Consider the following 144,179-nt stretch of genomic DNA (forward strand, 5'->3'; position numbering starts at 1 on the left):
TAAAAAATACAAAAACAAATCAAACAAAGCAATATAACAATTAAAAAATATATAAACAACGTAATTATTAAAACATAAAAGTATATAGTCAATAATACAATATATAAATAAAAAAAGCATAAATTTAAAGTTAGAAGGCTTAAAAATACATATGTATGTCTTATAAAAAAAACCTATAAAAATATTTTTTAATTATTTAAATATAAACAAAGCAGGTGGGGGAAAAAATATTAACCCCTATCCCGCCTCATTTATTATGCAGGGCGGGTGAGGCAAGTACCCGTCGGTGCGGGTTTATTTTCTCCTCAACAACTAACTTGTATGAGTTTGAGTTTCCTTCGATATTCTATATGCATGATGCTAGAAAGGTGAGAGCTAGAGAAGGAGTGGGGAGATTGAGAGCCACTGCCACAAGGAGAAACACTAGGAATGGTTTGTAAGTAGTAGACATCTTTGTGTAATTTTTTGGAACCCAAATAATATTATCAACAATATTAGCAATCCAAAATAACAATCACACACAAGAACACAAAATTTACGTGGAAAACCCCTTCTCTTTGAAGGGAAAAACCACGGGACAAATTCTGAATAATATCACTATTATCAAATCAATTATAATAATTTTTTGTTTATGTCTCACAACTAAAGAAAAAAAATCTCTCTTATTTTTCTTTGCTCTCACACACAAATTTTCTTTCTCAAAGATGGCAATCCTTTCTTTTTTCTTTTTTCACTATGCAGCACCCTATTTCTTTTTTCTTTTTCTTTTCTCTTTGCGGCACCCTATTTTTTTCAGCAAACACATACCTTTTATACATAGAATTCTGCCCCCTCACACTCCTAGGAACATATCTAGTGTTGACTTTCCACATTTCTCCTAAGTTGAAATAGAAGTCTTCATCAGCTAGGCTTAGCTCATTAGGGAGCTTTCATGTGGGCTGGACTTTGGTGCTAGTTTGCACCCAACAATCTCCCCCTCTAGCCCGCCAATAGGAGGAGATTTTCAATCTATCTTTTCAATTCAATTCCATGTCAATCAAGCAAACTCCAAGCTTGACCTTCTTCATTATCTTTATCAACACTAAGAACACCTCATCAACGTCAATACCTTTCATTCTCAAAAAATTCAGATTAAATAACTTCTTTATCAAATACACCTTCTTGTTAGCCGACGGCTTTTCATACATGCTAGACAAAGCCTTTATCGAATCCACTGTGGTTTTTTCTTTCACAACATTATGCATAACTGATCTTGGCAGAGTTATTCGAATAACTCTCAATACCTGTCTATTAAGAAGCTTCATCCTTCATAGTTTCAAGTTTCGTCCCCAAAAGAGGCAAAAGCAATTTATTCTCATAAAGATAATCTTCAATCTGCATCCTTCAATACGCAAAGTCTGTTTGATCAAATTTCTCAATTCCTAAACCCTTGCCATCTTCTCCGCCCATCGCTTCCACTTTAATCTTAGCTTTGATACCACTTGTTGGGACCCAAATAATATTATCAATAATATTAGCAATCCAAAATAATAATCACACATAAGAACACAAAATTTATGTGGAAAATTCTTTCTCTTTGAAGAGAAAAACCACAGGACAAACTCCGATTTTACTATTATCAAATCAATTATAATAATCTTTTGATCAATTACAAAAAAATTTTGTGTATGTCTCACTGTTAAAAAAAAAAAAAAAATCTCTTATTTTTCTTTGCTCTCACACACAAATTTTCTTTCTCAAAAATGGCAATCCTTTCTCTTTTCTTTTTTCACCATGCGGCACCCTCTTTCTTTTTTTTTTTCTTTTCACTGTGCGGCACCCTATTTTTTACATCAAACACATACCTTTTACGCATAGAATTCTGCCGCCTCACACTCCTATGAACATATCTAGTGTTGACTTTCCACGTTTCTCCTATTTCAAGTTGAAATAGAAGTCTTCATCAGCTAGGCTTAGCTCATTACGGAGGTATCTCCTTCTATTGATAAATTTAGCAGTTCCCTCACGACAGACGGACAAAATATTTGAAGAAGGAGAATAAAATGGGATAACATTTTTATGTGACACTGGAAAGTAATTGTATAATAACATGAATTGCATGCAGCAAGTTCACTCACAACAAATAGATAAAATAACTTGAAAAAGAGAATTAGATTGAATGACATTTTTGCGTGACTTAATAAAATAAAAATATAATCACATGAATTACATGCAACGAGTTATCTCACGACAAATGGATAAAATACACCCTTTTTTTTTTTTGCTGAATAATGGATAAAATAGCTAGGATGGCATGACATCATTGACATGCACTGCAGCATTGCATAATGCCAACGTGGTTAAATTTTTCTTAACAAATTCTATTATTAATGTTTATATAATTTTATATCGTTTTTTTTTTTTTTTCACTTGAACCAACACTCAGTTGTTCTTAAAAAAGAGAGCATTCATTCTTGTTCCTTTTCCTATTGGCTAATGACGGATCAAATGATATCTCCTTTCTTACATAAACGAGGAAATAAGTTAAGGAACAAATAGGTTTATTAAATGAGTATTTTATCAAAGATAATAAGGAATATCCTTATATTTCATTAAAAAATTAATAATAAGGAATATCAATCCTTATAGTCTACTACACAAGACAAGTCTTTACTCCATAGAACGCAGGACTCACGTTATGAGTAATTTAGTGATGATCAGAAGTTAGAACCTCCAGTTGTATTTTGTAACTCTAATACTACCACCAGCCTTGCAACCTATTGATTCTGATGATTAGTTGCTTTATGAGTTTTGAAGAGTCCAGAAAATAAATCAGAAACATCATATGTCACAGACGAAGCAAATATGCGTTATGCATTATGGCGAATATTTATGTCAAAGGGAAACGGATAGAACAACCGTAACAATGAAGTCATGAAAATCAAAATACCAGTTTGTAACGCATTAGCCGTTGACAATAAATGCAAAGATCCGTTGGCCATTAAGACAAAGATGACTATAAAGTGAAAGGAAAGGGAAGAGAGAAGGTACACACAATCTGATTCCAAAAACTTCTCCCAAGTCGAATTCTCTCTCAATACACTTTACGTTAATCTTTTTCTGAGTTAATCATCAAAGGGTTTTTGGAAAACACCATATTGGCGTATATTTTCTTAGCTTAAGTCTTATTGCAGGAATTTATCAGAGATAAATCCAATCTCATCATTTATCCGCACTGATAAGTAAGTTAACTGCTGATTTTTTGCATCATCAAGTTTGGTTTCAGCTTGGAGATAGTTCTAAAATGAATGGTCGAAGAAATCTTCCACAATTGATCAAAAGGAAAAGTTTGTAATTATCTTTATCTCTAAATAAAAATGAGCCAATGGGAGTCCGGTTATTTCAAGCAACATATTTGGTCTTGTTGAGCACATTTGGTTTTATCGTTTGGTTTTTACACGTTTCTTTTCTATCTTTTTTACATTTGAGTATGTACAGTACACTTATATGGATTTCTATTTACACTCTCAAGAGTCAAGAGTGGTAAGACTCCCATTCAAAGAGAATTACACGAGTTACTAACACAATATTATTAGCAATAAATTAGAAAGATAATTGGGAGGAGGGTTAATGACATATAAATATTTTACATTTACGTTTGTACACTTATATGGATTTCTATTTAGTATTTACCCTCTCAAAAGTGAGAAATTATATGGTCCTTATGGTGGACCACGTTATTTGTCCACCATTTCAGTAAAAAACTCTCACCTATTTGAAATTGCTGAATCAGTATTCAGATTTTATTTAAAACTTCACAATTTTAAACAAAAGGGAGTCTTTTATTGGAATGGTGGACCACATCACTTGTCCACTTTGAGGACCTTATAATTTCTCCTCAAAAGCGATAAGACTCCCATTCATGGATAATTACACGACTTACTAGCACAATATAATTAGAATTAAATTAGAAAGATAATTACCGGGGGGGGGGGGGAGTTTAATGGGATATAAATATTTGGTAATGACAATGCAAATTGGTGTGTCTATACCGTAATAATAAATGGGTTTGTGAACAAGCTCAAGCACAATATTTCAAAATTTTAAATGAACAACCCTGAACTTTAAAATATTCAATTTGGCTTTGCTCATTTACAGTAAGAGAAATGCAATCGACTTTTTGAAAAAAGAAAAAAAAAAGATGATGGTAGTTAGGTTTTAACGACAAAAGAGATTGTAGGATATTTTGTTAACTTCTTCAATAACTTATTAAAATCTAGCAACCTTGTAATATCTAAGGAAGTACAAAGTCTAAACTAACCATTGATAATCAATGTATAGACATAAGAGGTTTCTCTGTAGATTTATGATTGCGATTATAAAGTGAATAACACAATTTGATAATTGAAGTGACCAAGACACTTGCCAATATGCTAAAAAGCAAGGAAGATAGGACCAAAATTCGTTTGTTGAAGAAAGCTCTAAAACTTCCAAACAAAAGAGAATAATGACATATGAGGGACATAAATTATATGAATAAGGGAAATGCATTGTGTCTTCCTTACTCAATCTCTAGATACTACTTACAATATAGGCTTCCACCAACTTTCCAAAAAAAAAAAAAAGGAGTAATGGGATACTAAGGGTTGTTTGGACTTGGTAAAAACCGAGTTATATAACTCAGTTTTTATCACCCCTAACTCAAAATATGTGGGACTCATAGAAGAACCTTTGTTTGGGAAGATTTTTAAGTGATGTTTTCATCACTCAAAACTCTAAAAAATTGAATTATAGATATGAAAACCGAAAACACATTTAAGATGTTTTCAAGTGATTGAAAACTGAGTTCAATGACAAACTTGTAAAAAAAAAAAAGTACTGAGACCCACTGGTCTTTGTCAAGTCAGAATTTACTTCTCTCTCACTGTCATTCTCCTCTTTTCTTTCTTTTTTTTTTCATCTCCACTTTTCTTTCTTTTTTCTCTCTTCTTTCCTAGTTCTTCGTTAACAGTTAACACCAAGAAGCAAGCAACTGAGCTCTACTTTCTTTCTTCCTCCTTTTTTTCCTTCCTTTTCGCCTTTCTCAGCACATAATATTTTTTCTTATTCTTTCTTTTTTAAGGATCCTTTTCTCAGTAGGTTTATGGGTTGTTTATGGTGGCGTTGGGTTTATGGGTTGTGATCGGTGTGTTTGTGGGTTGTTTATGGTGGCGTACTCCTCGGTGGTTGATGGGTTTTTGTGCGTTGCAGTAATCGTGGGTTTATGCATTTCATGGCAGTGAGCTATGCCTCGATTTCATTTGTGTTTGTCACATTTGTGCTCTCTCTCTCTCTCTCTTTCTCTCATTGTTTATTGTGATTCTTGTTTGATTTCATTTTATTTCGTTTGCTCTCTCTCTTGATTTCGTTTGTGATTTTGCTAGGCAAATATGGGAATTGTGTTTCTTGTTACCATTCTGACTCTGGCCAAGCACAATGTGTGGGCTCCACCACTTTATCAAAAATTGAGTTTAACTAGTGAGATATGCACTTGAGAACAAGGCTCAAACAAAAATCTGTTGGAGTTATGGAAAAAGTAGAGATAAAGAAATGAGATATCAAAATAGAGTTTGAGTGATGAGAACTAAGACATGAAAACTGAGAAATGAGTAAGTAAGAACCAAACAAGGCCTAAACATTCACAATCATTATTGCTCACTGGAGATATAACTATGAAATGAAGGAAATGAGAAGTAAGCATTGATTTAAGACCTAAAAATTGATATAGAGAGCTTATGACAAGATAGAGTGGTCCTTCATTTGTGAAAGTCATGGATAAATTTAAATTTAATATAGATTGGATGTCTATGGCAAAAGAATACATTTCAACTCTAGTGTTCTCTATTTGAGTCCCCTCATTGGTTTTGTAAGCAGGTTAGGGTCAAAGATGATCATATTATATTAACTAAAACTATGTATCTATAGCAATAATGGTCACAACAGGATAAGATTAACATTTTTACTTTTAACATATGAATAAATGTATGTTTATACATTTATTTCTTTGAAATTAAAACATTAATAGTTAAGGCTAGTTGCCAAGAGACTAGTAGCTTAGTAGCATAATTTAATTTTATTGATAAACAATAACTACATATTTACAAGATTTTGGTCCCGAGTACTATCAATAAAAGGAAAAGTGCAAGAATTTATTTTCCAATTATATTCTAAGATGAACGCTTAAAAAAAAAAAAAAACTAATCTATGCCCAATATTCCAACAACTAAGGTGGAAATTATAAAGTCAAAAATGCATGTGGAAAAAAGTTCTAAATCTTCCAAACAAAAGAAACGATTGTATATTGGGAACGATGAAGAACGTATAATCACAAGAATACTTTTGTAACTTTCCTATCTAATTGCTATAGGTTTTCAAGTAAGCTTCTATGTACAACATTTCGACTAGAAAAGGGACTAATGGAAATACAAACTCATCGCAACTATTATTACTTAGAAGGTAACTTGTGAAATGTGGAAAATGAAAGGCAAATATTGATTTATGACTTCAAAGATTGACATGGAAATCTTATGGCATGGAGTGTACCTTCATTTTGGAAGTCATGAATAGATTTTGATTTACTAAGGATTGGATAAAATGCATTTTAACTCTAACTTTCTCTATTTGACTTCCCTCGCTTGCTTTGTAAGCAAGTTAGAGTCAAACACTATATTTCAATATCAATTACAACTATGTTTTTACAACAACAACAACAACAATAATAATCACGACGTGAGAAGATTCATATTGGTTGTCTTAACATATGTATATACATATGTTTATATATTTATTTCTTATACACTTAAGTATTACTTGAGGCTAAAAATGCTAAAAACATATCCTAATTCTTAACTTTTGGTAGAATTTATTTTTTTGAACCACCTACTCTAGCAATTTTATTGGTAGTTTCAAATTAGAACTAATAACAACTAACCACTAATGATTTATTTTGAAAAATGTTATAAACGTAGAACTTCTCCAAGAGCATTAGCATTGGTGGTGCTAAAAAGCTATATTGCTATTTTAGCACCACCAAATAAAAAAAAAAGATTACATTGGTGGAGCCAAAGCCAAATATTTTGGCTCCACAACTACAATGCACAGCTACTTTTGGCTATGCACGATAGCTCAAAGGTAATATATATATATATATATATATATTAAATTCGATCTCTCTCTTTTTTATTTATTTTTTTTCTCTCTTTCTCTCTCCAGCTTCTCTCAATTCTTTTCAACTTCTCTTTTTTTCTCTGGTACTGCCCCTATCTCCCTCTCAATTGAACCAAGCCTTTTCTTGTGGTGTCACCTAGGTTCGTTGAGATCATCGTTGCCAGTGTGGTGTTGTGGTGGTAGGTCGATGTGGGTTTGTGGTGTGGGTCAGCTGGGTGGGTTTGTGGTGGCGGGCTAGTGTGAGTCAAGGATGGGTGGTTGGGTGGATTGGAGTGGTGAATTTAATGGTGGTGAGGGTTGTTGGATCAGTGACAACCATAGGTTTTTAAAGTAAGCTCCTACGTACAACATTTTGACTAAAAAAAGGACTAATGAAAATATAAATTCATCGCAACTATTATTATTTAGAAGGTAACTTGTGAAATGTGGAAAATGAAAGGAAAATATCGATTTATGACTTCAAAGATTGACATGGAAATCTTATGGCATGGAGTGTACCTAAATTTTGGAAGTCAGGAATAGATTTTGATTTACTAGGGATTGGATAGAATGCATTTTAACTCTTAACTTTCTCTATTTGATTTCCCTCACTTGCTTTGTAAGCAAGTTAGAGTCAAACACTATCTTTCGATATTAATTACAATTATGTTTTTACAACAACAACAATAATAATCACGACGTGAGAAGATTCATATTGGTTGTCTTAACATATGCATATACATATGTTCATATATATTTATTTCTTATGCACTTAAGTATTAATTGAGGCTAAAAAAGCTAAAAAATATCCTAATTCTTAACTTTCGGTAGAAATTTATTTTTTTGAACCACCTGCTCTAGCAATTTTATTGGTAGTTTCAAATTAGAACAAATAACAACTAACCACCAATGATTTATTCTGAAAAAATGTTATGGACGTAGCACTTCTCTAAGAGCATTAGTATTAGTGGTGCTAAAAAGCTATATTGCTATTTTAGCACCACCAAATACATTAAAAAAAAAAAAAAAAAGAGATTACATTGGTGGAGCCAAAGCCAAATATTTTGGCTCCACAAGTACAGTGCATAGCTACTTTTGGCTATGCATGATAGCTCAAAGGTGTGTGTATATATATATATATATATATATATATATTATACTTGATCTCTCTCTTATTTATTTTTTATTTTTTCTCTTTCTCTCTCTGGCTTCTTTCAATTCTTTTCAACTTCTCTTTTTTCTTCTGTACTGCCCCTATCTCCCTCTCAATTGAACCAAGTCCTTTCTTGTGGTGTCACCTAGGTTCATTGAGATCATCGTTGCTGGTTATGGGTTTGTGGTGTAGGTCAGCTGGATGGGTTTGTGGTGGTAGACTAGTGTGGGTCAAGTTTGTGTGGTTGGATGATTTAGAGTGGGGAGCTTTATGGCGGTGAGGGTTGCTGGATTAGTGACTACCATAGTTTTTCAAAACAAGCTCCTACATACAACATTTCAACTAAAAAAAGGGACTAATGGAAATATAAACTCATCGCAACTATTATTATTTAGAAGGTAACTTGTGAAATGTGGAAAATGAAAGGCAAATATCGATTTATGACTTCAAAGATTGACATGGAAATCTTATGGCATGGAGTGTACCTTAATTTTGGAAGTCAGGAATAGATTTTGATTTACTAAGGATTGGATAGAATGCATTTTAACTCTTAACTTTCTCTATTTGACTTCCCTCGCTTGCTTTGTAAGCAAATTAGAGTCAAACACTATCTTTCGATATCAATTACAATTGTGTTTTTACAACAACAACAATAATAATAATCACGACGTGAGAAGATTCATATTGGTTGTCTTAACATATGTATATACATATGTTTATATATTTATTTCTTATACACTAAAGTATTAATTGAGGCTAAAAATGCAAAAAAACATATCCTAATTCTTAACTTCTGTTAGAAATTTATTTTTTTAAGAACCAACTACACTAGCAATTTTATTGATAGTTTCAAATTAGAACTAATAACAACTAACCACCGATAATTTATTCTGAAAAATATTATTAACGTAACACTTCTCTAAGAGCATTAGTATTAGTGGTGCTAAAAAGCTATATTGCTATTTTAGCACCACCAAATATATTAAAAAAAAAAAAGAAAAAAAGATTACATTGGTGGAGCCAAAGCCAAATATTTTGGCTCCACAAGTACAGTGCATAGCTACTTTTGGCTATGCATGATAGCTCAAAGGTATATATATATATTATATTATATTTGATCTCTCTCTTATTTATATATATTTTTTCTCTTTCTCTCTCTGGCTTCTCTCAATTATTTTCAACTTCTCTTTTTTCTTCAGTATTGCCCCTATCTCCCTCTCAATTGAACCAAACCCTTTTCTTGTGGTGTCACCTAGGTTCATTGAGATCATTGTTGCTGGTTATGGGTTTGTGGTGTAGGTCAGCTGGATGGGTTTGTGGTGGTAGGCTAGTGTGGGTCAAGTTTGTGTGGTTGGATGATTTAGAGTGGGGAGCTTTATGGTGGTGAGGGTTGCTGGATTAGTGACTACCATAGTTTTTCAAAACAAGCTCCTACATACAACATTTCAACTAAAAAAAGGGACTAATGGAAATATAAACTCATCGCAACTATTATTATTTAGAAGGTAACTTGTGAAATGTGGAAAATGAAAGGCAAATATCGATTTATGACTTCAAAGATTGACATGGAAATCTTATGGCATGGAGTGTACCTTAATTTTGGAAGTCAGAAATAGATTTTGATTTACTAAGGATTGGATAGAATGCATTTTAACTCTTAACTTTCTCTATTTGACTTCCCTCGCTTGCTTTGTAAGCAAGTTAGAGTCAAACACTATCTTTCGATATCAATTACAATTATGTTTTTACAACAACAACAATAATAATAATCACGACATGAGAAGATTTGTGTTGGTTGTCTTAACATATGTATATACATATGTTTATATATTTATTTCTTATACACTAAAGTATTAATTGAGGCTAAAAATGCAAAAAAACATATCCTAATTCTTAACTTCTGTTAGAAATTTATTTTTTTAAGAACCAACTACACTAGCAATTTTATTGGTAGTTTTAAATTAGAACTAATACCAACTAACCACCGATGATTTATTCTGAAAAATATTATGAACGTAGCACTTCTCTAAGAGCATTAGTATTACTGGTGCTAAAAAACTATATTGCTATTTTTAGCACCACTAAATACAAAAAAAAAAAAAAAATTACATTGGTGGAGCCAAAGCTAAATATTTTGGCTCCACAACTATAGTGCACAGCTACTTTTGGCTGTGCACGGTAGCTCAAAGGAATATATATATATAAATATATATATATATATATATATATTACATTCGATCTCTCTCCGGCTTCTCTCAATTCTTTTCAACTTCTCTTTCTCTCCGGCGTTGCCCCTATCTCCCTCTCAACTGAACCAAGCCCTTTCTTGTGGTGTCACCTAGGTTCATTGAGATTGTTGTTGCCGGTGTGGGTTTGTGGTGGTGGGCCAGTGTGGGTCAAGTTTGTGTGGTTTGGTGGTTTGGATCGGTGGGTTTAATGGTGGTGTGGGTTGTTGCTAGATCAGTGACTGGGATTAGTGGATGGCAGGGTTGATTTTGCATTTGGGGGTGTGTTTATCAATCTGTATTTGGGTCTTTTTGTGGGTTTGGTGGTTGTGGTGGTGTTTTGGTGGCTATGGGTTTGGTGGTTTGGTGTTTGTTTTTTTTTTTTTTTTTTGTGGGTTTGGTGACGGTGGTGGTGATGGTGGTTGTGGTGGTGGTTTGGTAGCTGTGGTTGTCGTGGTTTTGGTGGTTGTGGCTGTGTTGGGTGGTGGTTTGTATTTTTTTTCCTTGCCTTGGTTTGTGGTTAAGGTTGTTGTTGGTGGAGTGGTGGTGGAGGTGGTTGTGGTTGGTTGAAAAGTTTTTCTGGTGAATATTTTTATTTTATTTTAATCAAATAGCTAAAAATATAGATTTTTTGATTTTTTTTTTTTTGAAATCAGATCTATTAATGTTGGATGTATTGTAAAGTGAGAAGGTAAAATAGATAAAGTAGTTTCTTGTGAAACTATATTACTAAATTTATAGCTTCATCGATGTGAGTGCTCTAACGAGTCCTTCTACTGCCTTTTAGTTTGTATGTTACCGATGCAAATCTTGACCATTAAAATATAATAGCTTGATTCATGTAACATATAATAGAAATCACCAATATGAGTTATTTTTCTTTGAAATATCACCATATTGTAAGCCTTGTTATGTTAGCTATAAAAAAGTGAGGGGGACATTTCATTTTTGATGAGTGACTAATTTGTATTTATAAAATCAATTTTTTTTTTAGTTAAAATTTGATGAAGTTTATTCCATTTTTTACTTTATTGTTGTTGTATCTTCACCTATGTCTGGAGATTGTACACTTCAACTATGGAGAGCCTAATACATAGGATGATAGTTGTGTCACAGTTGTGGAGGATTAGACTTTTGTATTAATTTAGTAGCCTTTTTAATATCTTAGACTTCTTGGATTAATTTGCTGATTTATAATTATTCTAAGCTTGTCACTCGTGGGATTTATTTTGTAGCTTTTCAATTTCTTGGACTTGTGATACTTATTTTTTGAATTTGTTGGATTTATTTTATTTTTATTTTTAGTAGGTGATTTTAGCTATGATTTATTGATTTATGATTAGTTGGTTATCTTAGTTAGGTGATTTATTGATTTTTAATCTTAGCTATGATTTATTGACTTATTGATTTATAATTAACAGGTGATTTATATTGGTTTATGATATTAGTTATGATTTATTGATTTATAGATTTATAACTAAGAGGTGATTTACATTGATTTATGATATTAGTTATGGTTTATTGATTTATGGATTTATAATTAACATGTAATTTATTGATTTATGATTAATAGCCTATGATTTGGATTGATTTGGCAATTGGGCTACGCTATCTAGGCTTGAATATGCACGTCATAGGGCTTGAATTTAGGCAAAAATGAATTTGAGCTTCAATTCAATTTTTTTTTGATTGGGCCACGATTTGGGCCATGAATTGAGCCCAAATTTGGTAGGGCTAAATGGGCCCACAGGGCCGGGCAGGACAGGTTTGGGCTTGCATAAAAAAACCCGTTTATTAAACTGGCAAGATCCGGGCCCGTGGGGCGGATCCAGGCATGAAAATACCGGGCCGTTGCCAGTCTGTTCAATTTTAGTGAATACGGGTTACCGATAAGGCCAGTTTGCATATATAACCCAAAACAAAACAAATTTTGATTTTCCCTCTCCCGTTCTCTCAAATCCCAGGGGCGACATCTCAAAAAAAATCATCTTCTCTCAATCCTCAGGTGTGTGACTTGCGCTCTTTCTAAGAAATTACTGCCGCTTCTTCTCTCTTGCTTGCTCTTTGTCCGTCAGTTGAGTTTACTCTCCAGTGAAGGTTAGGATCAAAACCAAACCCTAAATTTCACTCACTTTTTTTTTTTCCTTCTGAGAAACCCATTTGAATAAGTATTTTTGTTTTTATTTCAAATGGTCGTTGATTGCATATCTCTCTATTTGCGTTGCTCGTGGTTTGTTTTGTTTCCTCTTTTCTCTTTCATTAGTTTTATTTATTTCAAAGCAATTGATTTCATATCTCTATCTATAGAATATGGGTGTTGGGACCTTGTGAAAAAATCTGTAGCTATTACCATTCAATTTGCTTTTATTTTGGTGGGTTAATTTTGAAAACTATTCTTACTGGATAGAACTGAATACCTCGATAAAAAAAAAATCTACCCCATTTATCAGTTATTACTTATTACTAAGAACCTACTCTCCTAATCCAGGGGTGTAACTAGAGACAAATCCTTTTTGGATGGTTTTATTAAATAAGTTCAAAATTCTTTGCTTATTATGTTCTGTGTATTGCTTCTGTAAATATTGATTCCAAACACTTATAACATGTTCTTTTAAAAATAATTACTAAATTTAACAACTCAGCTTATCAGTATGAATAATTTTCTCTTTGTTTCCTTTTCGGTGTCATCTTGTGCTAGGATTGATTTCTCAGACCATTAAGTTAGAAATTATACACATAATTTAATTTTTCCAAATGATGAAGTCTAAATTTGTAATGTTATACTGACATAAAAGTGAACTACGGATATCACAAATGGATAAAATACATCGAGAAAGAGGATAGGATGGTATATATGACATCATTGACATGCATTGCAGTATTTAATGATGCCGATGTGGTTAAAATTTTCTTAACAAACTCTATTCACTTGGACCAACACTTAGTTGGGCTTAAAAAAAGGTCCAATGGCAGCAACATTTCTCCAAATTTTCAAAAAAAAAAAAACCCCATCTCCGTACAATTCCCATGCTGTGAATAGAAGACTTGACCCGACCCGACCCAAATCAAAGAAAAATAGAGCACCCTGATTTAAAGAAGCTCCAACCTGTTATTACCAAATCTGTAGTCTCCGTCGCAGCTATGTGTTTTTGTGTGTTGAACTACTTTTTGATATGATTTGGTTGTTGGGTTTAAGTTATTTATTACCACAACATTTGGTTTGCTGTGAAAAATTATGTAGAAAAGAGAGGTATTAGAATATTTTGGTTGGATGGTTGGAATTATTGAAATGAAATTTTTTACAAACATTGCATCAAGTAATAGCAACTGTGAGTTAATTATGTGACTTGAATACAATTAACATTGATAAAGAGAGGTGAATATATCTAATACTGTTCTAAAAGTGTGAAAAAACATTCCTATTTAGTGTTTATTTTTTCTAGATTGTCACCTTAAAATTAGCTACTTGGAGATTTGATTCTCACTTGAAAATGAAACTGTATTGTTGGGTGGCTACCCTCTAGGTTCAATATGTTGGGTCTTGTTGCTGCACGGCCAGATTCTTTGGTTTGCTTACCTCTTTCTTTAATAATGTTTTGTCATAAAATGATAGTTGTTTTGCTAATTAATCACTTCCTGAACTTCTGGCTGAATTGTGTTGCAAAATATAATATATCACTTTCTTTAGTATAAATGTGGTGATGTAGGTTATAAAAATTACACTAAATTGAAGCAAAACTTTGTTCTTGTGGAGAATGTCATAATTATATTGGTTATTCAACATACAATGTCATCACCAATGTTTTTATTTTTTTTAATGAAAAGTAGGATCTTACTGTCTTTGATCTGATACGAGTAATAGGACGTGTCAGTCTATTTGCTATTAGATTCTGAAAATAAGATTTGAACCATGAAATTGACATAATGGACAGATTTTGAAATGGAAAAACAAACTTCAGTATTGTGAATGCTGCTTGAATGGTGTCCTTTGGCTTTGTTTAGTCCTCAAAAACTCCAAAATTGAATTCCATTGCACGTTAAAAACTAATATAAAATCCACTGCTCCTTTATGTGTATGATGCAGTTTCAGAAACTCTAATCATCCAAAGTGGTTTTGGCTCTCCACTTATATGTTTGACAGAATTCCTTAGAGAACACAAAGTATAATACAGGGGAAGATAAAGAGAGGCCAACAAAGCACAGAATCTTCACATAACAATCTAGATGTCAATGGAGTCCTTGTCCATCCTTCCTCACATTACCATTACAAGGTATATTTCTATTCCTACTCGTCTTTCTTGTCGATCTCTTTATTTAAGCAACAAAAAGTTTCTCATTTGCTTTTGGTTTGGATGCAATGCAATCGAAGGTCCTTTGTAAGTGAAAAAACTAAAACTAGAACTAGAACTCCCTTTAAGTGGACACCACCTAAGTTCCTAGAACTGCCTAGAGGTCCCTCAGAAAGCAAATATTTGTTTAGAAGAAAGCTATGTTTAAGCAATGGAAATGGTGAAATCAGAAGAATTCCACATGTGCTTGGTGATAGAGATGGCGTGATCATTGTCGACCATGGTTCGCGGCGCAAGGAATCAAATCTCATGCTGAGTTGAGTAAGCTCTAAACTTAGTTCCTCGAAGTTTTGGTATTTTTGATTTTTCGAGTTTTTATTTTTATAGAGAGTTTGAATGTTTGGCTTAACTTATTTATCTTAGAAAAATGAAAGTGTGTTTAGCTTATTTTATCGTTGACGAGCTTATTGTTTTTCCTTTATATGAATTTTCAGATGACTTTGTGGCCATGTTTAGAGAGAAAACTGGGTACCCAATTGTAGAGCCTGCTCATATGGTAATTGTTGTTCTTGCTGATTTTAGCTGTTTGAACATTACGTAGTTACTCAACTCTGCCAGTGTTAGTTAAAGTTTAGTCACTTTTCATGAATGGATCCTGTCTGTGGGGATCCAAATCTGACCCCATAGTTTTGGGACTAAAACTATGTTGTTGTTTTTGTTGAACACTATGTTGTATGCATTCATTGATTCCTTTTATAATTGAGGTTTGTCATAAGTAAACTGAGGCTTCTCATGATTAATCTATTGAGGATCCATAGTTGACCCCCAAAAATTTTGGACTAAGAATTTGTTGTTGTTGTATAAGTAAACATTGGGTTCGCCTACAATTTCACTGTCATAAGCATTTCTCATTTGATAGCCAATTTGCTCTTTGTCAGCTAGATATAGACTCAGTCTGATTTAAATGGATTCTAAGTTAACCTTTTTATTTCTCTTCTGTTTGTATAATAACTCTTATCATCACAGAGCAGGTTGATCAGTACTGCCTTTATGATTTATGTTAGTTTTTAGTGCATCTAGCGCTACTGCTTGGTTTTCTTGCCTTTTTGGGCGGACATCATACTATGTTGCTTTTGTCATGGTTTTATTTCTGTGTGAATGGCTTCTCATTTATTCAAATATCTTTGATATGAGTAGGAGTTGGCAGAACCATCAATAAGAGATGCATTTGTTTCTTGCGTTCAACAAGGTGCAGATCGTGTGATTGTAAGCCCATTTTTTCTCTTCCCTGGACGACACTGGCATCAGGTACCTTAGCTTACTTTCCTCTGGTGCCTTGATTATAGATATACTACTGTACAGAATTGGTGACTAGATTTTTTTTTTTAATAAAAATGCGTTGTGTTACTTTACAGGATATTCCTTCCTTAGCTGCTGAAGCTGCAAAAGAACACCCTGATGTGTCTTATATCATTACTGCACCTCTTGGTCTGCATGATCTACTTGTGGTATAAAATTTTATCTTTTACCTTCTATTGGGCCAACATCCGAATGAATGTCTCTAAAGCTTTGCCAAAAGTTTAAATTATGCTTAGCTTTATGATTGGGCTATGTGCTCTAATTTTATCGTGTTTGCTAGTTTTTTAATCTTCACACCATTTATATTTTGCAAAATGTTCCTCATTATTGCTCTTTGTGGGGGTGGGGTGATTTGAACTCAAGTTCTCCCCATGGAGAGATCTGTGAAATGCCATTGAGCTACAAGTCTCTTGGCCACTCCAGCCACCTATGTACATTTAACATGCTTTTCCCTTTCTTCACAAGCAGTACCGTTACATAATACTCTTGATTTATTAAATTAAAACTAGAACCCTTTTGGGGCCAATCTGGAGTAACCGAGTAACCCCTGCTTTAAGATTTTACTAATATTTAGATGGAGAGGCATATGTATCCTTCTTAACTCTGATGGTCAAATATTGCAGGATGTTGTTAATGATAGGATCAAGCACTGTTTAAGCCATGTAGCAGGAGATGCTGATGAGTGTGCAGCTTGTGCTGGTACAAGCAAGTGCAGGCTTTATTAATTTAGAAATTTACATATTATGGAAATGTCTTACTGTAAGAGGCTATTTCACTGTGAAATCTGATGCAAGCATCGTGCAATTGAATATATATGGTTTACGCAATTGTGTTGTGGCCATGAATTTAAAGGATGCACTATAAGGTAAATGGAAGTTTTTATCAAGCCTTATATGCATGGATGTTGCCTGCTGTCAAAGGAAGACCAAAGACATGTTGCATCCAGTTTTTCCAATCTGCAGTTCCTCAAAAGTAATGTGATCTGATGTTTGTGCTGAGTTTGGTACACTCCGGTGAGACCAAATGGAAAGAAATGTTTCAATGTTGTTGTGATTCTTTTGTGAAGACATCTTAAACCACCATGGGAGAATTTGGTGGTGTTAGACATGAAATCTATTTGCTTAATTTTTTAGCTCAAATGAAAGTTGTGTTAGTGGTGCTGATCTGGATGGAACTCATGTAGACAAGTCTTGTTAATTTTATTTATTATTTAATGTGCAATGACACTACATAGAAGCTGTTATTGAAGTAATGTCACCATAATGATAGATCTAAAAATATTCAATTTTATTTTAAAATAAATGTAAGCTGTAATCAGCGCCTTATGTGAATCTCAATTAAGTCACTGTACATCTTGTGTTGAAACCCTATGTAGTTGTTACATTATCTATGATTGACATCTAAAGGCTTCTTCTGGGGATTATATAATCAAATATCATGTTCCTAGCTTTGCACATTCTAGTCTCTGCTCAACATGTTTGAGCTGAAAATTTCTATCATCCAATTCCAAATTCTTGACAACCTCTCCTCCTTTAATTTCCTGCTGGCATTAGCTCGAGCCTCAGCCTGAGCTGGGGTTTCTTCTTCTCTTGTTGCTCGAGCTGCAAGTTTGAGCCCAATTAGTTCAAAACATGGTAAACTCAAAAGATAATAAAGCAATTGTATTGTTTACTTTTGCAATGAATTGTAATGCATCCAATGAGACAGGTATTGTGGTAAAGTTATTATGATTACTTTGATGGTGTTCCATGGCATCCTGCTGTTTCAGCTGCTTGGTGAAGGACTTAGCTGCCATGAAAACATTTGCAGGTCTTTCCCAGCCTCCTCCATATATGCCATACCCTTCCTTTGGCTGGGGCTGAATCAGGAACTCAAGTGCTGGCAATTCCTCCCTATCCACCCAATGGATGCAGTTCACAGGGCATGATTCAACTGAAACCTGTAAGTTTCCGAGTCACCTGTTAGTTGTCTACTCAATGTAATGGGTTTAACCCACAGAATTTAGATCATGATATAAAAGGTTCTTTACCTCAATCTTTTGTTCATCATCTCCATATTGAACTTTGACTCTTGCACATGCAAGTGCTTCATCCATTACGAATGTGTTACATGCATGTTGCGCACATTGTCCACACCCTGTCAAAAATCCAATTGCACAGGTAGAATAATGGCTTGCTGTATACTGCCTAACTATGCCTTATAATACCTTATCACTAGTTGCCTATCAAAACTTCTGTGGTGAAGAGAAACGTAGAAAAAAAATTCTTGATTGGATAGTAATAATAGAAAAAAAAAAGAAGCAGAATTTTGTGTAGGGAAATGACCTATGCATGCATTCTCATCCACAAAGAGAGCTTGGGGTCTCAAGGGCCCTTTCCATGCGCTATAAGCTAAGCCGGAGTAGGTTGTTGTCCCATTTCGTACTCTCATATGACCAATGGAAGCATCATACTGCCTCCTCAGATCCTCTTTCATCAGCACCTTATAGGCCTCATTCAGCATTAGAGTATACTCATGACCCTATTTGAAGATATGGGTTTGAAAGCAGATTATTAATTCTTTCAACAAAAATTGGGAATTTGCCACTATGGTTCTATGATCTATTTAGAGTCTAGACTAGAGAATGAGAAATTTTTTTTGAAATAAACTGACCTCTTGGCCTGCAATATCTGGGTGATACTTCTTTTGCAACTTCCTGTAAGCTTCTTTGATTTCTTGTGCATTTGATTTAACAGAAATTCCAAGCAAATCATAGTAATTCTTCTCTGCTCTTACTCTCCCTTCTGCCCTTTTGTTATAACATCTGATTACAGTGCTTTTCTGTCTCCATCTTTCAAAACCATTAAATAGGAAGTGTTACTGACACCTTATAAAGAGCCCAAGAGAGAGATGGGAACCAAATTAAAATCAATTGTTTCTTTTCTTTTTCTTTTTATATTTTTGGAGGTGGGGTTTGTTCATTTGTTCAATATCAACATGCCATAATTTGTTCAATATCAACATGCCAATAGAAAAATTTCCAAGTTTTGTCTAAGAAAAGCTTCTTATTCCACAACCAAAACACTCTTCACCATAACATAAACTCCAATTTGTGAGATACTTTAACACTTACCAAAGGGTTCTATAAAATTAGTATTACACATAAGGATTTCATTATATATAATAGATTACCTTGGCATGGACTTGCTTGTATCAAAATGGCCTTGCACTTTGGAAGCTATTGGCACTGAAATCTGGCAAATTGAACCTACAGAGACTGACATATTTCTTGATGATTTTTTTGGGTTCTGTGAGTTGCCAAAAGTTTTTAGTCCTCGGAAGCTACATTCAGCCTAATTTGAACCTCTTCATAGATATTTTTCCATGCATTTTGGAAATTGAAGATATTTTCTTGACGTCTTTTTCCTCTTTTTGATCGAATGAGCAATTAGATCTTCCCATATCAGCAGACAAAAGGTCCGGGACCCACTTTAAGAATCCGTGCCACTTCAACGACGCCGTTTGAAGAAATAGCAAAATCACTGCGTAGCTTTTGGATAATGGATAATTCTTAAGACAGGCTAGTTGGATAATGGATAATCCTAACTGACTGCGTAGCTTTTAGAGGTGTGATTGGATAATACTTATTTTGCTAAAAACTAAAAACTGAAAATATTGTAGCAAAATAATTTTTAAATATATAAATAGTGCTGTGGAACCCATTTTTAATGAAAGTTTTGCTGAAAAAAGAAGTTTGTGGGTCCTATAAACAGTGTACGGAACTCACTGAAAAGCTGAAACACGCTTCTAAAAAAAGAAGAAGGCCAAAACGCTGGCTTTTTCATCAGTATCCAAACGGGTACTAAATCTAGCTTTTTCATCAGTATCCAAACGGGTACTAAATCTACCACCATATATTAAAACAATATTATTTGATTTTTACATTTTTTTTTTCAATCTAAAGGGGAACATGCTTTATACTTTATTATATACTTGTTTTAAAAGGAACTAAGGAAGTTCTATGCTTGACCATAGAACTAAGGAAGTTCTATGGTATTACAATGGTTGAAGGCTCATTATTTATGTGGCGAAGTTATTTTTGGCCCTTCACATAGCCATAGGAAGTTAGTTGGTTTGCAGAAAAGTTATTATTATTATTTTTTTATTAAATAATTAGTCTCTCAACTTTGTTAAACTAATCTACTCTTTGTTCATGAGATGACTTAAAAACCCCCCATGAATCCATAGCATAATGGACGGATTCTAGAACATCTGAATTTATGGCATGTCTTTCAAGTTCATTGAACCTATCACCTGAACTATCCCAGAAGAAACAAAAATTAGTTTTTTGGTAGAACATATTTGATCTTGATCCATTAGTTTTGATTGAGTAGGTTCCTATAATTAGAAACAAATATAGATAGCTACGATGACATTGTTAACTCATCTGAATTTATGGCACGTTTTTCAAGTTCATTGAACCTATCACATGAACTATCCCAGAAAAAACAAAAATTAGTTTTTTGGTAGAACATATTGGATCTTTGATCCATCAGTTTTGATTGAGTAGGTTCCTATAATTAGAAACAAATATAGATAGCTACGATGACATTGTTAACTCATCATAAAAATATTGATGAACAAAAACAACTCCACCCACTTGCCTTTATTCTTATTTGGTCTATCTCTCCTATTTGATAAAATATGGTTCTATCTTTGTTTTTTTTTTCTTCTTCTTTTTATTTTTTATTTTTTACACATACATATATATATATATATATATATTTTTTTTTTTTTAATTATCCTATTTTTTCTCTCTCCTAAAATAAGTTAAATAATTTTAAAAAAATAAAATTATGAATTTTAAGATTTTAAACTTATTAATATATAATATCTAATTATTTTCTATTTTTCTATTATACATCTAAAAAGGTTATATAAATTAAAATAAAAAAAAGCATCTCATTAGACATTTCAGTACAATTTTTTAAATAATTTTTCCCTTGGAAATATTATTTTAATAATAATTATTATTTATATTGATATTATTTTGAATATTTGGGGACTTAATTAATTAGTTTTTTTTTTATAAAATAAATCATGTTTTCAAATCATGTTTTTCACATTTAAAATTGTATTTGCAAAACATTTGGCTTTAACACTTGAAAAAAGGGATTAAATATTGCTTACATCATCTAAATTTAGACTTGATTTTAAATTGATAATTTATTTATGAAGACTTATAATTCACACCCTTAATTAAGCTCACATTAATCATATTATCAAGCGTATTTGGTTTGGAAGAATGGTCCAAACTCCAAACTCCCAATTAATTAAATGTTTAGTAAGGTATGAATTCATTTTTCAAGCCTATATCAAATTTACTGCTAAGCCATAAACAATTTTAGGTTTAACTTTTTTTATTTTTTATTTATTTTTATCGAGTTCACTTATTCACAAGTTTGTTTACGAACAATATTTTTAATTTTTTTTTTGCTTTGGTTCAACTTTTTTTTGATAAACAAACTTAAAACTAAAACTAAAACTTAACTTGTTAAAAAACAAACAAAAAGAGTTTCTTATTCATTTAAATATGAGTTGTTTATAAACAACTTGATTCATCTACAACTCTATTAACATCATTGTAATGTTAAGCATTTGAAAGTTGGTCGAACAATTTAAAAGCAGGTCCCAAAGTCTCAAAACTTAGAAGTTTCAGAGCAGCCAATGGAGAAGTTGTGGGTTCAATGAGGTTTTCTGAAAGAAAGGTAGCTAACTCCTGCTTGGCTAGGGACAAGTGTTCTGGATTCATACCTCTATGGCTAGCTTTTGTGGGGTTAACATCTCCACTTAATGTGGATCCTCTGTGATTATCACAGAGGATCCACAGTAAGTGGCAACTGTTAATTACAGAGCATACTAATCAGGACAATAATCCAAGTGTACTAATCAAAGGAGAGAGAAACTGATTCTGAGGCTTTACCAGTTTTTGGAAAAGATTGTATGTATATGGATGTTGAGTGCAGGGTAGGCAACATAAAACTGCTAGTTTACAGTGAAAGGTTGTATTTGGAAAAGATGGCTCTGATACCACATATAGGGAGAAGTGGACGAAGAAGTAAGTGAAAGGAGACGAAACCAAATGTAAAAGACTAAAGGACGAAGGAGACTAAAATACAAAGAACAACAAAACTCCAAAACTAAATTATTTCATGAACTTAGGAAGCTACGGGAGAAGAAATGGAAAGGATGAAATGTGGATAAAGACGAGACAACTACAAGACGAACATAGGAGGGTGTAAGAAGATCATGGAAGCTTATTAATGACATATATTGCTAAAATACTATAGAAAATAACTGCAGAATATGGGATAGAACACAGAACAAGATACAACAAACTGATAGATAGTATTATGTTGAACAAGTTTTTTACAGGACTGGAAGACATAGACTGTAAAATATTACACAAGCTAGCTGACTCTCTAATTTTTCTTACTCTTATTCACTCTCTCTTTTCTGTTCTCGCTTCACTCTGCTAAACTAATGATACAAAGGGCCTTTTTATAGGCAAACATCTTCATTCTTTTTTAAGGGAAGGGTTATGAAAAAGGCTGGGTTTTTCCATAGTGGGTTTGTGTTTTTGAGAAGGAATTCTGAGTGGGTGGCTGCACAGCATTCATTGATGATGTGGGCTTTCAAGGAATCAAAGGGGTTTAGTGAAAACAAATGTGGTACCTGGGTCCATGTGAGAAGGTGTTGTTTATGCAAGAGGCCTTTTGAAGACCATCTGAGGCTATGTATCTGGTGAAGGAGGTCAAATCCTATAAGGAGGTCTCTGCCTGTGAGAGGGGATCCGAGGACTTGGTGTTTAATGGTAAGGGTTGGAAATATTCTAATGTGAACGTGTTTACTTTTCTGGGTGATAAAAAATGTTTCTCCATTGGCTGCTCTGAACATCTGATGATGAGGTAACCAAAAATCTTCTAGTAAAATCTTAGGGTGAAGGATTGTTGCTGCTGCTCCTGTATCAAACAAGGCTATCACTGGGATGGGTCTGGAATATGTATCAAGGAGGATGTGAACTTGGGCTATTGGTGTGGGACCAATTATTGGGGCTATAAGAGGCTGAGATGTGTATATGGTTTGGATTTCTGGATCTGAATCATCTGTAATGCTTGAATCTGGTTCGTCTTCTGAGGATGAATAGGCTACGACTGCCAAGGCTTGGGGAGAATAATCATCATCAAGTGAAAAGAGGGATTCCACATCTGAAAATGGGGTATCATCTGCATGAATCTGGGCGTGCTCCAAAAGCTTTGCTGCTTTTGCTTTCTTTGGACAATTTTTTGCAAAATGACTAGGCTTTCTGCATACAAAACAGACTTTTGAATTTTTTCCTTTGAATTGCTTTCTTCTGAGAAACTTCCATTTCTTTTTTCTGAAAAACTTCTTCTTTGGATGAGAATACTTCTTCTTCCAAGAATACTTTTTGTTATGATCTCTTCTCTTGGTTGGACAAGAACAATTCTTATCATAACACTTAATCTGCAAATCTTTTCTTTTGCAATTGTCTTTGAGCTTGCTATGGATCTTGTCAATCTCCGAAAGAAACTTTCTTTGATTGCATAGTTTTTCCAAAGCAATAAGGACATGCTGATAGATTTCTCCAAGAGAGGCTTGCTGCAAGGTGATTTTTTGAAGATTCATCATGCGAAGAGTTTCATCACCAAGTGGTTCTGGAAAAGAATTCAAGAAAGTGTGCTTGGAATTGACATCATCCATGCCATTAAAGGCATAATATCTGCTTGACATTCTGTCAAAGTGTTTCTCCAAATCTTTTCTTTCAAAAGAACTGACATTTCATCAATAGGAACTCATCTCTGGCTACTTCGGTGTAATGGGCTAATGAACCAAGAAATTCATTATGGAGGATCGTGAAAAAATCCTCGAGTGTGTTACTGCGAACTGCTTGTCTTTGCTGTATTCTCCAAGGTTAATCCACCATTGTCTCAGTCTACCTGTGAGTCTTGCTACAAATTTGGCAATTATCTGGGCAACTGTATTGTTTGGGGCTTGAAGTTCAGCTGTACACCATGAATACATGTTGAAAATTTCATCATGCCATTTGGAAGGAGGACTGTTATCAAGGGTGAACAGGTGTTTTGAATATGTGGTTGATGAGTAGGTTAATCTTGTATGGTGATCAGGGATGACAGGTGGTGTAGGAAATATTGGTGGTGGTGGAGGTGGAGGTTGTTTAGGACGAAGGACATCATCTTCTTCTTCTACTTTTGGCTCAGTCATGAAGACTTCATCTAAGTCAAGATCAGACAAGTCTAGATCTGCTTCATCAATAACTGGAAGAACAAAGGGTTCTGTTGGTTCTTGAAGAGTTAAAGTTCTGAGGAATGATGATATCGGGTTTGGAGGGTCAGTGTTTATGTCTAACAGGTTCATATCTAGGGGTCTGGAGGAAGCACCAATGGTTGGATCTGGGGGTTGGTATAATGGTTCTTTGTCTTTTTTTATAGGAGGAGGTTCATTTTGTGGTTTGGTTGGAGGTTCAAGTCTGGGTTCTAGTTGAGGTAGTAGTGTTGGGTTTGGTATGTTGGGAAAGAGTCCACATGGTTTAAAAGGGTTTTGAGCTAGATGTGTCATGTTTAATGGTTGGAGGTTTTGGTATGGGGAAACTGGGGAAAATGGTGAGGGTACTGGTATGGACAGATCTTTATACAGTGATTGACGAGGTTGATATGGCATGTAAACTTGCATTGGAAGAGCTTGAGTAGCTGCTTTCTGTGAGTTCTCCAAAGACTGGAGTTGCATCAACAACTGCTTTTTTTCTTTTTCTTTTTGGCCAATGAGGGGAAAGGATATAGACAAATCCTTTATTGTAGAAACAATTGTCTCCAATTCTTGTTCAATTGACATTATCTTCTTCTTCAAATCTTCAATGAGGGAATTTGAGGATGAAAAGGTATTGGATACCACTTCGGTCAACTTTTGTTGGTTGTCAAGAATTTTTGAAAGGACTTGATTCTGCTACGGCATTTTGCCTTTTTGCCCGATTAAGGGTACTTCGGGATGAGACTGTTTTTTACTTCCCTCTGACTTGGTTCCAACAGGGTTTTTTATCTTCCAAACATGTTTTAGATTGGCTTGTGGGTGGTCAAAACTTTCTAAGGGAGGTAAATTTTGTGAGTATGAGGGTGATGCATGGTCAAACATATAACAAGGTAAGGGTTTTTGTGTGTGGGTTTGGTAAGGAGGTTTAGGATGACATTTTTGTATTTGGGGAAGGACTTTACGGTAATATGGGATTAAAGGTGGTTTTCGATTTTGTTGGTTTTGATCATGACTTTCTTTGCATGGGGAAAAGGATGGAATTTTTTGTTTTGGATGCGGGGTAAGGACATTGTAATCAAACCTTCCTGAGGGTTCTCCAAGGAGGTCAACTTCTGGGTCTCCTGCTTCATATCTTTCTTTGAGAATCTGTTGGGAAGACTTCTTCTTTCTTCTTTTCTTATCTTCTTCGAATATTTCTTCTTCTCTGCATTCTTCACAATCACAAACATCCCACCATATATGGCCTGTGGGTGATTTTCCTTCATAGACAGGTTTTCCATTTTCTTGAAATGCTTTGATGCGAAGACCATCAAGACCTTCATAAGCATGATGGAGCATAGTACATTGGAAAGACTGTCACTTCTTCTTTTTCTGGTGTGGTTGTTATAAATCTGACTTCAACTTCACCATTTTGGTTTTTGATGAAAAAAGGAGTGTGGGACTGGATTGGCTGAGATACCTGATGGAGAATCTCATACTTTGTAAGCCATTTTTCTGGAAAAAGTTTTTTCATCTGTTCTTTATCCAATTGTCTTGGAACAAATGTGCACGTAGGCGTCATGCCTGGATCAACTTGGATCAAAAGAGCATCATTGGACTGGGCAAACTCTGGTATGGCTACATCAAAAGCATGGTTACGGGTACGTAAGCAAGTTGGTAGTGAAGTGTGGCGGCAAAAGTATACGGTACTTGAGAGGCTCTTGTCTGAACTTGAACTTTAAGAGCATCACATATGTGAGGATCTCTGAGAGACATATTGAAATTGGGAAAAAGGGTGACAAAGATTCCTTGCATTTAGTGTAGTTTGGAGTACTACCAATTTGCATTGTGATATTCCATAAATCTAGAATCAAGGAGAGCAATTCTAGAAGCTATAGGGAGTCCTTTTCTGCCATGAAAGGTGAGTGCAAGTCTTACTGCACCAAAATGGAGGTGAGTATAACCTTGTCTTTGCCATGGAATTACAAACTCTCTGGGAAGAGCAAGAGTGATAAAATTTTCTTTCTCATTGGCTGGAATACTAAATTGGTCAAATTTTGAAGCTTGGACATACTCTTTGACACTAGAGGGTTGGGAAGGACCTAGAAATTTTTTTATGGATTTTTTGAAGGTTTTTTGGGGTTTATCAAACACAGTATAGGGATTTACAATGGGAAAGTCTGTAATAGGTATTTTACTATCTTCAGGAATATGGGATATTTCATATAGATACTCTAATCTATTTGCAGTAGATTTTCTAAGGGAAAGATCACAAGAAGTGGTAATGGTATCAGTGACTGCTGAGGATGTGACTGCTGAGGATGATGACTAGGCCATGTGTTCTAAAATGAAGAACAATTTTCCTAAGATCTGACAGGACTAAAACGCCACGCCTAGGCTCACGTTCACTAGACTACTCAGAAAAAATAATTCTTTGACACTTTTAGTACAACTCCTTAGTTTTTATGGGATTTTAGGAAAAGGCCAAAAAAATTATAACCTAAAATTAAAAAAATTTAAAAAAAAAAGTTTTTATGGGATTTTGAGAAAAGACAAAACGACGGCGGTTCCCAAGTTTCGCTTAAGGTAGGTAGATTCGCTTCCATGGTCCGAAAGATCCATTTCCGTGCTTTTGAGTTCAACTTTAGTCTTCAGGGGCAGAAATGATGATCACAATTATAAGACAGTGAAAAAATGGCGCACACAATCAAATTTCTTCATCCAATAAGACAATCTCTCACTGCAATAACCTCCTCTTCTCCACCAATCTCTCATTCTAGAAAGTTCTGTAAGCCCCTCTCTCTGTGTTTGAGTTTTCACAAACAAAAGTTTGAATTTTTTTTTTTCTTATATTCTTTATGTGCCATATTGCTTGTATAGTCTATGCCAAATTTGAGCCTTTGAAGATGTCAATAAAGGGCCTTGAACCTGTTCTTCGCAACTATGCCTCAACATTTCAATCTAAATTATATACACAAAGAAAATATTTCTGCTTTTCAGGTAAGAAACTCTTACTGTGGTCCTGTTTAGATGTTAATTTGTTTTATTAATGCAAAATCTTGAGGTTCTGTATCTGGGTTTTTCGTTTTGAAGGCTTAGGCTTTGCATAAATAACAATTCGCTACGTTATGTAGATGTTTGAAATTGAGCTTAAACATGGGTGTGTTGCTAATTTAAGTTTTTTTTAGTTGAAATTACCATGTTTACAATCTGAAAGGTGATGCTTTTTTGGTATGATATAGTTCCCATCATGTTTAGCTTTTATTTTTGTGCTGTTAGATAATGCTTGCGTTTGTGCCGTGGTAATAGAACTTGTAACTTATGCTAGAGTATTCTGTTTCATTCTATTGAGTATATAAGTTTGATTTCCTTTTTTTCCAATGAAATGTGATATAGTCTGCGCCTACTTGAAAGAATTACTTAGCATATAACTATTTGGTAAGTTACACACACCCAATGGGTTTCGAATGCTCGACCTCACCCTCCACCAAACTCTTGCAAGAGGAGAAGGTGCCAATTGAGCTAGAGCTCATTATCTGGGAAGGGAGTTTCTTTTAAAGTAAATGGTTTTACAATATGAGATAGTCATGTGGTTTTATTGTTAGTCCATCCATTTAGTGTGGTGCTGTTACTTTTTCTGATAAGTAAAAGATTACATTCCAAAAAAACAAACTATTTCATTAACAATACAAAGTGCAAGATAGTCTAAAATAGTGTTGTTAAAAGCGCGCTTAAGTGCAAAGCGCAGAGTCCTTGGGGCTTTTTCCCTTTAAAGCAAAGCGCCCTCACAAAAGCGTGCTTTAAGCGCGCTTTTTTGAGCTTTTTGTAAAAAAAAAAATTTGAAAAAAAAATCCTGATTTGATTTTTAGCCATTAGATCTAAATATGTTTGATATAAGCCATTGATTTAATATATAAAAATTAATAGTGTGGTGTGCTACCATACACCTAAGCCTATCTCTTTAGATATTTTTGAACTTTTAACCACAACCACACAAACAAACACTAAATCAGACACTCACAAAGATAACATTACTTATCATTCTATTACTTTTTAGCCTTTGCCTTCTTGGTTCTATACTTCTATTTTGATTCAACCATGTTTTGTAATCATGATCATCAAATATCATGATTGCATATATTTTGTAAAGCACAATAGAATTATATAAATGTTATATAAATTATATAAAATGTTTTATTGTAATTTATATGATTAATTGATCACCTGATTGTTATATTGATCATTAATAATTTTTTTATAATTTATTAAATTTTTTTAAAAAAATGTGTGCTTCACATCGATCAGGCGTGCGCTTGCGCTTGCACTTTGCGCTTCGCGCCTAGGCTCTAGGAGGCCTTTGCGCTTAAGTGCCCTCAGCGCTTTTAACAACACTGGTCTAAAGAATTGTATCTTAAGAATTACAAATAAAGGATATCAGATCAGCAAAGTCATTGATAAAATCACTGGCGCTAAAACCTAGGGTAGTGGACCATTCACTGAGCAATCTAAGAACTGAAAGCCTCAACTCCCCTACGAATGTTCCATATTTTTGATGGTATGAGAATTCCGCTCATGCAACAAAAGCCACAACAAACACAAAGGAGCTAAATTCCACATAGCAGACAAGCATTTACCAAACCAATTCCTCCACCCAACCAGTAAATCAAATACTCTATGTGGCATCACTCAATTGACTCCAAAGAGATAAAATACATAGCCCCACAATGAAAAGGCAAAATCACAATGAAGTAACAAATTATCCATTGACTCCCCACTACACCTACATGAACAGGACCAGTCTACTGGTGTGATTCTTCTCTTTATAAGATTATCTTTCGTCAAAATCTTCCCCCACACTGCTACCCTCCCCTCCACCCCTCTCCCCCACACAAAAACACACACAAAACTACCCACTTTAGTTTGGTGCTATTATGTAAATCTAGTGTAGAAATGCTATACCATTAAGAGATGTAATATAATTACTTTATGGGACTTCTACTTTGCTTATAAACTTATGTTGAAGTTGAAAATTTTTAAGCTTATTATGTCCTTACTAATGCAATGTATGCCTCGTTATGTTATTTGTTTAATATGCAACCAATGCTATTTTTAATATGGTTTTCGTGATGAGATTCTTCAGGGAGTAAATTAAGTATTGGAAGCATTTTTGGTGTGTCCATTGTACTTGGATCAAAAAGTTTTTGGCCTCATATTGCTTATGCTATGGATGGTGAGCAAAATATGTCAGTTAGTATTGTGGGAGTTTTTGTGTGATTTAAAGTACCTTTATGTAAAGTCCATGCTTTAAATCTCAAATTGTCAACTATCCAGGTCATGATATTTTACTAGATGATCACCACTTCTTGGATGATTCTGATGACGAAGAAGATCCACAACCACTCTGGATGTATGCCAAGAAATTCTGGCTGCCGGTTTTTTTCTTTCTTACTGTTTTGACGAACTTGGATGACCCTATTGCACTAATCGCAATTAAAGTTATTTTATTCTTCCTCAGCACAAAGCCCAGTCCTCTCTCAGTATATGTTTTTGTTGATCAGGTAAGGATGCATTCTGTTGGGGAGAGACCCAATTGAGTAGTTGATATTACATATAGGGAACCACTTGACCCAAAAGCTTAAGCCTATGGGTTTGGGCCCAACTATGTTTTATTAACCACTCACCCTTAACATTAGTATTCAATGTGAGACTTCACCCACACATGTATTCCCAACACATTCTACTTTACTTTGTTGCATTTATTGATTGAGACTTAAAGAAAGTAATAAGGGAGTTTCAGTCTAATCCATTATGACCTGCACAAACTAGTTTATTGTGAGGCAAATCCATCCCCTGGTGCTTAACACTATAACTCGGTTGAAAAAATGTGGATTTTCAAACAGCTGAATAACTCATGTGATCATGTTGAACATCATATGTAAGGATATCTTTGAATCAATATATGCTTGTCCCATGGGATGTATATTTTCGTTTATTGCTGATATACTTTTATGTATAAGCCTTATTCTTATGATTGTTGTTATCATCACCAGTACCATAATTGCAAATTTAATGGCTGGTATAGATATGCAAACTTGGAGTAGACCAATGGTCTATTTCATTTGGGGGGCCACTATAAATTTAGTTGGAAATCAAAGCTTAGTTGTGAGTGGTAGCTATAGATGATAATATCTCCTCTTATTGAGCAATGAGATTGAAATATCAGAAGTGGCTCTTTGTTTATTTGTTCCTACATGCATCAAATACAATGATAAAAAATTACTACTATATAGATTCTATGAATGACTATTCCTCTGTAAGCTCTTGACTCCAAACTTTACATGTTGCAGCTATGTCAACAATCTATGCGCCAAGAACCTCACTTGTATAAAGTTAAGGTGTGATCTGTTTTCATTATATTTCTTTTAATACTTGTTGCATTACATGTCTCACAGCGAAGATCTTTAGTTTTTATGGTAGGTAAATGTTATTTAGGGAGTTCATTATACAGCACCTAGTGACAGGTTTTTTAGACACTAGTGATTGTTTAGTTTAACTGCAAGTTCACCTTCGTAATTGAGGGTAGTTGGTTCCACCAATGAATACACCAATTCATATGCCCAATCAATGATAGTGTATTTCCCAGCTGGCCATGAGAGACGACCGCATAATGTACTTATAAGGAAAGAGAGGGAAAAAAAAAAAAATACTACCACATGATTTGTTTCCTAAACTTTCTATTTCCGACGCTTATCATGCTGTGGTTTCTTATAGCCACTTGTGTATTTATTGCATGCCTATATCTCACCTGTCACTATTGGCATATAATCTGATCATCCGCCAGTTTGTCCAGGGCAATCATTCATGGAATCTTATTCAAATTGACATGTCAATCAGTTGCATGCACTCCAGTCCATTACAATTTACGATGGAATTCAATAATTGAAAATAGGATGGAGCAAACAATTTATTAGCTCAGGATAAAAATAAGGGGGTTCAACTTAAGTCTCATTTGGGTGTCTTGAATTTAGGTCTTAGTAAAGTACCGCCCTTAAATAGGTTGCTTTACCTACATTTAACAATTGGTGGTGGTCTTTTGCTTTGCAGTCATTATATGCCAAAAAGGTTGAAGTACAAGACTATAAGCTTCTCTGCCTTGCTAAAGTTGAACTAAAAGAAGAAACGATCTCTTTGGTTGGAATTCTAGGTGGCTGGTGGACTTTGCCAACATTTTTTTATCAGGGTACTTTTTCTTTTGTTAGAAATGGAGCTTTGAAGAATTATTCAGAAAACAACAAAAAAGGTAATTTAACTATGGTTAAATTTATCTGCTTCTGTACGCAAGTAATAATCTGTAGCTTCAGGGTAGTTCCATCGAATGAAAGACATCCTTTGTTTCTCTTTACTTCTATATATCTTTGGAAGACTTTTGTTTTTCATTTTAGGCAAGTTAATAGATGGAAAATGCAAATATCTTGTAGGAAACTTCTAATGAAAGATAGCAAAACAATGGTCACTCTCTGTACCGGAATTGTAACATGCATTAGGGGCTTAAGATTCGTACCAATGATATCCTTTGAGTAAAACTTAGGTACAACTACTTAGATACTGTACTTTAGGTTCTCCAATTAAATTCAACCATATGGGATCAATGAACCACATGGTAGAATTTAATTATCCTTGAAAAACATAATACTGTTTTCATTATATTGGTCAATACGACCATATGATTGAATTCAATTTAGGAACTCTAGGTGTAGCACCCATATCCTCTGCATTTGCCATGATGCAATCTCTGAATGAACTTTTCTGGAAATATTTTGTTTTTTCCCTTCCACTGCAGTTGGTTTTGATTCCTTACTTATGGTTCACTTTTGTCTGTGTGTGTGAATTCAGAAGTAAGAATAAAGCTAAATCTTTAGGTGCATGATAAGTCATTGAAAATTGAAGACATTTGATGGACATTATTGTCAATAAAGTTCACTAATTTGTTTCCTTCTCTAGGGGTGTTGAATCTTCCAGAATTCCTATTCAAAGATCAAGAGTAGCCCACAATTTTTCATGAAGTCATCATCATACAGCCTAGCATCAATATTCTTATTGAGAGAAGAGCTGCTATAGAGTCTGACACTGAATGATAATTTGGCACATTGCATATACGATAATTCAGTTGTGATAGCGAAGTAGCAACTTGCATAATTCATAGTTGAGTTGCTTCTAAATGAAGAGAGAGGGTTAGAAACACGTTTACAGGTTCTTTTTGGACCAATGAATCAATGATACCCTTTGCATCAGCCATGACGCAATTTATGAATTTACTGTTTCTTAAACACTTGTTTTTGTTCTCTGTTTCTTTACCCCTTCTGTACTAGACTTTGATATTATCGACAGTTCTTCACAGTTGATACCATTAGAAGCTCAAAAGGCTCACTTGACATGGAAGTTCTTCACAGTTGATTCCAATAGAAGCTCATAATGCCCAAATTGACATGGAAGTAAAATTTTCACATTGGTAAGTTTATACTATTTCTATTTAATAAAGTTGGATTCTTTTTTTTTTCCTTTTAATAAAAGAGAATTTTTGTTGGATTGAAATTTGAAACCGCATAACAGAGTACAAAAAAGTTTGATATAAAAGCTGCAGCTAGACCAACTCACAGGCTATGCAGCTTTAAGCAAAACACATGGTGGAAACCTTAAAAAAAAAAAAAACGTCGCCCGCCATGCATGTTATTCAAGGCACCTGTATTTCCTCCCTGCTTCTGGATAAAAGTTGGGTGAGCAACTTCCTGTAATAAAAGAGGGATTTTAATGGCTTCCTGTAATAAGAGTTGGATTTTAATGGCTTCCTACAATAAAAGTTGGATTTCAAAAGTGACAAAGTTTAATCTCCACCAACTTATTACAAACCATCTAAATGTGAGGCAATGTGACTAAAAATACATGTTCGTAGTTTTAGCTTCCGGGTTGGGATTGGAGGAAAACTTTTTCCGGAAGAAGTTGTGGTTTGGTTATTACAAGTGAATATCCTCTCCTTATGGTTTGAATCATCATTGTAGTGAATTGGATGAATTTTCCTCCAAAGCAGTTTAGAGGAAAGTTTTTTCTGACAGTAGGGGATGTGACAAGGGAATATCTCCTTATCACATGAGTATTTGCATCATGAGTAACAGAAATGGTTTGGTTAGGGAGTATTCCATTACTATTGGCGATTTCATCAACTGTAAACATCATTTCAAATGGACAGTAATTCTATGGTCTTAAGAATCTACTTTCATTCCTGTATAAGCAATTTAAGTTGACAATCTTATTTGTCATAATTACATTAATGTTGTCAGTGGCTTAAAACAATGAATTATTCTGTGCCACTTTACCAACTTGATGATCAAGGAACGAAGTAGGCTTAAACAATTGAAACCCATACTGATGATTTTTCTCCTCTACCGAAACATTATTCAAACAGGTGATAATCCTCATTAGCTTTCTCGGGATCAAAGGACGGACCACAGAGCATACCACCCCATTGGGGGAAGTAAATAAGTGTGATTGGAAGTGTACACACGATCATCATCATACCCATTAGAGAAATGCTAGTTTGCTTTGAGAATTTAGAGCCTGAAAACAATAATAGCTGTGTCACCACTGCCCCCACAGTCCCTCCACTTCCTGTCATCCCTGCTATGACTCCTAGTGACCTGCAAAACCACATATTATCAAACTTTGATACGACTCCTAGTGACGTGCAGAACCACATATTATCAAATGATTGTGTGATCGCTAATTATTGTTATACACTTATACACTGTCGTACACATTTTATCTAAAATTATGTTATACGTTTCAGTTATAACTATGAAACAGTGAAATTATTGTGTTTTGATAATTGAAATTGGTATTTCAACAGTGTCCAGTACATTTATTGAGTCCATTTTGTTAAGAGTTTAAGAGATTAAAAAAGAATTTTTAAAACTCAAAACTCTATTACGCAACTACAATTTCTTATAGCTTATGTTTTTTTGTTTTTTTTAATGAACTTATAGCTTGTTTTTACTATCATTTTAAACTCAAAACACAATTTTCTAACCGTTAATACAAACGCAGTTATATATAACTATGACACCTCTTGTGTCGACAAAGCTAACTATATGATATTTAGCAAGGAAAAGAAGAGGAGGTGCAATGATTAATACAAATCAAAAGTCTCATTCACATTAAACATATATAGACAAACAAAAAGTGACATGGGTCCTCTAATGCCGTATCTAAATCTAATACATAGAGCCAGCATTATTGGGGCGTGAGTGGAGCCTATAGAAAGTTAGAAACAATGACTCATGACTTGCCGTCATCTACCTACTCGACACGTCTATTTTTTTTTTTAACCTGTCACGTAACGACATAGATTTGCTCGGTGAATTTGGTATTCGAAAGAGACAGTGATAAATTGAATTGGTTACTTTTATTTCACTAGATATTTCCTAAGATTTTTTGCTAAAAAAAAAGATATTTCTTAAGATTTATTTGGGTTAGCATCAAATTCAGACAGCTTACTATTGTAGTGATGTAGTCCATAAACTGTGTTAAAACTAATTTTTTTTTTCCATTAGTTATATGGATTTTGTCTGCATGATTTTGGCTGCACTTTTCTTCTTAGAAATCTAGTAATTCAACCTAAAATAAGTTATATTTTTATTAATACTAGATTAAAGTGTTTGAAAGATATGCAATTTACATATTTCACTTGGAACAGTTTTTGAAATTTTAGGAATTAAATTGACATCATCATTGTTAAGAGATAAAATTTAATCTCAAAGCATATTCTCATCGACTTACTTTGTTTGATTATAAGTCAAGAAAAAAGTGTAACTATACCTAAAAAGATGCGAGACTTTAAAAAAAGTTCTTCTTTTACTTTGAAAATATGCTTATAAGCTAAACTACATGGTCACGTAATTAGTAGCCAAAACAATAGTTGTCCCAGTATATTTTCAATGAGTTTATGGATATAATATTGTGATTAATGTATAATGAAAACAATGAGCAATAAGTTCATGAAAATACAATAGAGCTTTAATCGCATGCTGTGAAAATTGTTTGTCATATTATATTTTTTATTTCTATGCGTCATGGCCTATGGGAAACACAAATATTTTTAACCGGCTACAAAAGCATGGAGTTTAATGGTGACGAACTTACCTTTGGGAAACAAAAGGAACCACGCCAAACGTGAGGCCACTAGCCGCTTGGACAAACATAGAGAAGCCACACATCACAACAATGGAACCCCACAGAGAGTTGATTCGTCCGAGCAACACACACAACAAGCCAGCCACAGTTTGCACCACCCACAACCCCCACAACCTCCCTCTCATCCCAAACCTCTTCCCCATCTTATCAGAAATCACTCCTCCTATTGGTCTCGAAAATAGATTTGCCATTCCAAAACTAGCTGCTATAGTCCCAGCTAATTGAAGATCCACATGAAACCTATCATAGAAATATTGTGCTATAACATTATCAGTTGTCAACTCTACTCCAAAACAATACCCATATGTTAGTGCTAAAATCCACCCTCTATAATTCCTTAATCCACGAAAAAGAATCCCGAGTAAATTCTCTTTCTGGGTTTGTTTTGTATACTGAGTACGAACTTTTTTATAGTTACCGGTAGGTAAGTCCTGGCCATGCACTAACACCATTATAGCTGTTATTACTTGAAATGTAGCAGGTACAATAAAAATAACACGCCAAGCTGTAAAAGGTACTATGTTGAAATATTTTATAAGTATGTTGTATAGAAATGGCATGACTAATTGTGTTACACCAGCACCCATGTTAGCCCAACCGGCTGCAACACCATTAGCAAGGCCAACAACGTTGGTAGAGAACATGGAGCTCATCCAAAACTGGTTGGCAACGAAGTTTGCTAAGGAGAAACCTATAAGGAACCGAATGAGAATGAAGGATTGAGGTGATGAGACTAGACTTGTGGCAAGAATGATAGGTGCAGTGAGAAGAGAGAGTGTTGCAGAAGCAATGCGTGGGCCAAATAGGTCACACGCCGGACCCATGGCGAGGCGAGAGAAGATTGAGCCGACGAAGGAGGCTATTCCGGCGTGGCCTATATCGGCGTCGGTGAGCTTGAGGTCATCGCGGATGATGGGGAGGAGAGGTGGGATTGAGAAAGTTGAGAAGAAGCATGAAAAGAGTGAAAGCCATGCAAGGTGGAAAGCTAGCATGTGAGGTTTGGATATTGAGAAAACTCGGAATTCGGTGGCTTTTTGGTTTCCATCTACTGGTAATAATGAGAAAGGAAGAGGTGGCGGTGGCGGCTTTGTTGTTTGTGATTCCATGGAAGATTAATTAGAAAAGATTTGGAGGTGGATATTCAATATATGTTCTTGTTGTGAATAAAATTGGTGGCTACTATATAGAGTTTTTTTTTTCTTCTTCTTCTTCTTCTTGATACGCAACTAGTATGAGATGGAGGTTCATCTCAGTGAGGTCCTACTCGATTCAGAAATTATTTGGTATGTGCACCATCTGCAAGTGATCCATAATTCTTGACATATATAGGCAATAATAATATCAGAGACAGATTTTTCACAACTGTTAAGTTAGCCAATTGTAATTTTTTTCTTTTTTTGGTAGAAACAGCAAAGTCTTATTTAATTATAGACACTTATGTATTCTTTATGAATGAAGATGCTTTGTCCACTAAAAATAAAAAGAAGCAAGCTTTGCCAACTCTTTATATTCTAGGTCAAATTACAACTTTGCTTACAGGTGATTTAAAATTTGAAACTTTATTCATTTGAGGTTTGACCGAAATTTAAGTTGTTTATCTATTATTTGAAATCTCATGATGTAAGTATTCTGATAAATTTTTTTTTTTAATCTGATTTGATCTTGTATTTTTTTTTAAATGTTTTTAGTGCATGTTTTTGGAGGAAACAGACATAAAAGTGGAGCAAAATTACATATTTAACCTTATTTTTAATAGATGTGGGGTTACGAAAATTTAACTGAGCTAATTTCAAGTGAGTAAAGTGTCAAATTTCAAACTGCAGATAAACAAATAAATTTTGATCAAACCATAAGTGGGTAAATTGTAATTTGCCCTATATTCTACCTGTATAGCAAGGTTTTGATTTTTTTTTTTTTCATTTTAAACTTTATTTACTTTGTAAAGTGAAAAAAAAATTGTGGTTTGGTGATAGAACATAAAGTAGAATACTAAAAATGTGATTAAAAAAAATTAAACTACTTGCAAAGAGTTTGTAAAATAAAAAAAGAATCATCTTTTTTTGAAATGAGATTAATCGAATTTATGGTGTAAATTTAATTTGAAAAGTTAAAAGGAAAAATCTTAGTTTCCATTATACTTGTGGGGAGTAAAAAGACCCTGATGGGGATGTGGGCCTTTGGGCCATACTAAGGAAGGCCGATCTGCTCTTGGGTTTAGAACTTGTTAGTACTACGGGTCGGCCCATACGCCGAGGATCCGAGGAGCCAGCCGAGGATGAATTTCCCTTCGGACGGACACCGGAGAACCCGGGACTTCATGGTAAAGGTTAGGGAAAGACACGGTCAAGACCAATGGTTAAAGGGAGTGAACCCTTGAATGTCCTAGAAGCATCGATGTTAGAGAAATACCAAAGATAAAGGCTGCCACCTCCACATTAAAGACCCTGCACCTACCACCCTGGCCGCATTAATGGGGAAGTGACACCTGAGCAGTGGAAGGGAAACTTCTGGTTACTATTCAAAGGCACTGAGAAAAGAAATATCTAGGCTAAGGGGAAGTGGGGGCAACACGTGTACAAAGTATCAAAAAGAGGAGTATTTAAGGAAAAACCTAGAACAGAAAAGGGGACTCTCTTTTTTGTAATCTAAAAGAAAAAGAAAAAAAGAGAAAGAGACAATATAAGAACAGCTCTCGGCTTACGTCCGAGCAGGTTGGTTTACAATATTCCTTGTTGTTTTCAAGTGTTTGCAATCTTTGGCTTGTCATTTAATCCTCAGACACTTCTAACCTGGGTTTCAAGCCCACACTCTACAAATTCATATTGTTTAAGGCTCATTGGGCTTGAGCCCGTAACTGTTCTTGGGGCCAGGTGCAATTGTGCACTTACGATACTTGTATGGTAAACTAACATTGTAGAAACATGTTACAATAATATATACATGTACAAAAAAGAAAAGAAAAGTACAGTATCCTATAAAAGTCCAAATTGGAAAGTGTATAGATTACAACTCTGTGACGGTCTACATTGTCATATATAAAAAATAAAATATTAACCATTGACAGAAGAAATTGAGGTTAGTTGATATGGACCTTTGGAGAGTAGATGAAATGAGAATGAACCACCGCTAATTCACCAGTGTCTCTTCACTTTGACGTAAGACAAAACAGGGTCAATAAGTAGATGAGAATATGATTTTCATCTTTGCAATTGAATTTAATATAATAAATCGACGGAGGGGAATTATATAAATTTGAAATAAATTCAGTAATTTATAATGGACAAAAGGTTTGAAACTCTTTTTTTCTTCTCATATATATATATATATATTATTGAGGAGAAAAGAAAAGATTGGAAACTTCTTTTGAGAAAGAAACTTTTTTTTTTTTTTTTGAGAAGGTTTTGAGAAAGAAACTTGGAATAATAAATTTGAAGAAGGAATTTAAAGCAATATACGTTGAAGAATGACGATAATTATTTGGAGAGCGGCTCCCAAATTCCCAATGAGTCATGGCCTTTCTTGTGTATTTTAGTTGGACCACTTTACATTCAATTTGAGTCGTTTCTCCACAAAAAAGAACATTATATTGTTATTAATTGTTTGGAAATATTCTATCTCTCTTTCTTAGTACTTAATTCCTTTTGCAGTCAGTCATATTGTGGTCGATTGAGTGACGAATAGATGGATTTTATTTATATTTTTTTTGTTTTGTTTTGGGGGAGGGAGTTTTCGTAATAAATATATATATATATATATATATATATATATATATATATATATATATATATATATATATATATATATATTGATATGATAAAAAGCTACATGGAGATAGACACAAAAAAAAGTATGGATGTTCTTGTTTTTCGAAATCTTATAATTTTTGTTTTTTTAATAAAGAACTTCACGGCCAAACTTACCACCAAAGTAAAAATCTATACCGACAAAAAAAAAAAACTTTTTTTTAGAAGAAAAAAAATATCTAGATAAACAAGAGTGTCCAAATTAAATAAAGAAAAAATTATTGATTTATACACATAAATTCAATTTGATTATGTATGCATTTTCTTTTTTAATGTTTGTGTACAGTTTGATTTTATATTTTGAAAAAATATATAAAAAGTAATAACATCACTTCATGAAGTATATACACCTTAATTTGTGCATTTAGCACACTCATTATTCATTACTCATTAACAAAACAAATATTGAAATATATAAAATTCTAACGAAGAAAGTACACACTCAAGTGCTAGTAAACTTTGCAATTCTGTATTTAAAGGAATTTAATGTGTTCTTCCCTGCACATTATAAAAGTTTCATCCATCAATGAGGAACTTGTAAACTCTTGTACATTCTCTGTATGCTACATAACCTTCTTTGCTACCTACTTTATACCACCGACCTATATATGAACAAAAATTCTTATTATGAAGATATATGATTTTTTTTTTATAGTAAGATAACTCTTGAACATTTGCCCCTTCAACCATGTCTATCAATTTTGATTCAACCAAGATCTTTGTGTATTCATGCTGTACACTTTTTCATTCACTTCTAAGTTGTTGCACCTACATCAAAATATAAAGTCAGCTTTAAAAAAGAGACAAACAAGCAACAATTTTAACCAATTAAAGCAGATGTAAAAAAAGATTTGATTCTGTTTCCACAGCATTCTGCTATTTTCTTCTTTACCCTTTTACTTTTTTCTGGTCATTAGTACGATCTGGATAATGAAATGAACAACTATTTACTTGGATATTTTCCCAGCTTTACAATTTTTGTAAGTAGTTGAGACAATGATAGTGACATTTATTGTTGAATGGTTATCAGTAGGCCCTCTGTCATTTCGTTTTTCTTTAACTTTTCCTTTTCGAAGGGAACAAAACACAAGGTGTTCTAAACAATGCTTCATAGCTGAGCTACGGGCTTTTGAGGGATGGTTTAATTTTGTGTGTTGAAAGGAATTTTACAGCTGTTGTTATTGAAATGGATGCCAAAGCAATTATTGAAGTCCTAAACATCCCAACAATACTAACCTAATCATTTCCTTCATTATGGATTACTACAGGCAGCTGGCTTCCCGAATTCCCGGGACTTGCTTTAACCACTGCTATAGAGAAGCTAATAGGAGTGTTGATAGGCTAGATAGGATGGGATCTCAGCAATCTTCTAGTTTTATCTTGTATGACAACCCCCCTTGAGGATTTGCAGTCTTTGTTAGATTTTGATTGTTCTAGTTTGTATCTGAACAGGCATTGCCCTCAAACTATTGTTAATTTCTAGTTTAATGCATTTCCCTTTTTACCAACCCAAAAAAAAAAGTTGCCCACGTAGGCGGAAAAGGAAGGGTATTGAAGTTCACAATTTTGAAAGGAAAGTAAAGATCCTGCACCCCATTTTTCTCAGGAAATTATAAGAATCACATCTATATCACTATGATCAAGCTATTTTTTTAAAATGTGGCAGTAGATGTTTCAAAATGATTAAATGAAAGACTGAATGTTAAGCTACATCAAATTCTGAAGCAAAAGCACAAACCAGAAACTTATGTAACACACAGAACCAAGTACCTTTTTTTTTTTTTTGCTAGCTTCAATGTCATTAAACAGAAACAAAACTATAAGCTTGGCAATCCACCTTACAAACAGACTCGATATAGAGAGGAAGATTGCCATTATTAAAACAGAAAGACTGACAAGAGCTAAGAACAAATTTAGCAGCTGCATGAGCTGCTGAATTACATGATCTCTAAGCCCAACAAAACTTGAAAAAAGGCAAAGAAGCAACTAAGCTACAAATCTATATAATAATTAATAGTCGAAACGTTTGACTTTTTGTTGACCGCGTTTCATTGCACCACGTGATTTTTTGAACACTGTTTGGTATTCAAATGTTTTTTTTTTTTGGATTTCCATTCTCCATATGCTATTTATATAGTTTATACTTTATATGCTAATTTCAATGCATTCAACAATCACAATGGTAATAACTTCTAGAGCATTTTCTCGTGAGTATTTTATTTGGTTTCATAGAGAACGAAGGAAAAGTAAAGTGGAAGCAGACTAGCAGAGATAAAAAATTTGTTTTCGTATTTTTTTGAGTGTCTTTCTATTTTTTATTTGCTTTTGAGAGGCATTGAGTAGAGTTGGATATTGCAATTGATTCGAATGTCCTGATGGTATTAACTTGAAGCCTGATTACCTTTGTTTAACATTCAGTTGATCTATTCTAATATTCTTTATCTACCTTGAGCCAAGGCCCAATTGCTACATCTTGCGATTTTTTTTTTTTTTTTTCTTCTGAGTTAACTGTAGTTACTTTTTTTTCCCCCTTTGGATAAGTTTGTCAGCTATAAATAATACACTCCTATATTTCAATATATGAGGGAAACTATTGTTGTCACCATTCAAGCATTACTAAGACTTTACTCCAAATGTAATTGTATTCCTGAATACTTAATTTTTGATAGGGTGCGAAATTGAGGCACCTAACATTTGTTTTACATACAAGCTTCCTAGAGCTCATCATTGTCAAGTCTGGAGAAGGTGTGTTTTGAGGATGATAGGTAGGATATTATTATTAACTAGGAACGTGATAAAATCTGTTATTTTAAGTTTTCCATTTTGTTGCCAAAACTATGTCCAAGATCATCACGGTTTGTGGATAATGGTTTAAAATCATTCAAAATAATCCTAGACAAGCTTAGGCTACAATGATCATATGATGACTGACGCAAAGTCGGACCAATTTTGTTTAGGCCTATTTTGCAAAACAAATCTCTCAAACTACTACTACTTCAACACCAAAAAGAAAAAAAGAAAGAAAAAAAAGAAGAAGAAGAGGAAAATAAGATTATATTTCGTGAGATGATATTGTTAGTAGAATTCTTGTGTATCGCAAATAAATTTATAAAGAATTTATAAATTTTTTGCTTTAGAAAGTCTAGAATGGAGTACATGAATGTTAGGAATTAATCTTACAGCTTTTCTATAATTAAAAAAAAAAAAAAACTTATAGCTGTCATCAGTCTAAAGGAAGATGATATAAAAAGAAAACAATTAAATAAATAAGTTCTTGAACATTTTTTTTTAAAAAATTTCCGTATTATTAATAACAGTGCAAATAGACCAATCAGGCAAGAGAGGTCAGCAGATCTCCTTCGAAAATAACAAGCCTCCATTGTTCCTGGGTGGCTAACTCAACTGCCCATTGGAGCGGCAGATTCTGCTTGGATCGGGGAGCAATGATAATGATTGGAGCCCCATACTTTGATCACATGACCTCGATGATCCCGAGCCACCGCAGTTAAAGCAGATTTGGAACTTGATAGAGCGGCGTCCACGTTGACCTTGATCCAGCCCAGAGGTGTAGGAGACCACTCAGGTAATAAGCTTGGTTCAGGGGTAAGAACATTATCCATAGACAGAAGATTGGAATATTCTGCAAATCTGGATTTCACATTTTCAGTAAGGCATAGGGATCGACATAATGGCCTGGAAAGAGGCAGCATCAAACAGTTCAGTAACAAGGCTAGGAATCCAAGAATGAGTAGTGTGGTCGATGAGATTTAAACCCTTGAATCCATGGAACCCATGGATCTTCCCATACGTTGATTGTAGCTCCAGCACCAATGAGATGGCATGCATATTTCACAATAAGCTTTTTTGCATTCTCTATAGCTCTCCAAGTAGGCGAAGCAACCTTTGGGGCTCCTTCCGAAGCCAATCATGCTTGACTTCGTACTTAGCTCTCAGGATATCCATACATAAGCTTTCTCTGCTAGGTGCCACCAGCCAAGCTAGTTTCACTAGCAAAACATTGTTTACATCTTTTGTTTGCTTGAAACCAAGATCTCCTTCATATTTGGGACAACATAGCTTGTCCCAGGCTTTCCAGGCAATGAACCTACCTTCCTTTTCCTAAGGTGTCCACCAAAATATTCTCATTAAAGAATCTATCTTGTCACAATTCTTTGCTGGAATATTGAAAGTGGACATAGTATAATTCGGTATTGCTTGAGCAACTGAGGTAATTAATGTGCTTCTTCCAGCCCATGATAGACACCTGCTTCTCCATCCCATAAGCTTTGTCTCTAGCTTTTCCTCTAGGAATTTGAAGTCTTTAGAAGGGGTTTTAGAGAGGAACAGGGAGGCGCCTAAATAAATGGCATTTTTCTCAAGGCTTTTCATTTGGAGAAGATGCTTAATGGCTCTTGTAATGTTAGCTTGAGTGTGTTTGGAGAAAAAGAAACCAGACTTTGATTTGTTTATGCTTTGTCCAGACCAACTGCAATACTTATCTAAGCATTTGATGAGATTGGTTGCATCAACAACACTATATTATCTACGTACATGACGTGGGTTAAAGCAGGTCCACTGATGTTTGCTTTGGCACCTTTGATGTTGCTGGTAAAGAGTTCTTGGTCAAGCATCCTGGATAGAACTTCTTGCCCCAAAATGAAAAGATAAGACGAGAGGGGGTCTCCCGCCCTCAACCCTCTGCTTGGCCTAAATTGCTCTGATTTGCCCCTGTTGACTAAAACTTCAAAAGAAACGGAAGAAATGCAAGCTGAAATCCAATTAACAAAAAACTTATTAACCACCAATTTTGTGGTTGGAAAGAAGCTTATGCAATATACATGTTAACAAAGATGTTTACTTGTTAATGTTTTAGACTAAGACTAGGTGCCAGAACTCAAGACAAAGATAGCCCAAACATGGACAAAACCCATGTTGGATATTTGTTTTTGAAGTTTTCGTTCCAGATTTATAATATTTATTACTCGTTACAAATTCTTTAAGAAGGTTCAGGATCCGTTTGGGTTCTCTCAAAGAAATAATGAATAGGTTAGGCAAAAGTTGGGTGGTGTTTTACTTAACCTATAAATTTTATCTACAACCAGCTCAAAAAATAATCAGGATAAACTATAACTGCTAAGTACTCACCGTAAGCGGAGCTTTTCATTTTCTTGAATCAGAGTGGCCATCTCCTGGGTAACTTGCAGTGGGTTCTCAATGCTATTTTTAGGCTACCAACACAACATGGAAAGGAGTGGAGATAAGAATCCCTCATTAGCAGTAAATGCTGACTATTAAAAGGAAATTCTATATAGGAGTGGTAGAATTTGATATAAAACAAATTCTAATCTTTAGGGGATTGTACAAGAGACAAGAAATTATAATCCCACCTTTATCAGAGTTTGGGGACTCTTATCGAATAAGTGAGGAATACCCATCCCAGTCTATAACTCATTGTTTGTACTAATGAAAATATGATGGATTGAATAACTTCAGATATGCCTGTGTCATTCTCAGTGTTGTATTTGAGTGAACATAGTAATTAACCAACCGGGAAAGTGAATTATATTGGTAATGTACTTAGATGATCATAACCCATTTTTAATTGTCAACTGAAGATAATAACGTCAGTTCCAAGTCTCAGAACTTGTCTTGAAGTCATTTCCATCTGAAAGGATACAAGTAAACCAATAAATAAAGAAATAAGGGAAAACATGTGAAAGTTAGAATGGAGCAATCCAACGCATACACTGTCCAATGGTGGATTTCGATTTCTTATCTGAAAATCCAAAGCTCATGCAATGACTCATAGCTTCTGCGTCTATTCCACCACCATCATCTTTTCATTGTTAATAATCAAGTTTGAGAAGCAAAAAATTCAAATGACAATCTTGTTAGTGTATGCCAAGCAAATAACTAATATATTCAAATTTCATTTCAACAATCAAATGAGATGAGTTTGTACATGTACCTTGGATTAGCAAGGCCGGACTGGAATCTCGTGGATTTGAGATTTTGTTTGTAAGGACAAAAGTAGCACCATTTGGTATCTAGTTCATACAACCAAAAGCAATGCGTATAGGTGTATGAAACCCTTAATCAGAACCTAACTTTGACTAGAAACCATCATAAAAACACATGCGAGAGACGGAGAGGGAGGTGAGAAGGAAACAAGTCATCTGCGGTATTTTTATTCTGAATTTTCCTTTTCTTACTTCTCTTCCTTTAACTGGAATCTGGATAAGGTAACCTCACTGATAACATATGAATATTTCAAGACAAACTACAGTCGTTCAAATGATTACAGAAAGGAACCTACCTCATCAAATGCATTGTCAATTAGCTCTGCAATGGCTGTACCAAAAACAAAAAGATCACAGTAGTAGATTAAACAGATTTAAAAGATTGAGGAAAAATAATGTGGTTTCTATAGTTGTAGATATGAACATGATGTATGTAGTGCATCAAAGGACACTTATAAATCAAACATACCGCCAAATAGCCAATTATGTGAGGTTGCATTGGAGTAGAGAAAAACAGGGTGTATACGCAAATGATTTTTCAAGTCTGCAATCAAAGCATAAAATAAAGTGCTCTCAATAAACAATCAAAACGATAATAATGGTGCAAACACACATGTGAACGATTATATTTCTTTACACAAGTCCAGCAGTTTTTTTTTATTTTTTTTAATCAATTTCACAGCCCACTTCATATGACTAGCAATCAATCTGACAATATCTTTGGTCTCTAGTCTTGTGATATCATCAAAGTCCATTTAGGAGGTGCCTATTTGATACCCCAAATTGAGCGGATTTGATTGGATTTTTTGAGTAAGTGTTGTGCAAGTGTGTTGAGTCCCACATCCGGTGTTTACTAGGTGATTCTTGGGTTTAACAGTGATTCTGTGTAATCCAAGATGTCCCTACAACTGAACCCAGCTCCTTCTGACCATCATTGATATTTGATTCTCCCTTTTCATAATCACTACATAAATCTATGATGTCTGAATTGTTCATCTTGATCATTGCAGAACAAAATAAACAGGTAAACAAATAAAACCAAAGATCAGTAACAAATATTGAATCCAAAACATGCAAGGTGACAAAAATAAAAACTAGTAATTAATTAAAATATATTGTTCTTATAGAAGTGTAGTCATGGAAACATTCTATATTAGCATGGTTGTGAACGAAATCCTAACTCTTATAGACCGATTGCATTTGAGCTCACATTAATAAGCCTGCTGAGCATTGGTTGTCAAGATTCAATTCAAAATTTTTTAATAGTGCAAACCAAAATAAGCTGAGGAAATCTATTAAGTTTCATTGCTAAATCCATTTAACAAAAACATTCACAGAAAAATCCAAACAGACAGCATTAAGTATCACATCCAAATTAAATTTCTTTAAGATTTACTCATATGCTTTCTAGAGTTGAAACTTTGAAAAGACACTCAAGCAACCAACAACAAACTTATATTACTGCTGAGACTGAAAGTGTTTCCTTAAAATAGAATACAGGGCTTCCACAACCGCATTGAAAACAGCTCAAATAGACAAACCCCATTAACAATCATGCACGAAACATAGTGATAAAAAAATCAATGAAATTTTTATAACATATAAATCACTAATCATACAAAAACATGGATAAAGAAACAAGAATGTGGAAGAAGATCCACAACCGTTCTGGATGTATGCCAGGAAATTCTGGCTGCCAGTTTTTTTTTTTTTTCTTACTGTTTTGACGAACTTGGATCACCCTATTGCACTAATTGCAATTAAGGCTGCGTTTGTTTCGACGGTAAACGATTTCAGGAAATGGTTTTACGCGTTTTCGGATGTTTGGCAGGTGCGAAAAATTTGGTCAAATGGAAAATAGCAAACATTTGACTGTAAAAAAGGGCCTCTGATCCGGAAATCCTTTTCCATTCGTATTTTACCTTCAATTGGATTCAGCCCTCATTTTCCCTCTCGCCTTCTCGCTGCCTCAAGTCAAGCTCCAGTCAAGCTCCACTCCCTGCCTCAAGCCGGTCCGAGCTTCACCCACCGTCCGACGAGCGCCGCCACTCTCCCACAGCTCCGGCCCACTGGACAAACCCACACCCACACACCTCCGACCCACTTTACCAGCCCACCAACGGCGCGAGATCGCGCCATGACCCAGCGCGAGATCGCGCCATGACCCAGCGCGAGATCGCGCCATGACCCACCGCGAGATCGCGCCGTTGCACCCTGGCACTGCGATCTTGCGCAGTCGCACCCCAGCACCGATCGCGATAGCGCACCCCAGCATCGCGATCGCGCCGACACACCCAGCCCTCGCGATCGCGCCGACGCACCCCAGCCTTCGCGATTGCGCCGTCGCACCCCAGGATCCTTGATCGCGCTGCCTTCGCGATCCTTGATCGCGCCTCCTCCTTCGCGATCGCGCCGCTTCTCTCTCGGATTTTAGGATTTTTTTTTTTTGGGTTTTGTTTCTTTTGTGATTTTACTGAGAAATGATGATAAATATTTGATTGGAAGTTGAGAAAATGTGAGCATCAAGTAAAAAATGTATTTTCTATAATATTTTCAAGATCACAACCAAACACCTGAAAATATTTTCCAAAGTATTTTTTAAAATGCCACCAAACACCTAAAAATATTTTCCTTTCCGGAAAATATTTTCTTTTCTTGAAAACATTTTCCGGAATTGCTTTACTGTCGAAACAAACGCACCCTAAATTTATTTTATTCCTCCTCGGCACAAAGCCCAAGAGGTAATTTTCCAACTAGCATGCATTTGGGAGAGAATATTGTTAGTTAGTATGTGTTAGAAACGATTCAATAAAATAGCATCTCGAGTCTAGAGACTCGAGTTCACCATAGCAACTCGAGCCTAAAAGACTCGAGTTCTATGTACAGGCATAGCTGAGGTGGAGTCTAAAATCCAAGTGGAAATTGAGTTTTAGACACTCGAGTTTCGTTTTTTCCTTCTTTGTTTTCCCTTCCCCCTGTTCTCTTTGAACAACCATGGCCAATGATTTCTCTAACTCTCAAAACCCCAAACCCACTTCCAAAGACAACAAACCCAGAAAACAACAAAACCAGACAAAAACATCAAACCCAAGCACGCTTCGGTACCGAGATCAACAAACCCAAGCTTAGGGAGCCGCTCCGGTGCCAAGATATTATGAATCCATGGGTTTGGGTTGTTGCTCTGGTGCCGAGATTTGATGAATCTATGGGTGAGGTACAAGGACAAAATGAAGAATCGAAACTCGAGTATCTAAAACTCGAGCTCTACGTGGAAAATTGTCTATATTAGGTGTTTCCCAACTTCAGAACTTGAGGATTTAAGACTCGATTTCCACCCTGAGCTCGAGTTTTTAAAAACGAGATGCTATTTTCCACACGTGCCCACTAATGAAATTCTATGAAATTTAAAGTTAAATGGAAAATAAAATTCCAAAGCCTAGTCCTCTCTCAGTATATGTTTTTGTTGAACAAGTAAAGATGCTGTTGGATGATACCCAATTGAGTAGTTGATATTACATATAGGGAACAACTTGACCCAAAAGCTTAAGCCTATGAGTTTGGGCCCAATTATGTTTTATTAACCACTCACCTTTATCATTAGTATTCAACGTGATACTTCACTCACACATGTATACCTAACATTTTCTTTTTTTGATAAGTATGAGTACCCAACATATTCCACTTCACTTTGTTGCATTTACTGATTGAGACTTGAGAAAAAGTAATAAGGGAGTTTCAGTCTAATCCATTATGATATGCACAAACTAGTAGGTATTGTGAAGCAATCCATCCCCTGGTGTTTAAAACTCTAACTCGGTTGAAAAAAATGTGGATTTTCAAACAGCTGAATAACTTACGTGATCACGTTGAACATCATATGAAAAGATATCTTTGAATAGATATATGATTGTCCCATAGGATGTATATTTTATTTATTACTGATATACTTTAATGTATAAGCCTTATTCTTATGATTATTGTTGTCATCACCAGTACCATAATTGCAAATTTAATGGCTGATATAGATATGCAAACTTGGAATAGACCAATGGTCTATTTCATTTGGGGGGCCACCATGAATTTTGTTGGAAATCAAGCCTTAGTCGTGGGTGGTAGCTATAGATGATAATATCTCCTCTTATTGAGCAATGAGGTTGAAATCTCAGAAGTGACTCTTTGTTTATTTGTTCCTACTTGCATCAAATACAAAGATAAAGAATAACTACTATATAGATTCCATGAATGACCATTCCTCTGTAAGCTCGACTCCAAACTTTACATGGTGCAGCCATGTCCACAATCTATGCGCCAAGAACCTCACTTGTATAAAGTTAAGGTGTGATCTGTTATCATTATTATTCCTTTTCATACTTGTTGCATTACATGTCTCACAGCGAAGATCTTAAGTTTTTATGGTATTTTATGTAGGGTGTTCATTATACAGCACCTAGTGTCAGGACACCAGGGATAGTTTAGTTTAACTGCAAGTTCACCTTGGTAATTTAGGGTAGTTGTTTCCACTAATGAATATTTCCAATAAGCAATGCATACACCAATTCATATGCCCAATCGATGATGGTGTATTTCCCAGGTGGCCATGAGAGACTACCACATAATGTACTTATAAGGAAAGAGAGGGAAAAAAAAATACTACCACGTGATTTGTTTCCGAAACTTTCTATTTCCCACGCTTATCTTGCAGCGGTTTCTTATAGCCAATTGTGTATTCATTGCATACCTATATCTCACCTGTCACTATAGGCATATAATCCGATCGTGCGCCAGTTTGTCCAGGGCAATCATTCATGGAATCTTATTCAAACTGACAAGTGAACAAAAACTTGATGAAATTGATCTCTCTTTTCTTTTTTCTTTTTACCTGGTAAGTCTGATCTTTCTTTGCTACCTACTCTATACCCACCGACCTATATATGAACAAAAATTCTTGTTATGAAGATATATGAATTTTTTTCTAGTAAAATAACCCTTTAACATTTGCCCCTTCAAACATGTCTATCAATTTTGATTCAACCAAGATCTTTGTGTATTCATGCTGTACACCCTTTAATTCACTTCTAAGCTGTTGCACCTGCATCAAAATATAAAGTCAGCTTTAAAAAAGAGACTAACAAGCAACAATCTTAACTAATTAAAGCAGATGAAAAACAATATTTGATTCTGTTTCCACAGCATTCTTCTCTTTTCTTCTTCTCCCTTTTACTTTTCTGGGCATTAGTACAAACTGAATAATGAAATGAACTATTTACTTGGATGTTTTCCCAGCTTTACAATTTGTGCCATTGGTTGAGACAATGATAGTGACATTTGTTGTTGAATGATTATCAGTAGGCTGTAGGTCCTCTGTCACATTGTTTTTCTTTATTTTCCTTTTCGAAGGGAACAAAACACAAGGTGTTCTTAACATGAAGTTGCCCACGTGGACGGAAAAGGAAGGGTATTGAAGTTCACAATTTTGAAAGGAAAGTAAAGATCCTGCACCCCATTTTCCTCAGGAAATTATGATTCGATCACTATGATCAAGCTATTTATTTTCCTTTTCTTTCTTTTTTTTTTTTGAATGAACGATAGAGATCAAGCTATTTATTTTCAATGTGAAGTAGATGTTTCAAAATGATTAAATGAAAGGCTGAATGTTAAGCCACATCAAATTCTGAAGCAAAAGCACAAACCAGAAACTTGTATGTAACACATAGAGCCAAGTACCTTCTGGTAAAGTTCTTCCTCCCTTTTCTCAGATTCAAATAACCTGGAAACACCAAGACAAGTGACAATTCCAAATGACAATATGTTTTAATGAAATTTCAAGTTCATCGAACAGAAAAGTCCTCATAAAGCCAGGTATAGCTTATAAGAAATGTGTAGAGTATGTTTTCTGTAAAAGCAATTATGTACTGCTAAAAGTGAATTTCAAGCAATGACTTCAATATAATCAGATGGGACTAGGAGTGTGGTGAGTTTATGTCAGGGAACAAATTTTCCAGCTTGAGTTCAGCCAATCACGTGCACCAGAAGTCAGAGATCAAAAGGAGTTCAGGATGGTCAAATTCAATAGCTCCAATTTTTTCCCCCAAACAGTTGAAAATATCAGCTAACAAAAAACTTGAACCACCAATTTTGTGGTTGGAAAGAAGCTTATGCAATATACATGTTAACAAAGATGTTTACTTGTTAATGTTTTAGACTAGGTGCCAGAACTCAAGACAAAGATAGCCCAACATGGACAAGTTCAAGCTAGAGATGGCTAAGCAAGCCAAATGCCTGGTTTGAACTTGGATATTTGTTTTTGAAGTTTTCGTTCCAGATTTATAATATTTATTATTCATTAGAAATTCTTTAAGAAGGTTCAGGATCCATTTGAGTACTCTCAAAGTAATAATGAATAGGTTAGGCAAAAGTTGGGTGGTGTTTTACTTAATCTAAATTCCTATAAATTTTATCTACAACCAGCTTAAAAAATAATCAGGATAAACTATAACTGCTAAGTACTCACCGTAAACGGAGCTTTTCATTTTCTCGAATTAGAGTGGCCATCTCCTGGGTAACTTGTGGTGGGTTCTCAATGCTATTTTCAGGCTACCAACACAACATGGAAAGGAGTGGTGATAAGAATCCCTCGTTAGCAGTAAATGCTGACTGTTAAAGGAAATTCTATATATGAGAAGTAGAATTTGATGTAAAACAATTGGGGGGGGAAGATCAGACAAGTAGATATTCACGAGAGAAGAATTACAATTTCCAATCCAACAAACAGAAACCACATTAGGCAAAAGGAAAAATGCATAAGCAATGAAATTTACTGACCAAACTAGCCTTTGTCTAAACTATTTGGGGCCAACTGCATGGTCTTGTTTTCATTGTTGGAAAAAGTGTCAATTGCACTTAAGCGCATAGACCTCTTGGAGCCTAGGCGCAAAGAGCAAGCATACAATTGATAATATATAATAACATCTGATAGAAATATACATAACATAAAATAAAAGAAGAAAATTAGATCAAAATGATAATATATTTTTCCTATTAGCTAAAATGGATGGTGCAATTGCACAAAGTTTGTAAGTTCAAATTTTACATAAGTTATTTCAATTTCTTAAAATTTTATATAATAAATTTGAAAACAATTATTAAAAGGAATATGATAATAATCTAGTGATAGAAAAGTTTAAGCATAACATTTTATATAATTCTCTTGAGCTTCCTAAAAATATGCAAATATGATAGTTATGATCAAGTGAGGTATATGGTTCAATAATAAATACCCAAAAGGCAAAAACCAAAAAGCACAAGAATAGTAAATTATCCATGTTCGTCCCTTTTGATATGTAAACAAAAAATTGTTTGTGTATTACAACACCTAAGAACAGTTTTTGTATAATAAATTAATGTCCATGTCAATCCTTCAAGATGAAGCAATTAATTATGGTGATTCACATTTTTTTTAGCCAAAAAAAAAAAAAAGTGCACCTAGGTGTGCTTTGTGCTTCTTCAAAAAGCACCAGAAAAATGTGCCTAAGGCATGCTTAATTAAAAGAGCTTCCATTTGGCCAAGTGAAGCACTTAGACTTTGGCGCTTTGGTCTCTAAGCTTTTAATCTTTAAGTGTGCTTTTGATCATTTTGATATAATAGTAGTACATAAAAACTCATATGTATAGCTGCCATATACCGACTCAACTGGTCATGTTTCATCTCTTGTTAACCATTTTTTTTTTCTTGAATCAATGGTGTGATGGCTAAAGAAGTGCTAAGTTAGCAACATGTAAACACTTATCCAATGAATTCTCCACATGGGCTGTACATGCAGACAAAAATGAAAGCACCAAAACTGAAAAAAATTCCATAGCATGATGCACTAAAAATACGTATTTGCAATTAATGTCAATTATTTTTTGATAACCGCAATTAACATCAATTAAAACATTTAAGTTCATAGCCCTTGTTAATGATTTAGAGTATAGGTATTTTATAAGATGTGAAAGTTTATGGATATTACAACCTGGATAAAGGGTACACATTTGATATTTTGAAACTAGATGGATTTCATTAATAGTTAAATTTTTTTAGACAAGGATCTCTCAGCAAACCTGAACTTCCTTGTTATGCCAGGTGTCAGTTGCATATGCCTCAGATTGTGCGTGCCTTTTTGCATGTTCTAATTCCACTGGAAGATATAGCCCCTTCCTCTCTATGTTTGAATCTGCTTTCAATCAAATATGGACTTATCAGATACACAGCAAAAAGTGGCATTTCTTTGTACCAAGTAGCTGGTTTCATCAACAGAATTTAAGCATTCCTGTTGTCAGTCACTGTCATTTAAAACGTATACCTTGTTTGAACTTGGCTTGGCATGACACATCAGATTTTCTCTGTGCTGTGGCTGAGACGTGCACCGTTGTGGCTACAGGATCTTCTGACAATCCGTCTGCAGAAGAAGCCGCTCTTGGCCTATCAGTTAGAGGGAAATCATGATTCACTAACACAGAATGTTCTAGATAACTGACTTGTAGAAAGTGACTCCTGAGAAGGCAACACTGCAGGGTGAATTTTCTTCCGTGGTTGATAACCAATCAGTTCACAGTGCAAATGCCTGCTAAGATATAACAGAAAATTGCCTCTAGTACATAGAAAGTCGATATATCAAATGCAGGGGTTTAACAACATTTAGCTGGATGCTAAGAATCTAGACATAGAGAGAAGACAAATAATGAAGAGATCTGTCAAGGCTCAGGTTAATTCATAATCTCACTAAGCAATTTTAAAACATCAAGTTTTATACCTCAAACAATATGAACCTGGAATGAATCCCATATTTACAAAGATCCATTCAGATATTCTACATATTCCTAGCCTACCCACCCCCCACCCCACCGCCCCAAAAAGAAAAAAAATCTGTCAACACTTCAAATATTTTTTAACATTCCCCAACACTTCAAAATATATCTCAACCTGCAGGTAACACTGTCATACTTGTTTAATTATACTTGATGGGTATTTGATATTTGTTTGATTGTACCATGTCTTGTAACTTAAACTCAAAAAATTTGAGTTATTCTTCGTATCAAACCAGTTTCATAATATTATCAAAAAAATTCCCTCAACACAAAAACCTTGGAACATGTAGCTCACCAGTACTCATGCGCCATTTGCCTTAAACGATCTTCAAGCCTTTGAAAGAGGGAAGTCTTCTCAAAATCTTGCTTATTGTGAGTAGGCTCAATAAAATTAGCTTCCAAAACACCTATCAGTTGCATTACATAAATCATCAAATATTCACGACGACTTAGCTAAATACACCTTGAATATAAAACCTTGAAACAATATAGTTGTAGTCAAAGGTTCTCACCTACGACCCCTCTCCCAACGTATTTTGTACATTTGACTGCAGGCCAAAATGGCTGCTCAAAAACAATTAAAAGTATGAACAAGAGAACTTAAGAATATTGATGCAAGGAGCTTTCTTTTATTACAAGCATGCAGAGCATGCAATCTTTGAACAACAAGTACATAAATCCCACTCTATGCCTTTTTTCACTATTTATTAAAAATAAATAAATATATCCTTCCCACAACATTTCGTGAAGACTTGTTCAAAATATTTATGTAACATATTATAGAATGACAACTATTGACGTAACCTTATGCAGAATAGTATGTTTAGCAACACTGTCTAACCAGATCAAATGATTTCCCAACAAAAGCAAGCAGCCATCTTGCCACATGCCAACACTTTTAATAGATCATGATTACATTTCCTGAACTGGTAAGTCATCAAATATCACAAATTATGTACTAGCAACATTATTATCAAGATATCTAAGGGAAGCCAATAATATAAGGACTTAACAAGATTGATTAATGGAGTTTAAGTCTGTAACAATTCAATAGAAGAATCCTTACCAGAATAAGGCGGTTCCGATTGTAGATACTAAAACCATGAATATTTACCCCTGGAGCTTCCTTTAAAAACCCTATAGTAGTAAGAACTTCAACCTGAACAATGGAACCATCACTGATGGGGCAGCTACAAATGGCTAACAATAACCCATGCATGCATTAGTGAAGAAAGAGGGGGCGGGGGGGCGGGGGGGAATCTACTAGAAAAGCATTACTATGTACACAACATGGACTGAGTCTAGACAACAAGCTCTAGCTCAAATGGTACCTCCTCCCCTTGTAAAAGCAGGGTGGAGGATGGATTCATGGGTTGAAGACTACAATTATAAAAAAACTCCCCTTTATAACTACTGATTATTAAGCTAAAGCATTTCTACACCAAAACCCTGCCAATTGTTATGAATCATGATTTTACATGGTTGCCGATTGCAATCATCTATATATATATCTAAAAGCTGAAGTGTAGCATTTATTGTTACTACACTCTAGTTGAGTCACATCAGCGTTCACGTCATTTTTTTTTTTTTTCAATTCTCCTATAATTGTTTTTAACATTTTTATTTTAATATTCACACTTCTCCAACCTTTCTTCCTCCCTTACCTTTTTATCCCTCCTACTACCCTCTATATTAATATCATTCTTCCTCTTTCCCTTCATTTTCCTTTATTTTTTACTCTTCTTATTCACACCCTCTCACTATAAAATTGTCACTATCTTTTTCATTCTATGCATAGTTTTCCCTCACAAAAAAAAAATGTTCTCTCTCTCAATTTTTTGGTGGATTTTTTTTAATTTTTCTTACATCTTTGCTTTAGGTTGATAATTTTTTATATTCTTTAAAACTCTACTTTGGGTTAATGTAATTTAATTTTGTTATTTATTTATTTATTTATTTTTCTTGCTCTTTGATTGTTAAATGTTATCCTATTGCATTCTAAAGAATTAAATATAGCATATAAAAATATAATATTATTCTATTACATAGCATGATTTGCATAATTTGGTATTTATTCTATTACGTAGCATGATTTTTAAGATTTTTTATAGTGCTCAATTTAGATGTTAAACTATGAGACTTTACTAATTTTTGTTTATTTTGAAATCCTTTGTGATGGACAAAGTACTCTTAACGGTCGTTTTAGAAGTGCTCTATAATGTCATTTATTTAGAGAAAATCAAAGGTTAGCCAAACGAAAATAATCGGATGAGTGACAAATTTTGAGCTTGTACAAATTTATTTTAATTATTATTATTATTTTATAACTATAGAAATTTAATAAGTAGATTCTGCTAATAATTTTTTATTTGATAATATGTATTAGGTGGACAAAATTACAATATCTGTAAAGAAAATAACTTTAATAGATTATCAACAACAAATTTTTATCCTAATTGGTCCAATTAATCATTTTTAAGTTTTATTAATTTTTTTAATTACATCTTTTAGTGTTTTGGATCATAGGCAGAAAAAATAAGGTTTGAGAAAGTTTATTTAAAACTAAAAGAACAATTTCTAAATTTTATATTCTTTTTAATGATTTACAAAATGTTATTAATAACTTTTATTAAAAAATGAATATTTTCGTTAACTTGCCTTCTGAATTTCTGAGAAAAATTGTATTATTTTCATTTTGATACGACAAAATTTATATTTATGATTAATGATTGTTCCTATATTACATTTATGATTGTTTTTAAAATAAATAAAAATATGATTACAAAATACATTACTCATTATTAAATTAGTTTAAATTGTAAAAAAAAAATAATAATAAAACCACCATAAAAATAATTATCAGTTGCGCAGGTTCGTGGCTAGTTAACAATTATTCTGCAAGTGTTGATTTTCCTAAACATAACATGGATAGTTTTCTACTAATAAGAAAAGAAAAATGTGCAATCCAAGCCCATTGACACTTTTCCTACCATGAATGAATCCTGTATTTAAACTTATGGCCCTTCATGCTGACATTTTCATTCTAGTTTGTCATTTATTAACATTCGATATCAATCAACTGTATATTTGCTTAAAACAATACCAACGGGCAGCTACTGTAAAACTGATATTGACAAAGCATCCAAATCGTAGGATGCAATTAGTGGCAGGTGGCAGGGACTTTAAATAGACAACACAAACCTCCTTACTTCCACAAAGTTGTGGCCTGTATATGATGAATTCAGGAAATTTTAGATCACTGGGAATACTGTGGTGCTCAACAACTTGTCCACGCAATATTATTCTAAAGCATGATGGTAGTCTCATATACAAGATGGACAAGTAAGCCTGTGGAGCATGAACAAGAACATGTTTCAGCAAGAAAAAATTATTTAGCAAATCAACCTCAATGGAAATCATATACTTACACGGAGTGAATAGCGGTATAGGTTAGCTATATGCTGGTCACAAATTGGTTTGACATGGTCACCTGCCTGAAATAGTTTTGGGTCACCATTGATACGTATATCCTGCAACAATCAACTTATAAATAGCAAAACTATTAACTACGTTCAACAGTTTAGAAGGAAATAAAAGCAAGTGATGAAGCACACCTCAGTATCGGAATCAAAATCCAGTTCCAAATAACCCTCCTCATTTAACCAAAGATTGTACACAACAATTTTTGTTCCATGATGCCCTATATCATCAAACTGACCATTGGATTAATAAGACGATATACATATTAATGGAAGTATAGATCACACATGGGTGAAGATATGGATATATATAATGTTTATAAAGGCATGGAGAGAGAATTCAAAGACATCATTACGTCAATAACTTTAAGACAAGTACCCGCAAAATAAGCCAATGGCATCAAAAGTTGAATTAGTTCCATTGAACATATTATGATTAGCAATGGAAGGTTCAAAATCCAATTGTGAATAAATTCCATGTATACTTTTACAAAGGACAACCACACAACCAATATTGTATACAAGTAAACGAGCATATACATTATTGTTATCATTTTGTGTAGAATCAAATAACCAATAGTTGATAAATCATTGTAAGGCAGCTACATAATTAGGAATCAGCAGCAACTGTAGGTGATGAATCAAGTATTTTAGAAGAGGGAGAGAGAAAGAGAGACTTGGAGCACAATTGCATGCTGCAATAATGGCTGCAGGAATAGTGATTAGCCATTAGGTAACATGAGAATGATTTTATTCTTTCTAATTAGTCAAGATGATTGTAATGAACTATCCATATCACACTACTAACTTCATGTTCTCACATGTTGTGTCAAATGTGATGGACGGATTCACATTATTCAATTTAACAAAGAAGTCCAGATGGCACCATCAGTGCAATCTTGTCAATGTCAAATATGCAAAACCCCTTTTTGAAGAAGCTAAATTTTGGAAAAATGTTTTTTGACACTTGAAACCATCTCACCGAGTTACAACACCAACTTGTGCTTGCAAATGTTGTGTCAAAAGTGATGCATGGATTCAATGACCAAAGAACCTCCAAATGCTCCTTTTAGGGCAATCTCATTGGTGTCAATTATGCAGAATGTTACCAGCCAAGTACATATTAATGCAATGTTTTTGACAAAGCTAAATTTTTGGCAGAATGTTTCTTTTCTGTTGCTTCCTTTTTCGTTGGGAGGGGGGAGGGGGGGGGGGGCTGCTGTTTTGCACCACAGCTGATGTTGTCATGGTTGTTATCATTATCTTTATTGTTACCTTCTCTTTTTCTTATTCTCTCTCTTTTGGAGATTAAGGGACTAAAAATAAGGAAAAACATGCTATACTTTTGAGGAAAATAAAATTTTGGCAGATCATCTATTTTTGGGAAGAGGGGTGGTGCTATTTTTGCACAACATTCTTCTTGTTATTGTTGTTGTTATTTTAGTTTTGGCTAAGCAAGGGGCGAAAAATAATTAGAAAACATGATATGTTAGGAAGAAACAGCATGCAAGTTATAATTTGGAATGTTGTTATATGAAGCATTCCATTCTGAAATGTCTGCAGGCTTACTTGCTTCAGCAGCTCCTCTTCGGTTGAATAAGGAGACCACTGCAACAGCATGGACAGATTAGAAGAAAAATATTCTTTACCACGAGAAATTACAGGCCCAAATGTTCCAGATGATGAGTTGAACTCATAAGTCACCTGTAATAAATGAAAAACCTATTAGTGAGTTTAGAGGTACAACATTATTGGTAAGACTAAATAAAATTATGCATATGACAAAGGGCACATTAGACAGCCCTAAACCTGGAAAAAGAGAACCAAAGAAGTTACAAATAACTTCACAAGGTTTTGAGTCAATAAATGATCCTAAAGTGGAGCCGACTTCATGATTTAACTAGAAAAAGATGCTGATAGGACATTGCAGTCTTCTTTTTTGTTGTCATGAAATAGTTTTTTCTTTTGATAATTCAATTGTTACAACAAGTGGGGTAGAGAGGATTTGAAACTTGGATCTCCTTATAAAGGAGACAAGGCAATGTCAGTGAACTACAATGCTCTTGACTTCTTTGGTCATGGAATAGTAGGACTATTCCATGAGTTTGTTAACAAAGTAGTGGCCTAAGCCAAATCCCAATTCCTCTCTGCTTGCTATGTTTTAAGAAAAGCAATTTATGACTCCAAAAAAAACACACACACTCTTTGCATGCTGTGATTTAAAGAAAAGCAATTTAAAACTTCAAAAAAAAAAAAAAAAGTAGCAATTATACGCCTGGGTCCTTCTATAGTGATCTCCAAGGAGCGCTTCCCAACAATGTAATTCAGGGGACATTAGAGTCAGCCATATTTTTAATTATCACAGAGGACAGACAAAATAACATCTTTAGCTGGTCATATTTTTAATGATACATTATGGACTGAAAATTACAGTCAGAGTAAACTTGCAATAGATGTAATTGAACAGCTGCTGTAAGGCCAAGCTCACCATTGGTACTACTATTCTTTCATAGCCCATTTGTGTCAAAAATGTATAAGAAAGTAGCCCAACACTTTGAGTTGATGACCTGAACATGGTCATACCACCAATGTGAGCACAACCAAGAAGCAGTCAACTGTGCATATATCAATTATCCAAATATGAAAATGAGTGTAATCTTTATTTAATATGAAAGAGGTTCGACCTCACTTTCAAAATGCTAATATCTCCAATTTTCAGGATTTGGAATAGAAATAACTCAATAAAGAGAATTGAAAATGAAAAATGAATATAAGAACACAGAAGAATATAAGGTTACCATGGAACTTGTTGACGGCCTACTGGTAAAATCTTTAGGGGATTGTACCAGAGACAAGTAATTATAATCCCACCTTTATCAGGGTTTGGTTACTATCAAATAAGGGAGGAATACCTATCCCAGTCTATAGCTCATTGTTATTTTTGTACTAATGAAAAGATTATAGATTAAATAACTTCAGATATGCCTGTGTCATTCTTAGGGTTGTATTCGAGTGAACATAGTAACTAACCAACTAGGAGAGTGAATTATATTGTTAATGTTGATAGAAAGTCATACCCCATTTTTAATTGTCGACTAAAGATAATAACATCAGCTCCAAGTCTCATAGAACTTGTCTTGAAGCCATTTCCATCTGAAAGGATGCAAGTGAACCAATAAATGAAGAAATGAGGGAAAACATGTGAAAGATAGAATGGAGAAATCCAACGCATACATTGTCCAATGGTAGATTTCGATTTCTTATCTGAAAATCCAAAGCTCATGCAATGACTCATAGTTTCTGGGTCTATTCCACCACCGTCATCTTTTCATTGTTAATCATCAAGTTTGAGAAGCAAAAAAATTAGATGGCGATCTTGTTAGTGTATGACATGAAAATAACTAGTAGATTCAAATTTCATTTAATCAAATGAGATGAGTTTGTACATGTACCTTGGATTAGCAAGGCCACACTGGAATCCCGTGGATTTGAGATTTTGTTTATAAGGACAAAAGTAGCACCATTTGGTATCTAGCTCATACAAACAAAAACAATACAAATAGTGTATGAAACCCTTAATCAGAACCTAACTTTGACTAGAAACCATCATAAAAACACATATGCGAGAGAGAGGGAGAGGGAGGTGAGAAGGAAACAGGTCATCTACAGTATTTTAATTCTAAATATTCCTTTTCTTTCTTCTTTTCCTTTAACTGGAATCTGGATAAAGTAACCTCACTGATAACATATGAATATTTCAAGACAAACTATAGTCTTTCAAATGATAACATAAAGGAACCTACCTCATCAAATGCATTATCAATTAGCTCCGCAATGGCTATACCAAAAAAAACAGAGATCACAAAAGTAGATTAAACAGATTTAAAAGATTGAGGAAAAATAATGGGGTTGCTATAGTTGTAGATAAGAAAACAATGTAGTGCATCAAAGGAAACTTATAAATCAAACATACCACCAAATAGCCACTTATGTGAGGTTGCATTGGAGTGGAGAAAAAGAGGGTGTACACGCAAATGATTTTTCAAGTCTGCAACCAAAGCATAATATAAAGTGCTCTCAATAAACAATCAAAATGATAATAATAGTGCAAACACGCATGTCAACGATTATATTTCTTAACACAAGTCCAGCAGTTTTCTTTCTTTCTTCTTTTTTTTTTTTTTCTTTTTTTTCCACTTTCACAGCCCACTTCATATGACTAGCAATCAATCTGACAATATCTTTGCTTTGGTCTCTAGTCTTATGATATCATCAAAGTCCATTTAGTAGGTGCCTATATGATACCCCAAATTGTGCGGATTTGATTGGATTATTTGAGCAAGTGTTGTGTGGACATGTATTAGTCCCACATTCTGTGTTTACTAGGTAACTCTTGGGTTTAACAGTGATTATGAGGAACCATAATTGCAACTTGACGAGTAATTTTTGGGTTTGAGCACATATGTGACTAGACCTTTTCCTTAGGTCGTTACAGTCTCAGCACCTATGTATGTTTAGTTTATTCGTACATCAATATTTCTACATATAAATCTATTTAAACAATGGATAGAATCCATGAAATACATGAATCAAAAACCAATGTAGAAAATAAAAGAGCTAAGAGATGAGTAAGCAATGATAAAATAATGTGACAACTTATTTACTTTGATTTGAGACTATCAAACCCTTCTCCTTCACTCTTTCATATTTCCCAGCTTTCCAGAATTGCCGGCAAATCGGCGCAGATGAAAGACTTGACTGATTGACAGCAGAACTAACCATGATCTTATTACCATCATTGATGCCAAAAGAACTTAAGCTTCTGTTCTCTTCAGATTCTTTTCGTTTAGAACCTCTTTTCAGATGCTGAACCTCTTTTATTCTAATATTCGGTGTAATCCAAGATGTCCCTACAACTGAACCCAGCTCCTTTTGAACATCATTGATATTTGATTCTCCCTTTTCAGAATCACTACATAAATCTATGATGTCTGAATTGTTCATCTTTGTCACTACAGAACAAAATACACAGGTAAACAAATGAAACCAAAGATCAGTAACAAATATTGAATCCAAAACATGCAAGGTGACAAAAATAAAAACTAATAATTAATTAAAATATATTGCTTTTATAGAAGTGTATTCATGGAAACATTCTATATTGGCATGGTTGTGAATGAAATCCTAACACTTATAGACCGATTGCATTTGAGCTCACATTAATAAACCTGCTGAGTATTGATTGTGAAGATTCAATTCAAAGTTTTTTAATAGTGCAAACCAAAATAAGCTGAGGAAATCTATTAAGTTTCATTGCTAAATCCATTTAACAAAAACATTCACAGAAAAATCCAAATAGACAGCATTGAGTATCACATCCAAAACTGAATTTCTTTAAGCTTTACTCATATTCTTTCCAGAGTTGAAACTTTGAAAAGACACTCAAGCCACCAACAACAAAGTTATATTACTGCTGATACTGAAAGTATTTCCTTAAAATAAAATACAGGGCTTCCTTCAAATTTAATAAATGGGCATTTCATTAGGAACTAGTCTAGAACTTTTCTGATTGATACCATATCAATTCTTTCACACTGACCCAGCTAACCCAAATCATAAATTAATAAGACCATCCAATATGGTTATTTTAGCAGACAACTCAACCTCCATGACTTTTCTTTATACAATGATTTTCCATGAGAGCAAGTCAATGTGAATCATGCAAACCACACTTCAAGTAACGCATGCCAACCTTAACGATAGCCACTAATTTAACAAACATCTATAATACCAACACCAATTGAAACCCATTGAAACCATTGATTTAGCAAATCTCTATAAGACCAAGGCAACCTTGTCACTCAACTGACACTTATTGACGTGCCCATGTTCAAATCCCCACTCCCCCAACAATCCAAAAAAAAAAAAAAAAAAACCCATTGAAACCAGCTCAAATAGACAAACCCCATTACAATCATGCATGAAACAAAGTGGTCAAAAATCAATGAAACTTTCATAACGTATAAATCACTAATCATACAAAAACATGGAATAAAGTAGTGGGTCACAAAGAAACAAGAAAAAACATACAAGCTCTTGTGCCCATCAATCACCCTTATTCCCAAAAGACTCCCAACCTCACAAGTCACTCCAAGCTACTACCATAGGGGAAAAGCAAAAGCTGTGTGTAAAGTGTAATGGACAAAAATGAGTTTTTCTTTTTCGAAAAGGACAAAAATGAGTTATAGAAGAACGAATACAACTTTTTTACTGTGGTAAATGTTTGTTGGCAAATGGGAACGCTATTTTGTCCTTTGTTGGATGACTCGTACTCGCTAGTTATTGCTTGTTGCAAAAGCTACCTGAAAAATAATTGTTTGGGATCTAAGTTAATTAATTGATGATTTGATGTCAACTATGTATTCCATGTCCCCATCAAAAAAAAACTATATATTCCATGTTACTTTCTTCAGATCTCAACGGTATCTACTGAATTACGGCGTTTTTTCATTCTTATCTTTTGTCTTAGCTTTTTACAATTTCACTGTATTTTAAAAATATTTTTATAATATTTTTACAATAAATCTGAAGTAATACAATATTTTCATAATATTTTTATATTTTCATAACAAATTCTAAAATGACAGATTTATATTAGTAGTTATTAGTGAAAAAAATAATAATTTAAGTGGTACTGTTAAAATTAGATTTTTTTTTTGAAAGCCCTTGATGTTAAAATTAGAATTAATAATAATTTACTATCTCAAATTTGTTAGGAAAATATTAAAAAAAAATATAAAGAGCTTCTCAAAAAATAAAGATATAAAGATATATATTTATATAGTAAATTTATTTAACAGATTTTATCATATTTTGTTAAGTTTAGACGATATGGTGGTTTATGACAGTGGTCGGCCTAGGCCGTCGGCATTGCTATTTCTTATCACTTATTTACTACTTCAATCAATTATGAAAAGATGGTTAACTATATGGTATTGCTATCATTACTCATCTAATAAATATAACCACTTCCTATCGTCAAATATAAATGTTGAAAATTTCTAAGAAAAATCCTAATACCATAAAATTTAATTCAATTTACACAACTTTTACTATAACTCAGTGAGTTGTGAATGGTAGATTAAAAATAATGGGTTCATATGGACCCTTAATTGGTAGGGTATTGTTTAATTTCTATATCCACATTTAATGTGGTTGAAAAAAAAATTGTAAATCTATATAAAAATTACAAATAGCTAATTATAGTCTGTCAGGATAATTATAAAAATGTGTGTAAACTTAATTGTAAATCTTACCTTCTATATATGTTTGTTTTCACCTAATAATGCCTCTCTCTAATATCTCGGTCTCCCTTCTTCTTCTTCTCCCTTTTCTTCTTCATATTTTCTTTGTTTGCAACTTCCCATTAGCTCTCCATTTTTCCCGTTTTCTTCCACTTCTCGTTCTTCTGTTCTTACTCTCCAGATCTCCCTCTCTCATCATTGAAGTGTCTTTGTTTGTTTGTACCTTTCTTTTTCTTTTTCCTTTTTTTTAACTTTTTTTATCTTAGTTTTCGGTGGCCACGTGAAGAGGAAGAAGAGTTCTTCAACTAAGCAAGAAAAAAGTAATCTAGAGTAATAAATGTGATAAGACTTATTTTAAAAAGAGAGAGTAAAAAAAGATTTAAAAAATAATAATAAAAGATACTAAAGATACAATAAAAACTTTAAAAAGTTTAACCAAAAAAAAAACCTTTAAAAAGTAATAACAAATGTTGGCAGTTACCATGTACAAGTACAACAACTTTGGATTTTTTTTTTTTTTTTTGCAAAAACCAACAATTTCGGATTTGAGTAAAAAAGAGATTTACAGATAAGCCTTATATTTTTTTTTTTGGAAAAAAAATGTTAGTCAATTATATATATATATATATATATATATAGCGGTAACCTCAAAACGGTACACCAGTATTAACTGGTACCGAAATATATCGTTTCTCTAACTAAACTGGTACAACGTCCGGTACGAAATTGATTCCATTGATTGTAATTTTAGAATAATTCAAAAATGTTTGGAGGGTAAAACTAGTTGAGTAATATGACAATATTTTTCATAATAGTTAAGTTGATAAATTTATATTAACTTCTTCTGCCAATAATTATAAAATTTATTCTGACCATATATTTATTGGTGAGAATTAGGAATGGAGAGTAGAAGGTTATGGAATCATGTTAAGAAAAAAGAATTAGTCTAGTAGCACAACCTTTTTCATGACTTGTTGAGATGTCATGTTTCCATAACTTGCTAAAATGACACATTATAAGTGGTAGAAAACAAAAGTGACGTTAGTAATGAGTCCATGTAAAAGTGACTGTTCACCGCCTAGAATTTCAAAAAAGCAAATTTTAATAAATAAATATATAAAAACAAGAAAAAAAAAATTAATAATGGAGTTTGGATTGAGATCTAGTGTGTATAGTGTACAATGTCTTCCAAGAGTTGAAATTAAAATTTCGGAAGTTAGCTTTTAATCACATTCATTTAATAATTTTGTCTAAATAAAAAGATGAAAAAGTTATTAAAAAAATGTGAGGGGCATGAAAGGAGTTGCATTTGTGCAATACCTTGAACAAGATCTTAATTCAAAAGATACCAAAGACAAGTCTTAGCCTCTCTATCTGAGAATATCAGATTACCCCCTCCACAGATGATGTCAAAGCTTTGGCAGCTTGCCAAAACTATCCTCTTTGCTCATGATTGTGGTTTTTCTTCTATTATTCTCGAGGGGGATTCGGAAGTTGTTATCAAAGCTCTACAAAGCAATGAGGACTCCTTTGCTTCTTTTGGTCACCTACTCTCTTCTTTAAAGAATACTATAGCTGCCTATAATTTTATTTCTTTTTCTCGTACTCGTAGAGCAGGTAATTCTATAGCTCACTTTCTAACTAAATATGCAAGATATGTTAGTGGTATTTTTATGTGAATGGAGGGTGTTCCACCACATCTTTTTAATGTTCTTCTTGTCGATTATGGATAATTTTTCAATGAAAGTTTGAAGTATTTCTTTTCAAAAAAAAATCCCAATCCAAAAGATACCGTTTGTTATATATCTATATATATATATATATATATATATATATATATATATATATATATATATATATATATATATATATATAGAGAGAGAGAGAGAGAGAGAGAGATCATTGTAAAATTGATAGATAACTAATATCAAGATGATAAGGGGGAAGAAACAATTTTTCTTCTTCTTCTTGTGTATTGTGTAAAAATTATAGAAAAAAACGAAAAATAAATATGACTTTACTTTGTTTGTTTCGGAGAAATATTGAATTATATATATATATAAATTAAAAAAGATATTGTATATAAATTAATTAGTATGTCATTATTACATAACTAAAAATCATATGAGTAACAAAACAATAAATAAAAGCACTAAAAGAATTACCTTGTAGGAAATGACTACTCCTTCAGAGAGAAAAAGAACGAGATTTAAAAAAAAAAAAAGATTAAACAGAAGAAGATAGACATTTATTTATGTTTGGTTTTAGTAACAGACTTGATGTTTAGAAGGAATAAGGAGAGATGGAAATGCCTAATTTTAAGAGATATGGTAACTATCTAAAATTTAGGAGTGTTTAAATTAGTATTTGTACATATCTAACTTTATTATTTAAACTTTTTAAACATATAAATTTGAGGGTATTTTGGTACACAATATGATAAAACCCAAACGAGAAATCTTGTTATTAGTAGTACTAGACTCATCACACGTGCAACAATACTCTTTTTTATTTGGGGTTTAGTGAAATGATATTTAAAAGTAAGTTAGAGATAGTGTTCTAACTTTTAGGATCTTGATGAAAGTTTGAAAGCCTAAAATTTAGGAACTTTTTAAAAAATAATAAATTACTCATTTAACCATTTTGTGTTTTTAAATTTAAAATTATTCAACTATAATATAAGGGTATTTTAGAGAGTTTAAGAATTTGCGTGAGGAAATTTTAGTACGTAAAATGATGAAACTCAAATAGAGAATCCTTTTTTTTTTTTGTAAAGAATCTTGTTATTAATAGTATAGATAAATTAGACTCATCATACGCGCTTCGTATGTGCAATAGGACTTTTTTTTTTGGGTTTTGTGAAATAATGTTTAATAGTGAAATGAGGAACTTTTTTATTTTTTATTTTGGGTTTAGTGAAATAATGTTTAAAAGTAAGATAAAGATAATGTCTTAATTTTTAGGATATTTTTGTATGTAGGAGTTGATAAAGGTTTGAAAGTCTAAAACTTATGAACTTTTTGAAACAATAGTAAATTACTTTTTAAACCAGTTTGTGTTTTTTAATTTAAAATTATTTAACTAAAAATAGAGTTATTTTTTAGAGTTTAATATTTTGTACAAGGATATTTTAGTAGGTAAAAAGATGAAACCCAAACAGATAATCTTATTATTAATAGTATAGTTAAATAATCTTCTACTTTATGTAAGAGAAAAAAAAATATAATTAGCTAACATGATTTCGTATAAAAGTGAATGTATCTCATTTAAATTATTTTTATATTTATTCTATTTTCTCCCCCCAATCTATATATATTTATAGAAAGACGGGAAACTTCATTAATTTGAAAAAAGACAATACATCAAGATGAAGAACTTGTTTTATGAAATAAAGACTCCCTTCCATCTAAACTGAAAAACCAACAATGTCAACTGCATGTTTAGCTAAAAGGTGTGCAAGTTTGTCGATTTTATATAAGAAGAAATCTTAAATTTGTCTTCTTTTCATAGCAGGTGGGTTTTCTCCTCTTATTTCTCTACATATTTAAGGAAACATGTTTTGTGTGCTTGAGGAAAGAAGGCTCATTCTTCCTTCTTTCTTTTATTTATTCATTTTTTTGCTAGTTGATACAAACACACACATATTTCATTGATCTAAGCCAAGAACCTAAACGACCGTTTCCTAGTCCAAACGGCAACAATGTTACCAAAGATAAATCTAGTTTCTCTTCTCTTCTCTCTTGTATGCTGTCTAAACCCGACCGTTAGCTTATTTACATGCAACAGTTATGATTGTTTTATTAAAACACTGTAAGTTTCATGCATTTATACATGAAGTTGTAGGATGTTTCTATAAACCCCATTTATTATGGAATTATTATTGAAAATATTTGCAACAAAGTTATAAATACGTTGCGGTAGGGACGGAACCATGATTAATTTTATCTATGGGGTCAAAATATAAACCAAAAAATGTTGGCCATTCAAAAATCAGAGCTATATAATATTCAAAAATAAACTAAATACCATGAAAAAAAAACTACCATATATTTAGCGTTAAAAAAAATTAAAAAAAAAATTATTTTCTAATAAATTTCAATTCAATTATATTTGATCTATCAAATATATGATCTACCAATATATATATATATATATGTGTGTGTGTGTGTGTGTGTATATTATCAAGATATTGCTAAATTTAGCTACATGGTTGAATTTAATTAGGGGAACTTATGGTCTAATACCTAATTATGAATTGTATCACATGTGGGTCCTAAATTGTATACACACAATCTCTCTCATTCTCACAGAGAATGTACCTTATGCAGGAGATATTTGCAATTATGCATCATTCCTCTTACAACATGTGTTTCAAACAACTATAGCTTTATAATGGCCCAATTACACTATTCTTCACTCACTCAGCTTATAAGACTTCTAAACTAGGAGAATATATCTTATATACTTGGCGGATATAACCTATGTGAAACTGATATATTGTGGGACTCACATGTTAATCTCACATAGGTTCTATACGAGGGGTGTATTGGCGCGCATATATTCGCCTAAACTAGAGACCATCATTTATAAATATGAACTTTTATCACTCACATTTATATTCCTGCGAGTTTCATTATTTCCTCTTGACCAGTATATATATATATATATATATATATATATATATATTGAGAAGATGACCAATATCAATTTGCTTGTTGTCATTTATTTTATTTTATTTTTTTGGTATTACAATAAGCAATTAGCAAACCGCTGCTATTTATTTATTCATTTTTTTGCTAGTTGATACAAACACACACATATTTCATTGATCCAAGCCGAGAACCTAACCGACCGTTTCCTAGTCCAAACGGCAACAATGTTACCAAAGATAAATCTAGTTTCTCTTCTCTTCTCTCTTGTATGTTGTCTAAACCCGACCGTTAGCTTATTTACATGCAACATTTATGATTGTTTTATTAAAACACTTTAAGTTTCATGCATTTATACATGAAGCTGTAGGATGTTTCTATAAATTGGGATATTAAATGTTGTATAAAACATCCTCAGGCCTCGTCTGTATGCACCTCTCTCACCTCTAAAGGAGAGGGAGAGAGTGTGTATTCAGTGAAACAAAATTCATATTATATTTGGGTCTATTTGATTTTGGCTCTTTATTTATATATATATTTTTAACTTACATTGGGATTGACACTAAAGCTACAACAACATGCCTATGAAGAGTAGAGGAATGGGAATAAGAGTGTATGCTAAGTCTATTTACTTGGTCCTTTTGGTGTGCTTAGGCTGCTTCTGTGCTGGATTGGTTTTCATTAACAGGTATGTATGTTTTCTCAATTGGATTTCTGTTACTTTTTCTTAGTTTTCAGTTTTTAGTCTCTAAAGTGGTTGGTTTAATTGAATTATGCTTTTTTGCCTGGTGGGTATCAATAAACTCATAGAATTAGGTGAGACTTTGTGAAATAAATATGAAGAGGTTGTTAATAGTTAAGCCTTTCCTAAAAGTTTAAGCTTTTGGGACTAGTGGAAATTTACCATGGTATATCTTGTGTTCGAAACTTGTCTCCACTCTATTTTCCATTTTAAAAGTTAGAAGTCTTACGTATTAAGCCCTGCTTATCAAGGGGAGTCAGGACACATGTGAGGGTGTGTTTGATGATTAAATGGTTAAATTCATAGTCTTATTACAATTTTGGCATTTGGACTAGTGGTAATTTATCAGATAGTTTGTGTTTAGCTGATTATTAATGGCTGTTCTTGTGAATTGAATGATTGTTGCATTTCATCGAGGAGGGTTTGAATTGAACTAATGTTATCTGCATAGTTCAAAAGGGTATGTGTGCTTTTTGATGTGGTTTTTGAATTTGCGTTTTTTGGACTCACATTAGGGACAATTCTCTCCCTTAGTCCCTTTGCACTTGTTTTGTTTGTATCTATCATTCATTGTCATTTTATTAACAAAGTGCTATGTGATTTTCACCTGTCGTTTTTGCTCCTTCAACGTTTCATGTAACTACTTCAAAAGAGGTTTAGATTTATGCAATAGGTAAAGATGTTCTTTTTCTTGTTCTGGCGTCTTTTGTCAAACTCCATCAAAATATTATATACTTTTATAAATTGTGACTTAACCCTTTCTTCTACAATGAGCCTACTATTTTATATGGTTTTAATTACTGTGACTTGTGAAACTCAACCCAACTAGTCCAGATATTTGGAGGGGGTGAACTGGAGGTACTTGACATTTTACGTCTATATGATGAACACTTAATATTCAAAATTACATTGTCCCCCTTAATTCTCACTGAAAGATTATCTAATACTGCTTCTCAAGCTTATTATTTTACATTTTCATATCATTACTATTGGCCACTTTGATTTTATGCTGTAAAACCAGGTTTCCTTATCAATCAGTAACAGGCTTATTATTTAAGTTACATGTAAAGGCAGCTGCCTGTTAGCATATGCATGTCATATTAATCAAAAAAATTATGTATCAGGATGTGGACGGTGCCTGAAGCTAATGATATTGCAATAACTTCTAAACTCGAAGATGCCCGAATAAACTTAAAATCTGAGAATTATCCAAAACTTGTAAGTAAATGTACCAAACTACTAATAATGAGCCATATCATTCTCCACTTCTTTGGCTATTGATATTTATTATTGTTTCACATGAGAAGGTAGTTTTCTTCAAATATACAGCTCTGACTCAGAAATTGTCAATATCCTAAAAGAAAGTATAGGCTTGTAGTCAAGTCCTCCCATTTCGTGGTTTTTCTTTTATTAAAGATTATTCTTAACAGAACCGCAGTGCTTGAAATTGTTGCTTCTCGAAATCATTCTAGTTGCTTCTTGCAATCATTATTCCTTCCAATTTTAGAGTTAAATGTGCTTTGCTATCTTTAGCTTTAATTTTGCTTCTTGATGTAAATCACTTGCTTTTTTACATGTTTGTAATGAAATTTTCTCTAACTTTCTTGGTTTTAGCAGAAGGTTGTACGGCATAAAGGAAATAACAGTGCGGGGTAAGTTTCAAGGACCCAGCTTGATATTTATACTCTATTCTGATGCCTGTTTAGACTGGATTTCACTTATATCCCTCACGAGTGACCTAAATGCAAACCTTTCCATTGTATATGACATGCAGGGTCTTGGATAAGACAATAACAAATGTGGATACAGAATTAACATCTTCAGCACATGAATCTATAATGCATGACTCTCCGATGTCGCGAAACATGAAGAATGTTGAAACAAATGCGAAAAGAAAATACTTTATGGTTGTAGGAATCAATACAGCTTTTAGTAGCCGCAAGCGAAGGGAGTCTGTTCGTGCTACTTGGATGCCACAAGGTGCATTAACTTGACTCCATATTTCTCTTTAACCTTCTCTCCCTCTCTCTCTTTTTCTCTCTCTCAATTTAAGAATCTTTTATGAATTATTTCAGTTATTTGTCATATCTCATCTGTGATGGTTCTCATGGATTAAGCATTATTAGGTGAGAAGAGAATGAAATTGGAGGAAGAGAAGGGTATAGTGATTCGCTTTGTTATAGGTCGCAGGTGATCTTCGTATGTCTTCACAGCTACTGTCAATTATTGCCACACTCACTGCTTGTATATATTCTTTTAGCACATGTTCTATATATTCTGTTTCATTAATAAGAAATGGAGTTTGTGGCCTTAGCAAATAAATTGTCTGCATGAACTTATGATCTTTTCAATAGCACAATTTTCTTTTAAGGTGGTGCTTTGCATAAATTAGCACAAATTATTAGGCTGCTTATTAATTGGCCTTTTGTCATTAGTTCGACATCTGGTGGTATACTTGACAAAGAAATTGACGCAGAAGAGATGTTGCATGGAGACTTCTTGCGCCTAGTGAGCTTTTCGTCTTACTCCTTTTAAGCTGTCATCTCAATCTACATGTGAAACTCCCGGTTACCTTTAAAAATTTAGTTAGTGTGAAAATAGACTGAAAAGAAATATTTCACATTGTGAAAGCAGGACCATGTTGAGGCCTACCTGGAATTATCAGGCAAGACTAAGACTTATTTTTCAACTGCTGTTGCATTGTGGGATGCAGAATTTTACATTAAAGTTGATGATGATATTCATGTAAATTTAGGTAATGGTAGTTCCATTTTTTCCCTTCATTTCTTCCTTCATCTTGCATTTACTTTTGCAATATATCTTAAATTTATTTTAGTATTTGAGTTTCAGGATCTAGTTCCCCCCCCCCCCCCCCTCTTTTTTATGAATATTCTGATTCTACTAAAGTGATACAGCTATGGTTCTTGGGTGTGTGCTCTATATGTGACTAATTCTGGCATTAGTAATAGAAGAAGTATGACATGCCTGATTTGTCACGTAACAGAACTGTTTTCTTAAATTACTTACTCCTTTCAAATTTGTTACACCATGTTAGAAACATTTCAAATTACTACCATATTGGAAACTTGATTGTGATTGTTTTAAGTTTTTGAGTGAATTAGTTCAAAAGTTTCTCTTAGAGGCTTCTATGGAACCATAGGATTGGCTCTATCTTGGGGTATACACGTGAGAATAGGAATATATTTTAGGTAACATGACTCTTGTTATTACATTTGATCCTTTGTCTCATTTGAGTTCATTTACCTTTAAACTTACTGCAGCTATGCTAGGAACAACTCTAGCTAGACACCGTATGAAACCTCGGGTTTACATTGGCTGCATGAAGTCTGGTCTTGTCCATGCTCGAAAGTAAGCCAATTTATCCTTTTTTCCCCCTGAATTAGCAGAATATATAGATATTTGTAAAAATCTGGTTTTCTTTGCATCCTTTCTTTGGAACAGGGGAATGAAATACCATGAACCAGAGTATTGGAAATTTGGTGAGATGGGAAACAAGTATTTTCTACATGCTACAGGACAATTATATGCCATCTCAAAAGACTTGGCTATGTATATATCGACAAACCAGTAAGTTTGCAGTGTCTTTATTACCTTTTGGGTTAAAAGAAAGCTCAAATTTGTTGTCATTGAATGGGCTACAGATGGATTAAGATATCACAGTTTTAATGGAACCAAGAGGTTCTGGTTCCATTGCCATGCCCACTTCCAAGTTTGAGGAGTTTTTGTTCCTCTTTCATCTTCATTTGTTACATGTCTATTGCTATATATCAGAAAATTTTAAGCTGGGCTGTAGAATGGCCTTAAATCATTGGATGGTAATTTTGTTTGAAATGATCTCAGGCCTATACTGCACAAATATGCCAATGAGGATGTTTCATTGGGAACTTGGTTAATTGGTTTAGATGTGGAGCATGTGGACGACAGGAGTCTCTGTTGTGGTACCCCACCTGGTAATTTAAACTTTTATTTTGTTGGTTTAATTACTTTTGGTGTTTCTTTTTATGGTTTTACCACCACGTTTTTGTTTTATGAATATCATGTCTTGAATTAAAAGCAACTTAGTCAGTGTTAAGCCACAAATGAAAGTTTTGATGTCTAAAATATGTTATATAGTATGTGAAGTTACAATTCATCTTTTAGGGACAGGAATATATCAGTGTTTGTGCCTTTAAACCTGGATCAACAAGGTATTGAAGCTCTAAGACCAATAGCTGGTTATTGTTTAGAAATAAATACATAAAACACTTGATGGGGAATACACTTTGTTGCATGTAGTATAAAAATATTTAAACAAACTATTTAAAATTTCTGTATATGTCATCTAGTCCCAGTAAAACCTTAATGTAAGACCTTTATTTTGTTAAGAATTAAGATGTTTAAAATAACAAACAAAACTGGATCTTCCCTTAGGTAATATTACCCTATTTATACAATATATTCATTTATTTAGTTGCATCACCACAGACCCCTTTAAGTAATGAATTGATCCTGAATTGACCCCCTCAGGGTTAAAAATAAACTATTCATTCCTCCTCTTACAGTTTTATAGTTTCATTAAACAAGCTAAATTTATTAAATCTAATCAGTCTCTAAGTTTGTCTGCCCATAACAAGAAGTGAGAGAGATATGGTACACGGCTTTCTTCACAAATACCTTGCTTTAAGTTAGTCTCTGTTATCACCATTGCTCCCAATTTACTAAGATGACAACGTGTAGTGTTCATATGGGTCATTGTTTCTTCCCTGCCTCCCTGTCTTAATTTAAAACATGAATATATTGTAGCCAGTATTTGTATTCCAATTGAAGGAAAAGAACAATTATGTGAAGGTTGGCATTTTGTCCCAACTGTTGGTCCAGAATCCAAATGCTAGTTGAATTGATTTTGGTCCACTATATATTGTGGACCTCTCTGGTCCCTTCCATTACAAATGATTTTTAATTCAAATGATTTAGATTACCTGATTAGCATATGCTCCATGGTCTTTCAAGGGGTTAAAACCATTAGCTACATAGACCAAGAACTTGGTCTGTTATAGTACAACCTCCATCAGCTGTATGGTGCTGAGAGATTTTTATTTTCCAGAAGAATGAAGATAGATTTAAAAAAAAAAATGATGTGCCGCTTGCATGGATTTTCCTATAGGCTCATGCATTTTTTCCTGATGATGTAATTGTTCCTGCAGATTGTGAGTGGAAGATACGGGCAGGCAACATCTGTGCTGTTTCATTTGATCGGAAATGTAATGGGATTTGCAAGTCTGTTGAGAGAATCATGGATGTTCACCAGCGCTGTGGCGAGGATAAGAACGCTATATGGAGTGCAAGCTTCTGAGAGACTGGCAGCTGTTCCTCCAAACTCAGGAAGGACATACAGGTACCTGAAAGGCAAGCATATGAATGGTCCTTTTGAGCCAATAACTACATATCATGTACGTATAGAGAATGTATATAATTCCGGCACATAGAATTATTATAGTTAAGGAGAAAAGGGAGGCCTTGCTACTTGGGGCTTCTGCATTTTTGCGAAGGAGATCAACCTCTCTAAAGCCAAATAATGAATAGACAGTCACAACCCATTCTTTATATGGTGAGAAGGCTTTATTGTAAGTTCTCTGACATAGCCATTGAGCTCAATAACATGTAATACTCTTTGTGAACAACTTTTACTGCCTTTTGCTTCATGAATAATACAGTGTATGTCATTCTTTCATGATTTCTCTCGCTCACCTTAAACAAAAATTGAGTAGTTATGTGATCTTTTGTTTTAGCTTTATCTGCTGGATGTCACAATACAGGTTTAGTTGAGATGAGATATATTCATGATTTGTAGAGTTCATAATAATTTCTTTTGACTGTGCATCCTGTAATTATAGGTTGTGTATAGCTAATTAGTAGATGTTGATAAACTATTCTCAAAATTAACTTTCTTTGTAAGTAATGCGTATTTTTGGAGCATTGATTTGGTTTTTTTTTTTTAAGTGGTATTTGCAGGTTGATTATAGCAAGCAAATCCGGCATAAATTCCTTATTTGAAGAAGCAATCCCACTGTCTTCAACTCTTCATGCACTCATTTGTCCATAAAATTATGAGTGCTTAACATAAGATAGAATGACTTCTTCAACAAAATATGACAAAAAAAGAAAAAGAAAAGCAAGGAATCCTCCTCATCCTCAAGTTCATCTACCTAGCTTTCATTTAAATTACAATGTACATCTGCAAGACATCAACAGCTATAGGAAACCATAAATTTGATCAGCAAATTCATGGAACCAAGTTTGATCAGCTTGCCTTGGTAGTAAAATCTATCAACATAAAACACCCGGTACTATTTTTCTGGTTTAACCAAAATTTGGAGGGTTTATGAAATGGAAGATGTTTAATTCTAATTTTTCTGCCAATAGGTTCAATAAACAACCCTTTAATGGACTATAATTCATGACTAATAACAAATAAATAGTAACAATCAAACGGAACATTACCTAAATAAATAAATAAATGCAATTAAGAAGTGGAAAACGGAGTCTTGGCTGTTTAATAAACCTAGTAACCTATAGCCAGAGGCCTCTCTCTGATAGCGTTGACTATTATCATCCCATTTTGACCGTCCTCTAATTTTTCTACACATCCCGAATACCCTTAAAAAGAGTTTTTCTCTTCTCTAAACCAATACTTGGGGGCCCTTAAATCGAAAGGAATGAATCCAATCATTGTATAGAAAAATCATCAATTTGTGTCAATTTTTGATCCCAATAATAGGATTAATCAAAATTATCTAAGTTGACTAACTTTGCTCAAGTTGGATGGAAGGTTAACCGAGGTCAAAATGTGCCCATTTCGTTTGACTTGGCATCAAATCCGTGAATTTAGCTATTTCACATCTAAATCTCACTCTTGATCAATTTTTACCAACCTTGATAGAGGCTTGACTAGGGTTCAAACGCACTCATTCACCTTAATTAAGGCTGCATTTGGGAACAACTAAAAAGCTAGCTTTTAGCTTATTCAACTGATTTCATATTGCCCAGGCAACATAGTTGATTATTTGTGGTCACATGTGCTACTGTCTCAAGAGCAAACTATTATTTGTTAGTGTTTGCATGCTCACTTACATTATTTTACACAGTAAGTTGGTTTTCTTTGTTGAACATAAGTACTATTTGCAGGTCTTATAGATCTCATGTGACCTTCTTTTTACTTTTTCTATTCTTTTGATTTTTTATTATTATATTATTATTTTCAAAGTTGTTTTCAAATAGACTTTAAACATCAACACATAAATTTTATTAAATAAAAAGTGAGGTTTAATTTGATAGCAACCGTTAACTATGAGTGTTTTTTTTGTGTGGCAAGAACTGTTAACTATGAGTTTAAAATGTATTTACCCAAAAAAAAAAAAATTGCCAATATGTTTTAACATTGAAAATCACTTAACTCTAGGGTAATATCTATAATTCCAAGTAAGTTGAAGGGTACAGAAGAAGATTCCACTTACTTCTATTCGGCCCCACCACAACTATCCGTTTCACACAGTTCATCGCGTAAATCGGTAATTCCGCATCTCTTTTCCCGCCAAAAAAAAGACCTCCCTCTTCCGCTATATATATATATACCACTCCATTTCATTTTTCTCTGTACCATTTTCACTCCAATACCCTCTCTATTGTTAGCCATCGTTCGCTCCTCGCTCTCTCAGGTCTCTCTCTCTCTCTCTCTCTCTCTCACACACACACACACAAACACATAGTGATGCGAAATTAATTATATCAGACTGTTTCTGAATTTGAATAATCAGCAATCTTAGTTCAAATTTTCCTTACAATATCAATGAATCTGAGCTAATTTTGATTGATCTCGGATTGGCTTACTATTGCTGCGTTTTTTTTGCTTTGGATCTTAGATTTTGAGAATTCATGAATTCTTTTCGGATAGAGTTTCAAATTCGCATGGAGAAGGAGGTTTCTGAAACAATATTGTTCAAGTTTGACCAAATTATTTAGAATTTTGAGTGTTTTTACTTTTTAGGAAATTTTTCACCCAAACAAAAAAAAAACTCGGTGAATTTTGAAAAACTTTGTTACTAATTTGATCAAATTGTGAAGATATTTTGAGTGTTAGGAGAAGATTTCTGTTTCTGACTGTGATTGTAAAATTTTCTGATCAAAACTTGAACGCCATGTCATTTTTGTTTCACAATATGGAATGTGACATGTCGTATTATACACGTTGAAAACTGCCTGCCGTTTTTTCCAATTGAATTGTCGCATTTCTTTTTATATATTGATTGATAATTTATATGTGGATATTCATGTAGGATCATGGATTCATACACACTGAAGTCCGTGTTAGATTTGCCTGCACATTTTCGTTCAGTTTTTAAATTCAGGTAAACATTGAGTTTTCTAAAGTTTGATATGTAAAATTTGAAGTTAGGCTATTCTTTCAGCTTTTATGTTATCAACTTCTTTGATCCTTGTGTTAAACCACCAAGCCAAATTTCCCTTTTTTTTCATTTGTAAATGTTGTGTAATCGTGTATATTCAGCATTGTGGACATAATGATCTCCCTGTGAGTGTGTGTGATCTGAAACTGAAAATGGTAGTTTTCATAGTCCTCATAATTGTTGAAACTAAAATGAAATAGAAAATATTGTTGATAAAATTTTAGTGAGAGCGGAAGCAAGGAAAGTGAAAAGGAAGACGTGAATTAGGTGGTTCGGCATATGTCCACGGGATACACTACAAAAAACGCGGGCTGTAGCCGCGTTTTTTTGCCGCGTTTTAAAAAAAACATGGCTATACTTGACCTATAGCCGCGTTTCTTAAAAACGCAGCTATAGACCAAACCTATAGCGGCGTTTCTAGGAAACGCGGCAATATACCTAACCTCTAGCCGCGTTTTTTATAAAACGTAGCTTTAGACATAACCTATAGCCCCGTTTTAAAAAATGCAGCTCTAGGTAAGGTCTATAGCCGTGTTTGTATGTGTGTAGCTGCGTTTTTTTAAGGGCCTATAGCCGCGTTTCTGAAAACGCGGCCATAGGTCCAGCCAAATTTTACTTTTAAGCTTGATAGCATGTACAACCCAATAAATTTTTTTTATAAAGTGGGGGCTATTAGAAATGCGGCTATAGGTAACAGGGCAAATCCAGAGGACCTATAGCCGCGTTTTTTAAAACGCGGCTATAGGTAACACAAAAAACAAAAAAGGAACACGCTGAGATATGTAGAAGAATAAAATTTTATATTTCTAACAAAGTAGGACCTATAGCCGCGTTTTTAAAAACGCGGCTATAGGTCTACTTTAAAAAAAATAAAAATAATGACCTGACCCCCACCTACCCCATTTATTCCCTACCACTCAATTCAAAATATCTCATCTTTTCTCTCTATGCCCATGTTCTTCTTATCTTTTCTTTTCTTTTTCTCTCAACACATCCATTCTTTTCTTTTTCTCTCAACACAATGGATTCTTTTCATTTTTCCGGCAAAGATGATCGGAAATCTTCATTGGAGAAGCTAAGGTTCACTCATCTCTACTATTTAAGGTAAAATATTTCTAATCTTCTTATGGGTACTATACTTTTGCTAGAGCTTATTTTTATCTAAACTTTATGAGCATTGGGAGTAATATTTATGTGTTTATATGTATGAGTTTTACATTGGTGGAATTATTTGATTTTGAATTTTTTGGATATGTGCTTGAATTTGTGCTATAGTGCTTATGTTTAAATGGGTTTGTGTTCTTGAGCTTGTTCTTTTCTATTTTTGGGCTTATGCTTTTGTGTTTCTTGAATGGATTTAGTGTTAGCTTTGGGTTGATTTTGCTGAATGAGAGGAGATTCATGGGTTTGTGTTGTTATATTTTGGAGCATATTATGTTTGTATTATGAGGATATTGTGTTTGATTTTGAATTTTTTGGGTGTGTTTGTATTGTGGGTATGTTGTGTTTGATTTTGAATTTTTTGGATTTGTGTTTGGTTTTGGATTTTCTGGGTTTGTGATTAATTTTAAATTTTTTTTGTTTGAAGTTTGAATTTTTTGAGGAAAAAAAAAAACCCAGAAATTTTTTTTTTGTTTTTAATAAAACCTATAGCCGCGGTTACAAACGCAGCTTAAAGTGGGTCTGTAGCCGCGTTTTTAAAAAACGCGGCTTTAGGCTTGACCTTTAGCCGCAGTTATAAAAACGCGGCTATAGACCCGTAGGGGCTGTTGCTGTGCCGCTTAGGCCTCGGTTGTAACCGCGGCTCTAGAAAACACGGCTATAGCCTATAGCCGCGTTTTTGGGGTCTATAGCCGCGTTTTTGAAACGCGGCCATAGACCCCTTTTTTTGTAGTGATAGATCCCTTGACGGCTACATCTTTGATATTAGCACTGTGTCGATTACAATGAACTCTAGCAGGGTACATATAGGGACAATATCATTGAGCCTATTGGGCCATTACACATAGATACATAATAAACCACGTAAACCCAATACCACAATTATTATCTTTAACTATAATGTTATTATCTTCCTGCTTCCTGTACTTAACATGTTGGGGTATGTTGTAGTTATGTTAGTTTTGTTTCTTACACATGAAGGTACTTCAATTCACTGCAAAGTGAATGCTTTCTTGTTTGCTTTCATTCCGATGCAAACATGGTTATTTCAACACCAACAGGAAGTGGTAAAACGGTGCTCTTTGAGCTTTGCATTTTGAGGCTTCTCTCAAAGTTCATCTCTGAAGATGGGAGGTTCATCCATATAAAGGGAACCCTCAAAACAGTAAGTCTCCTATACCAAGAAACCATAGTAGACGTTTTTGTTAGTACTTTAGAATATGCAAAAAAGTGCATTTCATCGATTTGGACTTCTAATACGATCATAGATACCTTTACTAAAATTCTTTTTATTTTTGCTTTGACAATATGTTTCCAGTTCCTGTTCCTGGTATGTTTCACTATGATACGGACACCGATACCCAACTTATAATTTGATGACTGCAATTAAAAAGACAAATTCTGCTCTTTGATATAGTGCATTATATTAAGCTTGATGTTTATGTTGAATTTCATCTGCCTTGTTTTCATGTTCTATGAAGATCTATATAGCCCCATCTAAGGCCTTAGTACAAGAGAAGCTCCGTGATTGGAATGAGAAGTTTGGATCATGGGGAATAAATTGCCTGGAGTTGACTGGTGATAATGAATTTTACAACATAAAGAATATTCAAGATGCAAGACATGTTAGTGGTATTTTTATGTGGATGGAGGGTGTTCCACCACATCTTTTTAATGTTCTTCTCGTCGATTATGGATAATTTTTTCAATGAAAGTTTGAAGTATTTCTTTTCAAAAAAAAAATCCCAATCCAAAAGATACCGTTTGTTTTATATATATATATATATATATATATATATATATATATATAGAGAGAGAGAGAGAGAGAGAGAGAGAGAGAGAGAGAGAGATCATTGTAAAATTGATAGTTAACTAATATCAAGATGATAAGGGGGAAGAAACAATTTTTCTTCTTCTTCTTGTGTATTGTGTAAAAATTATAGAAAAAAATGAAAAATAAATATGGCTTTACTTTGTTTGTTTCGGAGAAATATTGAATTTTATATATATATATATATATATATATATATATAAAAATTAAAAAAGATATTGTATATAAATTAATTAGTATGTCATTATTACATAACTAAAAATCATATGAGTAACAAAACAATAAATAAAAGCACTAAAAGAATTACATTGTAGAAAATGACTACTCCTTCAGAGAGAAAAAAGAACGAGATTAAAAAAAAAAAAAAGATTAAACAGAGGAAGATAGACATTTATTTATGTTTGGTTTTAGTAACAGACTTGATGTTTAGAAGGAATAAGGAGAGATGGAAATGCCTAATTTTAAGAGATATGGTAACTATCTAAAATTTAGGAGTGTTTAAATTAGTATTTGTACATATCTAACTTTATTATTTAAACTCTTTAAACATATAAATTTGAGGTTATTTTGGTACACAATATGATAATACCCAAACGAGGAATCTTGTTATTAGTAGTACTAGACTCATCACACACGCTTTACACATGCAACAATACTCTTTTTTATTTGGGGTTTAGTGAAATGATATTTAAAAGTATGTTAGAGATAGTGTTCTAACTTTTAGGATCTTGATGAAAGTTTGAAAGCCTAAAATTTAGGAACTTTTTAAAAAATAATAAATTACTCATTTAACCATTTTGTGTTTTTAAATTTAAAATTATTCAACTATAATATAAGGGTATTTTAGAGAGTTTAAGAATTTGCGCGAGGAAATTTTAGTACGTAAAATGATGAAACTCAAATAGAGAATCCTTTTTTTTTTGTAAAGAATCTTGTTATTAATAGTATAGATAAATTAGACTCATCATACGCGCTTTGTATGTGCAATAGGACTTTTTTTTTTGGGTTTTGTGAAATAATGTTTAAAAGTGAAATGAGGAACTTTTTTATTTTTTATTTTGGGTTTAGTGAAATAATGTTTAAAAGTAAGATAAATATAATGTCTTAATTTTTAGGATATTTTTGTATGTAGGAGTTGATAAAGGTTTGAAAGTCTAAAACTTATGAACTTTTTGAAAACAATAGTAAATTACTTTTTAAACCAGTTTGTGTTTTTTAATTTAAAATTATTTAACTAAAAATAGAGTTATTTTTTAGAGTTTAAGATTTTGTACAAGGATATTTTAGTAGGTAAAAAGATGAAACCCAAACAGATAATCTTATTATTAATAGTATAGTTAAATAATCTTCTACTTTATGTAAGAGAAAAAAAAAATAATTAGCTAAATTAGCTCACATGATTTTGTATAAAAGTGAATGTATCTCATTTAAATTATTTTTATATTTATTCTATTTTCTCCCCCCAATCTATATATATTTATAGAAAGACGGGAAACTTCATTAATTCGAAAAAAGACAATACATCAAGATGAAGAACTTGTTTTATGAACTAAAGACTCTCTTCCATCCAAACTGAAAAACCAACAATGTCAACTGCATGTTTAGCTAAAAGGTGTGCAAGTTTGTCGATTTTATATAAGAAGAAATCTTAAATTTGTCTTCTTTTCATAGCAGGCGGGTTTTCTCCTCTTATTTCTCTACATATTTAAGGAAACATGTTTTGTGTGCTTGTGGAAAGAAGGCTCATTCTTCCTTCTTTCTTTTCCTTATGTTTTCTTCTATAATTTATACCAAACAGGTGAGATAACACCTCTCCATTTTCTCTTCATTTTTCCGTCTTGTCCTCTTTCACTGTAACCAAACAGACCCTTTCTCTTGTCAAAAATAAAATAAAATCAAACAAACCCTTTCTATTAAACTCTTTGGGAGTATAGTAAAATGAATGGAAAATATATGATGAAAGTCATGAAACTACAATCCCTCCTAAAATTCATCACAAGAAGAGGAGAACACTTATTCTTGAAATGGAGTTCGAAATTCCAAATTTATCTTTGATAGGGAGAAAAAAAAGTAAAGATACATTAGTAAAATTAATTATATATTTCTTTCATTTTCATTCCATCTTTTATAAACCCGCACTAGATAAAATACATATATACAATCGTTCATTTATTAATTATAATTTACTAATCTCATATTATTTCATTTTTTCATAAACTCCTAAATAGATATAAGACTTCCAAGTGAACAAAACTCCCACTTTTGTGAAGTTTGGGAGAAATAATTAGTAGATAGCCTTATCTCTAATCTTTTTTTTTTTTCTTCTTAAGAGGTTGGTTCCCGAATGCATTTCAATCTTTTATAAACTCTGAAACACACTAGAAAAAATACATCATATTTCATCCATTCATTTATAACCTACCAATTCCATTTCGTTCAATTATTTTAGAAACTCCCAAATAAAGGACATCCTCAATGCAAAAAACTCATACTTATGTGAGATTTGGAAGAAGTGATTGGCATGCAACCTTGCTCCTAATTTTGGGATTTATTTTTTAGAGGTTAATTCCAGAATGTATAAAGAAATGAGATAAGGGCACCAATAAGACAGAAAAAATGAATCGTAAATAGAAATATAGTTTTGGTTCGAATTTGATAAATAATATGGATTATATTGTCTATAATGAGAGTCAAATGAAAGACTTTCTCAAGACTTTTACTGATCCTCCTGATATTTTGAAAATAAGTTGGTTGAACTTGAAAATTAACTCATTGAAATTGAATAAATAAACAATTGGATTGGATTTGATTAGATTGGATTGGATGGTACTAACGAAATCTAGTGTAGAGCTAAACCTCATTTATTATGGAATTATTATTGAAAATATTTGCAACAAAGTTATAAATACGTTGCGGTAGGGACGGAACCATGATTAATTTTATCTATGGGGTCAAAATATAAACCAAAAAATGTTGGCCATTCAAAAATCAGAGCTATATAATATTCAAAAATAAACAAAATACTATGAAAAAAAACTACCATATATTTAGCGTTAAAAAAAATTAAAAAAAAAAATTTTCTAATAAATTTCAATTCAATTATATTTGATCTATCAAATATATGATCTACCAATATATATATATATATGTGTGTGTGAGTATATATATTATATAGATACTGCTAAATTTAGCTACATGGTTGAATTTAATTAGGGGAACTTATGGTCTAATACCTAATTATGAATTGTATCACATGTGGGTCCTAAATTGTATACACACAATCTCTCTCATTCCCATAGAGAATGTACCTTATGTAGGAGATATTTGCAATTATGCATCATTCCTCTTACAACATGTGTTTCAAACAACTATAGCTTTATAATGGCCCAATTACACTATTCTTCACTCACTCAGCTTATAAGACTTCTAAACTAGGAGAATATATCTTATATACTTGGCGGATATAACCTATGTGAAACTGATATATTGTGGGGCTCACATGTTAATCTCACATAGGTTCTATACGAGGTGTGTATTGGCGCGCATATATTCGCCTAAACTAGAGACCATCATTTATAAATATAAACTTTTATCACTCACATTTATATTCCTACGAGTTTCATTATTTCCTCTTGACCAGTATATATATATATATATATATATATATATATATATATATATATATATATATATTGAGAAGATGATCAATATCAATTTGCTTGTTGTCATTTATTTTATTTTATTTTTTTGGTATTACAATAAGCAATTAGCAAACTGCTGCTATTTATTTATTCAATTTTTTGCTAGTTGATACAAACACACACATATTTCATTGATCCAAGCCGAGAACCTAAACGACCGTTTCCTAGTCCAAACGGCAACAATGTTACCAAAGATAAATCTAGTTTCTCTTCTCTTCTCTCTTGCATGTTGTCTAAACCCGACCGTTAGCTTATTTACACGCAACAGTTATGATTGTCTTATTAAAACACTTTAAGTTTCATGCATTTATACATGAAGCTGTAGGATGTTTCTATAAACCCCATTTATTATGAAATTATTATTGAAAATATTTGCAACAAAGTTATAAATACGTTGCGGTAGGGACGGAACCATGATTAATTTTATCAATGGGGTCAAAATATAAACCAAAAAATGTTGGCCATTCAAAAATAAGAGCTATATAATATTCAAAAATAAACTAAATACCATAAAAAAAACTACCATATATTTAGCGTTAAAAAAAATTAAAAAAAAATTATTTTCTAATAAATTTCAATTCAATTATATTTGATCTATCAAATATATGATCTACCAATATATATATATATATATGTGTGTGTGTGTGTGTGTGTGTGTGTGTGTGTGTGTGTGTGTATTATCAAGATATTGAATTAGCTACATGGTTGAATTTGATTAGGGGAACTTATGGTCTAATACCTAATTATGAATTGTATCACATGTGGGTCCTAAATTGTATACACACAATCTCTCTCATTCCCACAGAGAATGTACCTAATGCAGGAGATATTTGCAATTATGCATCATTCCTCTTACAACATGTGTTTCAAACAACTATAGCTTTATAATGGCCCAATTACACTATTCTTCACTCACTCAGCTTATAAGACTTCTAAACTAGGAGAATATATCTTATATACTTGGCGGATATAACCTATGTGAAACTGATATATTGTGGGATTCACATGTTAATCTCACATAGGTTCTATACGAGGGGTGTATTGGCGCGCATATATTCGCCTAAACTAGAGACCATCATTTATAAATATGAACTTTTATCACTCACATTTATATTCCTGCGAGTTTCATTATTTCCTCTTGACCAGTATATAAATATATATATATATATATTGAGAAGATGACCAATATCAATTTGCTTGTTGTCATTTATTTTATTTTATTTTTTTGGTATTAGAATAAGCAATTAGCAAACCGCTGCTATTTCTTTATTCATTTTTTTGCTAGTTGATACAAACACACACATATTCCATTGATCCAAGCCGAGAACCTAAACGACCGTTTCCTAGTCCAAACGGTAACAATGTTACCAAAGATAAATCTAGTTTCTCTTCTCTTCTCTCTCCGATGCTGTCTAAACCCGACCGTTAGCTTATTTACACGCAACAGTTTTGATTGTTTTATTAAAACACTGTAAGTTTCATGCAATTATACATGAAGCTATAGGATGTTTCTATAAACCCCATTTATTATGGAATTATTATTGAAAATATTTGCAACAAAGTTATAAATACGTTGCGGTAGGGACGGAACCATGATTAATTTTATCTATGGGGTCAAAATATAAACCAAAAAATGTTGGCCATTCAAAAATCAGAGCTATATAACATTCAAAAATTAACTAAATACCATGAAAAAAAACTACCATATATTTAGCGTTAAAAAAAATTAAAAAAATTTATTTTCTAATAAATTTCAATTCAATTATATTTGATCTATCAAATATATGATCTACCAATATATATATATATGTGTGTGTGTGTGTGTGTGTGTGCATATATTATCAAGATATTGCTAAATTTAGCTACATGGTTGAATTTAATTAGGGGAACTTATGGTCTAATACCTAATTATGAATTGTATCACATGTAGGTCCTAAATTGTATACACACAATCTCTCTCATTCCCACAGAGAATGTACCTAATGTAGGAGCTATTTGCAATTATGCATCATTCCTCTTACAACATGTGTTTCAAACAACTATAGCTTTATAATGGCCCAATTACACTATTCTTCACTCACTCAGCTTATAAGACTTCTAAACTAGGAGAATATATCTTATATACTTGGCGGATATAACCTATGTGAAACTGATATATTGTGGGACTCACATGTTAATCACACATAGGTTCTATACGAGGGGTGTATTGGCGCGCATATATTCGCCTAAACTAGAGACCATCATTTATAAATATGAACTTTTATCACTCACATTTATATTCCTGCGAGTTTCATTATTTCCTCTTGACCAGTATATATATATATATATATATTGAGAAGATGACCAATACCAATTTGCTTGTTGTCATTTATTTTATTTTATTTTTTTGGTATTAGAATAAGCAATTAGCAAACCACTGCTTTTTATTTAATCATTTTTTTGCTAGTTGATACAAACACACACATATTTCATTGATCCAAGCCGAGAACCTAAACGACCCTTTCCTAGTCCAAACGGCAACAATGTTACCAAAGATAAATCTAGTTTCTCTTCTCTTCTCTCTTCGATGCTGTCTAAAATCGACCGTTAGCTTATTTACACGCAACAGTTATGATTGTTTTATTAGAACACTGTAAGTTTCATGCATTTATACATGAAGCTGTAGGATGTTTCTATAAACCTCATTTATTATGGAATTATTATTGAAAATATTTGCAACAAAGTTATAAATACGTTGCGGTAGGGACGGAACCATGATTAATTTTATCTATGGGGTCAAAATATAAACCAAAAAATGTTGGCCATTCAAAAATCAGAGCTATATAATATTCAAAAATAAACTAAATACCATAAAAAAAACTACCATATATTTAGCGTTAAAAAAAATTAAAAAAAAATTATTTTCTAATAAATTTCAATTCAATTATATTTGATCTATCAAATATATGATCTACCAATATATATATATATATATATATATATATGTGAGTGTGTGTGTGTGTGTGCATATATTATCAAGATATTGCTAAATTTAGCTACATGGTTGAATTTAATTAGGGGAACTTATGGTCTAATACCTAATTATGAATTGTATCACATGTGGGTCCTAAATTGTATACACACAATCTCTCTCATTCCCACAGAGAATGTACCTAATGCAGGAGCTATTTGCAATTATGCATCATTCCTCTTACAACATGTGTTTCAAACAACTATAGCTTTATAATGGCCCAATTACACTATTCTTCACTCACTCAGCTTATAAGACTTCTAAACTAGGAGAATATATCTTATATACTTGGCGGATATAACCTATGTGAAACTGATATATTGTGGGACTCACATGTTAATCTCACATAGGTTCTATACGAGGGGTGTATTGGCGCGCATATATTCGCCTAAACTAGAGACCATCATTTATAAATATGAACTTTTATCACTCACATTTATATTCCTGCGAGTTTCATTATTTCCTCTTGACCAGTATATATATATATATATATATATATTGAGAAGATGACCAATACCAATTTGCTTGTTGTCATTTATTTTATTTTATTTTTTTGGTATTAGAATAAGCAATTAGCAAACCGCTGCTTTTTATTTATTCATTTTTTTGCTAGTTGATACAAACACACACATATTTCATTGATCCAAGCCGAGAACCTAAACGACCCTTTCCTAGTCCAAACGGCAACAATGTTACCAAAGATAAATCTAGTTTCTCTTCTCTTCTCTCTTCAATGCTGTCTAAACCAGACCGTTAGCTTATTTACACGCAACAGTTATGATTGTTTTATTAGAACACTGTAAGTTTCATGCATTTATACATGAAGCTGTAGGATGTTTCTATAAACCTCATTTATTATGGAATTATTATTGAAAATATTTGCAACAAAGTTATAAATACGTTGCGGTAGGGACGGAACCATGATTAATTTTATCTATGGGGTCAAAATATAAACAAAAAAATGTTGGCCATTCAAAAATCAGAGCTATATAATATTCAAAAATAAACTAAATACCATAAAAAAAACTACCATATATTTAGCGTTAAAAAAAATTAAAAAAAAATTATTTTCTAATAAATTTCAATTCAATTATATTTGATCTATCAAATATATGATCTACCAATATATATATATGTGTGTGTGTGTGTGTGTGTGTGCATATATTATCAAGATATTGCTAAATTTAGCTACGTGGTTGAATTTAATTAGGGGAACTTATGGTCTAATACCTAATTATGAATTGAATCACATGTGGGTCCTAAATTGTATACACACAATCTCTCTCATTCCCACAGAGAATGTACCTAATGCAGGAGATATTTGCAATTATGCATCATTCCTCTTACAACATGTGTTTCAAACAACTATAGCTTTATAATGGCCCAATTACACTATTCTTCACTCACTCAGCTTATAAGACTTCTAAACTAGGAGAATATATCTTATATACTTGGCGGATATAACCTATGTGAAACTGATATATTGTGGGACTCACAGGTTAATCTCACGTAGGTTCTATACGAGGGGTGTATTGGCGCGCATATATTCGCCTAAACTAGAGACCATCATTTATAAATGTGAACTTTTATCACTCACATTTATATTCCTGCGAGTTTCATTATTTCCTCTTGACCAGTATATATATATATATTGAGAAGATGACCAATACCAATTTGCTTGTTGTCATTTATTTTATTTTATTTTTTTGGTATTAGAATAAGCAATTAGCAAACCGCTGCTATTTATTTATTCATTTTTTTGCTAGTTGATACAAACACACACATATTTCATTGATCCAAGCCGAGAACCTAAACGACCGTTTCCTAGTCCAAACGGCAACAATGTTACCAAAGATAAATCTAGTTTCTCTTCTCTTCTCTCTTCAATGCTGTCTAAACCCGACCGTTAGCTTATTTACACGTAACAGTTATGATTGTTTTATTAGAACACTGTAAGTTTCATGCATTTATACATGAAGCTGTAGGATGTTTCTATAAACCTCATTTATTATGGAATTATTATTGAAAATATTTGCAACAAAGTTATAAATACGTTGCGGTAGGGACGGAACCATGATTAATTTTATCTATGGGGTCAAAATATAAACAAAAAAATGTTGGCCATTCAAAAATCAGAGCTATATAATATTCAAAAATAAACTAAATACCATAAAAAAAACTACCATATATTTAGCGTTAAAAAAAATTAAAAAAAATTATTTTCTAATAAATTTCAATTCAATTATATTTGATCTATCAAATATATTATCTACCAATATATATATATATGTGTGTGTGTGTGTGTGTGTGTGTCTATATTATCAAGATATTGCTAAATTTAGCTACATGGTTGAATTTAATTAGGGGAACTTATGGTCTAATACCTAATTATGAATTGTATCACATGTGGGTCCAAAATTGTATACACACAATCTCTCTCATTCCCACAGAGAATCTACCTAATGCAGGAGATATTTGCAATTATGCATCATTCCTCTTACAACATGTGTTTCAAACAACTATAGCTTTATAATGGCCCAATTACACTATTCTTCACTCACTCAGCTTATAAGACTTCTAAACTAGGAGAATATATCTTATATACTTGGCGGATATAACCTATGTGAAACTGATATATTGTGGGACTCACATGTTAATCTCACATAGGTTCTATACGAGGGGTGTATTGGCGCGCATATATTCGCCTAAACTAGAGACCATCATTTATAAATATGAACTTTTATCACTCACATTTATATTCCTGCGAGTTTCATTATTTCCTCTTGACCAGTATATATATATATATATATATATTTTTTTTTTTTTGAGAAGATGACCAATATCAATTTGCTTGTTGTCATTTATTTTATTTTATTTTTTTGGTATTACAATAAGCAATTAGCAAACCGCTGCTATTTATTTATTCATTTTTTTGCTAGTTGATACAAACACACACATATTTCATTGATCCAAGCCAAGAACCTAAACGACCGTTTCCTAGTCCAAACGGCAACAATGTTACCAAAGATAAATCTAGTTTCTCTTCTCTTCTCTCTTGTATGTTGTCTAAACCCGACCGTTATCTTATTTACACGCAACAATTATGATTTTTTTATTAAAACACTTTAACTTTCATGCATTTATATATGAAGCTGTAGGATGTTTCTATAAATTGGGGTATTAAATGTTGTATAGATCACCCTCAGGCCACGTCTGTATGCACCTCTCTCACCTCTAAAGAAGAGGGAGAGAGTGTGTACTCAGTGAAACAAAGTTTATATTATATCTGGGTCTATTTGATTTTGGCTCTTTATTTATATATATTTTTAACTTACATTGGGATTGACACTAAAGCTACAACATGTCTATGAAGAGTAGAGGAATGGGAATAAGAGTGTATGCTAAGTCTATTTACTTGGTCCTTTTGGTGTGCTTAGGCTGCTTCTGTGCTGGATTGGTTTTCATTAACAGGTATGTATGTTTTCTCAATTGGATTTCTGTTACTTTTTCTTAGTTTTCAGTTTTTAGTCTCTGAAGTGGTTGGTTTAATTGAATTATGCTTTTTTGCCTGGTGGGTATCAAGAAACTCAAAGAATTTGGTGAGACTTTGTAAAATAAATATGAAGAGGTTGTTAATAGTTAAGCCTTTCCCAAAAGTTTAAGCTTTTGGGACTAGTGGAAATTTACTATGGTATATCTTGTGTTCGAAACTTGTGTCCACTCTATTTTCCATTTTCAAAGTTAGAAGTCTCACGTATTAAGCCCTGCTTATCAAGGGGAGTCAGGACACATGTGGGGGTGTGTTTGATGATTAAATGGTTAAATTCATAGTCTTATTACAATTTGAGCATTTGGACTAGTGGTAATTTATCAGATAGTTTGTGTTTAGCTGATTATTAATGGCTGTTCCTGTGAATTGAATGATTGTTGCATTTCATCGAGGAGGGTTTGAATTGAACTAATGTTATCTGCATAGTTCAAAAGGGTATGTGTGCTTTCTGATGTGGTTTTTGAATTTGCATTTTTTGGACTCACATTAGGGACAATTCCCTCCCTTAGTCCCTTTGCACTTGTTTTGTTTGTATTTATCATTCATTGTCATTTTATTAACAAAGTGCTACGTGATTTTCACCTTTCGTTTTTGCTCCTTCAACGTTTCATGTATAATTATGCATCATTCCTCTTATTGTATACACACAATCTCTCTCATTCCCACAGAGAATGTACCTTATGCAGGAGATATTTGCAATTATGCATCATTCCTCTTACAACATGTGTTTCAAACAACTATAGCTTTATAATGGCCAATTACACTATTCTTCACTCACTCAGCTTATAAGACTTCTAAACTAGGAGAATATATCTTATATACTTGGTGGATATAACCTATGTGAAACTGATATATTGTGGGACTCACATGTTAATCTCACGTGGGTTCTATACGAGGGGTGTATTGGCGCGTATATATTCGCCTAAACTAGAGACCATCATTTATAAATATGAACTTTTATCACTCACATTTATATTCCTGCGAGTTTCATTATTTCCTCTTGACCAATATATATATATATATATATTGAGAAGATGACCAATATCAATTTGCTTGTTGTCATTTATTTTATTTTTTTTATTGGTATTACAATAAGCAATTAGCAAACCGCTGCTATTTATTTATTCATTTTTTTGCTAGTTGATACAAACACACACATATTTCATTGATCCAAGCCGAGAACCTAAACGACCGTTTCCTAGTTCAAACGGCAACAATGTTACCAAAGATAAATCTAATTTCTCTTCTCTTCTCTCTTCGATGCTGTCTAAACCCGACCGTTAGCTTATTTACACGCAACAGTTATGATTGTTTTATTAAAACACTGTAAGTTTCATGCATTTATACATGAAGCTGTAGGATGTTTCTATAAACCCCATTTATTATGGAATTATTATTGAAAATATTGGCAACAAGGTTATAAATAGGTTGCGGTAGGGACGGAACCATGATTAATTTTATCTATGGCGTCAAAATATAAACCAAAAAATGTTGGCCATTCAAAAATCAGAGCTATATAATATTCAAAAATAAACTAAATACCATGAAAAAAAACTACCATATATTTAGCGTTAAAAAAAATTATTTTCAAATAAATTTCAATTCAATTATATTTGATCTATCAAATATATGATCTACCAATATATATATATATGTGTGTGTGTGTGTGTGTGTGTGTGTGTGTGTGTATTATCAAGATATTGCTAAATTTAGTTACATGGTTGAATTTAATTAGGGGAACTTATGGTCTAATACCTAATTATGAATTGTATCACATGTGGGTCCTAAATTGTATACACACAATCTCTCTCATTCCCACAGAGAATGTACCTTATGCAGGAGATATTTGCAATTATGCATCATTCCTCTTACAACATGTGTTTCAAACAACTATAGCTTTATAATGGCCCAATTACACTATTCTTCACTCACTTAGCTTATAAGACTTCTAAACTAGGAGAATATATCTTATATACTTGGCGGATATAACCTATGTGAAACTGATATATTGTGGGACTCACATGTTAATCTCACGTAGGTTCTATACGAGGGGTGTATTGGGGCGCATATATTCACCTAAACTAGAGACCATCATTTATAAATATGAACTTTTATCACTAACATTTATATTCCTGCGAGTTTCATTATTTCCTCTTGACCAGTATATATATATATATATATATTGAGAAGATGACCAATATCAATTTGCTTGTTGTCATTTATTTTATTTTATTTTTTGGTATTACAATAAGCAATTAGCAAACCGCTGCTATTTATTTATTCATTTTTTTGCTAGTTGATACAAACACACACATATTTCATTGATCCAAGCCGAGAACCTAAACGACCGTTTCCTAGTCCAAACGGCAACAATGTTACCAAAGATAAATCTAGTTTCTCTTCTCTTCTCTCTTGTATGTTGTCTAGACCCGACTGTTAGCTTATTTACACGCAATAGTTATGATTGTTTTTATTAAAACACTTTAAGTTTCATGCATTTATACATGAAGCTGTAGGATGTTTCTATAAATTGGGGTATTAAATGTTGTATAGAACACCCTCAGGCCTCGTCCGTATGCACCTCTCTCACCTCTAAAGAAGAGGGAGAGAGTGTGTACTCAGTGAAACAAAGTTCATATTATATCTGGGTCTATTTGATTTTGGCGCTTTATTTATATATATTTTTAACTTACATTGGGATTGACACTAAAGCTACAACAACATGTCTATGAAGAGTAGAGGAATGGGAATAAGAGTGTATGCTAAGTCTATTTACTTGGTCCTTTTGGTGTGCTTAGGCTGCTTTTGTGCTGGATTGGTTTTCATTAACAGGTATGTATGTTTTCTCAATTGGATTTTTGTTACTTTTTCTTAGGTTTCAGTTTTTAGTCTCTAAAGTGGTTGGTTTAATTGAATTATGTTTTTTTGCCTGGTGGGTATCAATAAACTCATAGAATTTGGTGAGACTTTGTGAAATAAATATGAAGAGGTTGTTAATAGTTAAGCCTTTCCTAAATGTTTAAGCTTTTGGGACTAGTGGAAATTTACCATGGTATATCTTGTGTTCGAAACTTGTCTCCACTCTATTTTCCATTTTAAAAGTTAGAAGTCTCACGTATTAACCCTGCTTATCAAGGGGAGTCAGGACACATGTGAGGGTGTGTTTGATGATTAAATGGTTAAATTCATAGTCTTATTACAGTTTGAGCATTTGGACTAGTGGTAATTTATCAGATAGTTTGTGTTTAGCTGATTATTAATGGCTGTTCTTGTGAATTGAATGATTGTTGCATTTCATCGAGGAGGGTTTGAATTGAACTAATGTTATCTGCATAGTTCAAAGGGTATGTGTGCTTTCTGATGTGGTTTTTGAATTTTCATTTTTTGGACTCACATTAGGGACAATTCCCTCCCTTAGTCCCTTTGCACTTGTTTTGTTTGTATCTATCATTCATTGTCATTTTATTAACAAAGTGCTACGTGATTTTCACCTTTCGTTTTTGCTCCTTCAACGTTTCATGTATAATTATGCATCATTGCTCTTATTGTATACGCACAATCGCTCTCATTCCCACAGAGAATGTACCTTATCCAGGAGATATTTGCAATTATGCATCATTCCTTTTACAACATGTGTTTCAAACAACTATAGCTTTATAATGGCCCAATTACACTATTCTTCACTCACTCAGCTTATAAGATTTCTAAACTAGGAGAATATATCTTATATACTTGGCGGATATAACCTATGTGAAACTGATATATTGTGGGACTCACATGTTAATCTCACGTAGGTTCTATACGAGGGGTGTATTGGCGCGCATATATTCGCCTAAACTAGAGACCATCATTTATAAATATGAACTTTTATCACTCACATTTATATTCCTGCGAGTTTCATTATTTCCTCTTGACCAGTATATATGTATATATATATATATATATATATATATATATATATATATATATATATATATATATATATATATATATTGAGAAGATGACCAATATCAATTTGCTTGTTGTCATTTATTTTATTTTATTTTTTTGGTATTAGAATAAGCAATTAGCAAACCGCTGCTTTTTATTTATTCATTTTTTTGCTAGTTGATACAAACACACACATATTTCATTGATCCAAGCCGAGAACCTAAACGACCCTTTCCTAGTCCAAACGGCAACAATGTTACCAAAGATAAATCTAGTTTCTCTTCTCTTCTCTCTTCAATGCTGTCTAAACCCGACCGTTAGCTTATTTACACGCAACAGTTATGATTGTTTTATTAGAACACTGTAAGTTTCATGCATTTATACATGAAGATGTAGGATGTTTCTATAAACCTCATTTATTATGGAATTATTATTGAAAATATTTGCAACAAAGTTATAAATACGTTGCGGTAGGGACGGAACCATGATTAATTTTATCTATGGGGTCAAAATATAAACCAAAAAATGTTGGCCATTCAAAAATCAGAGCTATATAATATTCAAAAATAAACTAAATACCATAAAAAAAAACTACCATATATTTAGCGTTAAAAAAAATTAAAAAAAATTATTTTCTAATAAATTTCAATTCAATTATATTTGATCTATCAAATATATTATCTACCAATATATATATATATATATATGTGTGTGTGTGTGTGTGTCTATATTATCAAGATATTGCTAAATTTAGCTACATGGTTGAATTTAATTAGGGGAACTTATGGTCTAATACCTAATTATGAATTGTATCACATGTGGGTCCTAAATTGTATGCACACAATCTCTCTCATTCCCACAGAGAATGTACCTTATGCAGGAGATATTTGCAATTATACATCATTCCTCTTACAACAGGTGTTTCAAACAACTATAACTTTATAATGGCCCAATTACACTATTCTTCACTCACTTAGCTTATAAGACTTCTAAACTAGGAGAATATATCTTATATACTTGGCGGATATAACCTATGTGAAACTGATATATTGTGGGACTCACATGTTAATCTCACATAGGTTCTATACGAGGGGTGTATTGGCGCGCATATATTCGCCTAAACTAGAGACCGTCATTTATAAATATGAACTTTTATCACTCACATTTATATTCTTGCGAGTTTCATTATTTCCTCTTGACCTATAGATATATATATATATATATATATATATATATATATATATATATATATATATATATATATATATATATATATATATATATATATATTGAGAAGATGACCAATATCAATTTGCTTGTTGTCATTTATTCTATTTTATTTTTTTGGTATTACAATAAGCAATTATCAAACCGCTGCTATTTATTTATTCATTTTTTTGCTAGTTGATACAAACACACACATATTTCATTGATCCAAGCCGAGAACCTAAACGACCGTTTCCTAGTCCAAACGGCAACAATGTTTCCAAAGATAAATCTAGTTTCTCTTCTCTTCTCTCTTGTATGTTGTCTAAACCCGACCGTTAGCTTATTTACACGCAACAGTTTTGATTGTTTTATTAAAACACTTTAAGTTTCATGCATTTATACATGAAGCTGTAGGATGTTTCTATAAATTGGGGTATTAAATGTTGTATTAAACACCGTCAGGCCTCGTCTGTATGCACCTCTCTCACCTCTAAAGAAGAGGGAGAGAGTGTGTATTCAGTGAAACAAAGTGCATATTATATCTGGGTCTATTTGATTTTGGCTCTTTATTTATATATATTTTTAACTTACATTGGGATTGACACTAAAGCTACAACAACATGTCTATGAAGAGTAGAGGAATGGGAATAAGAGTGTATGCTAAGTCTATTTACTTGGTCCTTTTGGTGTGCTTAGGCTGCTTCTGTGCTGGATTGGTTTTCATTAACAGGTATGTATGTTTTCTCAATTGAATTTCTGTTACTTTTTCTTAGTTTTTAGTTTTTAGTCTCTAAAGTGGTTGGTTTAATTGAATTATGCTTTTTTGCCTGGTGGGTATCAATAAACTCATAGAATTAGGTGAGACTTTGTGAAATAAATATGAAGAGGTTGTTAATAGTTAAGCCTTTCCTAAAAGTTTAAGCTTTTGGGACTAGTGGAAATTTACCATGGTATATCTTGTGTTCGAAACTTGTCTCCACTCTATTTTCCATTTTAAAAGTTAGAAGTCTCACGTATTAAGCCCTGCTTATCAAGGGGAGTCAGGACACATGTGGGGGTGTGTTTGATGATTAAATGGTTAAATTCATAGTCTTATTACAATTTGAGCATTTGGACTAGTGGTAATTTATCAGATAGTTTGTGTTTAGCTGATTATTAATGGTTGTTCTTGTGAATTGAATGATTGTTGCATTTCATCGAGGAGGGTTTGAATTGAACTAATGTTATCTGCATAGTTCAAAAGGGTATGTGTGCTTTCTGATGTGGTTTTTGAATTTGCGTTTTTTGGACTCACATTAGGGACAATTCTCTCCCTTAGTCCCTTTGCACTTGTTTTGTTTGTATCTATCATTCATTGTCATTTTATTAACAAAGTGCTACGTGATTTTCACCTTTCGTTTTTGCTCCTTCAACGTTTCATGTAACTACTTCAAAAGAGGTTTAGATTTATGCAATAGGTAAAGATGTTCTTTTTCTTGTTCTGGCGTCTTTTGTCAAACTCCATCAAAATATTACATACTTTATAAATTGTGACTTAACCCTTTCTTCTACAATGAGCCTACTGTTTTATATGGTTTTAATTACTGTGACTTGTGAAACTCAACCCAACTAGTCCAGATATTTGGAGGGGGTGAACTGGAGGTACTTGACATTTTACGTCTATATGATGAACACTTAATATTCAAAATTACATTTTCCCCCTTAATTCTCACTGAAAGATTATCTAATACTGCTTCTCAAGCTTATTATTTTACATTTTCATATCATTACTATTGGCAACGTTGATTTTATGCTGTAAAACCAGGTTTCCTTATCAATCAGTAGCAGGCTTATTATTTAAGTTACATGTAAAGGCAGCTGCCTGTTAGCATATGCATGTCATATTAATCAAAAAATTATGTATCAGGATGTGGACGGTGCCTGAAGCTAATGATATTGCAATAACTTCTAAACTCGAAGATGCCCGAATAAACTTAAAATCTGAGAATTATCCAAAACTTGTAAGTAAATGTACCAAACTACTAATAATGAGCCATATCATTCTCCACTTCTTTGGCTATTGATATTTATTATTGTTTCACATGAGAAGGTAGTTTTCTTCAAATATACAGCTCTGACTCAGATATTGTCAATATCCTGAAAGAAAGTATAGGCTTGTAGTCAAGTCCTCCTATTTCGTGGTTTTTCTTTTATTAAAGATTATTCTTAACAGAACCGTAGTGCTTGAAATTGTTGCTTCTCGAAATCATTCTAGTTGCTTCTTGCAATCATTATTCCTTCCAATTTTAGCGTTAAATGTGCTTTGCTATCTTTAGTTTTAATTTTGCTTCTTAATGTAAATCACTTGCTTTTTTAAATGTTTGTAATGAAATTTTCTCTAACTTTCTTGGTTTAGCAGAAGGTTGTACAGCATAAAGGAAATAACAGTGCGGGGTAAGTTTCAAGGACCCAGCTTGATATTTATACTCTATTCTGATGCCTGTTTAGACTGGATTTCACTTATATCCCTCACGAGTGACCTAAATGCAAACCATTCCACTGTATATGACATGCAGGGTCTTGGATAAGACAATGACAAATTTGGATACGGAATTAACAGCTTCTAGGGCAGCACATGAATCTATAATGCATGACTCTCCGATGTCGCGAAACATGAAGAATGTTGAAACAAATGCGAAAAGAAAATACTTTATGGTTGTAGGAATCAATACAGCTTTTAGTAGCCGCAAGCGAAGGGAGTCTGTTCGTGCTACTTGGATGCCACAAGGTGCATTAACTTGACTCCATATTTCTCTTTAACCTTCTCTCCCTCTCTCTCTTTTTCTCTCTCTCAATTTAAGAATCTTTTATGAATTATTTCAGTTATTTGTCATATCTCATCTGTGATGGTTCTCATGGATTAAGCATTATTAGGTGAGAAGAGAATGAAATTGGAGGAAGAGAAGGGTATAGTGATTCGCTTTGTTATAGGTCGCAGGTGATCTTCGTATGTCTTCACAGCTACTGTCAATTATTGCCACACGCACTGCTTGTATATATTCTTTTAGCACATGTGCTATATATTCTGTTTCATTAATAAGAAATGGAGTTTGTGGCCTTAGCAAATAAATTGTCTGCATGAACTTATGATCTTTTCAATAGCACAATTTTCTTTTAAGGTGGTGCTTTGCATAAATTAGCACAAATTATTAGGCTGCTTATTAATTGGCCTTTTGTCATTAGTTCGACATCTGGTGGTATACATGACAAAGAAATTGACGCAGAAGAGATGTTGCATGGAGACTTCTTGCGCCTAGTGAGCTTTTTGTCTTACCCCTTTTAAGCTGTTATCTCAATCTGCCTGTGAAACTCCCGGTTACCTTTAAAAATTTTGTTAGTGTGAAAATAGACCGAAAAGAAATATTTCATGTTGTGAAAGCAGGACCATGTTGAGGCCTACCTGGAATTATCAGGCAAGACTAAGACTTATTTTTCAACTGCTGTTGCATTGTGGGATGCAGAATTTTACATTAAAGTTGATGATGATATTCATGTAAATTTAGGTAATGGTAGTTCCATTTTTTCCCTTCATTTCTTCCTTCGTGTTGCAGTTACTTTTGCAATATATCTTAAATTTATTTTAGTATTTGAGTTTCAGGATCTATTTCCCCCCCCCCCCCCCCCCTTTATTTTTATGAGTATTCTGATTCTACTAAAGTGATACAGCTATGGTTCTTGGGTGTGTGCTCTATATGTGACTAATTCTGGCATTAGTAATAGAAGACGTATGACATGCCTGATGTGTCACGTAACAGAACTGTTTTCTTAAATTACTTACTCCTTTCAAATTTTTTACACCATGTTAGAAACATTTCAAATTACTACCATATTGGAAACTTGATTGTGATTGTTTTAAGTTTTTGAGTGAATTAGTTCAAAAGTTTCTCTTAGAGGCTTCTATTGAACCATAGGATTGGCTCTATCTTGGGGTATACACGTGAGAATAGGAATATATTTTAGGTAACATGACTCTTGTTATTACATTTGATCCTTTGTCTCATTTGAGTTCATTTACCTTTAAACTTACTGCAGCTATGCTAGGAACAACTCTAGCTAGACACCGTATGAAACCTCGGGTTTACATTGGCTGCATGAAGTCTGGTCTTGTCCATGCTCGAAAGTAAGCCAATTTATACTTTTTTCCCCCTGAATTAGCAGAATATATAGATATTTGTAAAAATCTGGTTTTCTTTGCATCCTTTCTTTGGAACAGGGGAATGAAATACCATGAACCAGAGTATTGGAAATTTGGTGAGATGGGAAACAAGTATTTTCTACATGCTACAGGACAATTATATGCAGGGACGGAGGCATTCATTGACCAAGGGGGGCAGTGGCCCCCCCTAATTTTAAAAAAAAAAAATTATATATATATATGCATTAATTTTAGCAATTTTGTTCTATAAAATTACATTTTACCCTATTAACAATATTATTGAATCTTTTTAGAGTAACGTTAAAGATACAAACTTATTTACAATATTTTTATAAACTGTTGAGGTACAAATTCTTATTGGTTCGCATCTGGGTTTATTACTTGCATAACTTTTTTACTTATCAATAATCACTCACTATATCATCAATATACTTCTAGCACTTTTCTCATTTTAAAGGCCATTAAAATTTTATAGATCTAAAATCTAAAACAATATATACTAGCCCAAAAACATTTGTGCAACAACAAAAATCACCAATAGCAAAGCTAAAAAAAATTAAGTCTAATTAACCAATTTTACTCAAATAAATAATTGCCCTTTAAAAAGTTTTAAATGGAATAATTTTGTTTTTACCTAGCAAATGCACACATTAAAAATTAAAAAAAAAAAAAAAAAACCTCCACAACTAAGAAGCTGTCAAACTAGAGGTCAAAGTCGCCCCCCTTAACTTAAAATCCTGGCTCCGTCCCTGATTATATGCCATCTCAAAAGACTTGGCTATGTATATATCGACAAACCAGTAAGTTTGCAGTGTCTTTATTACCTTTTGGGTTAAAAGAAAGCTCAAATTTGTTGTCATTGAATGGGCTACAGATGGATTAAGATATCACAGTTTTAATGGAACCAAGAGGTTCTGGTTCCATCGCCATGCCCACTTCCCAGTTTGAGGAGTTTGTGTTCCTCTTTCATCTTCATTTGTTACATGTCTATTGCTATGTATCAGAAAATTTTAAGCTGGCCTGTAGAATGGCCTTAAATCATTGGATTGTAATTTTGTTTGAAATGATCTCAGGCCTATACTGCACAAATATGCCAATGAGGATGTTTCATTGGGAACTTGGTTAATTGGTTTAGATGTGGAGCATGTGGACGACAGGAGTCTCTGTTGTGGTACCCCACCTGGTAATTTAAACTTTTATTTTGTTGTTTTAATTACTTTTGGTGTTTCTTTTTATGGTTTTACCACCACGTTTTTGTTTTTTGAATATCATGTCTTGAATTAAAAGCAACTTAGTCAGTGTTAAGCCACAAATGAAAGTTTTGATGTCTAAAATATGTTATATAGTATGTGAAGTTACAATTCATCTTTTAGGGACAGGAATATATCAGTGTTTGTGCCTTTAAACCTGGATCAACAAGGTATTGAAGCTCTAAGACCAATAGCTGGTTATTGTTTAGAAATAAATACATAAAACACTTGATGGGGAATACACTTTGTTGCATGTAGTATAAAAATATTTAAACAAACTATTTAAAATTTCTGTATATGTCATCTAGTCCCAGTAAAACCTTAATGTAAGACCTTTATTTTGTTAAGAATTAAGATGTTTAAAATAACAAACAAAACTGGATCTTACCTTAGGTAATATTACCCTATTTATACAATATATTCATTTATTTAGTTGCATCACCACAGACCCCTTTAAGTAATGAATTGATCCTGAATTGACCCCCTCAGGGTTAAAAATAAATTATTCATTCCTCCTCTTACAGTTTTATAGTTTCATTAAACAAGCTAAATTTATTAAATCTAATCAGTCTCTAAGTTTGTCTGCCCATAACAAGAAGTGAGAGAGATATGGTACACGGCTTTCTTCACAAATACCTTGCTTTAAGTTAGTCTCTGTTATCACCATTGCTCCCAATTTACTAAGATGACAACGTGTAGTGTTCATATGGGTCATTGTTTCTTCCCTGCCTCTCTGTCTTAATTTAAAACATGAATATATTGTAGCCAGTATTTGTATTTCAATTGAAGGAAAAGAACAATTATGTGAAGGTTGGCATTTTGTCCTAACTGTTGGTCCAGAATCCAAATGCTAGTTGAATTGATTTTGGTCCACTATATATTGTGGACCTCTCTGGTCCCTTCCATTACAAATGATTTTTAATTCAAATGATTTATATTACCTGATTAGCATATGCTCCATGGTCTTTCAAGGGGATAAAACCATTAGCTACATAGACCAAGAACTTGGTCTGTTATAGTACAACCTCCATCAGCTGTATGGTGCTGAGAGATTTTTATTTTCCAGAAGAATGAAGATAGATTTTAAAAAAAATGAAGTGCTGCTTGCATGGATTTTCCTATAGGCTCATGCATTTTTTCCTGATGATGTAATTGTTCCTGCAGATTGTGAGTGGAAGATACGGGCAGGCAACATCTGTGCTGCTTCATTTGATCGGAAATGTAATGGGATTTGCAAGTCTGTTGAGAGAATCATGGATGTTCACCAGCGCTGTGGCGAGGATAAGAACGCTATATGGAGTGCAAGCTTCTGAGAGACAGGCAGCTGTTCCTCCAAACTCAGGAAGGACATACAGGTACCTGAAAGGCAAGCATATGAATGGTCCTTTTGAGCCAATAACTACATATCATGTACGTATAGAGAATGTATATAATTCCGGCACATAGAATTATTATAGTTAAGGAGAAAAGGGAGGCCTTGCTACTTGGGGCTTCTGCATTTTTGCGAGGGAGATCAACCTCTCTAAAGCCAAATAATGAATAGACAGTCACAACCCATTCTTTATATGGTGAGAAGGCTTTATTGTAAGTTCTCTGACATAGCCATTGAGCTCAATAACATGTAATACTCTTTGTGAACAACTTTTACTGCCTTTTGCTTCATGAATAATACAGTGTATGTCATTCTTTCATGATTTCTCTCTCTCACCTTAAACAAAAATTGAGTAGTTATGTGATCTTTTGTTTTAGCTTTATCTGCTGGATGTCACAATACAGGTTTAGTTGAGATGAGATATATTCATGATTTGTAGAGTTCATAATAATTTCTTTTAACTGTGCATCCTGTAATTATAGGTTGTGTATAGCTAATTAGTAGATGTTGATAAACTATTCTCAAAATTAACTTTCTTTGTAAGTAATGCGTATTTTTGGAGCATTGATTTGGTTTTTTTTTTTTAAGGGTATTTGCAGGTTGATTATAGCAAGCAAATCCGGCATAAATTCCTTATTTGAAGAAGCAATCCCACTGTCTTCAACTCTTCATGCACTCATTTGTCCATAAAATTATGAGTGCTTAACATAAGATAGAATGACTTCTTCAACAAAATATGACAAAAAAAGAAAAAGAAAAGCAAGGAATCCTCCTCATCCTCAAGTTCATCTACCTAGCTTTCATTTAAATTACAATGTACATCTGCAAGACATCAACAGCTATAGGAAACCATAAATTTGATCAGCAAATTCATGGAACCAAGTTTGATCAGTTAGCCTTGGTAGTAAAATCTATCAACATAAAACACCCGGTACTATTTTTCTGGTTTAACCAAAATTTGGAGGGTTTATGAAATGGAAGATGTTTAATTCTAATTTTTCTGCCAATAGGTTCAACAAACAACCCTTCAATGGACTATAATTCATGACTAATAACAAATAAATAGTAACAATCAACGGAACATTACCTAAATAAATAAATAAATGCAATTAAGAAGTGGAAAACGGAGTATTGGCTGTTTAATAAACCTAGTAACCCATGGCCAGAGACCTCTCTCTGATAGCGTTGACTATTATCATCCCGTTTTGACCGTCCTCTAATTTTTCTACACATCCCGAATACCCTTAAAAAGAGTTTTTCTCTTCTCTAAACCAATACTTGGGGGCCCTTAAATCGAAAGGAATGAATCCAATCATTGTATAGAAAAATCATCAATTTGTGTCAATTTTTTTATCCCAATAATAGGATTAATCAAAATTATCTAAGTTGACTAACTTTGCTCAAGTTGGATGGAAGGTTAACCGAGGTCAAAATGTGCCCATTTCGTTTGACTTGGCATCAAATCCGTGAAGTTAGCTATTTCACATCTAAATCTCACTCTTGATCAATTTTTACCAACCTTGATAGAGGCTTGACTAGGGTTCAAACGCACTCATTCACCTTAATTAAGGCTGCATTTGGGAACAACTAAAAAGCTAGCTTTTAGCTTATTCAACTTATTTCATATTGCCCAGGCAACATAGTTGATTATTTGTGGTCCCATGTGCTACTGTCTCAAGAGCAAACTATTATTTGTTAGTGTTTGCATGCTCACTTACATTATTTTACACAGTAAGTTGGTTTTCTTTGTTGAACATAAGTACTATTTGTAGGTCCCATGGATCTCATGTGACCTTCTTTTTACTTTTTCTATTCTTTTGATTTTTTACTATTATATTATTATTTTCAAAGTTGTTTTCAAATCGACTTTAAACATCAACACATAAATTTTATTAAATAAAAAGTGAGGTTTAATTTGATAGCAACCGTTAACTATGAGTGTTTTTTTTTTTTTTTTGGCAAGAACCGTTAACTATGAGTTTAAAATGTACTTACCCAAAAAAAAAATTGCCAATATGTTTTAACATTGAAAATCACTTAACTCTAGGGTAATGTCTATAATTCCAAGTAAGTTGAAGGGTACAGAAGAAGATTCCACTTACTTCTATTCGGCCCCACCACAACTATCCGTTTCACACAGTTCATCGCGTAAATCGGTAATTCCGCATCTCTATTCCCGCCAAAAAAAAAGACCTCCCTCTTCCGCTATATATATATATACCACTCCATTTCATTTTTCTCTGTACCATTTTCACTCCAATACCCTCTCTATTGTTAGCCATCGTTCGCTCCTCGCTCTCTCAGGTCTCTCTTTCTCTCTCTCTCTCTCTCTCTCTCTCTCTCTCTCTCTCTCACACACACACACACACACACACACACAAACACATAGTGATGAGAAATTAATTATATCAGACTGTTTCTGAATTTGAATAATCAGCAATCTTAGTTCAAATTTTCCTTACAATATCAATGAATCTGAGCTAATTTTGATTGATCTCGGATTGGCTTACTATTGCTGCGTTTTTTTTTGCTTTGGATCTTAGATTTTGAGAATTCATGAATTCTTTTCGGATAGAGTTTCAAATTCGCATGGAGAAGGAGGTTTCTGAAACAATATTGTTCAAGTTTGACCAAATTATTTAGAATTTTGAGTGTTTTTACTTTTTAGGAAAATTTTCACCCAAACAAAAAAAAAAAACTCGGTGAATTTTGAAAAACTTTGTTACTAATTTGATCAAATTGTGAAGATATTTTGAGTGTTAGGAGAAGATTTCTGTTTCTGACTGTGATTGTAAAATTTTCTGATCAAAATTTGAACGCCATGTCATTTTTGTTTCACAATATGGAATGCGACATGTCGTATTATACACGTTGAAAACTGCCTGCCGTTTTTTCCAATTGAATTGTCGCATTTCTTTTTATATATTGATTGATAATTTATATGTGGATATTCATGTAGGATCATGGATTCATACACACTGAAGTCCGTGTTAGATTTGCCTGCACATTTTCGTTCAGTTTTTAAATTCAGGTAAACATTGAGTTTTCTAAAGTTTGATATGTAAAATTTGAAGTTAGGCTATTCTTTCAGCTTTTATGTTATCAACTTCTTTGATCCTTGTGTTAAACCACCAAGCCAAATTTCCCTTTTTTTTCATTTGTAAATGTTGTGTAATCGTGTATATTCAGCATTGTGGACATAATAATCTCCCTGTGAGTGTGTGTGATCTGAAACTGAAAATGGTAGTTTTCATAGTCCTCATGATTGTTGAAACTAAAATGAAATAGAAAATATTGTTGATAAAATTTTAGTGAGAGCGGAAGCAAGGAAAGTGAAAAGGAAGATGTGAATTAGGTGGTTTGGCATATGTCCACGGGATAGATCCCTTGACGGCTACATCTTTGATATTAGCACTGTGTCGATTACAATGAACTCTAGCAGGGTACATATAGGGACAATATCATTGAGCCTATTGGGCCATTACACATAGATACATAATAAACCACGTAAACCCAATACCGCAATTATTATCTTTAACAATAATGTTATTATCTTCCTGCTTCCTGTACTTAACATTTTGGGGTATGTTGTAGTTATGTTAGTTTTGTTTCTTACGCATGAAGGTACTTCAATTCACTGCAAAGTGAATGCTTTACTGTTTGCTTCCATTCCGATGCAAACATGGTTATTTCAGCACCAACAGGAAGTGGTAAAACGGTGCTCTTTGAGCTTTGCATTTTGAGGCTTCTCTCAAAGTTCATCTCTGAAGATGGGAGGTTCATCCATATAAAGGGAACCCTCAAAACAGTAAGTCTCCTATACCAAGAAACCATAGTAGACGTTTTTGTTAGTACTTTAGAATATGCAAAAAAGTGCATTTCATCGATTTGGACTTCTAATATGATCATAGATACCTTTACTAAAATTCTTTTTATTTTTGCTTTGACAATATGTTTCCAGTTACTGTTCCTGGTATGTTTCACTATGATACAGACACCGATACCCAACTTATAATTTGATGACTGCAATTAAAAAGACAAATTCTGCTCTTTGATATAGTGCATTATATTAAGCTTGATGTTTATGTTGAATTTCATCTGCCTTGTTTTCATGTTCTATGAAGATCTATATAGCCCCATCTAAGGCCTTAGTACAAGAGAAGCTCCGTGATTGGAATGAGAAGTTTGGATCATGGGGGATAAATTGCCTGGAGTTGACTGGTGATAATGAATTTTACAACATAAAGAATATTCAAGATGCTGATATCATTCTAACTACTCCTGAGGTGAGTATGCGTGTCCATCTTACATGCTCACACAAGACTTTTAATCCATACATAATGCTTACATATGAATTATGCACAATCGTTACCAAAAAATAATTTGGCACTATCACCGCCCTGAGACATCAGTGTATGAGTCAACACTTGTATGTAGTTGTATATCTCTATAAAAGAAAATTGTGTAGATTTATATATTTCAAGTTTCTGATAATATGGATTGCATTATTTCAATCCTCCTTCGTTCAGGTTTGTTTCAAGGTGATATCTTAGGAGCATGACTAAATGGGATTCTTTTTCTTGTTAAATAGAAATTTGATGCTGTGACTCGTTATCGCATAAAAGATGGTGGCTTGAGCTTTTTCAGTGATATAGCACTTCTACTTATTGATGAAGTTCACCTATTGAACGATCCACGTGGAGCCACTTTGGAGGCAATAGTTAGCAGAATAAAAATGCTTTCTCGCAACCCAGAGCTAAGATCAAGTCCTCTTGCTCATGTCCGCTTCCTTGCTGTGTCTGCCACGATTCCAAATGTTGAGGACCTCGGTAAATTCTTCAGTCGATGATATTGATGCCTGTTAAAGACTCAAAATGTTTATATGTTATGTTATTATCTTCAAACGCTTACAAGTGGCTAAACATTAAACAATTTAAACACTGCATTAATCTACTGCAGCTGAATGGCTTTTGGTTCCTGTCCAAGGACTAAAAAGGTAAGTTTCTATTAGTGATGACTAAACTTTATAAATTCAACATCACTATCCAGTTTATCTAATTTACCTTTTCCGTGCTTTCACAGGTTTGGGGAAGAAATGAGGCCTGTCAAGTTGACTACTAAAGTTTTTGGTATGCATATATAACTTGAACTTTATATTGCAAAATAAGTTTCTCACCTAGTTTATTACTATACCATTCTTGTAATTTACTATTGAATGAAATATACAATTTGGGGGCATGGCAAACGTTTGCCCAAGATCACTTAGCATAGTATGATGCATATGACCATTATATTGTTTGATGTGGACCATATGGAGGGAAAGGAATCAGTGGACCTTTGAAGATGTGGAGTGCACATCAACTCAATTGCAAGCATCCTTCAGTAGTTCTCTTTATAAGTGGTCCTTTGTGTCTGGTCTCATAGATAATAACTCTATTAATTCTTTCATAGATTCAATTCCCATGGAGATAGTTCTCATTTTGTAATTCTTTAGGCTACTTTGTGCTATTTTCACAAGGTACTCTCGTTTAAAAAAAATAATTTTACCTATAAAAAAAAAGGTGCAGGAGCATAAATTTGTCACCGAAATAAAGTTTTTGTTGTTTTTGATATGTTTTCACATCTTTCTTGCAGGCTACACCCCAGCCAAAAATGACTTTCTATTTGAGAAGGTGAGTGTTTTGTTGAATGAAGGTTTTTCTTTTCTCTGTTCTAAAATATTTATTGACCAGGACAGATGAAATTTCAAAGTCATAATTTAATGAACCACTTCTCATATTTCTGATAGTGTTTATTTGTTCAATTATCCAGCGCCTTCAAAACTATATTTTTGGTAAGCAGAGACTATTACACATTTACAATAACTTTCTGATAGATTATTATTATTTTTTAATTTTTCCTGTATGGTCATCTGATTTTAAAACTTGCATAAAAAGGAATCATGAATTTTAAAGATGCTTAAAACTGATTCGCAGATATTCTCATGCAATTTTCAAGGGGAAAATCTGCTCTGGTTTTTTGTTCAACTAGAAAGGGAGCACAAGAAGCAGCACAATGCCTCTCTCAGATAGCAATGACCTTTGGATATTCAAATCCATTCATTAAAAGTAGTGAACAGAAGGAAAGGCTAAGGGAAGCATCACTATCATGCAGTGATAAACAAATGCAATCTTATATCATTTTTGGTGGTATAGAGCAAACTTATTCTCCCATAGAATACTTTTGAGCTTGGAATTATCCTTATGATCGAGATGTTGAGTTCTTTCTCAAGTTGATCTTTAGTGCACTGTGATTCAATAAATTTCATTTTTGCAGTTGGTTATCACAATGGCGGGCTTTGCTTGAAGGATCGCAATCTCATTGAAGGTCTTTTTCTTAAGGGCGATATTCAAATTCTGTGTACTACAAATACGCTTGCCCATGGGATCAACCTACCAGCACACACAGTAGTGATCAAATCAACGCAGCACTTGTATGTTGAACTATTTAATCAAAGTAAGCTTTGCAGTAAATTCCAGATACCTCCTTGTTTAATTTGTCAAAACTTGTATTTGTCTAGCAACAAGGAAAAAGGTCTCTACATGGAATATGACCGATCCACAATATTACAGGTTTGGCACTGGTCATTAAACACCTCTCAGTAAATGATTGCATTAAATCAGTCTCTTTTGGAGAAAATGTCCAAATATTATAATTGAGATTGAAATACCATAACTGCTATATTATTGTACACCTTTAAGTAGTTTTATTGCTTGTTTATATATTAATGTTATAAGTGAAAGGAATTATAACCAAGAGAAGGCATCTGAATAGATAGCTTTAGGAGCTGCTGCATTAAGAGGAACTTAATAAATAATTTGGTAATTGCATTGAAAAAAAATGCACAATAAAGCCTGAACCTGTTATGCCAATGGACTAATCACGATGTTAATGGTGAATCCAAGTTCTTTGGTCAAATATGACCAGAAATTTTTTAATTTCCAAGTGCAAACTATAGGGTCAATATATGGTCAGACTTGTTGTACTATGTTATTAGGAAGAGATGTTTCTACAAATAGGGATTCTTGTCAATTATAACATAAGAATGAGTGCAATATCCTCAATAAGCAGACACATGCTGTGTACAGGTAAAAATATTGCCTTCATCTTCATATTAACTGTATTTAGCCCCAAAAAGGAAGAAAATAAGAAAATTAAATACGACTTTCATCCTGATCACATGCATATCTGCATTCATTGGTGTCATTGCCAACAGTATTCCAAAACTATGGGGTCTATTATGGATCCTTAGCAAACTAATCGGGGTCAACCACATGTATTCTTCTCCCTCATTCTATCCAATGCAAAATCACTCTCTCTGTTACCTCCTTATTAATATATCCTTTTTCACTACAACATCAACAATGTCTTTTCAATACTTCCACTAATGTTAGTTTGTGTCTTCCTCAACGTCTTTTTGTTCACTCAACTTGAATAAATCCATTAATACTTATTGGTGCATTAGCCGCTCTCTTTTGCTCACAATTCAACCATATCAAGCTACTCTCACTCATCTTTTCATTAATAGGGGCTACTTTTATCTTTAAAAGAATTTTTTCATTCTATACTTTTCTCTGTTTCTATTTATTCATTTTAACTTTCTCATTTTAACCATGCTTATTTTATAAACATGTTACTTCTTAATAGCTCAACATTTAGTGCCATAGAGCTTAACCGGTATATATATATTTCTTTTAATTTATACTCCATTCATTTCGATAGAAAACCTTATGTGAAGATGGTTTTCTAAACATGTTACTTCTTAATAGCCCAACATTTAGTACCATAGAGCCTAATTGGTCTTATTGTAGTCTTATAAATTTTTTTCTTTTTATATTTGTTTTGATGGAAAACCTTATGTGAAGATAGTTTTCTGCATTTCCCTATGTTTGGTAGCACTAAAAAAAGAAGAGTAAATAGAAAACTATATTTGGTCAATGGAAAACTCAAGACTTATCTTTTAGAGGTTGTTTTCCATTAAAATTTTACTTAAAACAATTCTATCTCACATCATGTGAAACAAATGAGTAAATAATCATGTTTTCAAGCTTATTTACAAGGTTGCTACCAAACACAAGAAAATGAGATAGTTTTATAGAAAATGCTTTTTGAAAAAAAGTAATCATTTTTCCAGAAAATTATAATGTCAAAACAAATGGAGAGTTAATAGGTATTCTACAATTAGGCGGTACTTCTAATGCACTTTCTCCACTTCATTCCCTGCTCTTATCTTATGGTTCACATCCGCTTTGATCTATCCATCCTTATAAATGATTGATTTTAGATATCAAAGGCACTCAATCTTTGGTGTCTGTTGACCATCAAGTTTTACAACCCCTACATCTTTGTCTTTACTAAACTTACACTCCATGTACTTTGTTATAAAGTTAGTCAGTTTTCTTGGCTTGCAGATGTGCGGGAGGGCAGGCCGACCACCATTTGATGATACAGGAATGGTTATAATCATGACAAGAAAAGAAACAGTAAGATAAATTTTTCTCCTTCCCTTTTCCTGACATATCTGTGAGTAGATTGCTTTATAATTATTAGTTTATAAATTTCTTTGTAGTAACTGAATCAATTCTGTTTGATATCAAAGTTTCTGTCCATTCTGAACAGGTCTTTTATGATTTTACATGATATCAGGTACATTTGTATGAGAATCTATTGAATGGATGTGAAGTGGTGGAATCGCAGTATGTTTATCAATTAAATTTTATAATTGATTTGGTCTCCTGGGCTTTAGTGAATATTCTGAAAAACTTCACATCTTCTAATCAGGTGACTCTTGTTGTCTTTTCACTTCAGATTGCTTCCATGTGTGACAGAGCACTTAACTGCAGAGATAGTTCAACTGACCGTCTCTGATATTACAAAAGCAATTGAATGGTTGAAGTGCTCATATTTATATGTCAGAATGAAAAAGGCATGTACTTGTGCAAATCCCTTTCAGGATATCAGATACTTTTCGATCTAATTACTTTGCTGACACTTTTAATGCATAAGCAGAACCCTGAGAATTATGCAGTTAAAAAAGGGACTTCAATTGGCCGTATAGAGAGGCATATGCAAGGTACTGTTATCATTCACTAGTGTAACTATCATTTTCCCCTCTCTCCATTGATTTTCAATGTTTTTTTTTTATGTCAGAGATTTGTGTCCAGAAAGTTAATGAGTTATCCCAACATCAAATGATCTGGACTGATGAAGATGGTTTCCTCTTGAAGTCACTAGGTATCATTATCGACATAAACGGTATTTTGCGGTTTTTATGAATGACAAACAGTATGAAGTACTATCAATATGCAGACCCCTGAAAACTGCAGCTCGTAACCTTTCCTTATTCTCTATGTCTTCAGATCCTGGAAAGCTGATGACAAAGTACTACTTGAAATTTGACACAATGAAACACATTATGCAGACCCCTGTAAACTGCACTATAGAAGATGCACTTCATATCATATGCCGTGCTGAGGAAATTGCTTGTATGTATATATGTAATGATTATGTATCCTCTGGTACTTGAAAATTTACTTGATGGAGTAATATAGTTATTTACTGGAATATGAAGGGATACAGCTCAGACGCAATGAGAAGAAACTTCTAAACGACATAAACACTGACAAAGATGGCCGACTTCGCTATCACATCCTTGATGATAAGGGGAAACGGAAAAAGCGTATCCAAACTAGAGAAGAAAAAATATTTGTTTTGGCAAATGATTGCTTGACTGGTGATCCTTCAGTTCATGATTTATCCCTGAGCCAGGTTTTCATTTACTCATATTTTCAATACCACTATGTTGTGTTTAGATATACCTAGGATTTATATATGAAATTATAATTTTGGCGTCTGTGCCATAGGACATGAATTCTATATGCTCAAATGGGAGTAGAATTGTGAAGTGCATGAAAGAGTATTTCATTTACAAGAAGAATTATAAAGGAGCCTTGAATTCAACACTCTTAGCGAAATCCTTGTATCAAAAACTCTGGGATGATAGTCCATACTTGCTGAAACAATTACCTGGCATTGGAATGGTGACCGCCAAGGTTTTCTTTATTGACTTCTTTATTGTATCCTATGACATATGATATTAAAGTCTTCATTTAGTTAAAAATCATCCTAATGCTATTTGTAGGCACTGCATTCAATGGGAATTAACTCATTTGAGACTTTAGCTGAAGCCGATCCAAGGAGGATAGAGATAGTCACTGGTCGAAAATACCCATTCGGGAACCATATTAAGGATTCCTTACATTCACTACCTCCAAAAGTCGACATGAAGGTTGAGGAAATTGAGTGCAAGAGGCAAGGAAAGTCCAAGCTGGTAGTGACATTGACTAGGCTAACACAATCAGTGCAATCAACAAAAAGACATTATGCTGATATGGTATGGTATCTGGAATCTTATACAGCAATTTGTGCCAAACTTATTCACAAAGTATCAATTGTATTGCAACACAAATGTGCTAATGATGAATTCATTTCTGCAGATTGTTGGCTCAGAAGAGGAGAACTTGATTATCTTCCATGAGAAAATAAGGTGATATTTTTTTCTTTACCTTCAACAATGGGATATCAGGATTATACTGCAAGCATAGTATTGAGGAGTTTTGCCTGTACAGATTTGGTTGTTTTCAGTTGTGATGTCTTGATATGCTTAGAACTGTATACAATCCTCAGTCATCTACATATCGTTTAACTCCTCCTTTATTGTTGCAGCAGCCTGGAAGAGTTCTCCAGGTATGCAGGCATAAATCCTTGGTTCCCTTCTTTGTTTGATGACTCGGAAACATTTTGAAGCATTCCTATACTGTATCAACAATGCATGAAACTATTGAAATCATAGTACATATTTACATGGATCCAGGATTTGAGATATGGAGACTTAGAAAAGCAATACTCAACATGAACTTAGATTTTTTTAATAACAAAAAAATTCAAGGATTTTGAATCTTCTAAACTAGTAAATTATTGTAATGTTAATTGAAACTATAATTATTTAAAATTATAATGACGACACTAAATCTTGTTGATGTTGGCAAACATGAAGAAAGAAAAAGCTATAGAAAAATCAGCTTGGCTTCTGGCTCTATGTCAGAACTACCATCCCCATTTCTGTCGGAAGTTTAATCAACTACCCATGTTTTTCTGTGCCATATTCTTTGAGTCTGAGGTAGTTGGTTTTCATTGCAGCCCCTATAGTGCAACAATTCTCCTGTCAAATCCTCATCAAGGAAAGCTGACTATTAAGGCTGATCTTATTTTTGAAGAATACAGTATGGCCTCAGCCATTTTATGTCTAACTTCTTTTGCATTTGTTTATACTGGCATTGGATTCCAGACTAAGAGTTCATTTTGTATCATCGTTCATGTAGTTGGTATTGATCTCCGCCAAAAACTTTTACTGATGAAAGAGAACAATTTAAGCATGAATTATAATAAGAGAAATAATCAGCCTTGCTCTTTTCCTCTGCCTGAGGAAGTATATATCATAGATGATGATGAACCTACATCTCGAGCTCCAGCCAAAGAGCATAACAGATCAGTCAACTCTGAAAGGAAAAATGATTCCTTGTGAGTATCTTGTCATCTGATTTTTGAATCTCCTTAGTGGGACCTCAAAATTTGTTTTGATAGATCAATTGGTTTGGTTGTTCTGTTCTAGGCCCACTTTCAACCTCCTAGATGAAGATATGTGGGAAGGTATAGCTCAAAAAATAATCCAAGACATTTTTTAAGGTTTAGTATTTTTAGTCCCTTTCACTTACCACTTCTACCCCTAAATCAATGCAGGTGAGCCTGATGTTGAAGATAAAGAAGATGATTGCAAAATCATCACTGAAAAAACAGTATTTGATCACATACGTGAAAAATCCAAAAACTTTCCCATCTTGGCTGCATCAAGTAGTGCCTGTTCTCCATTAGCAGAGACCTTGATTTTCACAAGAAAGCGAACTCGTGAGAAGCAGCTTGAACTCCAAAGTGAAGTAGAAGTTCTGGAAGAGACAGACAGAAACAAGATTCCACGACAGAGTGTGGTCAATCCATCTTCAGAAACCATAGAGGCAGAAGACTATGGGCTTGGTACTAACAAATGTATGACTCCAACTCACCACATTACTGCCAGAAGCTTAGATACCATGATCGAAGGCGGGCCTCCTCCAGAATCTGACGAAAGCACATTGAAAACTTCAATTGAGGAATCAATATTTGATCATATTCGGAGAAAATCTAAGAATTTCCCTGTTATCAATAAATCAAAGACCGAGGATTTTGAGTCTTTACTCTGGACAAAGGAACATTTCTCTGACAGTCAGGCCGGCTTTAGTAGTGCTTCCTCTGAAATATTGAAAGAGATGAATCCAGATAAAGTCCTAAGAACGTCAGATTCGGAAAGCACAGAGGTCAAACGCAACATATATTTTGGAAGCTCCTATGGGTTACTGAATCTTCCTCCAAGAGTTTCAAGCACCAATGCTGATTCATCATCTATTAAGATGCTATCATTTGATATTTCCATGTTAAAGAATAGGGAGCAGTTAGCAGAACCAGTGAGCTCCATGAAAAGTAGCAGCAAACCGCAATGCTCTCCAAGAGAATCTAAAAGGCAGCAGTGTTCTCCAAATGAATTCAAAAGACAGTGCTGCTCATTGGAAACAGCTAGCGAAACCAAGGAAGCAGATTCATTTCTTGGGTTTAAGAGTGTCTTTTCATTTCTCTGATTCCTCTCTTGCCAGGGCATTAATGGATTGCATAAGCTTCTAAATGGAGATGGTACATACATTTCCAAACCTTAAAATGATATTTCATCACTAATGTAGCAATGTACATGAACTTAGAATTGAATCTGACGGTGCAGGTTGGCCCCTATACTCTAAAAGCTGTATCACTCTACCTGATGCAGATACCTAGGGTCAAACAGGAGTTATAATCAATGTCAATTCATCTGGCAACCTTGTGAATAAATGCATACCATGACAGAGAGAGCAGCGAACAGAGATAAAAATAAATTAAATAAATAAAAAATATTCTGTAACAGAATTTCGGACTGCTTGTGAATGTGCCATCTCTTTTGAAATTCATCTTGACGTGTTCAAGCTCTAGATTAGATTTATCATAAACAAAAAATGATTAAGTGAACATATAGTGAAGGTTCCAACCTCCAAGGTTTTTTTTTTTTTTTTTTTTAATTTTTAATATTAGGATGTGGTGGCCTGGTGGATCTGGGTTAAATGGTGAAAATGTTTGGTTACCAAAAAAAGTTGCAAGAAAGTAAAAAAGAAAATTGAAAAAGGACGTGAAACTCTGTTTGGTTACCAAGAAATGTAAAGAAAATTAAAAGATAAAGATAAAATTAGTATATAAAAAAACTATTTTTAGATGTTGATGCGGCTGTCTTTTGTTGTGTAAGTTATGACGTGGGTATTAAAATTTTAACACATAAGCATTAGGCATGTAAACAGCACACGCCATTAGCTCTATAAGCATTTTTCATTAATGAGTTAAATTGATTGTAAGTTGAAAATAACAAAAACTATATTGACTGCTACTAAAATACAAGACCAAACTGACTGGAACTTCGAAAATGGAGTTTTCACCCTAAAAAAGAAAAAAAGAAATGATATATCCATTCAATTTTTTTGAAACCCAAACCGGACCGAAACCCAGACTTTTATAATTAGACCATAAAGCCCACTAGGCCCATCCTAGTCCAGCGACAAGCAAAAACTAGGGCCCGCGGTCCACCACAGTTCTACTTTTGTCTGACATTATCACGTCCTCTACTGGTCTACAGTCTAGTTAGGCTTGAGACATTTGGGCTACTAGTTGTTGACCCATGCTCTGCACGATTTTTTTATTATTTATTTATAAATTTTGTAAACATTATAAGTAGGAAATTTATAACAATATTAATTATTTAAAATAATAATAATAATATCCTTTTAAAAAAATTATTATTATAGAGAGAAGTGTTTATTATTTTTTGTAATCCTATTTTATGTGGTTGAATTTTTTATCTCCTTAAAAATATAAGTGGTAAATGTCAAAATGCAAGAAATTATTACTTGTAATTGAGAAGCAGGTTAGAATACAAAGTGGTCTTCTTACTTAATAGTATAATGCAAAGTAGTTAACACAGTATTGGAGGCCATTTTAGTTTGGCTACAAAATGGGAAAAAATGGTATTTATGTATGCTTGTATGTCAATTTTTTTTATTTTTTTAGATAGATATATAATCAATTTTTCTTTCAATTGAGCGTTGGATTTATTTTTGTTTTTTAATTTAGATATAAAATAAGTTATATAAAATAACTTACTTTTATTTTTTTCTTATGATATAGATATAATTTTCATCATTGCTAGTCCCACAATAGTTGGTTTGTTTAGTGCAATACTATGCTAAAAATAAATAAAGCTGGCTCTTTTCTTTAATCATCTTCTTTTGTTCAGAATCATCATGCTCAATCACATAACATACGCATTAATATATATATATATATATATATATATATATATATATATATATAAAAGATATCAAATCTAAATCTAAATCCAAATCCAAATCTTCCAAAGCAGGAAATTATCACATTTTGATCAAATAGTATTATCTATTTAAAAATTGTAAGCAAGATAGAAATAGAAAGAAAATATCTTACATGGCTTTAAATACAAAGCATAAATTATGAATTTTAGTGAAGGAGAGAGAGATTAAAGAAGAAATTATATGGTTTGAATGACCACAACACCCTTTACTTCTTTACATAGCATGACAATAATTTGCCCCAATTTGGTTATTTGTCAATAGGTTATTTTCTAAATTTTCTTTCTTTAGTCAGAATTATCATGCTCAATCACATAACTTGCACACACACACACACACGTGTGTGTGGGTGTGTGTGTGTGTATATAGAGAGAGAGAGAGAGAGATCCCAAATTCAAATTCAAATCCAAATCCAAATCAACCTTTGAATATGCACCTCAAATTACCAAAATTTCAAATGAGAAATAAAACTATCATATCTTATTCAAACAATATTTGATATTTATAGACTGGAAGTAAGAGAGAGATACAAAGAATACCTTCAGTGGTTTTATATACAGAGCACAAATTACGGTTTTGAGAGAGAGAGAGAGAGAGAGAGAGAGAGAGAGAGAGAGAGAGAGATTGAAGATGAAAATTAGGTTTTGTTTGAATTTTTCTATTGTAAATTGTTATCCTTGCCTTTTGCTTTATATTAGGGGAAATTACACTTTGCCCACTTGTGGTTTGCCCAAAAAACAATTTGCCTACGTATGATTTAAAAATTGGCACTTTACCCATTTGAGGTTAGCTCTATTTGTCTCCCGTTACTTATCTCTGTTAAAATAAGGATAAATTTGTATTTTTGTTACTTTTTTATGTCTCTCTCCTCTCAAAACATAAAAAATTAAGGGAAAAGAAGATCTAAAAGCTAGGTTTTGTAGAAATTAAAACTTAACTTTTACATTTTCTTTTCATGTATCAACTTTTAGATCTTCTATTTTAACATATTAAAAATTGAAATTATGTGTTTCTTCACCTAAACTAGAGAATGGAAAAAATCAGTTGAGTTCACCACGATTTTTTATGTTAAGGCATGACTTAATAAATGATGGATGGGATGATTGTCTGCTATACCCATCAATCAATATCAATATATATATATATATATATATATATATATATATATATATATAAAGTAGAGACCTCATGCGAGAAAGCATGAGATTTTGCCAAGTGGCACCTTCCTTTGGCATAGTCTCTCTATCTGCCACATTAAACTCTATCAATATGTGCATTCACCAAAAAAAAAAAAAAAAATTCTATCATTAATGCTTATGTTTTCCCTTCATGCCTTTTACCATACCTAGTGCAATTATACAGTAACACAAACCCAATGTCTTTTCACCTCTTGCTTTTCTCTTACTTCTGTCTCTTCTCTTTCCCACACATTTGGTCATCTCATGCATGTGTCTTTGTCTCAACCTTAAGGAATGAGTGCAGAAGATGAAAAGCCCTCAAATCCACCACGTACATTCTCTCCACGCTTACAAAAAATTATCTTTCACTCTCAAGCTTTGTTAATTTCTTCTCTCTTTGGATACTGTAAGTGCTTCACTCATGCCTATTTTTGCTTTAATTTTAATGTATTTAATCTAATGGTATGCCAAATCGTGAGAAGCATAGATGGAGCTCTAGAATTATATAAATATTATATTATTGTTGTTTAAGTGTGTGTCTTTGCCTCTTTGGCTTTATTTGTGCAATGATGTTTGTCTCTCCAATTCTTATTGTTTTTATACTAAAGGTTTATTTTTTGGTTTTATATGTTTTTGGGCGTCTAACAAAAAACCTGAAAAAATCACTAATTCAAATGTTTGACATGAAAACAAACTTCTTTTACAGATTAGAAGCCCCAATTGTCTTTGAATGCTTCTTTAGCAACTTGAGAAAAGGGCTATGTCTATTGCTTAGTGGAATAGCGGATGAAAACCAACGTCAAGATCATTGAAGCTAGGTAATTTTTTTTTGCTCATATAATTTAAATTCTTCAATTTTTTAGACATAATTTTTTGTTGTTTTATCGTTTGATCTTAACTTCACAAGGTTAAAATATGTTTTTATGTGTACCTTCAATTGTAATAGATTTTATGATTTGACTATAGAAGAAAAAAATCCTTTGCTTGGCTGATGAGGAAGTTTGAGGAATAAGAATTGAAGCTTTTACCTTTTTCTATTGCGTATTCTTTAGGGTATTGATCAACCAAATTGGACATATAATTGTAAACAATTAAAATTTATTAGGTTTTAAATCTATATTTTCTTTCACATTCCCCTATATTCTCATATAGGATAATGAGAAACCTGTGAAATTTATATAAGAAGATACTAATTTCAAGCATTCATTTGCCCAAATATTTACATAGAAAGTAGCACCTCAGCTTTCTTCCACAATGATCTGTTTGCTTCTACCAACATATGTTCTTGAACCAAAATGAAGGGCAGTATGTATCAAAAGCGTATGGCATGGAAGCATATAAATAATACACATGTTTGAGACACATGCCCTATTTTGAAGAGTTCTTATCTCTAACGTGGCACTTGAGGAAGTCTTAAAATTATGAACCTAACAAAATAAAGAGTTCTTATCTTTTAAATTTTAATTAGTTCTTATCTCTAATGTGGCATTTGAGGATAACAAGTCATTCATTGTAGCATTGAGTTGTAAAGGGAGAGCAATTTGAAGTTGGAGAAAGCAAAACTAACAACAATTGTCTAGGTTATCAATTTTGAAATTGAGATATGTGTAAGATATATCATCTTAGAGGGAGATTTAGCATTTGTTATTGACAAGTTTCGATCTAAGGAGAGAGATAATTCATGGCTAGGAGCACTAGTAGAGACAACAATATTAAGAAAAAGTATTATGCATAGTCATAAAGATAATTTTATATAAAATAAATATAGTTTTTAATTTTTAATAAAATATTTTAAAGTAAATTGATACAGTACCCGTGCATCGCACGGGACATCCGCTAGTTGAGTTTTAATAAAAGGCTTGTTCGGTGTATCATATGGCAAATTTGAACTTTCCTAGATGTGGTGCCTCAGGACATTCTAAAATGCAATAATATATGAAGTAAAAAATCATTTCTAAAATTTTTTCTTGTAGGTAGAATCTAAGTATTTACATTTTCAGGCCAAAATGACCGTATATCACTATTTGGGAAAATATGTATGGATCTACCATTGTTTGCAATTAGCAATCTATCATTTTTTTTGAAACTCAAGTTTGCCGTGTAACTTAAATTCCAGAAACTAGAACTCAAGTTCTTTGAAAAAATAGTCTTCAAATTTGCTTCACTATTTTTTTATAGAACTCAAGTTACATAAAAAATTTTCAAAATTTTTACATGGAACTCGAGTACAATGAAAAACTCGAGTTTGCCAAACTCGAGTTCTCGATTAATGGTAGATCCCTACATATTTCAGAAATATGTGGTAGATTGCAAAATATTTTTAAAAACAATGATATTTGACCATTTTGGCCTACGTTTTCGTGCAGCGGATCTTTTCTGTCAATTATTGATGGGGTCATTGCTGGAATTATAGGGTTCACAAGCTTGACTGGGTTTATTTTTTTTATGTCCTAATAATGGCAATCACTTTAGTTGGGCTACTAGCAAAGGCAGGTTTTATAGTTCATTCATAATTTGATAGTTGGAATCGGGTTTTACTTGATGGCCTTTTGGGCAGGCTTATGGTATGACTCTTTATTATCAGTCCGTTTCTACAATTTCAATATTTAATGTGTTAAAATAGAAAATTTAAAAGTTGATACATGAAAAGAAGATATAAGAGTTAATTTTTAATTTTTACAAAACCTAGCTTTTAGATCTTCTTTTCCCATGATTTTTATGTTTTGAGAGGAGAGAGATATAAAAGGGTAACAAAAAAACAAATTTACCTATGTTATGGTAATGGGAGACAAACGGAGATAACCTCAAGTAGTTAAAGTGCCAATTTTTAAACCACAAGTAGGTAAAGTGTTTTTCAAACAAACCATAGGTGGACAAAATATAATTTTCACATATATAATTATTTAGGAAGTCATTTAAGTTTAGGACATTAATTTCAACCAAAATGGTTATTTTTTAAAAAATTAAAAATAAAACATTTGTTACCAAATTGATTTTGACATGTTCATTCCATATTCTCATATTAATTATGGTGGTTGGTTTCCAAATTTACGTTGAAAAAAGATTGAGACTTTTAAGTAGCTAAAAACCGGTTTGTTTTGAGGCTTAATCATTAAGTCTGAAATTAGTGTGGGATTAAGAGTGTAATTAAAAAACTAAAAAAATAATAGAGGAAAGAAGCGTATTAGTTATAACTGAAAAAAAAGGGTAGGAATGAATAGGCGCATTTAAGTATATGTAGTTATTTAAAGACATATTAATTTAGGTGTGAAAATCATGGGAAAAGAAGATCTAAAAGCGGGGTTTAGAGTGAAGTCCTAGTTGTGGGACCATGTCGGCGGTGGTAGGTTTTTGTGGTGTCAATTTTCATTCCTTAACTTTTTCTTCTTAGAGCATCCAGAGCAGTGGAGTTAAATTGCTAAAATTTCTATTACAAAACATGCTGCAGTAGTGGATCTATTTTAGCTTTCAACACAATAAAATAATATAAACATCACAATAAAATAATATTTCTATTACAATAAAATAATATACCCCACAAAACAAAAAAACACCACAAACTGATGTACCACCACTGCCAACCAACAAGATCAACCGCTCATAACCATCCAACAACAACTAGCAAGCCAACAACCACCCACAACCACTGCCAAAAATCCAAATTAGCCAAAAACCACCGCACAAATCACAGAGAAACCCACACCAACAAACTCACATAAATCACAGAGAAATGGAGGACTGGTCGACGGTGAGATGGAGGACTTGAGTTCGATGAAGGCGGTGCCGATGGAGCTTGGATCGGCGGTGAGATGGAGGACTGGGCGAGATGGGTCGGTGGCATGGGATGGTGACGTGGGCGATGAAGATGAGGATTGGTGGTGAAATGGAGGACTGGTTAGCGAAGATCGACGATCCAGAACAGATCAGCGATGAAGAAAGAAGAGAAGCAGAGAAGAACTGGTCGGTGAAGAACTGGTCGGCGAAGCAGAGAGTAGATGAGGGAGAGAAAAAAAGAGACAGAAGGAAAAACGAAGAAAGAAGAGAAGCCGGAGAGAGTGAGAAAAAGAAAGAAAGTGAAAATATTTTTTAAATGAAAGAGAGAAATTTAATAAAATATATATATATATATATATATTTTTTTTACCTTTGAGCTATAGTGCACATCTATCTTTAGATGTGCACTGTAGGTGGAAGCAAAAATTTTTTTGCTATAGCTCCACTGCTGGAGCATCATTTTTTGTATTTGAGAAGTTAAAAAATAGCAATATACCTATATAGCTCCATTGTTGTGGATGCTCTTACCCCTAGCTTTTCGTATTCTTTGTTTGACTTTACTGAAGCCTGGTTCTTTTCAGTTCTAGATTGAGAAAGTTGGAGAGATAAAAGGCTGATATTTATTGACAACTAGGAAAGATAAAATAAAGAACAAAAAAGAAATAGAAAGATAGGTCTTTAACGCCGTTTGTTGAAGTTTTTAATTATGACAAGTGGCTAAAATATAGATGAGGAACTTAAGAAACTATATATAAGATACTTTATCTAAGTTTTGCCCATGAGATTTTATGTGTAATTGAAATACACTAGAGAATGTGACATATGTCATTATTGTGTGTATCCATCAGTTTTGAGATCTAACTTTTAACCCATTCGGACAATTGAGCAACATACCAAAATTGACATCATTATGTGCACCACAATTATCACAAACAAAATACATTTCTTCATCTTGTAGCAAATGCCTTCCACTGTCCATAGCAATAGTACACATTCTTTATATCCATCGCCTGCGGCGACTTAGGTGATAAAAGCCTTGCATTGCCTATAGCAGTGCAACTTATTATTAGTTTTCTCCAATATTTCAATAAAATTTAGCTTAATTGGTTGGCACCTCAATTTCCGATAGAGATATTCAAGATTTAGATCCCTCACCCTCAATTATCGATGTATAAAAAGAAAATTTCAATAATTTTTCTTTGTAAAAAAAGTAATCTTGAGTTATTTTATGAACAAAATAAAAAGACACTAAGAATAGTATAGTGCTTTGATCATACTATATGTGTGTGTGTGTGTGTGTGTTTACAAATTGAAAATTGCATGGTATAGTGACTCATCTAGATAGACATGTTTCATGCCTAGTTGATTGCTAAAAAAATACAAATATCGTTCAATTATTTTTTTTGCATTCTTGATTTTGTGTTACTAAAACTTCTATTTTTCTTTTTTGTTGCACATTGTTTCAATTATTGCAAAAAAAACTAAATTTGAGTAAGAATACTATATTTCAAATCAATTGTTCCTCACATAAAAAAAAAATCAATTGTTTCTCATATAAATCTTAAAAAATAATATTAAAATTTCATTATGCTTAAAATAATTAATATAAAAAATTTAAACATATTCATCCTATTTGTTATCTTTCTAATTACGTAGAATAAAAACTACAATCTTAGTTTCACACACACACACATTACGTGTCACGGAAAGGAGTTAGAAAATATAAATGGTTAAAATTAATTTTAGTGAATTCATATCTATTTATTTATTTTATGGTTTTTGTGTCTATTGTTGTTAAAGCAACTAAACACGAGGAAGAATGTCATATTGTAAATCTATTATTATTGGTCCAACTAAAAATTATTTCTTAAATAGAGTTTATAAAAATAATTATAAAAATTCATTTAATATAAATAATTAATGCACAACTATAGATAATTAATATATGCATTTATTTTATTAGCTATTCAATGAACTAAACATTTGATATAAATACAAAATTTGTTGAAGTAGAAGTCTAAATAAAGAGAACTTCAAGGATTGCGATACATGGCACAATCTCATATTGTCCAACATGAGGTCTCTACTTTTTATATATACTAGTATTATGCCCGTGTGATGCACAATTTAATAAAAAATATTTTGATAATATAATTAAATTTAATAAAAAATTAAAATTAAAAAAATAAGTTACATGGAATATGTATATTATGTAAGATCAAGTTTGGTATTTTTTTTTCAATTTTTTTTTTTAAAACTATGACAAATTGTTAAAATAGTATAACAATTATTAACAAAATTTCTCTCTCTCTCTCTCTCTCTCTCTCTCTCTCTCTCACACACACACACACACACACACACACACATTATAGGGAGACACTCTTCTTTAATTAAAGGGAAGCATTAAATATAAGTATTTAGACCTACCAAGTGACCATAATCAAGATAATTTAAAACATAGAGACCACCGCGCATCCTTGGTGCTGTAGTCACTCCATTAGTATAAATGTTTGTGAGGTGTGAGGGGCAAGGGTCGGGGTTCAAGTCTCCAGGAGGGAACTTCACACACATATACACTTAAATTAGGCTAGAGTAGAAATTCTATCTTGTATAAAAAAAAATCGATAAATCTAGGTTCATAAAGAGAATAAAAAAATTGCAATGTAAATGTAAAAGTTTACATATAAATTATCAATCATAGTCATTTTAATGTGTGAGGAAATAATATGCACAATCAATTAAGAACACCAAATCAAAAAATAATATCAATAATTGAAATGAATTTTATTATCTAAAATGTAAAATAAAAAAAAATCTTAGAATTTAAGCAATAATTGGACTATGCTAATAGAATAATAGAAATGCAATAAAAAAGAAGATAACTCTTCTCACATAAATCTCCTAATTTAATTGATGATTTGATGGTGATAGAATTTCTTGCTTATATAACCAAGAAAAAAAATCCACAAATTATAAGTAAAAGGTACATAAAGGGAAAGCAAAATTTTTTTTTTAGAGAGTTTCAACCTGTGAGATTCGCTCTTGATAATACTCTTTATCATCAGACCAATACACCAATCAGTTTTTGGCGTAGGCAGTGAGAAAGCAAAATTTTTATTGCAATGTAAATGTTAAAGTTTACATATTAATTACCCGGCATAGCCATTTTAATGTTGCCATAAATGAAGAAATAATTTGCACAATCAATTAAGAACACTTCAATAAATAATATCATATGAATTGCATTATCTAGAATATATATTTTAAAAATCATATAATTTAAGTAATAATTGAATTGCTTATCTAATCTAAGTTTTCTTATGTGGATTATCAAAACAACAAAGAAGAAGTTTTTGATTGTGATATAAAGTTCTTCATGTTGTACGGGCACGATTAGCTCCTGAAGCCCAAATGAAGGGTCAATGACCCAAAGAGCCCAAAACAATGAATTTGTTAAAGAGTGAGCTTAAAGATGAACTTTCAATGAGTTAAGTGGATAGTAATCATAGTAGGTTAGTTATTGTTTAGGAAGAATAAAATAAACAGTTTTGAGCAAGAAAAGTTCTCCTCAGCCAAGTACGAGGATGGTTTGTTCTTATATATTTCTCTTAAACTAATACAAAAATTACAGTTCTTGAGTCTACAATGATTTTTCCTTAGATTTTATGATAATCCCCCTGTAATGAGGTTTTTCTCCTTTATATTCCCCTTCCTTTCATCATCTCAGCCCTTCACATGTAGATCAGATTGCTGACTTTGATATTTGTCTCACCAACACCTTTCTAAAGTCTTTGTGGGTAACTGCAAGACTGAATGTTACTGTTCAGGTATCACCTCCACATTAATGCGGTCAGGGGTTAGTTGTAGAGCATTCAATGCAATGGTAGCAGCTTTCTTCCCAGATATTTCCCAACTCTCTTTTGTCTTATTCCCACATGATATTTATCCTCGTCAACAAGATTGCTTGTTGCCTTGTTCTTGATGAAGGGTTGGATCTTTGACCTCTACTCTGTTTAGCTGAGGAGACACTTCTCCTTGGACAACATTTCCAGCTCCTTATAACTAGATTTCTTCCACGACCCATTAACCTGTATGTCTTCATTAGTATTTACTTGTCATTGGGCTATCTGATGTCCTCGGGTACAGCCCACGGCCCAATACCTATATCTGGGCCCTTCATCCCTACACATGTAATGCTAAATTGATATCAACTCTTTTTTCTTTTTTCAATTTTTGATTTGTACACACGTTGATATCAATTTTTTTTATATTTTTTTTAAATTCAATCTTATTTGATTTGCACGCCTAAAAAGTTGATAAGGATAAAAATAGTGGTGTTATCTGAAAATTAATAATAAAATGATTAGACAAAGAATTGGAATTATAATCAAATTAATATTTTTATTTACTTAAAAATTATTGGAGACGAAGATAAGAACAAAAAAATATGTAAATTTATTTTTTTAAAATCTAAAAAAAAAAAAAACATTCTGCTTTGTACATTGATATTTGTTTTTGTAAGTATTCAGAAAATAAAGGCCCAAGCCCACTTAGATTAGTGGTACCTTGTCCTTTTAATCAAGCCTAAACAATAGAATTTGTAGAGAGCGGAAAATTCAAGTCCAAATGCAATTCTAAACCAAGCCCAAGCTTATGGCTGAGGTGCCTAAGTAACAAATTGTTATGAACGAAACGACAATTGTGATTAAAGTCTTCCCCAGGCAAGTCTAAGGGTCAACTATTTGTATTAAGTATAGTTCAAGTTTACATCAAACTACTCTTTGTTCTTTTTTTTGTTTTGTTCTAAGGGCCTTTTCAAGATTCACCCCCCCCCCTTTGGGGGGTTCCTTTCCTTTTATATCCCTTTTTAAGGAATCTCAGCCCTCCACTTGTACGTCAAGGGGCATTTCCCAAGATATTTGCCCTATAAGGACTCTACTGAAGGTGGTAAAAAGGGTTGGTAGCTGTGGAATTATTATTCAGGGGTCATTTCCACATTAATGCGGAGGTGAGAGGTAGATCTTTTAGGAAACTTCCTCACACCATCCTTGTTCCCATCATTGTCCTTTCTCCTCTCTCTAGGCCTTCACAAGACACTAATTGTCCTAATTCTACTTCCATCCTCAGGTGGGCGAAATCCTTGAAGCTTATTTACCCCTTCGGCCCTAGATCGTGCAAGCTATTCCGCAGTTTGATACTCCTCGGTCCTCGGACCCCCCATAATAGCTCCCTAAAACCTTGCTACTAGGAGCTACTCTAAGAGTAAGGTTTTATTTTTAATGGGGAGGCTGGTACGTGCTAAGCGCGTTCCCACGTGGAGACGTCGTTTCACTTGTCTTTTGAAAACTCCTGATGCTTTGGTATCCATGTTCCTGCAATTATTGCATTAAGCGATTGCTTGTCTCCCCACATTCTATTGTGCGATGGTGATCCAACGATCCCAATTCCCTGGAATTTATGAGCGGGAAATTTACTACTCATTTTCAACTCCTATACAAAGAAGGAATGGGGGTGATTTTTTCCATTTACATGCTCTCTACAATTTTCGTTGAAGTAGCAGTTTGAGGAAATCTTCTTCCAGCACTCATAAGTGCCTTTGGCCCTTCATCCAATATTATAAAGAAAACTTTTTCATTTCTTCCCTATTTATTTTCACCTTATAGGATACATGAGTAGATTTGCTAAACTAGTTGATATCCTCGAGGGCATGGCCGTTTTTAGGGCTAAGTATAGAATCCCAAAAAATGTTGAACTTTAACATTGTGAACTAGGAGAGTGGCTATTTAAGAATAAACCACCGGGGGTAGTGGTTATTTCCATGATCGCCGTTATAGAAGGTGGAACGGAAATTCCCATAGAAAGGGTTACTAGAGATTTTCTTATTAACTTTAGGTTATCCCTAAACCAATGTTCTCCTAACCTTTTTACAGTCCTCGAGAGTGTAGACATGATAAATTGAAAAATGAGAACCAACCTTATGTGTCATGATGTGAATTGGGTCTATAATTGCCAAAAGGGAAAAGAAACGGGTTACTATTTTAAGTGTAGAGTAGCCTCTGTTAGGTTGATTTCTTGTATTCCTGAGTCGAATAAGGGTGTGGATGAAGATTTCCTCATCGACTCGGGTGAATGGCACGATGGTTTGCACTGCCCTACCCAAGATGGAGAGCCAAGTGGAGTACCCAAGGCCTTAAAATAACTTAGATTGTCCCCTCTCTTTATCTTTCCATTTTTGCCTTCAAAATTTTTTTTAATTGATTTTTTTATTTTGCAGACGAGTTTCACATTGCTTTGAACAAAAACCTAGTGAACTTTGCAGACCTTAACCGAATTCTTCAATCAAAAATCTTCCTCCACTGAGACGGACAACTTCATGCGGTACACGTAATCCTCAAATTCAAACCCATCTCTAATCGTTTCCAATCTCCCAAACACGTGATCAAAGACAAAGTCCCGAGGCTCACTTTAATTGACATAGCTATCCCTGGATTCTTGACCGAACCTCCCCCCTTTGAAGTCTTTTATTGGGCAGATTCCGAAGACACTCTAGCACCCGCTCACCGTCACCTCGTTGCTGCTCAAGTTAGTACTAGCCAAGAAGTAGCTGATGTTCCTAAAGCCATGCTGCTAGAGAAGAAAACGCCTGACCTGCTGGCTCTACTCACTGCCTATGCCGGGGGAAATACTCTCGTGGTTCCTATTGTACCCCGACCCCCTACTTTTGATGGTAATGACAATAAAGACACTGATTATGCTTGGATGGGTCTCCTCCCATTTTATTGGGCCACTTGAAGTATGGTTCACTTTTTATCTTCTCGAGGATTTGATACACGGGCTCCTTAAATATTAAGTTGACCATTTGTGTGCTAGCCCTTGATGATTGGTTAGCGAACTCTCTCTTGGGTCGATTGTGATTATATCCTCCTAGCCGAGGATCTCTCTTTTCAGGGGGGAAGATTTTGGCCTTGCCTTTCCCTGGGTTTGATCTTCTTCGACTCGTTTATGCTCGTCAATGTGGTCCATAAGCTGATGCATACTACAAGCGGGTTTCATCGTTAGATATTTCCTTAGGTCATGTTCTGTTGGAAGCCCAACCTTAAAGGTTCTAATGGCTACATCCTCAACATCGACATCTATCTCATTAAACGTTTCCCAATACCTATCCAAGTAGGTCTTCAAAGTCTCCCCCTCCCTCATCACCTACACGTCACAAACCTCACTCTGAACGCTCTGGTTAGTTCTTCAAAAGATCTAATTGAACCCTCTTCCAACCCGTCAACTCGAGGTTAGAGGGAAATTCCTTGCACATAAGGGCTTTATTCCTCGAATGGATAGCCAACCTCTGATTGAAGTGCCTTACATGTTCCACAGGGTTGGTTCTCTAATTATAAATGGTAATTTTAGGCTGTGTAAAGCGATGGGGAAGCTTGTCTTTATCAACTCTCCGTGTAAAGGGTGACTTAGAAACTTGGCAGAGGGCCTTGCTCATTGCATCATTTCCCATTTTCCTAGGGGATGAGCTTTCTCCTCGTCTTCTTCTATGTTTCTCTAACATATTTAGACGTGAAGATACAAAAAAAGATTCACTGTGAGAAGTCCTTGACCTTTGTCTATAGGTACGATCTCCATCTTCATCAGATCTTTCACTTGATGGGGGCGTTGGATCTCCCCTAATATGCTCCCTCCGACGCAATTTTTTGCGTAAATGATCAATCTTCAACTCTTCGTGTAAAGGGTGACTTAGAAATCTGGCTGAGGGCCTTGCTCATTTGCTTCATTTCCCCTTTTCCTAGGGGATGAGCTTTCTCATTGTCTTCTTCTATGTTTCTCTAACATATTTAGGCGTGAAGATACAAAAAAAGATTCACTGTGAGAAGTCCTTGACCTCTGTCTATAGGTATGATCTCCATCTTCATCAGATCTTTCACTTGATGGGGGCGTTGGATCTCCCCTAATATGCTCCCTCCGACGCAATTTTTTGTGTAAATGATCAATCTCCAATCAGAGATTTCGAGTCTCCTACTCATGTGATACATGACTTCCAGTTCTTGAGTGGCTCCTGCCAGTATACTCAGTATATTGTGTTTCCACCCTAACGCTTAGGGTAGGATTATGCCCCCTATCTCTCCTTTCCAAGTTAACAAAGTGGTCCACACGCTGAAAGCCAACAGATTCCTCCCTATCTTGTTTGGAGTTAGCCATAGCCTGGAAAGAATGAACTACAAGTGGTTCCCACAAACAGCACCAATTGTAAATACTCAGAAAATAAAGGATCAAGCCCACTTAGATTAGTGATACTTTGTCCTTTTGATCAAGCCCAAACAATAGCATATTTGTAAAGAGAGGGAAATTCAAGTCCAAATGTAATTCTAAACTAAGCCCAAGCTTAAGGCTGAGGTGCCTAAGTAAAAGATTGTTATGAACAAAACGACAATTGTGAATAAAGTCTTCCTCGATCCGAGGGCCAGCTATTTGTATTAAGTATAGTTCAAGTTTACATCAGACTACTCTTGTTCTTTTTTTTTTTTTTTTTTTTTTTTGGTTCTAAGGTTTTTTTTAGGATTCATCCCCCCCTTCTAGGGGGTTCCCTTTCTTTTATATCCCCTTTCAAGGTATCCCAGCCCTCCACTTGTACGTCAAGGGGCATTTCCCAAGATACTTGTCCCATCAGGACTTTACTGAAGGTGGTAAAAAGGGTTGCTAGTTGTGGAGTTACTATTCATGGGTCATTTTCACATTAATGTAGCTAATAAGGTTGGTGTATGGCATTAAATGCGGAGGTGGGTGGTATATCCTTCAGGAAACTTCCTCCCATCATCCTTGTTCCCATCATTTTTCTTTCTCCTCTCCCTAGGCCTTCACAAGACACTAATTGTCCTGATTCTACTAGCTGTGGAGTTACTGTTCAGGGGTCATTTTCACATTAATGCAGCTAATAAGGTTGGTGTATGGCATTGAATGCGGAGGTGGGAGGTATATCCTTTAGGAAACTTCCTCCCATCATCATTGTTCCCATCATTTTCCTTTCTCCTCTCCCTAGGCCTTTACAAGACACTAATTGTCCTAATTCTACTTCCGTCCTCGGGTGGTCAAAATCCTCGAAGCTTATTTACCCCTTCAGACCTGGACTATGCAAGCTATTCCGCGGTCTGAAACTCCTTGGTCCTTGGACCCCCCGTAGTTTTTATTTATTATAAAAGCTCTATTTTATTTGATTTGTACTCTTAAAAAGTTGATAAGAATAAAAAGAGAGTGTTATCTAAAAATTAATTATAAAAGGCTTAGATGAATAATTTTTATTGTAATCAAATTGAGACTTTTATTAACTTAGAAATTATAGGAGAAAAAAAATTTATATATTTCCTTAGAAAAAAATCTTAAAAAATCTCTACAATTTGGTGAAGCCACTTAGTGGAATCACGGCTTCTAAACTCAACTTTTATAGTATACTAATTAAAGGCCTATGCGTTGCACAGATTTATCATAAACTTATATAATATATATTTTATATGATAAAAAATAACAAAATAAATAATTATTATACTAACAAAAAGAATAACTCGATCGTCATTTTAATCTTACAACTCTTGTTATTTCATAATTGTTCAAATATTTAACCAAAAATAAATAAATAAAACACTATTATACACACAACCAAACGACCAAACTAACTGTATGTATATTTCTAAGACAAATCAAGTGTGTAAAGTGTAAAAAAAAATACTTGCTTGTAGGTTAGTAGTGGTGGTAATGTCTTCCATGTGAAGCCATTTCTAGTTAATGTCTCTTTTTTTCCTTTTTTTTTTTTTTTCTTCTATGAGAGAGAAAGTGTGACCTTTTTTTTGGATAAACCAAATGAGAGAGATCTATACATAATATTTAAAAAGTGGCATTTGATGCCTATTAGTATTCCAATTGTGATGAAATTCTTCTTTTTATTTATTTATTTATGTGTCTTATGATTACCTATTTAGTTTTTATTTATTTATGTGTTTTAGGATTGTCTATTTAGTTTTTGGAAGTGGTATTTAAGAATCACCGCATTACCATGTGTTTTTGGAAAAGTACCAGGTTAGGTTCTGTTTGTTTGTTTTGTTTTTTGTTTTGTTTTTTGAGAAAAAATAGGATTCTGTTTTAAATCTAAAACGTATACTACTTCTTCTCAAAAAAATTAAAATGTGTATCTATTTTTTTTTTAAATCTAAATCTAAAACTGTGTAAGATTTTTTTACTGCTTTTTTTTTTTATAATTAAGATTTTTTTTCAACTTATATATTATAATAAGAAAAATATTAGATGAAGAATTTGGATTATAATCAGATTATGATTTTTATTAATTTAGAAATTATAGAAGAAGAAATACTATACCTATTTTTTATTATTATTATTATTATTATTATTATTATTATTATATAGGTGCTACGTCCACAATATTTTTACAACAAATCATAGGTGGTTAGTTGTTATAAGTTCAAATTTGAACCTAACACTAAGATTACTTTTTTGCCCCAACAATAACAACCAGTAACAACCTGCCACTTAGAATTTATTATAAAAATATTGTAAAAATGTTATTGACATATCATTTCTCATATATATTTTTCTCAAACACGTGTCCATAAACTTTTTTGTATTTATTGCTACACGCCTACACCTGTAAACTACCCCCGCCAATTTTGTTAATCTAGTGCATCAAAATCTCTAAAATGTTTGATCAATGGTCCAGATTAATCGTCACCGATTTATATTTTACCATCCTATTTTCTCTCAATTTCCTGAACTCTCTCCCTGGTTCTCTCTCCCGCTCTCTACAGTGACAATCAGAGGTACGTAGTCCCTCAAATGATCAATTATGTTTCTTTGTAAAAGCAGAATTATGGTAAGTTTGGGTTTCATGCAGAGGAGGGGATTACTGATGAGATATAGATAAATTATTTGACAATCATGTATTCATGTTGTCCTCTGGTCTATGGTTTATAATTACTATGATGTAACGCATCAATACGAAGGGCTGTTAGTGGATTTGGATATCCAAGGCAGATATTAATTTAGTGGACAGTTAAAGATTTAAAACCAATAAATAAATAAATAAAAATTTTCAATAAGAAAAAGTACACAAAACCCTACGAGTGGTTTCTTGCTAAACTTGGAACAGAATCTTATGAGTTTTGAATGTAACACTCAACCTCGGTTACATTGAAAACCTTAACATTTTACACATAAGACAACAACTCAAGAGTTAAATGGTACATTCAAAACCTTAATAGGGTTTCGTGTTTTAGGGGGAAAAAAAACTACAAAATTGTGTTGTGTTTCTAGCAAGTCTTTGTTTACACGTACGTGAAGATGTGAATTGATCGAAGATGCGAATTGGCAAATTAGGAAACTAATAGAATGTTTGTTAGCCAAACAAATTTGATGTTTTGAGATATTTATATATATTTTTTTCTCACAATAAACTGTTACTTGTCCCAAAAGCTTGAATTTTAACTATTAACCATTATTTTAACATTTCAATTCAACATGTAGGCATAGATTGTGTAAGCATGGATTCTTTGTCCATGTGTGAGCTTATACTCTCTTCAATGAGTGGGGTGAATAGCGTAATAAGTAGATAGAAAGTATAGATAGCATAGATAAAGTTCAAATTTATGACGGTTTGCTCTAACATCATGATAAACTATCACTTTATATCGGGGTTCAAGTGTGATTAAGGAGATTTGCTATGGGATAGGTCTTAGCCTCGTGGCAACCTCCTTTGGAAAATGCATCATTGGAAATTCCAGAGGAGGACCAAGGAATTCTATGATATGCTTGAGAAAGGTGAAATTAGTGTCGTGGACTCGTGGTGGAAGACGAATAGGCTGTAACATATCTTGTTGTTTTTATCTGATTCCACATATCTTTTTACTTTTTTTTTTTTTTTTTTGAGTGAGAACTTGCAGTTTCATTTAGCAGTTCAGTTTGTTCTGTAATATGTACTACGTAATCACTTTTCCTAATAATGTAATGTGATGAGGGGTCCCTTTGAGTTTTGGATAAATTAAGGGCGTTATGAAATGTGACAATAGCATCAAATCATTGAAATGGGTGGATTTCCCAGAGGCCCAAAGTGTAGTTATTTTGTCTAGGTATAGCCCCACTAAATGTAGGGAATAGGTGCCTCAGTCCGTGTGATTTTTGTAGATTTGTGCTGCCCAATTGTGAGGAGGACAAAAGGATGAGGCCAATGAGTAATCTTCCAATCGGCCTAAAAAAAAACAAAAGAGTCCCACAGGCGGTTATAACTTGTAAGTCAATCATTCATCAGTCATAATCTATATCTATATAATTTGGATTATATATATATATATATATATATATATATATATATATATGTGTGTGTGTGTGTGTTTATAAAAAAAAAATATATATATATATATATATATGTGTATATATGTATGTATGTGTGTGCTGTTGAATGTAAAATACATTAAATATTTAATTACATAAAACTTTGTTGAGGTCTTAAAAAAAAAAGTTATAGCACTAAGACCCAAAATAACATAGTGAGTGAACTCCATGAAAAAATAATAATAAAAGGTTTGAACTCACAACAAGAAAAAAAAGATGGTAGGCCCAAGTCCATTAAAAAGATTTAAGCCCAAGACTCACGAAGGGATAGGCCTTAGGACCCATGAAGCGAAGGGAAGAAGGAAAAAAGCCTAGCCCGCCGAAATCAGAAAATCACTTGGGAGTCCAGTGGTAAAAATTGGGTCGGGATACCTAGGGATTGCCAGAAGCTTGGGGTCCTCGAAACGTGCAGCAGAGCTAGGATGAAATTAAGACGACTCAAAAGGAGTGCCAAGAAACACAAAAAACGAAGAATAGACACGTCCTTATCAGCCACCCAATGATGCAGAAGGGAACCAGAAACCAAAAAGCTTGGAAACTAACAATTTATGAATAAGGGGCTGGTACCTCAGGGAGCCTAGAAAAAAGAACCATGAAGGGAAATAGCTAAAAAAAAAAACTTTCAACCTAGCAAGAATGGAATCGGCCCGCCCGGGAAAAATGAAAAAAGGAAAGGCAGCAAAAAAGGCTGAGTCTGAAAAGATGACATTTAGAAGCCTTGAAGAAGGAGAGATTAGAGGTCAGCTCTCTAGGGACACTCTAGAACGGAAAATCAGCAAAGCTTTTTGGGAAAAAACACCAAAAGAAGAAAATTATGAGAAACAAGAAAGGGATCAACCACCAAAGTTGCTGGCACAACATTGGCTTTGGTACCCAAGGAAGCAAAAGAGGGGAATCAGTGATACTCCGAAATCCTAGGATGACACTATAAAATGGGGAAGCAACCAACAGCGAAGAGGCATTGTAAAACAATGAATTAGAAGAGAATCATTGAGAAAACGCTGTAAAAAACTCAAAAAAAGTGACAAAAGAAAGGAGAATACCGCCCGGTATCCTCAAACAACCACTATAGAGTATACTTGGATTCAAAGAAATTCAAACTTTGCAAGTCTTAGAGGTCGAGAAAGCTATCTAAGTTTGCAATTTTTGAATTTATTTGGACCTTATAACACACTTTAGTGAGCATATTGTAATGCACAAATAAGAAAGTAATGGAATATTTCACATCACTTTAAGGATCCTTAACATTTATTTTGTGTCTTCATTTATCACATTGCCCTTTTACTGTTTCTTGTTGTTCCATGCATATATATATATATTCCTTGTTTGCTAGTATGTATATATTGTAGGATTTCTGCTCTGTACACCACTTGGTTTGTAATAAGCTCATTTAGCTATGATGAATCAAGCCCAGTCTCTTAAAACAACAACTAAAAGGCCCAAGGTTCTTGCTTCTACCTGGGCCTAGACACTGTCCAAAAAAGGACTTTCACAAGCTTATAAAAATATAAAATACTTTTAAATAACATATGTACAATTTAATCTACCAATTTTACATTATATTCTTATAAAATAATTATAATACATTTTCTACAGATCGCATAAGTTAGCAAAAGCCAATCGTTAGTACATAAACATAGCAGTAACTAACACAAAACACACGCCACTAACAACAAACTTAAAATAGATCCTTCTCACCCAAAAAAAAAAAAAAAAAGAGGCAAACAAACCAATAACCTAGCTCAAAAACAAAAGCAGGAGCCTGCAAAGACCAAAGAATTGTATTTTTAAAAGATATCACGTTCTTACACCAAGCAAGCCTATGTTTAACATCCACACCTTAAAAATGGCAGACATAATTTCACCATTACAAATCCTAGCATTCCTCTATATATATATATATATGAGATGGGTTCAAGTTACACCTGGTGTAACTCTTTAGAATTACACCTTTTTTAAACCGTTGGATTTAAGTAGATCCAATGGTTAATAAAAGACCATCATTATTACAAATATTCTTATTAGGATCTCATTAATTATTCTCATTTATTACATTTTAAACCTATCTCTAAACCCAAAAACGTCTGACTCCCTCTCTTTACGTTTCTCTCTCTCTCTCTCTCCGTTTTCCTCTCTGTCTCCTCTACCATTGCTCCTCCACCATTGTTCCATCTCTATAGGTTGCCAAAGGAAGAAAAAAAAAAAAAAAAAAAAAACCAAGCCGAACACTAACCAAGCTCTCTCTTTGTCTCCTCCACCATTGCTCCTCCACCATTGATCCACCTCTACAGGTTGCCAAAGGAAAAAAAAAAAAAAAAAAAACCAAGACGAACACTAACCAAGCTGAAACAACAATCTGAGAGAGAATGATATTTGCTCTTTTAGCCATAGTGTTGAAGTTGATTTTAGTTTTTGTGTTTAATAAAGAAATAACTGCGTAATTTTTACTGTGTTTAATAAAAAAATAACAGGAGACATTTAATTACTTGTAACAATTATATTACTTGTTCAAAAGAGATAGTAGTCAGAGTGCATGAGACATTTAATTTTTTTTTACTAGTCTGGCAATATAGAGATTAACTTGAATTGACTCCCTACTTTTTACTTTTATACTTTGAAAATTCTGAAAAATTGCTTACTGTATCGGATGGATTTGAATACTATCCTTATTCTTCTAATAATGAAGTTGCATAATCTAATCTTTGGCTTGCTAATCAATGTAATCATTGATGTGTATTTGGTGATTATTTCTATCTTGACGTTGTGGATTCCCAATTATGATATGAGATTGAAAATATGTTTCTAAAACCTTCAGTTGTTTATAGGGAAGCATATGAGCAAAAACCTCTAATGTTGTTCCACGGTTTTTTTTCTTTTTTTCCTTCTTCTGCCGGCAATCTATCCATGGAGGTGGAACAACGGTAAAGGAGAAAGAGATAAAGAGAGAAACGTAAAGAGAGTCAAATATAACATTTTTTTTTTGGGGTTTAAAAATAGATATAAATTATAATAAATAAGGGATAATTAATGAGATCTTAATCAAAATATCAGCATTAATGAGGGTCATTTTTTGACCATTAGATCTACTTAAATCCAATGGTTTAAAAAAGGTGTAACTCTAAAGAGTTACACCAGGTGTAACTTGAACCCATCTCTATATATATATATATATATATATATATATATATATATATATAAAATGAGTTCAAATTACACCTAGTGTAACTCCACAAGAGTTACACCTTTTATACACCGTAGATTTCTAAAAAAATTTAATAGTTAGAAAATCATTATAATCAATGTCATCTTTAAAATTAATTGCTTTCCATATTAGCTAACCTAATTAATTTAATAGAATATTATATTATTTTCTTTTCTACTTTCTTTCTGTCTCCTAATTAATTCATCCCTAACCTTGCATAAGTGCCTATTCTCAAGCTTCTTAAGTTGCAGATTTTATTTTTCTTGCACAAAAAAGATAGCCTCCTCTTTTTGTCATTCTTTGTTATTGTTAACTAAGATGTATTAGATACTTCTAAGAATCTTGCACTGACCCACCACTTCAATATTCTTTGTTATTTTAAGATAGATGTGACACGTTTCTGTCCAAGTCCAACATCATGGAATGATAATTTTGCCTGCCTCCTTTGTTGAACTAGATCAACCATTTTGACAGCGAATTCTCTAGATAGGCCAAACTTCTCTAGCTTCAGCATTAAGGTTTTTGTTCAGTGCTAGTGATGTATGCAGTAACAGCTAGTTGCTTAGCAATTGAATACTATTTTTACCAAATTTTCCGCAACTTGCCTAGATGACAAACATTGATAAGGAGAGAGAGAGAGAGAGAGAGAGAGAGAGAGAGAGAGAATTGTGGCATACATATGAAGAATTTTCTCTAGGTCAAGAAATAGAAAACATGTGCATGCACAAATGCATGTCCACCACTAAAATAACACGTGTGGTGGACATATCCACCACTAGAATTTTCTTAGAAGCATCTAATACATCTTAGTTAACAATAACAAACAATGACGAAAAGATGAGGCAATCTTTCTTGTGCAAGAAAATAAAATCAGCAACTTAAGAAGGTTGAGAATAGGCATTTGTGCAAGGTTAGGGATGAATTAATTAGGAGAGAGAAAGAAAGTAGAAAAGAAATAATATAATATTCTATTAAACTAATTAGATGAGCTAATATGAAAATCAATTAATTTTAAAGATGACATTGATTATAATGATTTTCTAACCATTAGATTTCTTAGAAATTTACTGTGTATAAAAGGTGTAACTCTTGTGGAGTTATACCAGGTGTAAGTTGAACCCATCTCTCTCTCTCTCTCTCTCTCTCTATATATATATATATATATATATATATATATATATATATATATATATATATATATATATATATATATATTTTACACTTAGCTTTGTGTTTCATAGAATACTAAGAAGGTTTGCTAGACTAATGTTTGGAATCATTTGGACATATGGGTCTCTTACTATTCATTTGGGGCCGTTTGATATGGTATTTTAAGTAACATTTTCAGTTTTTAAATAACATTACATATATTTTTACACACTTTTTTACCCACACGTATTTTCAAAAAATACAAACAATATTACTAAAATAACGTAACCAAACAAGGCCCTAAGTATCTCACAAGCTATGCCTAGGTAGTTGAGGTTTAGCATATTGTGGGGTAACAATTAGGTAACCATCTCATTGATGTGAACTTGGACTTAATGTTTTCTTTTGATTTTCTATGTTCTTTCTTTTGTTGTTCAATTTCTAACTTAGGGCCTATAAATAAGTTTCAGCCACGAATACTAGCTAATGGTCCCAGCTACTATAGACAAGGGTAATATACTTGGCAGAAACTTATTACGTAGCTTGTCTAGTCAGTTCATGCCATCATGTATGACCATGTGGCAGTTCAAAAACTATAATTATCAAAGCCATTAGCATTGCTATTGGCACATCCCTAAATGGTTTACATCAGACATTTACTGTGAACTACGTCCTGTATGCTGCACAATTTAATTGTGAAAGGGCCTTAACATGACCACCAACCGCATTAGTTTTGACAATAGAATTATAATTTTGATGATGACTACTTAGCTATTTCATCAAAATGATAAGAAGATTAAACCAAAACAAAAGAAAAAGAGAAAGTTTAAGATTTTGCCATTTTAGTTAAGTTACAAAACCATGCCGACACAAGGAGGTGGGATACAAGAAACTACCACCCTACTTGATCAACTTTTGATATTTATGGAAGTATTCATGTGCTGGATGAAGGCCAGAACACAAAAACATGTTATCAAATTTCCAGGACTTCCTCATTGCATACAAAAATATTTATAAATATTTAAAAAATAAAAATAAAAAGGAAAAGAAAGAAAGAATCTGAACATGACTTGGTGGCTAAAGAAGTTCTGAGCTGGCCATAACTTATACCTTTACCATCTCCTAACTTTTGAATCTGCTACTTCTGTGCAACTTTGAAGTGCCTTTAATTTTGTTGATTTTGGGTATATATCTCAAACATCTGATACATGCACCTCTCTCTTATGGTCGTGCAGGATTCCCATGATAAAAATGCATATATCAAATGCATAAGATAATTATTGATCACGTAGATGTGTGCTTCGTTGTATAATTTCCTCCTAACCTACAAATGTCAATTTGAGGATTGAACATTAATGAGTCTTAAGATGATTAGAATTTTACTCTTGACTCTACTTCTTAAGGAACTCCAATCTTGAAATCACATCTGAACTGTCCCTACTAGAGGACTCTGTGGAAGTATAGGATGCTTCCAGCTTTCTTGCTGCGTTTAACACTAAGCTGTCCATGCTATAGGACTTAAGGGAGCTGTCTGACCCAAGCGCATTGGTACTCAGAAAAGGAGGCTGGTTTGGTATAGGAATCTCACAATCTTTACTAGTTAACATCTGAACTACTTCCTCCATGGATGGTCTTAAAGCAACTGAAGCTTGTGTGCACAAAAGCCCAATTTGAAGCACATCTGATGCCTCTTTTCCAGGAAATTTATCTCTCAGGCAAGGGTCAACAGCTTCAACCAATTTATTTGTTTTGTAGAGTTTCCATACCTGAGGTCGAAATGAAACATAACACTTAAGCAAAAAGAGCTTAAAAGTTGTATGGGTCTTGTATCCTATAGCACTATTTGAAATACATGGATTCTGAGTCTTACTGTTTGTAGAAGGGAACTTGAGTCCTCAATGAAAGAATTATTCCTCCTACCACATACAATCTCAAGTACCAGTACTCCAAAACTAAAAACATCTACTTTCTCTGTAAGTTGTCCTCGAACAAGATACTCAGGAGCCATGTAACCTCTGTTAAAAAGACATGCACTTTTAATGAGAAAGGGAAAGAATTGAGACACTTTAGGAATTATGTGGTGGGAGAGCTTTGATCTGCTAAAATTTTACTTCCAAGTCAAAATTGGGATTCCAAATAACAGTTATAATGAGTTAAAATGATGGAAATCTAGCAGGCTGACATCAACTGCAATGAAAAATATAATGGAACTGGACAGTGCAGGCTGCCACATTTTACACATTAAAAAAAGACTTATTTCTCATAATTCTTACTTTATCAGATTTCATAGAGACATACAATTAAAATAAACAAGAAGACAATGTATTTATCCTAATATAATAGATTTTCAGATTTACATTACTAAATCATGTAATGCTTGAAGTCTGGTATATGTCAGTATAAAAACATGATCCTATATGAAGGAATGAAAACAGCAGGCTAAATAGAACTTTTACAAAATTTACTTACAGTGTACCAGCGATTCCAGTACTAAGATGACTTTGATCAGCAGCAAAACATCGAGCAAGGCCAAAGTCGGCAATCTTTGGGGTGAGATTCTCATCCAGAAGAACATTGCTGCTTTTTATGTCCCTATGAATTATTCTTACTTTGGCACCTCCATGAAGATATGCAAGCCCCTCAGCTGTCCCAACAATGATATCAAATCGCTGCCTCCAATTTAGAATCTGAACTTTGTTCTTGTCTGCAAAGGATATAGAGATCATCACCATTTTGAAATGGTAGTTTTACCTTTTCTTTTCCCTGCATTTCTCAGCTTGTGTGTTTTCAATTGCAAAGATATATGTTACTCATTCAGGAATGACTTATCTAAAATTCAGCAATGTAACAAGCATATTCATGTCCTAAAACAATTCAATAATTTGTTTCAAATGTGGATCATCATATACATGAATAAAGAGATACTATGGCTCTGCATTAAGCAGAGCCTTACATAGCTATTAGAGTTACAAAGCTCTTTAAGAAAAAAATGATAACACACCAAAAAGGGATTTAAGAGGGGAAAAGCGGAAATTTGAAACTTTTACAGAAAAAACTCTACAGTTCACTATATTTTATAAATTCAGAACTTTAAAGCACTATTCACTGTAATTTGCTAATCGTTCAAAATGCTAAACAACTTTTCAGTTAAAGAACCATGTTGCAAAAGCTTTACTACTAAAGTTTTTAAGCTAAAACTCTACTTCTTACAGCAAACCAAAGAGGTATAAAGAAAACAGAATTACCAAAAATGAACTGATCGAGGCTCCTGTTTGGTACATACTCATAAACCAAGAGGCTCTCAGGGCCTTCAATACTGCAACCCAAAAGCTTCACAAGATTCTTGTGTTGAATTCCACTGATTAAATTTACTTCATTGAAAAAATCATCTACCCATTGCCTGGTATTGAAAATCAATCTCTTAACAGCAACAATTTTCCCATTTGGAAGAGTCCCCTTGTATACAGAACCAGCTCCTCCTTGGCCTATTTTTCTTGAAGGATTAAAGTAGTCTGTTGCCTTCTCAAGAGTCTCATATTTGAAATTCAAACTAGCCCTATCAATACTAGTTGAAATTTGGCCTATATTATAGCGCTCTGAAGTGCAAGACAAGATTAATGAATTAGAACATTACTGGATGAT

At 33.3% G+C, this 144,179-nt stretch overlaps 10 protein-coding genes across 21 annotated transcripts in view; 6 read left to right on the plus strand and 4 right to left on the minus strand.

Annotated features, from left to right (window-relative positions):
- Window positions 1–12,518: 12,518 nt before the first annotated feature.
- LOC142639086 (sirohydrochlorin ferrochelatase, chloroplastic) lies at window positions 12,519–17,540 on the plus strand. 2 transcript variants are annotated; one of them, XM_075813189.1, is made up of 7 exons: window positions 12,519–12,639; window positions 14,627–14,813; window positions 14,912–15,147; window positions 15,326–15,387; window positions 16,029–16,139; window positions 16,247–16,339; window positions 16,814–17,540. In XM_075813189.1, exons 2-7 carry the CDS (start codon window positions 14,767–14,769, stop codon window positions 16,913–16,915), a joined length of 651 nt encoding a protein of 216 aa, XP_075669304.1. In that variant the 5' UTR covers window positions 12,519–12,639; window positions 14,627–14,766; the 3' UTR covers window positions 16,916–17,540. The 2 variants fall into 2 exon arrangements, with proteins under 2 accessions (XP_075669304.1, XP_075669311.1); XM_075813196.1 differs by having other exon boundaries at window positions 12,525–12,639; window positions 14,684–14,813.
- Window positions 17,459–19,571, minus strand: LOC142639078 (chaperone protein dnaJ C76, chloroplastic-like). The gene is made up of 6 exons (XM_075813177.1): window positions 19,362–19,571; window positions 18,843–19,020; window positions 18,515–18,710; window positions 18,220–18,326; window positions 17,925–18,129; window positions 17,459–17,791 (listed from the first exon to the last, which is right to left on the minus strand). The coding sequence occupies exons 1-6, from the start codon at window positions 19,451–19,453 to the stop codon at window positions 17,649–17,651; spliced, it is 921 nt and encodes a 306-aa protein (XP_075669292.1). The 5' UTR covers window positions 19,454–19,571; the 3' UTR covers window positions 17,459–17,648.
- A 7,499-nt stretch (window positions 19,572–27,070) lies between these two features.
- Window positions 27,071–33,425, plus strand: LOC142622279 (uncharacterized). 3 transcript variants are annotated; one of them, XR_012841886.1, is made up of 8 exons: window positions 27,071–27,282; window positions 27,375–27,494; window positions 29,635–29,724; window positions 29,826–30,052; window positions 30,842–30,889; window positions 31,599–31,794; window positions 32,883–33,003; window positions 33,105–33,425. XR_012841886.1 is itself a non-coding variant. In XM_075795725.1 (7 exons), the coding sequence occupies exons 1-7, from the start codon at window positions 27,189–27,191 to the stop codon at window positions 32,894–32,896; spliced, it is 789 nt and encodes a 262-aa protein (XP_075651840.1). In that variant the 5' UTR covers window positions 27,071–27,188; the 3' UTR covers window positions 32,897–33,093. The 3 variants fall into 3 exon arrangements, 2 of the variants coding, with proteins under 2 accessions (XP_075651840.1, XP_075651839.1); XM_075795725.1 differs by lacking the exon at window positions 33,105–33,425 and having other exon boundaries at window positions 32,883–33,093; XM_075795724.1 differs by lacking the exons at window positions 32,883–33,003; window positions 33,105–33,425 and adding an exon at window positions 32,496–32,823 and having other exon boundaries at window positions 27,073–27,282.
- A 253-nt stretch (window positions 33,426–33,678) lies between these two features.
- On the minus strand, window positions 33,679–37,227 carry LOC142622278 (high affinity nitrate transporter 2.7). Its single transcript, XM_075795723.1, has 2 exons — window positions 35,688–37,227; window positions 33,679–34,186 (listed from the first exon to the last, which is right to left on the minus strand). The coding sequence occupies exons 1-2, from the start codon at window positions 36,842–36,844 to the stop codon at window positions 33,943–33,945; spliced, it is 1,401 nt and encodes a 466-aa protein (XP_075651838.1). The 5' UTR covers window positions 36,845–37,227; the 3' UTR covers window positions 33,679–33,942.
- Window positions 37,228–50,089: 12,862 nt separating this feature from the next.
- LOC142622870 (protein MICRORCHIDIA 6-like) lies at window positions 50,090–65,428 on the minus strand. Of its 9 annotated transcripts, XR_012841972.1 has the most exons (23): window positions 65,204–65,428; window positions 63,978–64,249; window positions 62,552–62,899; window positions 61,861–61,935; window positions 61,691–61,725; window positions 61,340–61,418; window positions 61,122–61,211; window positions 60,965–61,040; window positions 60,376–60,454; window positions 59,457–59,591; window positions 58,023–58,121; window positions 57,837–57,938; window positions 57,610–57,756; window positions 55,475–55,567; window positions 54,921–54,972; window positions 54,704–54,815; window positions 54,079–54,167; window positions 53,904–53,999; window positions 53,662–53,774; window positions 52,073–52,155; window positions 51,286–51,328; window positions 50,441–50,650; window positions 50,090–50,316 (listed from the first exon to the last, which is right to left on the minus strand). XR_012841972.1 is itself a non-coding variant. In XM_075796428.1 (22 exons), the coding sequence occupies exons 2-22, from the start codon at window positions 63,991–63,993 to the stop codon at window positions 50,534–50,536; spliced, it is 2,043 nt and encodes a 680-aa protein (XP_075652543.1). In that variant the 5' UTR covers window positions 63,994–64,249; window positions 65,204–65,428; the 3' UTR covers window positions 50,090–50,533. The 9 variants fall into 9 exon arrangements, 7 of the variants coding, with proteins under 7 accessions (XP_075652543.1, XP_075652541.1, XP_075652539.1 ...); XM_075796428.1 differs by having other exon boundaries at window positions 50,090–50,650; window positions 57,837–57,902; XM_075796426.1 differs by having other exon boundaries at window positions 50,090–50,650; window positions 54,079–54,164.
- A 1,169-nt stretch (window positions 65,429–66,597) lies between these two features.
- On the plus strand, window positions 66,598–76,184 carry LOC142632565 (putative beta-1,3-galactosyltransferase 2). The gene is made up of 12 exons (XM_075806946.1): window positions 66,598–66,808; window positions 70,495–70,528; window positions 71,707–71,800; window positions 72,200–72,234; window positions 72,357–72,562; window positions 72,709–72,772; window positions 73,018–73,090; window positions 73,217–73,337; window positions 73,864–73,951; window positions 74,045–74,170; window positions 74,444–74,553; window positions 75,787–76,184. The coding sequence occupies exons 1-12, from the start codon at window positions 66,598–66,600 to the stop codon at window positions 75,933–75,935; spliced, it is 1,311 nt and encodes a 436-aa protein (XP_075663061.1). The 3' UTR covers window positions 75,936–76,184.
- A 2,735-nt stretch (window positions 76,185–78,919) lies between these two features.
- Window positions 78,920–81,905, plus strand: LOC142632572 (ATP-dependent DNA helicase homolog MER3-like). Its single transcript, XM_075806952.1, has 3 exons — window positions 78,920–78,987; window positions 81,187–81,370; window positions 81,687–81,905. Exons 1-3 carry the CDS (start codon window positions 78,920–78,922, stop codon window positions 81,903–81,905), a joined length of 471 nt encoding a protein of 156 aa, XP_075663067.1.
- A 16,151-nt stretch (window positions 81,906–98,056) lies between these two features.
- LOC142606689 (putative beta-1,3-galactosyltransferase 2) lies at window positions 98,057–104,340 on the plus strand. The gene is made up of 12 exons (XM_075778026.1): window positions 98,057–98,166; window positions 99,343–99,436; window positions 99,835–99,869; window positions 99,992–100,203; window positions 100,350–100,413; window positions 100,659–100,731; window positions 100,858–100,978; window positions 101,508–101,595; window positions 101,689–101,766; window positions 102,384–102,431; window positions 102,705–102,814; window positions 104,046–104,340. Exons 1-12 carry the CDS (start codon window positions 98,057–98,059, stop codon window positions 104,192–104,194), a joined length of 1,182 nt encoding a protein of 393 aa, XP_075634141.1. The 3' UTR covers window positions 104,195–104,340.
- Window positions 104,341–107,216: 2,876 nt separating this feature from the next.
- Window positions 107,217–117,297, plus strand: LOC142606699 (ATP-dependent DNA helicase homolog MER3). Its single transcript, XM_075778038.1, has 26 exons — window positions 107,217–107,284; window positions 107,878–108,061; window positions 108,378–108,539; window positions 108,845–109,082; window positions 109,213–109,249; window positions 109,336–109,382; window positions 109,888–109,925; window positions 110,065–110,086; window positions 110,229–110,441; window positions 110,569–110,725; window positions 110,813–110,864; window positions 112,704–112,775; window positions 112,939–112,988; window positions 113,101–113,218; window positions 113,302–113,365; window positions 113,443–113,526; window positions 113,652–113,777; window positions 113,864–114,060; window positions 114,156–114,344; window positions 114,434–114,685; window positions 114,789–114,838; window positions 115,021–115,038; window positions 115,492–115,574; window positions 115,674–115,872; window positions 115,964–116,001; window positions 116,092–117,297. The coding sequence occupies exons 1-26, from the start codon at window positions 107,217–107,219 to the stop codon at window positions 117,018–117,020; spliced, it is 3,687 nt and encodes a 1,228-aa protein (XP_075634153.1). The 3' UTR covers window positions 117,021–117,297.
- A 24,048-nt stretch (window positions 117,298–141,345) lies between these two features.
- The window catches only part of LOC142626353 (cysteine-rich receptor-like protein kinase 42), a 4,613-nt gene continuing 1,779 nt past the window's right edge, over window positions 141,346–144,179 (minus strand). The window contains exons 3-6 of the mRNA XM_075800179.1: window positions 143,783–144,133; window positions 143,007–143,241; window positions 142,408–142,552; window positions 141,346–142,303 (exon numbers count right to left, since the gene is read on the minus strand). Of these exons, the coding sequence (XP_075656294.1) occupies window positions 141,929–142,303; window positions 142,408–142,552; window positions 143,007–143,241; window positions 143,783–144,133 (1,106 nt within the window). The 3' untranslated portion in view covers window positions 141,346–141,928. The remainder of the gene's footprint in view (window positions 142,304–142,407; window positions 142,553–143,006; window positions 143,242–143,782; window positions 144,134–144,179) is intronic.

The sequence above is a fragment of the Castanea sativa genome, chromosome 1, assembly GCF_040712315.1.
Source record: "Castanea sativa cultivar Marrone di Chiusa Pesio chromosome 1, ASM4071231v1".
Lineage (NCBI taxonomy): Eukaryota > Viridiplantae > Streptophyta > Magnoliopsida > Fagales > Fagaceae > Castanea > Castanea sativa.

Bases quoted from the DNA above. Each gene is read 5' to 3' on its own strand.
- LOC142606699 (XM_075778038.1), top strand. From the start codon at position 107,217: ATGGATTCATACACACTGAAGTCCGTGTTAGATTTGCCTGCACATTTT. The intron at 110,442-110,568 runs GTATAGAGCAAA...TCATTTTTGCAG, and splicing joins ATCTTATATCATTTTTGGTG to TTGGTTATCACAATGGCGGG. The intron at 116,002-116,091 runs GTATAGCTCAAA...AAATCAATGCAG, and splicing joins AGATGAAGATATGTGGGAAG to GTGAGCCTGATGTTGAAGAT.
- LOC142639078 (XM_075813177.1), bottom strand. From the start codon at position 19,453: ATGTCAGTCTCTGTAGGTTCAATTTGCCAGATTTCAGTGCCAATAGCT. The intron at 18,711-18,842 runs GTCAGTTTATTT...ATCTTCAAATAG, and splicing joins CAGATATTGCAGGCCAAGAG to GGTCATGAGTATACTCTAAT. The intron at 17,792-17,924 runs GTAATCATAATA...TCAAACTTGCAG, and splicing joins TGCCATGGAACACCATCAAA to CTCGAGCAACAAGAGAAGAA.
- LOC142622278 (XM_075795723.1), bottom strand. From the start codon at position 36,844: ATGGAATCACAAACAACAAAGCCGCCACCGCCACCTCTTCCTTTCTCA. The intron at 34,187-35,687 runs GTAAGTTCGTCA...GTGGTTTTGCAG, and splicing joins GTTCCTTTTGTTTCCCAAAG to GTCACTAGGAGTCATAGCAG.
- LOC142632565 (XM_075806946.1), top strand. From the start codon at position 66,598: ATGTCAAAGCTTTGGCAGCTTGCCAAAACTATCCTCTTTGCTCATGAT. The intron at 71,801-72,199 runs GTAAGTAAATGT...TGGTTTTAGCAG, and splicing joins CTGAGAATTATCCAAAACTT to AAGGTTGTACGGCATAAAGG. The intron at 73,952-74,044 runs GTAAGCCAATTT...TCTTTGGAACAG, and splicing joins GGTCTTGTCCATGCTCGAAA to GGGAATGAAATACCATGAAC.
- LOC142622279 (XM_075795724.1), top strand. From the start codon at position 27,189: ATGGCGCACACAATCAAATTTCTTCATCCAATAAGACAATCTCTCACT. The intron at 27,495-29,634 runs GTAAGAAACTCT...GAGATTCTTCAG, and splicing joins AAAATATTTCTGCTTTTCAG to GGAGTAAATTAAGTATTGGA. The intron at 30,890-31,598 runs GTGTGATCTGTT...TTTGCTTTGCAG, and splicing joins CTCACTTGTATAAAGTTAAG to TCATTATATGCCAAAAAGGT.
- LOC142606689 (XM_075778026.1), top strand. From the start codon at position 98,057: ATGTCTATGAAGAGTAGAGGAATGGGAATAAGAGTGTATGCTAAGTCT. The intron at 99,437-99,834 runs GTAAGTAAATGT...TTGGTTTAGCAG, and splicing joins CTGAGAATTATCCAAAACTT to AAGGTTGTACAGCATAAAGG. The intron at 102,432-102,704 runs GTAAGTTTGCAG...AAATGATCTCAG, and splicing joins ATGTATATATCGACAAACCA to GCCTATACTGCACAAATATG.
- LOC142639086 (XM_075813189.1), top strand. From the start codon at position 14,767: ATGTCAATGGAGTCCTTGTCCATCCTTCCTCACATTACCATTACAAG. The intron at 14,814-14,911 runs GTATATTTCTAT...ATGCAATCGAAG, and splicing joins CCTCACATTACCATTACAAG to GTCCTTTGTAAGTGAAAAAA. The intron at 15,148-15,325 runs GTTGAGTAAGCT...ATGAATTTTCAG, and splicing joins GGAATCAAATCTCATGCTGA to ATGACTTTGTGGCCATGTTT.
- LOC142622870 (XM_075796424.1), bottom strand. The intron at 61,936-62,551 runs GTAAATAAGTTG...CTTTGGTTGCAG, and splicing joins TTTGATAGTCTCAAATCAAA to ACTTGAAAAATCATTTGCGT. The intron at 57,757-57,836 runs GTAAGTATATGA...CATGCTCCACAG, and splicing joins TATACCGCTATTCACTCCGT to GCTTACTTGTCCATCTTGTA.
- LOC142632572 (XM_075806952.1), top strand. From the start codon at position 78,920: ATGGATTCATACACACTGAAGTCCGTGTTAGATTTGCCTGCACATTTT. The intron at 78,988-81,186 runs GTAAACATTGAG...TTACACATGAAG, and splicing joins CGTTCAGTTTTTAAATTCAG to GTACTTCAATTCACTGCAAA. The intron at 81,371-81,686 runs GTAAGTCTCCTA...TGTTCTATGAAG, and splicing joins TAAAGGGAACCCTCAAAACA to ATCTATATAGCCCCATCTAA.